The sequence below is a fragment of the Scleropages formosus genome, chromosome 17 (genome assembly GCF_900964775.1).
Source record: "Scleropages formosus chromosome 17, fSclFor1.1, whole genome shotgun sequence".
Lineage (NCBI taxonomy): Eukaryota > Metazoa > Chordata > Actinopteri > Osteoglossiformes > Osteoglossidae > Scleropages > Scleropages formosus.
Window position 1 is genome coordinate 10630166 of NC_041822.1, and position 144179 is coordinate 10774344.

Below are 144179 nucleotides of genomic sequence, written 5' to 3' on the forward strand. Positions count from 1 at the left end.
TTGAACGATCAAAGTCAAGATGTTTCATAAAATATTATCAGTACATCCATCTGACTGCGGAGGGCAGCATGGTGTCACAGCGAGTAGTAATGTTCTCGCCTTTTGCATGTTCTCCTCGTGTTTGCGTGGATTTCCTCTGGGCACCCTGGTTTCCTCTCACTGTCCAAAGACATGCTTCGAAGTGAATTGGAGACTCTAAACTTGCCCACGGAGTGCTTATGTGTCTGTGTATGTAAGAGAGGGTGTGTTTCACTGGTGCTGGTGCGTAGGTGAGTGACCCAGTGTAAGTAGTGTATCTAGCAGTGTAAGTCACCACGGTGAATAAGGTGTGTGGGCTGATAACACTACATAGTGTTCATTGGAAGTCGCTTTGGAGAGAAGGGTCTGCCAAATGAATCAGTATAACTGTGCGTTATCATCTCCATGGATACGCAAAGATGTCAAAGGGGTTGATGCCGCACTAAGCTCGTTCCCCCGTACAGAAGCGGCATGTGAACGACACGCTCAAGTACACGAAGCGGGGAGAAAACTATTTTGCATCGCAAATGGAATTTAGCCCAGGAGCTGTGCAGAGGTGGAATTAAACTGGCTTCCATTAGCCACTGGGAAGGTGGCGTGTCAGTCAGTCGGGGTGAAACCACTTCATGGGCGCCTCCTACACGCCCGACACGTGCCTGCAGGTTGTTAGTTGAAAGTGAATCCCTCGCGACACGTGACGCGCTCTTGAGATAAAGACAACAAAAGGGCCGAGAGGGGGGCGTACGGCCGGTGCGAACGCGCTCCAGTCTGGGGTTGCTTTACACGACCTCTGAACGTGACACCGAGTTAAACTGGGGGGAAATAAGGCTAAAAAAAAAAAAAAAAAAAAAAAAAAAACTCTCATAAGCTGGTGTGCTATGGATTCTTGGAGTTCGGACCTGCAGGCAGAACGTTTGCTGGTTTTATTTTGCAGCAGAGAATAAACACGAAACAATCAGCGATAACGGCTAAACACGACGGCCACAAACGAACAGAAAGAGAACAGAGCGCCCAACGACTCTGTGCACTACATTACAACGAACGCTGCCATCCTCTCCCCCTTGTTACAAGATGCCAGTTACACTTAACAGACACGTTTTTTTTTATATAAATATACATAATTATACATATAGACAAAATAGCTTTATGCACATATAAAGCATATATTTATGAGTTATCTTTTTATTTATCTTTTCATTTTGATGACCCCTTCAGAAGATTTTCAAGTCCGTTTCCTATTTTATTTTTTTTTTACCAGTGAGACCTTGTATGCATATGGCTTAAATTCACTGGCCAGCTTTAAATCAAACATCTCTGTTATTGTGGACAGACGTTGTTCTAAGGGAGTAACTTCGTTGCGTGATTCTGGGATTTCAACTCGAGCCGACGTCGGACGAAAAACCGCATTCGCGTCTAAGGAACAGGTCAAAACAAATATATGCGGTATTTTTGGGACGTAAAATGGTTCTCTCTTGCGGTCTACTAGTGTAAAAAAAGGACAATTACATACTGGATCTGTTCAGATACGAACGCTACCAACGAACGTAAACGCTCCAGGGACGTTACGCTGTTTCCTCAAGTTACAAATGGCCGAGTCATGAATTTTCAAAGATGCAAACATTTTTCCAAAAAAAATTGCATATTTTCTTCACTTTCTTCTGTTTTAGAAAATTTCAGTTTGTATCACTGTCAATTTTGGCAAATCCACCTTCCGATATTGCTCATTTTAACTGAGTTAAAATAATATTCGAAAACAAATATTAGTACTTTTTAAATGTATCAGTCAGAGGGATAAAAATATTGACACTTTTTTTTTTCTTTAAAACATACTTCTGTGAATTCTTCTTGCAAACTATTTTAGAAACTCTTATTGTAGCAAGTACCTGAGGTAAAATAGTTTGATTTGCCTAAGACACTATATCCGAACACCAGTGAGCGTGAAGTCGCGCGACGTTTCGCCCGGACTTCACGCGTGTCTGCGCCAGCAGAGGGCAGTGACAGCTCTCCTTCGCCCGAAGTTTCCCTGAGTCCGGTCAGACTCCCGCACGTTTCACAGCCGAGCGATCCGCGGCACGCTTTACTCAGACACGCACCACACCATGGACAATCTTTGGAAATGCTAGATGCATAGTTTTGCCGCAGCAGCACGGAAAGCGAATAAACCAGGTGAGGGATGTAAACATTAAGCAACAGCATGTATCCGTAAAGACCAGTCACCTCGCCGCCTCTTCTGAAACGGTTTGTGGGTTGCCGGGGGAGGCGCCCGCGCTTCGCCGCCCTGAGCCGAGAGCCGAGAGCCGCGGGCCTCTCTCGCACCCTGACCTCACGCGATGCCGACAGCGAACACCAGAGCGACCCGCTCTGTCCTAACCCCGGCGTTGGGGGCTGAGCACCGCAAACATCCTGCTTTCCTTCCTAGGAGCAGAACTTCCACAAGCCATCGCTTCGGCCGCTACCTACCCCGACAGAAGCTACGTACTGCATCAGTCAAAAGTTTGAGCGCGCCAGCCGGAAACCGGTTTCTTCCTTGAGGCGTTTGGTCGCTAAGTTTCAGCAGGAAAGCAAGCGACGTGTCTTCCCAGCTCTCCCGCGGCAGTTTCCAGAGGCTCAGGACACTGGTGCGTGGCCTGGCCTTCGCTCTTCTGTCCAGTTCATCCCGCACAGGTCTTGCCCAGGTGCACCCAAACTTCTGACTGATGCCGACTGTAAACGCAACTCTCGATTGGCAAGAAGGTATCCAGTTAAATATACCGTCAATACTGTTTATGGTCATGATGTAACTTGTAACAAGTTACAGTGTAGCAAGGCTTCCGTGTGCGACACACTGCGCTGTGTGGACGCAGCGAACACCACAGACAGACGGAGGAGTACAGAGGTTAGAGGTCACAGCATGAGAGTCTATTGAGGTACCGTGGAGTTCCGGGTTTGCGGAGCGAAAGGAAATGAATCTGCTCCCAAACACATGTGGGAAGGAGCTCATGATTAAAGGGCAGAGAAAGTGCATGTCTGAATGTCAAAAATCCCGCGACCAACGGGCAGTCGGGACGGTACGCCTCCCTGAGGCTGGGCTCGTCAGCGGCACAATTAAGCTTCAGGGTCCGTCCCGGAGGTCTGCAACCGGACTCCGCGCCCGACGCCAGCTAGTGGGCAGCAAGGGATTAAGCAACTGAAACCCTGCAGAAACACTCAGTGTGATGGACAGGTGAGACACACCAGTCCGAGCCAGAGACGCCCTCACCTGTACACTCCCTGTAAATAACACGATTGTCCAAATACTTAACATCCTATGCTGAACTTGGGATCACTGCATATATTTCCAAATATACCTAGGCAATATAGCTGCTCTATTCCGTATCATCTTTTTTACTCTGTAAAAAAGGGCCTAAAACATTCTAATTTGCTTCCTCTGTCGGCCATATTTTAATCCCTTGTTCTCGTTTTATTTTCCAAGAGCTATACAATTATATATCTATTTATTTATACAATGTAAAAAACAGACCCAAAGACATAACGAACTCCTTTGAAACACATGAAAAATGATAAGAGAGATCCAGCGTGTCTTTTTCAGATGATATCGTGAAACAGTCCGCCTTTACACCTATGCGAACGAGGGCTGGGGGAGAATGCGGCCGGTACCACCTTAAGTCATTTGGTGTGGCGCTTCCAGCATCTCCATGAGAAAGGTGTCGATGGGCGTGTCACCGATCAGCTTGAAGAAGAAAAGGTGTTCCAGACATTTCAGGCCAATGGAGCGCAGGGCAGGAAGCCGCAGCAGAAGTTTGGCAAACCTGAGCCCGGTGGGACACACAGGTTAAGAAGTTATAATCAAACAGCAGAACGGGGAATGACCACACATGACCTCTGTACAACACAGCTCACTTCTGCCTGATAAAAACAGAAATAAATCCTGCCAAAAGTAAATTTTGCATTTAATTAAATTAACTTCTTATCTCTTCTCTACTGAAAAAAATATGTCTGGTAGCAGTGCCCATTGTTTCCCCTCCAAATTAGGTCTGTTTCTGAAAAATGCAAAAATATAAATTAGATATACAACTCTATACTAATAACAATTTGTCTTAAGACAAAATTTTAATATTTTACGTACACGTTGCCTTTTAGTCTTGTATTAACCTATCCTTGTAATTTGTATCAACTAAATAAAGAATAATAAAAGGGTAAGTTCTTAAGTTTTATATCTGTATAAAAAGTAACGTATGTTTTGAATTCATGCAACAGGTCACAAAGTATGTTAAAAGAGAGACAGGACACGGAGTCACACACCTTCCAGGCTGGTCTGGATACTTGTGTTTGCAGTAGGCCTCTAGTGAAGCGTATACCTTCTCCCTCAGTGCTTCTACCTCTCCGGGGTTCGATAGACCTTTAGAGTCTAGGCATGACAGGAACATGAAAGTCAAGACTTTCACAATGCTTCAGCTAAAAAAGCTATCAAATTGCGCAGTGAATATGGTGTGTAGCTACAACGATGCGAGAAAGAAAGGAGCCCCTCTTTTAATTTTGTGTTTCTACATACCAGGGCAAAAATGAGAATTGTGCGGTCCTCTCCATGTTCTATGATCAGTCAGATCTAGGCTCACATAACAGACTTTCACTATGTCATTATTCGTTCAACAAAAAACCAAAATGCCGAAACCACGTGGGGAAAAATAAAGGGAAACCTTACTAACCGCACGTGGCGCAAGCAGGCGTCTAAGCGAACTCAGCCAATCGGTCGTGTGACCGACCCCATAATAGCAGAACTTCTGACAGTTTGGAGGTCTGGAGCATTCAGGTGCGTGTTAACACCATGTCAAGGAACAAAATGCATCAGCAATGAGCTCACAGAAGTTGTTGCTGCTGTGCTCATCAATCTGGGAAGGGTTATAAGGCTATTTCCAAACAGTTTGAAATGCATCATTCTGCGGTGAGAAGGATTGTTCACGAATGAAGAACACTGAAGACAGGTGCCAGTCTTCCCAGGAATGTGTTTCCCAGCAAATTCACCCCAAGGTCAGACAGTATAATGCTCAGAGAAATCGCAAAGAAACCAAAAGCTACACCGAGGGGTCTACGCCTACAGGGCTCAGTTAACGTCTTCAATGACAGCACAATCAGTACAGTACAGAAAAAGACTGAATAAGTATGGCTTTCATGCAGGGATAGCCAGGGGAAGGCTCCGTCTCTCAAAAAGGACATGGCATAGCTTAGGTTTGCATAGTTGCAAAGTTGCATCTGAACAAATGATTTCTGGAACTATCTTTTGAACAGAAAGGAGCAAGGCTCCTGAATCATATGCTGTACTTACTTTTTCACATTTGGCTTTTGCATGTTGGCTTATTTCCTGTTCGATAAATGACAGCAGAATCTATTAAGTGGTGTTTCTCACCTGATATTACATTTACCTTATTTTAGGACCTGGTAAGGACCAGGGTTTCTTTTTTATTTTTTAAGCATCCTCATCTAAAAAAAAAAAAAGCATAAAACGGATCAAGGGTGTACTTTCTTTTTGACATGACTGTACCAACAAGACACATTATGTCCGAACAGTCTTTGTTATGTTGTTCATTTTGTTAGATGAGCAGCCGCAGTTGCTCCGACATAACAACTAATAACTTTTTAAATAGTAATGATTTTTTTTCCCATGACTGGCCCTCCTTTCTCACGCTGATGATGGTGTACAGGAATGTGTAAACGCGGCCACGTATACTGGCACACAGCGCCCGCACCAAGGGCAGGGAGCTGTAGCTGGGTCCTACTCAAGCCTCCCTTCTAGGCTTGCATCTCAGAGAGGGCACTTTGTCACTGCTCATTATTTCCTCAACAAATGCCCTTATCCATGACACACGCTCAACACAAACACTGTGCCACTTGGAGTAAATAACGAATACCATGTATGAAAAACATCAGGGTTGGGTGTGAGCTAAAGAAGAAAACATAAGAAATGCAGTAAGTTGCACAAAAGAATGCGCGAGGGAACTTGGCCTACGGAAGGAGAGTCGCAGACACGCTCAGGAGCGCTACAGTATGGTACCCGTGAGGTGCCGAGACGGTGCCCCGTTGTGGAAATGCTCGACTGTTTGTGTGTGGGAGACAGAGGAGACGCTAAACACAGTGGACAGCTCGAGCACTCTCGGGCGCAGAGCTGTGCACTACCATTAGACTGCCTTAACACAAACAAGGCCAAATGACATGCAAAACAGCTCCTGGATGCCTCATGAATATATATAAATGTTTCTCACCTAAAGCAAAGAAGGAAATTAGTAGTCAGACACAGTATTCGTGAGGTGGAAACGTATAATCCAGAGGGGTGCAGGGGAGAGGGGATATGTCTCGGCTTACATCTGAATTACAATAGAGTAAGAGGCACAATTTGTGCGTGCGAATGCGACCAAAACAAAAGCAGCCCTGTGGACGGCCGAAAACAGCTTATCTGGTATTAAAATATCCTTTGAATGAAGCTCATTCAAAATCAATTCCTCACAAAAAGTGTGATCAAACGGTGTCGAAGAGAGGCGCCCATCTTCCACGAACACGCATCACATAACAAGCAGTACCCTGCGCGGCCCTCTCCACCCTGCCCCGCTGCTCCTCAGCCCACGCCAGCGGGACCCATTAAACGAAAAGCACTCATTTTCTCCAGCAGGGTGTGGAGAAGTACATAACAGCGGCATAACAACATTAACGTGTTATATTTAACTAATCAAGATGTGGAAGGCAGTCACGAGAATCACACCCTCTCAGTCTTTTGCAGACCTCTCTCTACTGAGTTGTCCATCTGGTTCAGGATGGTTAGAAGCAGAAGGGCATTTAAGGTAAGGTTATTTGAGGGCAGCAGGGTGGTCATGGGCTAACCTGACCAGCTTTATGAGCAAATAAAGTAATGGGGATGACCCGGTAGGTGGAGTACCTGGATTGAAGAGGACAATGGCACGAAGGCAGCCGAGTTCCGTCTTGTCCATCTGCATGTCTCTCATCTTGGACACCAACTCCGTCAAAACTCTACAGCAGCCAGCATTAGGGGAAAAAAACAGCAAGTAATGGGAGAAGGAAGGAAATATTGCCGTTGCTTCAGCACAAACCACACATACACACATTTTCAGAACCACTCGTCCCACACGGGGAACCGGAGCCTACCCGGCAACACAGGACGTGAGGCTGGAGGGGACACACCCAGGACGGGACGCCAGTCGTCGCAAGGCACCCAAGCGGGACTCGAACCTCAGACCCACCGGAGAGCAGGACCCGGTCCAACCCACTGCGCCACTGCGCCACCGTGCCCCCTCAGCACAAACCCTTTCTTAATAATTTATAATGTGTCAACAGCCTAAAATGTAACTTGGTTATACATGTACTTGTCTGACACCACAACAGCAGTGCAGAGCAAACTGAAGTGACTCTTACATGTAATTAGCACATTTATACTGCAGACAAACACAGACAATGGCAGTGTGCTCCTTCTCGGCTGGAGAACAAGCATGGACACAAAATACAGGAAACGAGAGTGAAAATGGCACCTGCTACATCCTGACAACTACAATTACACAGCAGAAATCAGAACAACCAGTGTTGTTTCCACCTGTGATGATCCAAAAAAAGAACTTCCCAGGACCTTTAAATTTATAGTGAAATACCTACAGCATAAGATGACAACTACAGAAGAACTAAAAAGGCACGCACTCAACCCATGAAGGTTTATCTGGACCAGATATGTTTTTCAGATCCTAATTAGTTTTTTATTCTGGTCATCACAATAATTGCATAATAACATTTATGTGTTACATTTAGCAAATCAGCACATGGAAAGCAGTGTTTCTATATGCGTGACTGACTTTGTGAACATGTTGATTTGTAACATACTAGCTTATGCTTTGAAGTTTGTGTTAACAATGGTAAAGATACTTTTTCACATCTTAGGATTGTAACAGACTTTTTATTGCTTAAGCCATGACTTCTTCCACATTTATATTCATTTAGCAGACACTTTACTCCAAAGCAACTTCTAATGGATACTATGTAGTGTTATGAGCCCACACACCTTATTCACCAAGGTGTCTTACACTGCTAGATACACTACTTACACTGGGTCACCAATCCATACATCAGTAGAACAGACACACTTTCTCTGTCACTTGCACACTATGAGGGCCCTGAACAGCATATCTTTGGACTGTGGGAGAAAACCAGAGCACACAGAGGAAACCCACACAGACATGGGGAGAACATGCAAACTCCACACAAACTAAGCGGGCTTGGAACCCACGTCCTGTCGCACCACTCAGGCGCACTGAGAAAGCAGCGCTACTCGCCGTGCCGCCACAAGTGGACTGGCACCCTCTCCATGGTGTCTGCCACCTTATGCCCTATGCTTCCGGGATAGGGCCAGGACCACTGTGACCTTGTACTGGACAAGTTACTTAAGGACTGATAATTTCTATTCAAAACCTTACAGCATGTAAATGAAAATAGGCAGACTCAAGTGTTACGTTTTTCACAGCCACTAATACTGAACTGCATACATGGATATTTGCAGGATTGCAAAACACTGTACGGCAATTAAGATTTATAATGCTACAAATTATGAGTCAGCTGCCTTCAGGTGTGTCACTATGACAGGTGCAGGAGATATTCACTTTACCCTGCTCACATGTTCAATTCTCACGTGAGCGACTGAACTAATTAACATGCCAATTACTGGCTAACGACACACCACAAGGTAGCATTTGCAATGAAAAGAATTAAATTCATAATTATGCACCATATACGACGGTAAATAAGCACAAAGAACGTCCAAACAGAAAGACACAATAGCAAGTACTTGTTCGAAAAGAGGAAAAAAAAACAAACACCGAGCTAACACTATCCATCAAGCCAAAAGACACTATGAAGGGTCAATGAAAATACCGTCTGAAGACCGGACCTCGTTCAAATGCAGTTCCTCTCTGGGCGCACAAACACATTTTCTCAAAATCCCTCCTGTATCTGCTTTTAAAGCAACGTCTTGTTAAATAGCTCTTTTTCGGCTGTGGGGGACACCGTTTTATTTCCCAGACTCAACAACAGTTCACAGCAGTTAAGGCCAAACCAGAGAGGTTTTTAATGAAACATATCTGAACTCAACCATCAGCTCCTGCTTGTCCTACCGCTATGACTTCACTGACATTCTTATAACCCCCAAGTCTGTGTCACTGAAAGCCTCTCAGAGGGAAGCTTATTCTATTTGACTAATTAAATTTGTCCTGAAGAACAGGCAGAACATGCAGAGTGAAATTACTGAGTCTTTAAGGTCTTCTTCTGTTCATCATCTCTAATAGCTGTAACATGGCATCTCACAGCAGATGGGATAAAGAAACATTACCACACTTCTACATCTTAATACTTCTCCCTTCAGTCCAAGTGTGCAATCCATCAGCTGAAACGTGAAGGAAAAACCTTCACATCAATCAGCCAAGCTCCTTATGAAGGTCAGAACATGGACACAATCAATCCATTACAGCTCTGAGCTGGTGTGAAGAGGCAACGGAAAGGAGAAAATGCCTTGTTCTAGCAGTCTGTGCTAAACTCATGTGTCCGCTGAAGGGACTAAACACACTGTATGTAACGAAACACGTCTGGGAAGCTCACCTGTCAAAGATGGCGCCGACTCCCGCGCTGTGGGCACTGTTGCGATGGACGTGAAGGCCAGTGGCCAACAAGATGCCATCCTTCACTGCTATTGAGCGGTGTGAGAATGACGCGATGAGAAGTTCATTCCAGCCTGGGGGAGACAGTGGAGACACAGGGAGTTGGACACTAACCATTAAGGGGCTTAACGAGAGAAAATCCTGAAAGGAACTATATGATTGTACCTTTGAGTGTTTAATGTGCAGTATGTCCTGAAGAATACCCAGGTGATAATGTAAAAACTGAAGACTTCACTACACAAACAATAGAAATAATTATAAATGATACGCAGCTGGTAAAACGAGTCGCTGGCGTTTTTAAGATGGTGGCGTTTCATGGATGGCCTAGTTGCGGCGAGAAGCAGCTGGATGAAGGGACAGAGCTGCTCGCCATGCTTTGCCTAGCAACACCCCCTTTCCCCCAGAGTTCTGTCAGACTCCTTGGATGCTTTCATCTGTGAGACAGCAGAACTAAACCAGTTAATAGAGCCTGAGAGCTTTGGAGAATGCAATGGCAGATGGAAACCTTTCATGATGTTACATTTGGAGAGGATATTTTAATCGCTAATGTTTTCATTTTAAAGGCAAAAAAAATGACAGAAAAGAAACACAATTAGCTCAGCCTCTTAACCAAGGATCTTAAACTCCATTTTCAGAGATTATCGATATAGATTTAAACAACTTAATCTGCTCTGAAAAATCAAAAATAATTTTCTCTCTGTTAGGAAAACAACAGGAAAAATTTGAATTCAGAGCCCAGAATCCAATTATGGGGAATTTTATTATTGTGTCTTTATACATTTTTTGCAGAAAGGGGGGTTTTCATATTCATTCAGACTTTTCCACTATCTTCCATTATCTTACAAACACAACTAGTTAGACAAGCAGCCTTGATAATCTTTAAATGATAAAGTCTTCTAAGATAGGATCATTTCCTCAAAAAGAAAAAAAAAAAAAAAAACCAAAAAGTTGTGAATGCCAGATAGAACAGACTAGGTATCTATCTGCTTTGAGGTTAAGACCATCTTTTAGAATAACTTTTGACCTTGAACTGTAGTAACCAATCAAGAACAGAGACTGCACAATACTTTGTGAGGAATACATCAAATTAACTCTACCAACGTGAACATGAAAAAAGACTAGAAAAAAAGAAACTATTTCACACAATGACATTTTCACCAGTGTTGTCTTAAGGTATCACTGGTATTGAGTATTTTATTTAAAAGTTAAATTGTAATTGACTGTACCGTATGCAATTACCTTAAAAAATCATGACTTAAGTGAGGTGGAAGGGATGATGCTGGTCGGGGTGTGTTGACGAGCTCTGTGGAGCTAAATAGTGTGATGTGAGTTGCCTTCAGTTGGACAGCTTTCTATGTGTCTTGAGTGTGCAGAGCAGTCCATCAAAACCATTTATTCTCTGTCCCACGCAGATGGTTCTGTTCTCTTAGTTTGCTTCATCACACCAGGGAGTTGGGGTCATATGAGGGAAGCATTAAAGAAGCAAACAAAATCGCTCTGAAGACCCTTTCATCTAATCGCAAAATTTTGCACTTCATGAACTCATATGCCTGGATATTTTCTTGAGGAGGTTCAGGGTCAAGGAAAAAGGTGAAAATGAAATCTCTTGGTTGAAAATGCTGTAATCCCTTCATCGCAACGAACCACCGCGAACACACAATGCAGTGAGATATTTCACTATTTTAGATTATGTACCAATAACATCAATGTTCTTTTGAATCAATGGAAGTTATGAATGAATGTTGTGTAAGGGTACTTCAGCAACACAGCAATGCTTACTTGTAAATGTACACTGTACCACTGTGACACAAAATCAGATGAGGTACGTTGTGTTACCATGGCAACATATGCTCAAGGTAACGACTCCGTTTTTTGAACTGAGGTAACTATGCAACCATAGTACTGGCATTTATTATCTGAAGGACACATCACTTATGTGACAAAGTCCATATTTTTACACAGCAATTATGGAGCACTCAGAGAGTGTTTTTTTCCCTGTTGAATAAAATAATCAACAAAACATGAATGTACTTTTGAGTTTCAGTGAGTTTGTTTAAAAGGCTATCTGCAGCAGGTTTGGCAAGCAGAGTGTTACACAGCTCCCCTAACAAGTGTGACAGAGGTTGTCACACTGCTACTGGTATAAGAAAGAAAATGTCTCATTTTGTACCTGGCCTTCCAAACACTTGTGTGGACACAGAGGTGGCAGCGAATGAAGGATGTATCTTTCGGGAGATGGGATTTGTGTACCTGCTCGAAGGAGAATAACCTGATCGTCAAGGGGCAACTCGGAGAAGTGCGGGATCCTTTTGGCCCATTCGACCAGGGTGAACAGCTGCTTGTCTGCGGCTTGGCAGATGTTGGTGACAGGGTCGTTGGGCTGCATGGACAGACACGAGTGTAGAAGCAGGCCATCAATAGCGTCACAGGACAGTGAATTGCATTCCAGGCCAGAGACATGGTTTGTGGCATCCTAATACACTTTGTTGACTGACGTGATCTATCCTGTTACATTAATTCCTAAAAATGTGAATTAAGTTAATACAATATAAGGGAAAAGGAACACACTGTGAGTCATTTGGCAGTTATTTCCTTTCTATTCAAAAAGGATAATTATTTTTTTTTCCACTTAAACGACTTAAATTTTTACATTTTATCTCTGAAAATCCTGAAAAAGAAAAATACTTTATAAAAGATTCTACTGTCAATTAGACAAATTGAAGAAACGCAGCATAACAGATTAAAGTGCCCAAACAAAATCTTTTTAATGACAGATGTGGGTTTTACCCTTTAATGAGAATTTCAGATAAAACACAAAGGCACGAGAACTGCTGTTGAGCAAACACACAAACTTTAATACCGGCACTATGGAAAGCATCCTCAGAGGTAAAAATGAGGCTGCAAGCTCCTCCAGGGAACAAAAAACTCCCTTGGGAGAGGGAAAGCACTGGAAGTCAAAACAAACAGTTATTCAGGAACAGTATGCAGGAAATACCTGTAGAATAGGAAAAAAATTGCTTTTTTTTTTTCTTTTTCTTTAGGTACTTCCTGAAGGAAATCCACATGAGCAAGAAACGGTGCAGACCGCGAACCGTTTAGAAGTGCTAGGTCTGAATGGGGTCGTACACTTTTGAATGTCGGTGATCTAACTTTCTCTTCAACACGCTCTACTGTGTGAAATTCAGGCTGACCACAAACTCGCTTCTGCTCATTGAAACCGTCTCGTGTTGAAACTTTCAAGGAATCTGGGAGAACGGCACCTTGCTAAAGTTCATTTCAAAGCGCCGAGCCACAACACGCGCTGGTAAGCCCAACAGGCTTACGCTTTAAAAAAGCGAGAACCCTGAGAACCACGCTGCCAGATTAATAGTAACGATTGATATTCAGCATGAGTGAACCCAAACAGCAAAAGACTTTCAGCTGCTTTCACTCCCTAATGCACACTTCGCTGCTAAAATCTTCAAGGGTCCAAACTTCAAATGAAGTCTCTCAGAGGAGATTAGTCTAAGACAAGAGGAGTTTATCTATAGCTCAGTGCATTGTACCTCACTCCCTCTCTGCTCATCCTTCTGCTACCTACCTCTGATATTTACAAGAGCACAGAGATGAGCCTCGCAGTCTTGAGCAGACTATATCAACAATGCTAGGAATTTCCATTAAAATACATTCGCATTCAGTGGATGACGATTATTGACGTGTTCGCATTGATGCATTTGAAGAGAAGGTTTTCATCACCGCAAATCACCCAGATTTTCAGGTCGTGTTGTGAACAAACTGGTTACCAAGAATTTTAAAATAATTATGAAACTTAGATGCCTCGTATACATAAAGGCATAAGGCAGAATATCTCGCATCACTCACAACACCATGAACACACAAACAAAGAGAACATCAACAAGAGCACCTTGATGTCAACTTCCGCCATGGTACTGGCCACTAACCATAGTTCAGCCTTTCGTCTATGTGTATATGGTACATGATCTCATTTCTCTGTGTAAGCCCGACAGATGGAGTTCTTTGCTAATCCTGACACGACAACCACCTGCCCCATATCATAACCAGACCACACAAAAGACCACAGAAAAAAATAAAAAACTGTCCACCACATATATGCAGAATTCCACAACAAGACCCTTAATATAACTGGCTGCATTAAATTAATGTCCTAAGATCCAAGCTGTTTAATTTCCATAAATTAAACGCCTATCCTGCTGTGAATGGCAGAAAGACACAAATGTGGCTCATGACTAGTGAATAAACACACAGAAGTAAAAAGGGATAAAAAGGCCCTTTGGAGATTGGTTTGGAGCACTTTCATAGCTGCTTTAAACAGTTGTACATCGCTGACATGTGAATCTATCTTGATGCATCTATTATGAATCCTTGGGACTCTTACAATATTGTGCGTAAAACTAAAGACCCTTACTAAGTAAAACTGGCACACTGTTACTGTAGTATTCATTTATTTATGTAAATGAAATATTTCCTATCTCCGAATTGTCACCAGTAAAGCAACCTAGACCCTGCTTTCAACACTGGAAATTAAAGAAGTTGTTCAAAAGCTTCTGAGATTTAGTTCCACACTTATGCAAGTGTATTCAATGAGAAATGCCCCAAAACATTAGCAGCAGAAAATCTCAGAAACAGCAACAAAAAAGCACTCAAAATGGTTGACAGAGGAAAAAGAGAATGAAAAAGTATAGAGGGAAAGGGAGGTGAAAGAAATGAGGAGAATGGCGGAGAGCAGGAAGACGGGGGGGGGGGGGGGGGTAGGAGAGACTCATGAAGCGTGTTACTAACGCCTGTTTAACTACTGTTCTAGGTCACTATGAGATAAATGCACTTTATTCAGCTTGACCAAACCCAGCTATTAAGCAACAGTGCTGTATTTTTCATGACAGCAACTCACTGCAAAGGTTCTGTGATTAATTACAGCACGGAGCAGTGGCTCCTAAAGACTCAGATGGGAGCTTAATCACTGGTGCTACATGGAGTGTCCAAAAAACAAGCAGCATTCGACAAAGACTTTCGATGGAATAAAACACACTTTTATTACACTACATCGCCGATCGTTTGTGGCTTACGTGACGCTTGCATCTAAAGCAAGTTATCATATTACAACTGGCTGTTTTTACTCAGGGTAATTACTGTACTCAGGGGTACTATAACAGTATTGGAGAGTAGGTCTTGAACAGGTTACTAACTCCATGTCCTTAGCTGCCACACGATCTGCTACTCCAGGATGAAACGTATCTTCTGGAGAAGTTCTTGACGGAGGAAAGAACTTCATGGCAGCGGCCCAGTTGAAAGTGGGATACGAAGCACTTAAAAATCCCAGAGCATACAACCTCACACTGATCTCAAGTTGTGCAGAAAGGCATTATCTCTGCGGCATCTGCAAGCGCTAACATGATGTATGCGCCACCCTTGTCCACTTCTATGAAATCCAGCCTGATGGCCACCTGTTTTGCTGCACTGTGTACAGAATGGGCAAATTATTAATCCAGAGGCTGTAGAATGGGACCCGGAGCCGGGTGAAGTGGCTCGCTGCTGACCCGCGAGTCGTGACTCCACAGGGGCCGGCCACCAGCGAGACAGTAGATGGGTCTCCGAGACCAGAGTGCTTTAGTGTGTAGTAGCTGGCAGCCGGTCCATGGAGACCCCCTTAATGTCAGTTCTCACAATGTACATTTCCATCAGCTCAAAAATAGCACCCATTTACTCGCATAACAACCGCTGCCGCTCCAACTTCTCTTCCAGCACACTTCACTTCAGTACAAGTGCATCCCCAGAGCTTGTCTGCTCCTGCCGCTTCTCTCTCTGGCCTCTGTCCACTCCCCATTTCTTCTGTCACCACCCCTGAAAGTAGTCATGCTCCACTCATCTTGGTACCTACTTACTTGCTCTTAACGTCACATTTTCTGAAGTCATAATAAATATATATATTGCTATAAATGTTGTGGTAAAATGATGAAAACATTCTTTATGACATATCACAGAATATTACAGTCTTTCATCTGCTGCACTAATAACTGCAGTGAAAGAGTTCTTACAGTGAAGAAATCATATGTAGGTTCTTTTGCCTGAAAGAAAGAATGCCAGCATGCTGTTCCTGCATTTAAATGAAAAATCTCAAAGATGAACATTTCAATACACTCAAGTTTAGTGCATTCATTTCCAACACTTGAACCCCATCTGCACTGTCTGCACTTCTGGCTTCTACCAGCAGGTGTCAGGACCATACAGAACTCTCGGCAAAGCCAGAGAGCACGCTAAAAGACAAACATCAGCCACCCATTTCTCAGTTTGAACAAAATGCCAGTATGTAAGATTTGTGAAAGAAACCTCCATTCCCCATAAATCGTTAGCTCCTCCTGTGAATTGCTAACTTCATTTACCATGGAGATCTACAGTCTTTATCACTAGCTGGATGTGAATAACCCTTCCACAGCATGTCAGAGCAAGAAAAAGGGGGATTTATTGGACTGCCGTTCAAGCTTGCAGCCCATTGTGTTCAGCACAGTAAATTAACGCAAATGCCAATTCGGCTCAGCAGTGGATCATCACTTGGACCTCTGGATGATGTTGCCATAAATCCTGTGCTCGTTATAAGCAGCCAGGTCAGCACACCTCATCCTCTCAGCTGCAAATTCAGGCCAGGAAGAGCTATGCGTTCCTTTGATGTCCCGGAGCAAACCGGCCCCTGGTACTGTTTATTCAACCTTCAAATGAAACCCCAAATGGACAAAGGGAGCCTGCGGGGGATGAGACCGCAGGTAACTGGAGATGTGGACAGAGGAGACTCACCGAGTTGGAGGGCACACTCAAGTTGCCCTCAATGTAGGTTTCTGTCTTGGGCTCTACAGCGAGTTCAGCCTCTAGTATCTTCTCCACAGGCATGTCCTCATTGGCACTGCTGGTGGACTCTACCTCGTTTTCATTGCGGTCTTTCGCTCGTTGACGCTCCTCCTGGACAGCTGTATTTAACAAGACTGGTTCTGGTCACTACTGCTGTTTTGGACAGACCCCAAAATCGATGTGCTCCTTAGTTCTGAAGCTCAGAGTTGCACTTTGCACTTTTCCTTCCACATATTTAGTAAAGACAATTTTCAGAAGCATATCTCCTGCTGTTATTAGAATGACTGTTCAATTTCATTACTGCATGACTAAGAATTTTGTAAAACCGTAAAAGCAAAAGATGAAATAACTTGAACTTGCTTGTGTTTGGCTGTAAAGAAATACAATGGGCACTAAAACTGTCCCTGGATGATTGACTTGGCAGCTGTGTCCTTCGGCAACACAGGAAGTGGTTTCTGTGCGGTGCAGACAGTGTGTGCCGGGCGCCAGGCCTTTTTCTGGTGGAGGCAGCAGTAACCACATGTCTGCCCTCTGTGGTCTGGAGGAGGGGCAGTGCAGCATCTGCCTCTCCATCCAGCTCTGCACCCTTACTCCACCAGCAATGCACAGCCGCCTCTTTTTTCTGTGAAATCTCTCTGTGGATCTCCCTCCGCAGTCTCTGAGTAGGAGTTAATGAAACAAGAGGGGAATTCTGGAGGCAGCTATGTCTGAGGCCACTGATGTCTGGGTTGGGGGTCAACTGAAGGCTACAGTATTGCTCATGTGTCACAGAGGTAAGGAGGGAGAAATTTATGAGAGGAAATCATCTTAGCTTGTCTTCCTCATAGAGGAAAAAGTAGAAACCCATTTAATGGGGTTTCTACCTTTCCTGTGGAGCTTCATCCGATGGTCTTTTACATTCTACACCCCCATCGTATAGTATTAAATAAGATGAAAGACTAAGTAATGAGGCAGTATACTATACTGCATCTTACATACATTAATTATTTGATTATAATTTTAAAGAAAGTGCGCTGACGTCATTTACAGCACATATACAACAATCAGCAATCAAGCCTCAGAGAACTCTATTTCTATTCATAATGTCTTGTAATTCTTGCTGCAGCCTGCTTCTATTCAAGTGCATGCCATTCTTCCTTTATTCTGGTGCTTTGGGTGAAGGGGCATTTACCCCTCTGGTGGACCCACAGCAGACAAGGAGTAGTTTCCTCACATCTGAGAGATCTTATCTATATTTGGGGAGTGTGTGCATCTGTGCTGGGTGCCAAAAAAGGGGGAATCGGCCTCGCCGTTTTCCGAGCGGATGCAAAATAGATGGAAAAAAAGGGGTGTATGTAAATGCACAAGTATATGTGTGTGTTCTACATCTTCAAGTGTTATCTGCCTTGGAGGCAGGATTGCCTTATTAGCTCTAATTAGAGATGTTTTTAGGAGACAAGCTGTGGAAAGAGACACTCCCCAAACCATGAAGACCACAAACTGTATGGCCTGAAGAGCTGTACAACTACCCTCTGCGCTCAATGAAGGAGCTATATATGTGTGTATCTGTCTCTTTATTTGTACACTAGAACGAGCTGCTCATCCTACAGAAGTTGTGCCTGAATGACTGCATCTTGCCAAATTTAGGATGTGGGTGATATGTTCTTCGAAAGAGTTAATTCAGGCTTGCAGTAGTTTAAAATGAAATTTTATCCTCAACGGCATGTGCTATACCTTCTCTCTTCATGCCCATGGCCAGACACTTCTGGTAGCGGCAGTACTGACAGCGGTTACGCTGACGCTTGTCAATGGTGCAGTCCTTGTTGTCACGGCAGGTGTAGGTTAGGTCCTTTCTCACTGTCCTCTTGAAGAAGCCCTTGCAACCTTCACAGCTGTACACTCCGTAGTGCTTCCCTGCAGGAAGTCACAGCTTAGTCCGGTTTCTTACATGTGCAACACTATACAACTTGTTAAGCTCGCAACACAACCTTGCCAGGAAACAGTTAGACCCTACAACTAAATTCATGCCATCATTTGACAAAGTGTCACTGTTCCCCCCAACCCTGCACTGGCTAGTAAAGCTTGGGTGATACGTTGATAGCAGAGAGGCCCAAGGTTCTTAGGAACTCACCCGAGGAGCGGTCTCCACAGATAGCACAGATGTGTTTAGTGTGTGAGAGTGAGGTGCCTGAGGGCTGTGCTGGAACCTTCATCACCCCATTCAGACCCAGTGGGGGCTTGATGTCCTCCGAACTGCTGACCGGGTTCATTGGGGAGTTAAGCTGAAACACACGTACAGCCATAAGGCCGGGAATGTTAAAAAGGAACTTCCATGCTTTCTGAAGAAACACACACACACACACAAACATGCACACACGCAATGTTTGCCCAGGAGAAAGACATACAGAAATCCAAAGGACCCACATAAGAAGGCTGCCAAGAGTGAGAACTGTAATTAGGGAACATCGCTGAGTAATATGATAGCAGCGTTCAACACAATGTTGCTTTTTCAAAACAATTTTACAATTTTTGTATTGCTTTGACTTTAAAAAGGAAAACGCTCAAGTACAATAACTCATGCATGCAAAATGGAAGTCATAAAAATGCCAGCGATTGCAGACTGTAACCTGAAACAGCAGGCAGGGAGGCAAAGGCAGAACTGCTCTTAGAGTGCATGTGTCAAGTCTATGCTCTCCAGACGTTGGAGTTATGAAGGAGGCCCCTCTTCTATTTAAGCATCTTCACATTATCTCATAATGAGACTTACTGTATAGCCCAGACTGCTGCTGTCACCTCAGACACAGAAGGGACCTATTGTATTCATGCTTTAACAAAAAGATACACAAGCATCTTCTCCAATCCAAGCGCTGTGAAAACAACACCGTGCAATTTATTTCAAATATTCCGCTAAAAAACTCCGATGAAATTTTTTACAAACAAAATATGAAACAAAGCCTTAAGAAACACAGTGTAAAAGTGAATCGGGAGCATTTTTAAACCATTCGGTACTCTCCGCGGAGGCACTTCATTTCTGAGCGCGCGCTCTCGTTCCTTACACTGAGTCCTTATGGCCAAAACAAACTTGGGGGTAAAAGTCCACCTTTCAACATTTTCAGAGCAGCACCAAGTGGAGTCAGAGACACATCTGCACCATGGTATTAAACTAGAGAGACTGTGCTTCTCTACCACAAAGAAAGAAAAGATTTACAGACAGATCAGCCTTGACCTCAGATTGCATCATCAAGCACTCACCACTGGTTTAACTTTACTGTAAGCAACGGGAGTGGGCAACCCTTACCCAATGTCGACTTTCTAAATTTACATGTCCACTTGAGTTTGAAACCAAATGGCAGTGCAGTGATATATACCCCTTAGTAATTCTGCTTCACTTTGGTTTCTGTCTCCCTTCCGCCTCCGCTTCCAATGACCCCCGGATGCCAGGGATTCAACCCTTTTTGCCCCTGGGACTCGTAGGGCAGCGTTTGCTGTGCTTCGACTCCTCTTTACTGTCTGACATGAATACTACTTAAGTGGACTACACCTCAGTATGATCTCGGAAAAAGTATGGCCTCTGGGGCAGGACTGTACAAAGGAGATATCTATTGTGTCCTCCGCTTGTCACTGCAACACACATAATTAGAGGTCTGACACTAATTTTAGAGTTATTTACTTTGCTTTGGTGTGAGCCAAGGTTTGATTCCTACTGGCACTGAATCATTCCCCCACAGGTAGAGAGATGAGATCTTGTAATGGATAGACAGCCGTGTACGCAAACGTGACCCAAATTGCTCTAATTAGACTCTAATGAGGCCTTTTCACCAGCGAAGTGTCTTGGAGTGCAGGGACGTGGCCCAAATACACAGGCGCTCTTTAAGCAGAGAACATTTTTGGAGGGAAACTAGAAAGCAAAACGGTAATCACGTTGAAAGTATGGAAATATGGAACAGCACACCCCAATCAGCAATCACCTTTACTTCAATTAAATTTGACAGAAAAAGTATTTTTATTGTCAATTTTGCTGCTAAAGACTTTACTTTCGATCCTATTTTAAGTGTAATTACATGTCACAAGCAATGTCGCATCATCAACTAAGCCAAGAAACAAGACTTCCATTTAGCTCTGCTCCTGTCGTACTGTAGCACCGTCTAAAAACATATTTAATCTGGAACTTCCCTTTTTTGACAAAGATATGGGATTCAGACTGCTTACTCTTACATGCTTGGCAAGGAATTATATTTTGTTGTTTTGGTTTACACCTGAAGCTCCCTCTCTAAACACTATACAGCTGGTCCCGACATGCAAACTTTTGAGGAACAAACAATTCAGCAATACAAACCTTTTTGAGTTTTAAGTATTTTTCACACGAAGATGCCCCAAGTGTCACCAAATGTGCCTACAGATAGCGATCACCAACTGTAAGAGCTGCCTTAAGTTTTCCAGAAAAGCGGAGAAGATGGAACAGAAGCGAAGAGAAGGTGAACGAGCTGGACAAGCTCGCATGATTCTCGCAGCAGCTTGTGTGGAAATGGGAATAGCTGCACGTAGAACTGATGACGAGACCCTGCCCCGGGCCCCTCCATGTGATGTTCAACTTGGAGGAATTTTGAGTAATGGACCAACTCTCAGTTGCAGTTACATTCCTAAGTAGAGGAACAAGTGTACATGATCAAAGTGGCTAACCGCTAGAAAAATTAACATCTGCATGGAAATTCAATGAGTTCTGCAATGTCTAGACTCTTTTCTGAATTGTGCACCTCTTAGAATTTGGTAACTGATCACATCTTCAGAATATCGTATTTGCCTGAGTCTTTTGCATGCAGATGTATTTTAATTTTCTCACTGTGCTGTTTCTGTGAAACTGTGATCCACTGCTGGAAGAAATTGTTACATTCCTTCATCTGCGTAAAGGGCCACCAGCAGGATTTATGCTTATTAGACTCTTATGATTTATTTCTTTATATTTAATACACCATATATGTACTTTGTGGTTACTGGCATTACACAAGGAACACCTTATCACTGTAAGCAGCTGCTTCAGCTGACTTCTGACCAAAAGAATATCAGTTAACATCCCCAGATGGGAAGTGTCTTCCCCACTGAGTTATGTATGTTAAATATGCTGTAAGTAGACAGTAGTGTACAATTTTACAATATCTACAATATTAGACAATGAGTTGCTGTTAGTGACTTTCAGACTGTAAAATAACTCGTTAATTACAAGGAAACCTACTTTGGGAAAAACATTTTCAGTTAAAACAAGGAATCCGGACAGATAAGCACATATCAGTAAGTAACTCCAATGAGACACAGAAGTAGTATGATATTTTCTATATTTTAAATATATAATATATTGCATAAGACATGTTTTAGTTCTTTGTATAAAGTAGCATATACACAAAAAATGACCTGAGACTGGGGGAGTGGCAAAGGAGGGCTTGAAAACACTCCAACTACTTCTGGCAGCACTTCAGGGGCTCAAGCAATGTACTGTAGCCCAACAGCCTCTGCTGGGGTATTATTAGAGGGTGAAAAATGGCCCCAAGTCAAGAAATACTGATGTCTGTGTTGATTTATTCATCGATATATTTTTTATTTATTGGTTTCAGAGTATTAAATAAAACAACACAAATATGCTACATATATATATATATATATATATATATATATATATATATAATTTTAACATGTCTAGCCTCCTTTCCACCCACACCACTAACTTGATGCACATATCCATTGTAGAAATGGCCATATATCTAACTATAACTGTAAATTCATTAGTGGTCTTTGTGTGGATCGCACTGTAAAAAGAGAGGGCAGCACTGCAATATATAAATATTGAAATAAATCTCTTATGAAATATAAGAGATCAAAACAATGCAAGAAGAGAGACCAGAAAATGTGATTTGTTGCATGAAACCTTTTTTAGGTTTTAACAAAGTTACACTTTCAGCAAACTGAACGGCACATTTGTATTTATTACAAGAAGATATGAGGTACTATAATGTATGTCTATAACTTCCAAAATGGTACGTTAATGCAAATTTGACTGTGACACACACATATAGACTTATACATGCATGCACACCCCAACTCTTACCTCTGCTTAATACATGGGCCTATCCTTCAAGAGTCTCTAGGAGTTTTCTTGAAAAAAACAAGCCAGGAAGAACCCACTATTTTTCTAGCCAGACTGTCACAATCAAACAGAATTGCCGCGTCTCTTGCAGAGCCTTCCCTCTGTAAGTCTATTTTGAGTGACCCTGCAACTCAATATGCCCCAGGGCACACTCCTCACCAGTGCCAGGGGACTCTCTCAGGTCTGACTGAGGGGATGAAGACAGATCACAGCTTCTCCATGAGGCACCTAGAAATAGAATGGCGCTCCCCCAGTAACGCGCCCCAGTTGCTTCCTTGCGTCTAACAGTGCCCAATGTTGGGGTTCGCAACAGTGCCCAGTGTATGGGAGGCTGTTCCTACACTGAAGACTTTGATGGAACGTGCTGAGGTCTCAAGAGGGCTGTTGTTTAGAAGGAAAAGACTGTCAGAACATCTGTTCTGTCTCATCTAAGACATCGTGTGTGTGGTGTGTATGTGTCTGTGTGTGTTTGGGAAGGGGGTTACTGGGTAAGGGATACAAGTTAAGTGAGGGTAATAATATCAGGAAAGATGACAAGAAATCATGTGTTTAATGCCTAACTTATTTTAGGGTACTTAGTGGCACTGCTGTCTGCACGCGTGCAATAAAGAAGTGTGTATTCTTAGCAGGCGTGAAGGCAGAGCCCTTGTCCCAGTGCTCAGAAAACCCTAGTCTGGGCGCTAGTTCAGTGCAATACCTGCTGGCACTAAAGGAATTCTCCATCACAACTATAGACCCATGGTTAACCTTCCGGCAGGACATACACTGAGTCGCACAACAATCTGAAGGGCCCCTCTCTTCGTCCCCCTGTGCAACACACATTCTGGACCCTTGCTCCACAGCACTCCACATCTGGAATCTAGCAGGCTTTTATACACATCACAGCTTTTTTTGGGGGATGCTGTCCTGGCCATCTGTGGATCTTAGGGAGATGCCTCCCCCAGTGTTGATATGGATCCATGGAAAAGTCTAGTTAACTCTTACGAAGCACCGTTGAGTTGGGGCATGCGATGGGGGATCGCAGGAGAAACATCTCTGAAGAGGACAGAAAGGCAAAGAGATCGTTGTACCATTGTATGGCTGTGAAACACCATCCTTGGGCTTACAGGTCTAAATATATACCGTATTTGAGAAACCCGTGAAGACAAATCTTTGTGAAAACTTTGCATGTTGCGCTATTCAATATATTTTCTTTTCCAGAGAAAAATGCAGTACCATTGTAAACTGAATATGCATGATTTGTTGTACAGGATCCAAATAAAAACCAAGACTGTTCTGGAATGACATGGCCTTTGATGTACATTCTGTATTGCCCAAGAACAGGAAACTGACAGCAAGAAGCCGTTTTCTGACAAAGGTCAACTTATGCTTGCTCTAGGGCATAACCAGAGTGGTTTTAATAATGTATCAATCTGATAACCTTTTGAACTTTTCACCTCCAAGTCTTCTTCCTGCCTGACAAGAAAAAAACAGTTCAGTGCAGCAGGAACATTCATTAATTAACTGTAGTTCTGATTTATTGCAATAAAAGTTGTAATAAGAGATGTTTCAAAAGGAATATGCAACGCATGGTATTTTAAAAAAGAAAGCAATTACAGTAGATTCTTGTTAACTGAGCCATCAGTTAATCGGGATGGCTTTTTATTTGGGAAAAAAGTAAAAAAAAATAAAAAAAATCTGCTTTGCTTATTTGAGACATCATGCTATTTAATTGGAACAGTGACTGTAACATATTTCTGACTGTGTTTGTGATCACTGCAGGTATGTGCCATGTGGGGAGAGTCGCTCGATGATGAACAGATGAAGACAGCATAGCAATTTCAGATTTTATTTCATTTTTGAATTTGTATAATTTTAGACCCTTACCAAGATACCACAAAGACATTTGACACCAGCTATGAGAATTGCCTTCGCCGACCAAATCAAATGTCAACCACCTAACACCGGTCGGCAGAGATAAATGGAGTGTCAAAATCAACAATTGTACATGTGATACAGCAGCAAGAGCAACAGGCATTACGCAAAGGACGACACACAACATCTGAAAAACACTCAAATTCCTCCAACATCATTAACTGTTAAGAACTACATGCGAGTTTGATACATACGTTACATTTTTTAGCATAAGTATTTTTATCTGATTTGTATAGTTTGTTCAGGAATTCATTAAAGTATTTTTACTGCTCAGTAAACACACACACCTTCAGAACCACTTGTCCTATACGGGGTCACGGGGAACCGGAGCCAACCCGGCAACACAGGGCATAAGGGACACACCCAGGACGGGACGCCAGTCCGTCGCAAGGCACCCAAGCGGGACTCGAACCCCAGACCCACCGGAGAGCAGGATCCGGGCCAACCCACTGCGCCACCGCGCCCCCGCTCAGTAAACAGTACTTAGCATTTTGTTGTATACCTTTTTAACTCTTTATGTGAAAACTCACGTAATTGGGGCAGCTGCTTAATTGGGCCAAAATGTTCTATTCCCAGTGTATCCCAATTAACCAGAATCCACTGCATAAGTACGCAGCCCTGAGTCCATGATTTGCTCTTACCATCCTCAAGGAGAGACTGTCCTTTAGGATTAGTTCATCAGGATCAAGTGCTGACACATTAACAGGAGCAGTATGCACATGGACACACTTTCACACAGATCTGAGCTGAAAGTCTAGACACAGCCACTCACCATCTGCCAGGACAGTGAAACGGAGGCCACAGCAAGTGTGCAGGGCAACTGTGAAGCTTTTCACAACCACTAATCCAAGGAAGAAAAAAACATCCTGATTCTTGGACAGGATATTCTGCAGGAATCAACAGATTGCGGTCCATGTCTATAACGTCCTTTCTTGTCTACTCACCATGCTCCCTCAGCAAATTATTTACATTTCCAGGGAAACTCAATTATCTTAATATATTCAGACTCCTTAAAACACAGACAAATTTAAATATCTGCCCGATTCCGCTCTTATAGCTGCCGGAGTTAATACTCTGGTTCTTTCCTTCTAGATTTCACCTTCTCTCAGTCGCCTCCTTTTCTTGTGGCTACAATGGCAGTAATAAATTATAACTCCTCAAAAGGGAATCTTTACACACCAGACGTTACATTAGTGTAGCAACACTACACTATTGCAGTTGTTTATATTTAGACAAAGCAGCAGGATTCTTGCTGTAGAAAGTTTGATTCCCATTGCTTCAGAATCTCAACAGGTTTGCAGATGGGGATTTTCAACGAGGAGCTCAAACCAGACGGCTGACGAGGACTACCAGCTGTCTGTGTTACAACAGAGTTTACAAACATGCCACAGAGAGGGAAATATTTTGGGGGAATGTCTCTAACAGTCTTACTGTTCAACGTGGAGCCACGTAACACTTCGGAAATGCATTACAGCCAAAATGTAGATAATCTAACATACCTCGGAATTTTAACTACATTAATTACCTGTTTAGCCAACAGTTATCTGAAAGGTGACATCCACTTTTACCTATTTACTATAAAGAGCTAAATATTTACTTGAGCAAGTCGGAATAGGCTCCCAATCGCTATGACTCTGCATTAGGAAAAGTGAATGTCAAATTAAGTACCTTGCACAATGGTACTACAGGAAGAGCCCACTTAGTGCCTGCATGTGGGACTTGAACCTGCAATCTTTAACTTCATGCCCCTAATAACTATGCTGTCACGTCTGGTCTTGGCTGGTAGGATACACTGGCTGACAAGACGAACACCTATTCCTCAAGCAAGGGTAGATGGACACAATCTCCGTGGAAGTAAATGTCTGAAAAAAAATTCACTTGTACAACTGCATTCTGTACATTTCACACATCAATGAAAAAGAAAATATAAAAGCAGATTTAATACTAAACACGATCATAGCATCGCTTGATGCACTGGACAGCAGGCTAAGAAACAGCATTTCCCCTGAAGGAGATGTCCTTGTATGTTAAGTGCCCCCCTCTTCCCCGGTTAAGGGACAGAGCAGCGGATTCACGAGACAGATATAACTCAGTTGCACTCGTACCAGGAATTTATTCATCCCATAACCATCTGTGAACGCTGCATTACCCATTCAACATGCCACCAATGTAAAATATTATGAACAGTTTTTAAACAGTAGATATTTTACTGGGAGTGATGCACAAGCAGATTTCATCGGTGTAAAAAGTGCGTGAAATAGTCAAAGCAAAAAACAAGGTGAAATCATAATACAATGTAACATAATGAAAATAATGGTTCATATGTCTATCTAAATGATACAAAAATGAAAATAAAATCACACAAGTTATGCCAATCATGACCAGCAAAGACTGGAGTGTGTGCACACTTGGTGAGGTAAAAAAGACAATCAACAGTCATATCAGTTTTAAAATGAGCTCCAGAATTTTTTCAAGAAAACATAAACACTGATCCCACCAGTAAAATACCTCTAGGAAAGGACTTGAACATTTGATAACTGTTCATTTGAAGCACAGTTAAAGAATCATATGGCAACCCATAATTTTTCTTTTTTGATTTAAGACAAAAATAATACTTAAATAGACTGTACTGTGGCTTCTGGACACGTAAATGAAATGATTAGTTACACAATTCATAATCAGTGCAATTGCTATGCTAATGTTATTACTCTTAGCTATTACTTATTACTCTTGTGGCATGACAGGTGTGATGGACTGCATGGACAGCACAAAAAAGAAAAAGAACTGATAAAGAAAAACAAAAACAAGGAGATTTTGTCAACAACAGTGTCCACGCTTTTCCAGGCAGAGCTCCACAACAAAAACAAACTCCTGCCCTGGGACAATCCTCGTCATTTCATCAAGTGCGCTCCTGTACACCAGTAGTACATTTTAAAGCCTATGCAAATAATGAGTATAGAGCAAAATCTGCACAAAAACATTACATTTGCAAAAATAAATAAAACATATACCGCTAACAATCTTTATTATTTTAGGCTATTGTCGCTTTCCACGGTATGAATTTCAGCAGTAGCTGGACCTTGCACTGAAAAGTGACATTTTTGGACAAATTCAAAACTGAACAACTAATAATAGGTTTTAAGACAGTGGCAGCTTAGTCAATTACCTGAGAAAGAAATGATATGGAAATAAGATGCAACTAAACTACGTTATATTTTCCTTCAAGAAGTGCTGGTTTGCTCTCTGCATCGTCATGCCAGCTGAGAAGTTCAACAGCAGGATCTAGAGCTTTTTTATGTTCTTCAGACCTTGAGGAATGTGCCCATGACACCCATACCTCAAGCTTCTCACATTGCACTCATGGACAAGGTTCTCCAACACTCTTAGAGCTTAGTATCAGAGCCCACAAGAGGAGAGCGAGGAGATCTGTCCGAAACACAATAGGCCTCTTTCCTGTTTACCCAATTTTTTCCTTTATTCTCATGAGTCCAAGATCACATCTGAATACATAGCAACATTAAAGACATATTTTCTTAATGAAGCTTTGCTAAAACTGTCACAGTCATGCCTATTGCTGGTTTGCTCCCTTTCTCCAGTTTTGCCCCTGGTGGGAGGCAGCAGGACAAAATAGCTGGCTTGTCTTTTTAGGAGAACACGTTGCGGTTCTGACGGAGCCCAACGACAAATCCCATTTCGGCATTCTCGCTGCCGAAAGCCGTGTGCAAAACTGTGAACGTAAATATGAGTAATGTTTCTCCTTGAAAGAAAAACAACGGCCTCTACTCAGAGCAAATTTCAAGGCTCTGGCTAACCGAGTGTGTTCTCGGAACGCTCAAGCACGGACAGCTGCTGGTGGAAGGGGAACCATTTGGTAGAGTTTTATGATTTGCAGTTGACGTACAACATATGGTAGAGGCGAGGCAGTTAACGGAGACCTGCTAAGCCCATTTAGGTGGGTAGTAAAAAGTGCGGCGCTCATGTGCCAGAGCCAGTTCACAGGTGACACCACAGAGGTCAAGGTTCAGGCACGTCTGTGGGAGCTAATGAGCCACAGTGAGCGTCTGTCATTCCCCAGCCCATTGGGCCAACTGACACGTAAACCGGGAACGGCTGCGCCACGGCTCCGAATTCCCTTTTTACTCCCAAATTAGAGACACGTGACTGGAAGTCAGCAGCGGCAGCAATATACACCCGGGCTCCACCTGGGTTTAAGTGCACACTTGTTTAATTTGCGTCTGCAACACACCACAGTAAATCCTTATTATCGCTCTTCGTTTTTCCTCCCTGCCATTTTAGCCCTGCCTTTTTATTCGACGATATCCGAGTGCTTTGACAAAGTAGAGTGTTTCATTGTGATCCAATGGGCAAACTGTAATGGAGAAATTGAATCCTGCGATAAATTCTGGAGAGGACTTCAAAAGGCACACCTGGTGGCCGTCTTAAACCGCATACATGTTCCGTATGTGTGCGGAGACCTAATGCGTATCGACTATATAAAGCGATGAAACGCAGTCGTAACTTTGCAAGAACACAGATCCAATCTGCATTAAGATCAGACGGTGAAAGAAAGAATCGGGCTTGGGTAAAATTAATTAGCAACTCACATGAGATCTGTAAAGTGTATTAGCCATTACCTCATTAGTGATCTAAAACCTGAGAAATTCCATAAAGTTAATAGCACCCAACTGATGGTCTTTAAAACACTTCTCGAACATGAGCTTTGGAATTTTTTTTTCCAATTAGGCTGCCATATGCAATAACAAACTGGACCGAGGCGTACACACGCGCTCATTGTTCACCCGTTCTGGCAATGGCACGGTGACATCATACAGCCCGATTCTGGTGTGTTCTCCGAAACCAGCCAGTACATTAGAACTCCATTACCACTCACGGGAAACAGTCTTCAACTCAACTTCAACTCTCTTTATACATCCAGTTTTACATGGAGCTCTACTTAGTTCAGTCTCCTAGTAACCAAACGCGGCGAATGCGATTTAATGACACAAATCCGTAACATCATACATGAGATGTTCCCTTGGTGGTTTTTGCTCTGCTTCTTTCAATTTATTTACAACTATTTCTCACTAAAAACATAATATAACAGAAACGCAACAAGCTATCGCCAAAAAGGAAGGTCTCGCTTTCTCACACAGTGCCAGTTTAAATCTAAACAAAAGAAACTATTATTTATTCAAAGCACTTCCCGTGTTCATTCCATTGCAGGATTGTGGTGAAACAAATTATAAAAGATCTCATTTACTCAAAAACCACAAGACAGCCTCCTCAATTGTCGTCCGAACTGTAAAATTAGTTCCAGCGCAGAGTAATCATTTACAGCTGCTCTAAGATCTCAGCGTGGATGACAGGGTGATTTGCCGGGCATCTGTCAACCAATGCTGGGATATGAAGTGACTGTATTAAAGAGGGTGGGATAGCTGTGGCCTGGCATTCTCTCAGAGCAGACTCCCTGGGGGACATCTCAAGGAACATTCCAGCATGAAGAAAAAGGAGGAAGAACAAAGTATAAACCACTTTTAGAAACAAAAGAGAGAAAGAGTCAAAAACACCCCCCACAGCAGAGTGAGGTGTGCTGGCCTCATGAGAAACTGGAAAATATTCAGTAGAACCACAACACTAGGTCAATGCACTTGATCTCGCTAGTAAAACTATAGTATTTATAGTGTTCCCATATCCTTTCTGTCTCTGTGTACACACTTATACACGCATTCACATCCTGTACGCTGTACACAGGACGCACATGCGCGTTTCAATACTTGCACTCAGATAAAATCTGTGTCTTATAAAAATTAACAATAACACCACACACACAGATAACTCGACAACGAATGGTCTAATGCTCTGAAAAATGAGTGTGATCGGTTCAAAACAAGGTGAACGTATGCTTTAGCGTGTTGTGTTGCAATGCATGCCAGGTACACTCTCAGATTTCCACACAGCGCACACAGCCAAAACAAAGCTTCTAATGACATCCGCAAGTTAACCATCCAAGCCAACACGTGAGACTGTAAAGCGATGTTCTTGTCACTCTGATCAGAACAACTCTGACAACAGCAGTAATAGTGTTGTTTGTCTGTGGCCTGTTTTATCACCGCATTCCTTTCTGCTGAGCAAATTACGCAAAAGATCTGTCGTGTGCGTGTGTGTGGAGTGCGCATGGGTTCAGGTGGAGGGATTAAACAGCGGCCAGTCTCAGGGTCCAGGCTGGGTTAAAGGCTGGGACCTCTGGGGTTAAAGGCACCGGGTCTGATTCATGACCTCCTTCCACTGGACTGGGCATGAAAACAGGCAACGAGCCGAACGTTAAGTACAAGTGGCATCTGCCATCTGACTCAAATCACCTCCCACCAGAGACTGGGGAACTCGTGACCTGGGGGCTCAAAACTTCTTGCTGATCGCTGCCAGCCCAGTGCTTGGCGATCTCTGGAAGAGAGTTCCTCTGCCAGCATCATTGTGTGTTTGTGCACCCTCCGCACAGAAAGCAAAAAACACTGCTGTGATGGGAATATGTGTACAGGTTGGAGAAACAAAGCTGATGAAGATTTTCCTTTTGTTCGTATATTTTTTGGCTGGCTTCTTCGTGCAGCAACTCTCCAGCCCCAGTGTGTTGTGATTCAGTCGGAATCAAAGCAAACTGTATCCCAGCCACTGGCAACTTTCTCGGTTAACCATGGTGAGCTAAGAGACAAACTTTAAACGCTTGGTATAATATCGAAATGACAACAGATTTGGGCATGGTTTGAGTAATTATGGACACTGAACTGAGACCAAACTGAAAACTTGTCATGTTTGGTGCTAATAGCCGGTCAGTGTGAAAATTATGGAATTTGAAGAGAAAGTGAGTAAAAGTGAATGTCTCTTCTAAATTTGATGGCGATGCTGGTGTGGGCCGCTGCCTTGTGATGCTGGAAGTTGTACAGATGGCACAGGATTCAGTAGGGCAGCTACTGCTGAGAGCATCTCTCTAGATTATTAGACAAATCAAGAACTCTTATACAGCTACTACACACATGTCTTCCGTCAGGAAGCTTCTCCCCAGGACCCCGGTCTGTTCAATCCATAGAGTATAAACCCAGAGACTGGCAATGAATTAACTCAATTCACTGAATCAGCAAAATTCAAGGTAAACTTTAACTGAATTAAACAGGAATTTTGTGATGCTGGGAATTATAGAAACATACGCTAACCCTGCAGAATGCATTTTTCTCTATACCTTGTTCGAGCCTCTGTTTCATATGGGCCTTGTATAAAAAACAGCAAGAGTATTTTTTTTTTCTTTGAACACTCCCTGCTGCAGTTTCAGATTCTGAAAATTATAAAAGACCTTCAGTGAAATCTACACTTTTACAATTGCTTCCTAAAAAACTTTTATGTTTCAGCCCATTGCACAGATAAGATAAATGAAATTGTCATGAAACAAACACCTTTGTTTCTTTGCAGAAAGAAGGCGGGCATTCAGACCTTTTAGCTCTGTTGGTGATAATAAGCTTCGCTCGGATGCCACAAAGCCGTCAGAACCAAGCGTTACCGCGATGATTTTATGGCATTCTTAAAATGCAGGTCCTTCAGTACCAAACTAGAGTTAAGAGAGCATCATTCAGTCACTCTGCCTTATGAAGACAAAGCTTTGAGCAAAGTCAATCAATGATAGCGTATACAGTGTAAATACAGATGTGCAGCTGATTATACATAGAATCAATACATCATTCTGACATCTTCACGTCCGCTGTACATGACTATGACTGCTTCAAACGGATGCTTTGCTTTACAGATTAATTTTTAGCCAAAATAAGTACAAAAAAAGAACAACTACAGGGGCCTGAACCAGGCTGCAGTCCTGAAAGTTGGCCATCAGAATATCAGGTGTAATGTAAGAATATTACATTTCGAGTTGAGCAGGTATCAGCTCACCGGGTAAAAGCATTCAGAACTGCAGTGTGGAACATAGTCATTAGAGGCAGTCTCTTACGAGAGTGCTAAGAGTGCTTCAAATCCTGAGACCTGTATGGGCTGTGGTACACCAAACTGGACTCTTCTTCTCCAATGTTTTGTGGCTTTTCCTGCACCTGAGTGCAGCAAAATGTAATGTGTGCAATATAGGCATAAATTCCCAACATTTCATTCATACTCAATATTACAGAAAGTTCTCAATGGCAAATGCACTCTGAATACAAGTTTTGCAGGTCCTGAGGTGTAAGGCAAACAAACAAACAGAAATAAAGCCTCTTCCGCTTCTCATACAGGACTAACAGCTGGTTCCCTCATCCGCTTCCTTCTCAAAACAATTGAGCGGGCTGCTAGTACACAACAATCCTCTTATCTCTTCCAGGACATGCACATGTGTGGTTTCTGTGTATTAAGTCTGTATAACAAACAGAAAGAGGGACTCCTTTGCATCATTCCCACACTTTTGTGCTAAGATTTAGTGAGGCTCCTTCAAGGAGAACCTATGACGACCAAGGAGTGGGACATCATATTAAGTCCATATGTTATGAGCCAGTAGATAAAGATCACATTAGGGAGAAAAAGGAGACACTGGTACTCAGCTGGTAAGACAATTAATTACAACTTGATGTATGAATCAAAGTACTCATGTACTCATCCAGTGGCTCAAGTACATGACCAATTTTGTAAACGCTGTATAGGTATGCAAATCCGTTTAGCTTTAAATCTACAAGGCGCACAAGCGCTGACTATTCCGCACAGTATTTCACAGTGACACGTTACCAAATGTTGTCATGACGTTTTAATAAATTATAACGATAATTTGAAGTTTCTCATTTTCACCATAAATAATTAACACACTCCTGTTCAGTTATACATTGTATAAAGTATAATTTATACCTTTGAAATTACACATGAAACACAAATATACAATAAATGAAATTGGACCATACAAAAGATGATTAAATTGTACCTTATGATAAGTCACCTGACTGTTTGCTTTTCATCTGATCACGGTTTTTTAGATACTATACAACAGGCAGGTAAGAAAGAGCAGAAAGAAAGAGGGGTAGATGAAGTAACTCAACACTGGTGAAGATGCAGTGGACAGGAGAATGCTACAGGAAAAAAAGGAAGTATTTTCTGACAAATTTCGTAAGCCTACAGTCAATGGACCCGAAAATAATTCCAATGGCCGTTAAAGTGGTATGTACTGTATACTTGTGGGAACAACTTTAACTTCTACATATACACACACACACACACACACACACACATTTTCAGAACCGCTTGTCCCTTACGGGGTCACGGGGAACCAGAGCCTACCCGGCAACACAGGGCGTAAGGCCGGAGGGGGAAGGGGACACACCCAGGACGGGACGCCAGTCCGTCGCAAGGCACCCCAACCGGGACTTGAACCCCAGACCCACCGGAGAGCAGGACTGCGGTCCAACCCACTGCGCCACCGCACCCCCTCCTTCTACATATACTTTAAGGCTAATTACATGCATTTAGAAAAGCAGTATCATTACGAACTACATGGTCTGTCATACGGATGCAGTCTCCCTTACCTGTGGACTGATGCTGGGGCCAAAGCCCATGGCTGAAGTCGGGGGCGCAGGCATGGAGTGGTGGCCCATGGGCGAGCTGATGACGGAGAAGGGCGAACCCAGGCCGTTTATGGGCGAGTTGAGGGTGCAGATGGGTGAGTGGAGCTGGCCAGAGGAGCCCATTGAGGTGGGGCTGAGAAGGGACGGGTGTAGCGGGTGTGCTGTGGGTGAGCCCAGGGACGAGGGGGACAGCTGGCTTGAGGAGTCTACAGAGGAGAAGGAATAAGGGACATGGGACAGAGGGGTCAAAACTTAGAAATACCGGGCTGGTAGCATATCACATATTTTAGCTGGCTGGCTTTGCAGAGAATGCTCAGCTTGTAACCAAACATCCTGTGCATTCTGGCCAGTGGCTTCCTGTGCCAGAACATAGCTGAGCATAACAAAGGTTATTGCTGTACAGTGAAACCCCTCAGTAGACTGCAGCTCTGTCACACACAGAAACAATATGACAGTTGATCAATTCAAAGGTAGAACTGGAAACGTGTGTGGGAGAACCAAGAACCAGTTGAAACATTTTCCTTCAACCCCCAACAGGAATATGACTGCCTTGAGAAGTAGGGAAAGTGCTTTGTGTACAAGGTAAGAGCAAAGATGTGAACTGAAGTGCATTCCCCACAACAGATGTTACCAGCCACTGTCTTATAACCTCTGGACATTACATTATCACACACAATAATTACGTTTGGTATATAGACTGCAGCAATGAGCTGTAAATGACTGATTTACAAAACCTTTACTAAGTATTTCACACATACATTTCCCAACATAACCAGGATCAATAACACCTCAAAACGGCAATGGTTAACAATGTACTCAGTTAATCTGTACTGCTTGGTGGGTGAAGGGTTTCAACTGAGCCTAGGGTGTGCAGTGTTTGCATGTACTTCCCGTGTTTGCATCCTGCAGACGTTCACAGAAGGCGGCATTGGCAAACATCTTTGGTGCCTTCCCTTGCCTAGAACAGCACGCGAGTGGTCGCTACGAGACGGCTTTGACTCAATGACACAGAAACCATAATCAATCTTTATAACTACGTGGCTATGAGCTGACAGGGAGCTTACTGGTTGTCTGTAGTACATATTTCTATGTGTAGGAATGAAACTCAGAAATTGTACCCGTGTACTGACTCATGTGCCAAGTTGTAATAAAAAGCACATATTCTCTGTAGCCTGGAGCTTTAAATAACATCATTACTACTATCATTTTAATTACCATCCTCATCACATTATCAAACATATATATTAGTTATAATGTATATTAGCAGACATTTTAACACAGGCCTAGGTATTCCATGAAGCTGGATTCTCTGGGGAGCGATTTTGGTAAAGTCTCTGGAGGAAATTACACACTCACAGCTAAGGGCCTAAGGCTGGCTACATTAAAAAAAAAAAAAGAAAAAAAACTTTCTTGTGAAACTTTTTACATATTGAAATAAAAATGATTTACAGTGTAGTTTCATGTCAGCTCAGAATAACAATAGGACCTATTTGCAGTACTTCCAGAAGCACTTCACTCTTATCCTGTTGACTCCATGGCCCCACTCTGTGTTCATGGTGGAGTGCTGTGTGAAAGCCAGGCTCTCCTGGCAGGAGGTTTGAGGACTGTGCTCATCTTCTGGGCAGCTGGCCCCAGACAGTGATCTTTTCACCTTTTCACAGCACCACAGCCTCAAGAAAAACAAGAAATGGGTTCAGCTCTACAAGGAAGACAAAGCTCATACTACACAGTGACCGGCTCTACCTTTCCCACTTAAATAAGAGTGATTAACAAAATGCGTACACAAGGTCTTAGTCTGTCTTGTTTAAACTCACGAGACGAGAGGAAAAAAAAAAAAAAAACAGTGTCTTTTACGACAGGTCTTTAATAAAAAAAGAGAAAGAATGCCGCCATAAACAGGAAGTAAAGCTTAAATAGTAGGCAGAGTTCTGTGAAAATGATGTGCAAATATATCGTCATGTAAAAAATGTCCCTTGCACATTTTCGCTTCTTCTGTTTATATTGGCACTAACTTACTGTCACATTTGGTTACCTTTCCAAAATTAATAAAATGTTTACAATTCAGAAAAATAGCAATTAAGTGTAACGCAAACTTACTGTAAATGAAGAAAGGGTATTTAAATGTTTCACACTCAAATACAGTATAAGGAAATGCGAACATCTGAAATATGAAGTTTAATAATGGGGATAATGGCTTTCGCTGAATTTAACAACCTGTCAGGTGCAAAACTGAATATGCTCAGAAGAAGGACCAGTGTTTTTAGCCAGCCGTTACCCATCTTTGACTGATGGGACATGAAAATCTCAAGCAAAGCTGAGCGGGCGAGCAGCCTCTTGCGGCCACTGTGAGTCCTTGGGAGGTCGAAAGAGATGTCCGACTTCTCGAACAGCACAGAGGTCTGACATTACTTTGAGTCTCTTCTGTTCACTCTGGCAACTTGCAGATGCCAGAGTGTGGTAAAAGGAGGCCTGTGATGGACATAACTTAGAGACATACTATACATGAGTAAATTAAGCAGGCTGACTGATGACAATGAGAAACAATACACGAGCGCTTGACAGGGGAAGAGTATGGATGTCTTTTTAAACTGCACTATTCAAATCACTGCTGCAGCCTTTCAGAGCTGCACCGTGGGGTTAGCAATTCTTACAGAATAACCACAGGTTGTTAGACAGGTCTTTCAAATGAGTCATTACAATCCAAAACATTACAAAAAAACACCCACTGCTTGTGAAGATCACTGACTTGTTCATAATATCTCTACTATTGTTTTACATACCAAATAAACTTGTAATTTAATCCATTTTACAACTGGATATTTCCATAGTGTAACTCATCATAAGTCCCCGTCTCAAAGGTACAACAGCAGAGCCCCTCTTGAAGCTTAACCCAGCTGTTGTTTGCACAGGTCAGTCTTCATCTCTGCTATGCTACTAAGTACCCTACAAGTTAACTACCTCTCACTGTATGGGGCATATCATCACCCAGCTTTAATACTGGGTACTTTCAGTCAAAGGTTGGGGGGGTTGCAGAAACAGGCAGCAGAGCATTGGCCCTGCTTGCCCACCTTCCCCTTAGAGCAGTGAGCCCTGTTCTTCAAAGGAAGTCAAAAGCTACCGAGGCCAAGCAAGAGAGCGCAGCTGGTAAGCGAGAAGAAGTGACTCATGCCCTCCTCCCCTTGAACCACAGCACTTTCAGCAGGTTCACAGAGGTTTCATTTCTACAAGTACATTCTATTCATGTCCATGTTCTTGCCTACAGCGGCCACAGGCACACAGCAACTATGATAGGAGCTAAAAATATAGCAATAATAACACAGAAAAGTAACAACGACATTACACTGCAGGAATACTAACAGGTTCTTCTACATCCCATATGGGCATTATGAATGGTAAGCAAAGTTCTCTTAAATGCAAAGTTTCAAGAGGTATTAAATTACAGCTTGAATTTGATAGTGACTCAATGATTTTTTTAAGACTAATAGCAACATGAAAGAAGTGAGGAACATGCTGGAGCCTAGAAACTTTGTGTTGCGGACAGGTTACCGCTGCTGATGCCGGATGACAGGATTTTCAGAGCTAAACAATCCATTTCTACTAGGCAAGAAAGAACCCACAGCAAACACTGCAGTGGGTTTGAGAAATATTAATTAATGAAATGATTCAACATACACTAATAAATATATCTATCTAGTGCACAATTAACAGCCTTTGCAATTAGTTTTCCTACAACAGAAGTTTGAATATAAACATCTTTTCATTTCCTGCAAAAGCTCTTACACATATTCTTAGCCTTTCTTGTTTTTACTAATAACAGGAGGAAAGCAGAAGTATTTTTTGTACCTGGTCTTCAATGACCAAGGAGACAGAGCGTAACCTGCAGAAAAGGTGTCGCATCTAACTTTCAGCAAAATTGGAACTAAAAGCAAAGTGGTAAAACATCAGGCGGATTTCTCTGAATATAATCCTGCAAAAACTGTCCCTGTGAGAGCAAATATTTCTTTGTAATTTCACAGTGTTTCACAGATTTTTACACAATCATAAAACTTCACTGGAATTAAATGATGTTTCTGACTCTTTGTTGCTGTGACCCAGTTCTAAGAAAGTAAGGAAATAAATAAACAAACTGCATGAGTAGACAGAGAACGTCTGAGATACCAGCACCAGGTCAGGCGAGCTCCACGACCGTGCATTAGACAAGCGGCTATTGATAAAGAACGCATGAATCAATGAAAATTGAAAACATGTTGGTGTTATCATACTCATATAAAATATTTAAAACTTTATAGTTTGGTATTTTAATTCATTTCAGGAAATACATTTCTTGTCCATGAGTCAATTATTTTTTTCATCATAAGAAACAATGTCAATTCAACACCCTCATAATGGCAATTCACCTAACAGGGTGATTTCACTGAACAAATTAATCCCATTATGCAATGGGATAATTTTTTTATCTGATAAAACTATCCCCCAATCTGAGAAAAACAAGTTCGTGTACCCAAGCAAGAAACTATTAAAAGCAGTAAATGTGTCAGTGCTACAACTTATTTCTTTTGGCACTGATGCCCGGAAGTGTTATGTGCCGCTTGGTGGAAGAAACAAGTTGTTCCAGCAACGCATTGTAGTTTCGCTTCTAACTCTGACGAGGAGAAAAGTGTGGGACCCTTTAAAACCAAAACCTTTCCAGAACTAACAAGAGACCTTTTACTGAGTCCTAATGTTGCAATGCAAACACAGCTAATAAAGAGATGCATGGAGGTTTTGTACTTGAGGATGGCAATCTGTTAACCCCAACAGAAAACCACTGCAGTTTCTGTTGCCGTCTTTAACGAGTGCCGCTGACATGTTCATTGACTCCGCATGCAAACGTTGCTCTCATTGCCCTGCATTAGAACTGACTGCTGGAGCCATGGTGGAAAACATCTCCCATTTTAAGGAAATGGCCACACAAACAGAGCCACGAAAGTCTTGTGTGACAATGCTTCCGCTGCGAAAGCCACATTTTGAAAGCTTCTTAAGACAGCCGTACCAGGAAATTGAATATTATAGCAGTACTAGCGACAGGTGGGCAAACCAAAAGAGCATTCATACCATTCGCTATCATTGCAAATTGACGTGGCATAATTTATCAGACGCTTTCATTGGGTTTTTGCCTTTAACAGGAAGTGAACATGGTTCGAATTGAGGGTAAAGTAAGCTGGTAGCATAGTAATCAGAGCCACTGCCTTGTAATTGAAGGACCTGGGTTTGAATCCTCCATTCTGCTGTAGAGCTCTTGATCAAGGCGCTTACCCTAAATTGTTCAAGTAAAAGTCACTCAGCTATAAACCTAACATTATGATCAATTTAGGCAAAAAGTGTCAAATTAAGGAATAATGAAAGGCCACTGTCACCGTTTTCCGGAGAGAAGTTGCTGTTAAACTATTTCTCATAAAAAAATCCAAAAACTGTGTCCTCAGGCTTTTTGGCTGTATCGGAATATAAAAAATACACTTCAACCTCAAGTTTGCTCAAAGAGAAGATGTGAGTTTTGCAGTAGTCAAATTCATAAATTCTTTTTGAAAGGGACAAAAAAAAACAAGCACATTGCAGAAAGGGTTGGCATTTTAATTAATTCAAAAAGTGTCTTAAACGGATGCTTTTCAAGTTAAAACAGTGAACGTTAACATTAAAACAGAAGCAATTTAGGAGGTGGTTGAAAGTTGGCTAGTGGATGAATGAGGTGGAATAAAATCGTGTGCGAAGCAATGCATCTATCCAGAGCATTCATTATGCAGGACTTCCATCGTTTGTTCTCGTACGTAGTGTGAAAAGCAGCGGCAGTTACTAACATGAAGTGCTACCTGTGAGTCTACACAGGCCCTCGGAGCAAAGAAGAACAAGAAGAAGAAGAGCTCCGCTGCAGACTCACAGGAAGGAGACCCACCCCTAGAAAGACAACCTCAGCAGACTGACAGCATTTTCACTTCAGCTTTACAAGCTAGAAGCGAAAGTATCTCCGTTTCTGTGAGGAACTCGAGAGCCCCGGTACGACGGTGGCCTGTGGTATCGAGCTGCTGGCTCCTGGGAGCATGCCGCTGTTTACAGGAAGCAGTTTGCGGAAAGTGATGAGGGGGTGGCGGTGGCAGCACGATGGAGTGCGGCCTGCCTTGGTGAGAGAAGGGAAAGAACGAAACTACACAAAGGGCTGCAGAGGGCCTAATTTTTAACCCGCCACCTTCTTTTGGGTCAGCATGTTGCCGGCAGAGGCGGTGCGCAAGCGCGATACGAGACACGCACTCATACTGCTTTCCGATCTGCTTTTGGAGCAGCTCTGTGTGTCGGCGAGTGCACATGCGTGCCCGAGCTTCTCGGACTAGAGATCAGAGATGTGACGCTTTCGTCTCGATCCCTTGCACGGTCCAAAACCACATGTCTGGCAGATATTTTTAGCAGCGTCTGCCCGGCCCGTGCTCGGCACTTCAGACACGGCGTGGTCACAGAAGGCGATGCGAAACGCTGGCTGTCACACGGCCACCTGCTTGTTGCGACTTCTAAATGCGGTGGCCTTGGGATGTACGCAGCCTGTCGAATGATAGCGACACATGTAAGCGGAGAGAACGGCCACGAAGAACATGGACGGAGGTTAAACGCCAGTTCATTAAGTGTGAACAGTACTTCTTTCATGTACATTTCAGCTCAAAGTACAAATAATAGTTCGGAATGTTAACGTACACATTTTTATACAGAAAGATATTCTTCCTGGAGCAATTCAAAGCCTACTTGTTGGCTGCTGCAACTGCCAATATGCAAAGGGAACAAATTACATGATTTTTAATCTGTCAGGATTTCAAAAGTGGTAAGAATTTTAAAGTCTAATGAAACACCTGCAGTGTGTTCCTCAGTTACCATAATTTATTCATTTTACACTGATTTATCGAGCTGAAACCTATATCCAAAGCAGCTTACATTGTTAGGTCCAGTGTCCTATACCAAGCTACGTACACCGATTTACCCGTTACACCTTATTCACCAAGGTGACCTACACTGCTAGAGAGACTACTTACGAAGGGTCACTCATCCACGCTTCAGTGAAAGGCACTTTCTCTGTGTCACTCGCACACAATGGGGGACCTGAACAGCCTGTCTTTGGACTGTGGGAGGAAACCCACATATACAACACACAAACTCCAACACAAACTGTATCTTCTCACACCACAGAGGCGCAGTGAGAGAGCAGTGCTACTCGTTGTGCCACAATGCCGCCTTTTTAGGATAGCGATTTGGTGTCTTGTACTACACAGGGGTAATACACAGCTGGAGTGGGATTTGATGTTGGTCCTTTGAAAACCAAACAATGACTTCACCTAAAATGGTACCATAACGTGCAACAATCTGGATCGGTAGCAGGTACCGTGTCTGTTTCATAGTCCAACATATGATCCGAGCGTATACTCTGTGATTAGCTGTGTATCCATGTGTTGCTGCAGATGGAAAGATCTGTCTGTAGGTAGGTCTATCATTCTTCCAGGCAGTGTGCTGTCAATGGCTTATCAATGCACTGCACTCCAACTGCACTCCAAGTGCACTCCAAGTGCACTCCAACCGTGGCTAGTTGTGGATGGATGGTGAGCCTACACCCCTCCCCTCCACACTCCTCTGTAATTCTAAGCCTGAAGAAATGAAGCTGTCAAACGCTGGCAGCCTGAATGTGAGAGAATCTGTCCTATTTTCTCTCTCTAATCCCCCTCCAGCCCCAGCTGCCCTGGCACTCTCCCGAACGCAGCCCCGCACTTGGCACTGTTTTCGCTGCAGAAGCAGGTAGCGAAAGCGAGCGCACGTACGCAAACATACACACAAAACAAGAACATACTGAGATGCAGATGAGAACATGCACACTGACAAAAACACAAACAGTGACTCGCCTACAGTACAGTCACAAGCGCACGCGATACAGATACACGCGACACGGGTACATAAACAGATGTGCACACACATACATACAACACCCACGCGTACGTACGCACTTTCTCAGCAGAAAAACTGAAGTAGTCATAAAATATACATCACTGAGTACAAGCACCTCATCAGCGTGGATTACATTAAATATGTCAGTTCCCTGTTTGTCCGTGTGTCTGCGCTGCCTCGCAGTAAAATAGGTCACAAAAACAAGTGTTCCAGATTTAAACTATGTCACCCATCAGGGTCTGAATCTACGCCTCACTACGTGGTTTGACATTACCACTCGTGTGTGTTAGAAGTCTCCACCCCACCCCACCCCACCCCACCCCGCACCCCCTAAGGTCTTACACGTATGGCACAAGAAGAAGACTGCATCTCCACACCTTTACACTGTTAGCAGGGAGTCTCACCAGTTCTGCTGAATCCAACTGTGGCACAACTCTTTATTTTTACAAAGGCAACAGATAGTTAGGATTACAGGTAGGGAACAGGTAGGATTATTCAGTTAGTGTAATATCAATATACAGTACTGTGCAAAAGTCTTAGGCACTTAGATGTTTCACAAAAATATTTGATTTGGACGGGTATTTAATGTCTTCTGCATTAGTGCCAATGGGAAAGAGCATATTTTTAGATTTCCAAGCATTCCTTTTACAAAAAGTTACAGCAATACATTAAGGGTTTTGTATGTTGTTAAAGAAAGTATACACACACACACACACACACACACACACAGTCTGAGATGCTGCGGTGAACCAGAGCCTAACCCAGCAACACAGGGCGTAAGGCTGGAGGGAGAGGGGACACACCCAGGACAAGACGCCAGTCCATTGCAAGGCACCGCACGCAGGACTCGAACCCCAGACACACCGGAGAGCGGGACCCGGCTAAATCCGCCCCGACACCGCTCAGAACAAGCGGTTGTTAACAACGGATGGTCACTAAGCTTTGTAGGAAGTTTATTGATTCAGAGCATTATTTTTGGAAGCATTTTCACTTTACAGCTTTTTTCCCCCCAACCAAGTGCCTAAAACTTTTGCACATGACTGTAGACTGACAAAATGAGTATGTATGGACTGATCATGAACTGTGTAACAGGATGGCTGTTTACACACTGTATTCAGTCGTACTATTAATAAGGTACTGTACATTTATCAGTTCTTTATCTTATCCACTGAGACACTATCACAAGTTTATGTTAGGATTTGAAGTATGTATTGCTGGTGTTTTTTACAAACCACCACTCTATACACCTACAACCCTTGATCCGCCTAAGTGTTTAGTCATCTGAACCGTCACCTTTACTTCCTTATCCTTATGTCCAAAGCCAGCTCAGCAGTCTTCAAATCCCATTCATGCCAGAAAGCAGGAGCTGCGAAGGTGCATGCCTCTTAGACACTGACATACTGAAACAAAAACGCACACATACGCTCATCCAGTATGGTCTGGAGACAGCGGGAGAGGCTAGTGCAGCGCTCTGTTTAGGTATCGTACTGGCGTGTCGCTGTGAGGCTCCTACACAGCGGTTGTCCAAGACAGACCTCATGGGCCATGTTCTACCTACCAGATTCAGGCGCATTAGTAGATGGATTCGCAAAGGAACCCCTAGACTTCCTGGTGGCCTGCACCCCTGGCAAGCACTAACTCTGCAGAGATGCACCAGTGCCATGTCTCTGACAGTGGTGTCCCATTACCAGGGTCTGCTGCATGATATGAAAGGATCCTCATGGGGAAGGGAAAACCTCATGCCTTGAGCCCATTATTATCCCTGCTGCTTTTCACCCTCCTTTCCTGCTGTCTCCATGCCTCTCTGCTCTATTATTCATCAACAAGACCTGCAACAGAGATCTGGAATGAGAAACAACAGAAGCTACAGTGTTACAGTTTGCACAATAACACAAGTCCTCATCCATAAGCAGAAAAGCAAACCTTTAAGCTACACAACAACAGCATTCACTACAAAAGTACACATGTACCCATATTCACCAATCGCACATCAGCATTCTTTAACCATTCAAACAAAAAAATCTCACATACACAAAAGAGTTGGGGAGAACAACCATCAATCATATATTATTGAATCATCAATAATAATAATAATAATAATAGTTAAATTTATCCCACTGTAACATTTGGAGGGGGGCGCGGTGGCGCAGGGGGTTTGGCCAGGTCCCACTCTCTGGTGGGTCCAGGGTTTGAGTCCTGCTTGGGGTGCCTTGCAATGGACTGGCGTCCCATCCTGGGTGTGTCCCCTTCCGCTCCAGCCTTGCACCCTGTGGTGCTGCGTTAGGCTCTGGTTTGTTGCGTCGGGACAAGCGGTTTCACACTGTGTGTGTGTTACTTTTGGGGCCAGTTGTGTTACAATTGGTCATCATTTTAACAGTTTCAAGTATGCATGAACTCTGGTTAGTTCGTCAGCTTCCTTCCAATTTTTATTCACTTTCACAGCATACTGGTGTCAATAAACGAGCCGATATTAATTTCTTTAATCGGCAGTGCTGTAATGTAAGGTACATCTGCATATGACTCCGGGCTACACAGGGGGCCTGCTATCGGCAGGACAGAAACAGAACCTGATCTGACACGACTCTGCAAGCTGTATTAAAATAACTTTTTTCATTACTGTTTGGCAAACCAGCACTGAAGGACTGATGCCATCAATAGACATTGTCCAGGAAAAAAGGGATCATTTCATAGACAAACTGCTGGAACACAAACAGGCCTTACTAAATCAACATAAATCTGTCCAAGATCACCCTGACACACAATAAACTGTGGTAGCACGAAATCACAACAGCCCACTGCCGTTTTATGCTTTTAGTTATAACACAAAAAATGCTCATTGTGGCAAAAGTTTACAGCTTTCTTGCTGCTGTTTAAGACATTGGTTTGTTCAATGAATGTGAGAAATAGAAAACATCACTTTCAGAAAATTAAAAGAAATTCAGGAACAAAAAGAACACTAACACTTTTAGAATAATGAGTGATAAAGGTGGACATTGTACATGTTTCAGCAGTTCTCCGGAAAATTAAACATTCTGCAAGAATAGCTGCACTTTAATACATTCAAAGTATTTATTTAAGAGCTATTATTAATGTTATTATAACAGTTCCAATTAATGATACAAGGACTGTGCTGTTTATTATCAGGAGGGAGGCTCTGTATATTCATTTAGGAAATTTCTTTTCTTGCTGTATAAACAAGCTAATCTTAGCCACACAGTTTAGTTTCACTGTGTAAATAGCACCAGTCGCTTTGTTTACTCAAACAGCGGGAGCAAAGACAGCCACTCTCCTAGCTGGATGTCCCACACAAAGGATGGAGAGCGCTCCGGAGAAGGTGCCTGCATCCCCGTTAATTAAACGCATGTCCTGAGTGGAAAATTCACCCAAGAACATCAAGAACATCACACATTGCTGACACGTGGAAGTGAAGCGTGATGTGAGGCTCAGAAAGAGTGATATTGCCACCTCATTGTTTTGGCAAGTATCAGTGATGAAACGTCACTTGGAAACACTGTGAAATCACAATAATAACCAAGTCTTCCAGATGCCTAAAAACAAACACAAGTTTTATGCTGAGCCTGCAACGAGATTTCCAAAAGGCTATGAATCAGCTTATGACGTGAAAAATAGATAACCATGAAAATGTTTATCACAGAGCTGAATGACTACAGACCTGTTGCCTTGACGTCTGCAGTCACAAAGTCATTCGAGAAGCTGGCGTTGCCCTGCCTGAAGGACATCGCTGGACCCCTGCTGGATCCCTCAAGTTTCGGGTCAGTGGATGACACAATCGACACGGGACTGCACTTCATCCCGTAACACCCGGACAAACCGGGGACTTATGCGAGGGTCCTATTCGTGGACTTCGGCTCGGCATTTAACGCCATCATCCCGGACCTCCTTCGGATCAAACTGATGCGGTTTTCTGTGGCCACCACCATCTGTCAGTGGATCGCCAACTTCCTGACAGGTAGACGGGAACCGGTGAGGCTGGGAAATTCGCTTCCAGCACCTGCACAGTCAGCACTGGTGCTCCCCAGGGATGTGTGCTCTCCCCACTACTCTTCTCCCTGCACACACATGACTGCACCTCCAAAGACCCCTCTGCGAAGCTCCATCATAAGAAACATGCAGCTGCAGCCTTTAGCACTAAAGGCTGTAGGTTCGAATCCCACCTCTAGTTATAGTATCCTTAAGCAAGGTACTTGCTGATGCTCTTCTCCAAAGAGACTTACAATGTTAATATATTTACCCATTTAAACAGCTGGGTAATTCTACTGGAGCAATGCAGGGTACTTACATTGGCATCAGCTAAATGCAACATACAAAGAAGTAGGAAAAAACTGTCTTTGTGACAGGTTTATCACCCCTCCCCAACATACTCACCTTTGACTATGTGAGAAGCCCTCAAAATAATTGCTCACATAAAGTTTGACATTTTCCTGAGCTAAAGAACTAGTAATTTATTACCAGTGTTGCATTTAAAGACTTGCAGCTGTATTTCCAATTTTTAAAAACCGGTCTCTGATCTATTAAGGCTGCTGCCAGGAGTCGAGGGGTAGGTGAAGTATGAAGGATCGGTTCTTGTACCTGAGGACACTGCGCCTTAATTTTCCATCTCGTACTCTGAGTTTGGAACTAATACACCCATTTATTAGTCTAGTCTTCTGTTACAGCACTCAGTTCAGAGGGGTCAGCAGCCCTAGGAACACTATTTTATGTACTAGGCAGTTGTTTTCAGAGTTCTACTTGTACCTTTAATGCAATACAACATAAAAATAGCACAAAACAACAATTAATAAAAAGCCCCAACAAACATAATGGAGAGTGATTAATAGTTATTTTTAGATTGAAGAACCAAAAAACATCCATGGCCCTGCTGTGCAGGCCCCTCATGCAATTTCCTCCTGAGCACATTTTGACAATACAAGTACATGATTAGAGAAATAGCTAAAAGAACAGGGGAACATGACCCGGTGTAATTATACGGACAACCTGTGGTGTTGTCCCTCGGGAGGATAATTATGTCCCCGGCGATGGCTATTGAGAGCTCCGAAGCTTCATTACCCTGCCAGCAGTAGCAGGAACAAAATCCATATGCTAGAGGGAGAAAGGGTAGAGGGGCACTCCGGGATACGCGCTCTTCTCAGAACTCAGGCCGGAGTTAGAAGTTTGGAGGAGGATTACACGGTGGACAGGAACAGCAGATAAAAGACTAGCACGCTACTTTCTGGTAATACGTTCAGCAGTTGGCAAATGATTCTTCACATACTCCTTCAGATGGAGAACAAAATGCTCCGCGCCGATGCCAACCGCACGGTCTCTGGAGATGCAGGCCACGTGAGGTGAGGAGTAGTGTATGTCAGTCGTCGGTCCTTCTTTGTTTTCCATCTCCATCACCCCCATTGTGATTTTTCTCCTCTCATTCAAAATGTCAGGGCGGATGGTTCTTTCAAACCCGCTGCTTGGAAAGTTCCAGAAGCCCTACGCCCACTCTGTCACATGCCGTTAATGGTAGGTGTGCTACTTTCCACAGCGCACATGCTCCAGAAAGCGCTCAGCACTCTACCATGCCATGCTCCTGTGACACTCCTAACTTCTGTAACTGATAATATCACATGTGTTCCTGTCCTTTTCATTTCCATCAGTGTGGATTAAAGCAGTCATTCCCCAACGAGTGCTGTTTAAACCATTAAGATCTCTTTTTTAGCTGAAAAACATGAAGAGCAGACCACGAAGAACAGGTTGTCCCATTTCAGCAAAGTCTAAAATAGCTCAGGAAGCTATGATTCAAACAATTTCCTGGTAATTTACTAGAATCGGCTTCTAACATTGTGAGCTGTTACTGGAAACATAATCATTCAGGTGACAGCAGGGCCCTTTCATTCCGTTTCTTGAAAAGTCAAATACAAACCATATTCCAATGAAAGCACGGTATTCAAACTACTGACACACCAGTGAGGTCACCATTTGCATATTCTTAGCATTTGCTCGTTTTGTACTTAAATTGTGCAGAAAGCGCAAAGGTACAAAAGTCCTACTGCATATCCCTCATAGGGAGCGAAATCACTGATTGTCATATAGCACCTTTCAGGAGCAAAAAAAATCTATAAGCAACCCATTAAACCTACACCAAAACCAACGTCTCTAAGCCAGTATGTCTCTCAGAGAAAACCAGAATCAGTCAATAATATCTGGTACCATAAAGAATCCCCACCTCAGCTAATGCAGCTAAAACATACACGGTGAATGAATAAAAGTGTCACAGTACAAGCCAATTTTGCCAAGGGTTTGATTCAAAAATGATACTGCTTCCATATGCTGCAATGCATCGTTGGTCAACAGGAACAATAAGAAGAGCCAGAGTGAAGATTTCTGTGCGACACACCTTCACACTTTGATGAAAGCGAACATTCACCAGAAACGGAATCTGCAGTATCCTCTATAAGACGAGAGAGAATGAAATTTATCGAACTCTGAAGGAACGCAGAGTAACACGGCTTTCTTCTTTTTCCTCTTCTGCAAGAAAGAAAAAAACCAAGGCGATCACAAACAGGTGAATACAGCTCCCTGTAAGGGTTTCCACGCTGATCGAAGCCATAAAGCAACAATGCCGCTCACTGCAGTGCTTAATTATGACAAATTGTATAACTTAATTATGCTGCGGTTTACACGATGATGAGGAATTTTTCACTTTTTTTCTTGTAGGGTTTATGACTCTGGCCTACCGTTGAGCATTTTAAGGATGAGAAGAGTGCGTTTTGTTTGTGTAGTGCAAAATTTAACGCACTCCGTCCATGCACAGTTGGGCTCAATGAGGTGTCTGCACGCGACCGGTACGACACCCACCAGACGTGTGAATCTGGATAGGGTCGATATCCGAGGAAGCAAGAAGATGTTTCGAATTTGCAAAAATAAAATCAACTGGATGAGAATGCTCTCAGCAAAAAGACTTTACTGACCGTGTAACAAGACTTTGAAATATTTTACATTTTTACGATTATTTGTCTCCCCCCAACTGTGCTGCATTCTGAAAGTGACTATAATGAATCCCAAATGTGAGACGGTCTGGTTCCTGGAGTGCTGCAAATGGAAGACATAGATTTTGGAACACAGAATCTGCAATCCTCCAGACTCTGGGAGCATGAGAGTAGGGGCAGACGGGTGGGGGGGTGCATCCTGGGAAACTATGTGTCTACGTGCAGCAGGAAGAGGCCTCCCAAGCTTGGAAACAACATGTGCTTTACAAGGCGTAGCTCTGGCCCAGACCCTACCATCCCTTCGGTTATCAGCAAACAAACAAAAGCGTTAAACCTGGCCTCCTGCCTCCACAGTAAACAAGCGTAATCATAAACGCAGACCCATGCGGAGCTACAGGGCCCCGGACCCCCCGGTTCCATCCAATCTCTGAGAAATGAGAATAGGGCTGGAAAGGGTTTGCAGAGGAAGTCGAGTCTTCACTGCAGTATGTGTCACGAGCAAAAGAGAGACTGCTCAAATGCAGCAGTGAATGTGAAATTTAGGCACGGCATCTAATTTCCTTGGAATGCCCTTCAAGATCCTTCCTGCTCACATCACGCAAAACAAGACCCGACTTGAGAATTGTTATTTCAAAGCATTGAATAGCAGCAGAGTAGCAGACTTTGAACGCTTGTAAGAAAGCGGTGAGGAGTGATGCATTGCTGAAAGGAACCTGTACTCTGCCCGGCTTCTCGGGGAGACGCGGCTTCGCAGTCGGGCTCGTCTGCAGCCTACGGCCTCAATCAGACTCGCTCTCGCGAACCTCAAACCCTAGAATGAAAAATAAGGCTGACAGGTGGCAGGGTCGTGACTCGTGCAGATATAAGGGGAACTCCCTGTGCCTGACATCACTCTCGCTAGGAATCCCCTTGCGCTAACCCTCACGGCCGACGGGATGGCGGTAGCAGGAGGAGCACGGGCTGCACGGGCTGCACGGGCACTGCTGATCTCTACTTACTTCAGTTTTCTTTACTTCTGAGGTGCCGGTGCAGCCTTACTTTGATATTTTTCAAAAACCGTGCTATTTGTATCACCGATCCAAGCAGCAGAATCAGCCAAGTTGATGTACGCGTGCTCTCAAAGTGATCTGATTTTATCGAAAGCTATGATACAAGCTAACGCGACAGAATTCCACCGAGCACCTGAGCGTTACAGTCCTCCCAGCACGTTGTACACTGGCACTTGGTCTTCTCCGCAGCCTTAGCAAACTCCCCTGAAGTGTTCACCTGGATCGGGAGCTTTCAGTTAGAAGCAGGGGCCGGTTTTAGGTCCCTTTTTTTTTTGCTGGCAGAGCTTTGAGGAGCTCTCACATTTCCCCTTGTCTCTTGTCAGAGCGACATGGTGAAAAAGACATTTACATTTGGCTAAGGCACTCATTCCTCAACACATCTCACTCAGACTTAATGAATCTCTTTTTATTTCAAGTGACAAGATACATGCTCCTGATATTTCAGTGGTTTTTACTTGGGCGTCTACTGTACTGTCTTAGAAATTTTAACTCTGTAATACTAGGTGGTGCCAAAAGCAGAAAAAAAAATCCAAAGATTTTTAAAAAAAAAAAAAAAACTTTCATACGGTATTAAAAATTACCCTGCAGTACAAATGGGTAAATTATTGTTAGTAGCTTTTGGAGAAAAGCATAAGCTAAATTTATTAATAAAGTACTGAATGTGCTATTTCAGTTGTAATACTAAATCTACCTTAATCAATGTTTGTCTCTGAGATTGGCAATGTGACAGAGAGAAGAAAGTACACAGTTGGTCTTGTTATGGAAATCATGTGAGCATGTTAGTAAAATTTCCAATTTTTGCAAGAAAATAGCCAGACTGATACCACTGAGGGACAAAGCTTTAAATGTATCGCCATGTTTACATTTATTTATTTAGGTGACACTTTTCTCCAAAGCAACTTACCATTTGATCAACAATCATTTACCTATTTATACAGCTGGACAACTTTTACTGGAGCAATTCAGGGTAAGTATCTTGCTTAGAGGTACTAGGAGCCGCAGGAGGTGGAAGATGAACCTGTAACCGCTACGCTCAAAGGCAGAAACTCTAATATCTACGTTACCTGCTGTCCCATCTCCATCCCAAAATGTCTGCTACATGTTGTTATACAGAATAAAATACCTGTCAAACTGCACAGCAGGCAAAAATGCCATGATACTGAATAGCAAGTCCATTGTATAAATAAAGGGTATACATTTTTCTAGGCCATTCTGGTGGATGTTCATGTCATGGGACACTCATGGGATATGAGGGCTGAGTATCATATTAGGTAGTTTTTCATGATGATATTTAAGGAAGATTTTTCTCTGAGGTTTTTTGCAAATAAGAGATTGATGGCATAACAAAATACCCCACAGGTTTATGCATTACCCTTAGTGTCCCTTGATGATAATGGTTTCAGTCTTAAGATTGGCTCAGATACAATGGATCAGGTGTTTCGCTGGCTCAAAGTTATGCCTTCAGGAGAAATATTTTGCTTGACATAAGGGTATAAATAAACCTAGTGTCATAACTGGTTAGTCACGGTGTTACCACAAACATAAGATATGCCAACATGCCTGAGAATATATACAGCTAACATACACAAGTCTCAAGTCTCTACATTAAATTTTAAATCAGAGACTCCCAACATTTGTTTTTAAGCCAAGTGCCGCACTGCAACATGCAGGTCGTTTCTCAGAAAGTGGTTCGCGCTAAAGTGGGCTGTGGCCTTTCAGGATCATATCAAAGCACAATCCCGTGGAGCTGAATACCTCTTCAGTTTCCCTAAACTAGATGCACCTCTGTGCATCAAGTGGCTCATGCAATTCACACAAACCTAGCAAAGGTATTCTTCGCAAACGTGTGCTTTGTCCATTAGGAAATACGTCAGAGGAAACGGAATGAGTGAATTGCAGATGCAAGTAATACCAACAGGCAAGGGCATAGCTAGGAATTCTGGACCCACTGAAAGAAAAGCCCAGCGCAGCCCACAGTGAAAAATACCATACTTGCTTAACACTTAAAGGTCACACCTGCTTGAGAAGCACTGTTTTCCACAAAAAAAAAATCAGCAGCACAAAGTGAAGGAAACAACACTGAAAAGTTTTAAATTGTTCACATTGGCATTAATTGTTACTATACGTGAATACAATCTGATCACGGACAAAACAGTGTCGCTGTCAATTATTAACAGTTATGACACGACTGGTTTATCCAGGACAGAGATTAAAGCAAAGCACACCCATAGACCTCTTTCTCAGAAGTGTTTTCTCAGAACTTACTCACTTTACATTGTGAATGTAGCTTTGCATCATGGTGGTATGTCATCTCACTACAAGACTTTAACAGTTGGCAGAGGTTTCAATTAGTAAAATAAAGACAGAAGCAAAAGAGCTTATAAGTACTGCTTCCATCAGGCTCTAGAAGTTCCCACAACTCTGAGTTTCACAGCATTCGAAACACTTCAAATAATTCAGTCAACTGGATCTGTGGGACAAGGGTTCACCTGCTTAGCTCCACCTGAACAAATGTGAAGTTAACAGAGAGGACAATTTAATCCTCTGTATAAATGTATATGAGCCAGATGAAAAAGCAGAGTGAAACAGTGAAGAACAGTGAAAACAACAGTGAGTACTTCCAGCTTCCGAAACTGCCCACTTCTACCTGGAAACGGTGTCAGCAATGACAATCAGAGCTGCGGAGTCAGGCTGGCACTGGGACAGAGTCAAGATGGACTCTGGGGCGTTGGCTTTCTTCACAAAAGCATGCAGAGACAACACAAAGAAAGCCTCCAAAGAAAGAGACTTGCTTTACTCAGGCAGTCTGTGGCCAAGGTCCAGGGAGAAGCACACCCTCTTCTGCCAATGACCTCTGCAGCACCGCCCATCCCCCTACCCTCAAACGGACTCCTTCCATCCTAGGGGGAACGCTCAGGAATTCCTAGGGTTAGGGTAATGAGAAGGGGTTTTGAAGGCAGCGGAGGTAGATCTCCTTCGAATCTGTCAGCACAACCTCCTGTGATACAACCCAGGGCTCTTTGTACATCCTACCAAGCCGAATTGATAAAAAAGCCAATCATATTTCAAAACAGCTTGACGCTGTTCATCACGAACGCACACACTTTTGTCCGCAGTGCGTCTCAAATCCGCTATGACTGAAGGCTGCACTCAGCACCATTTTGAACGGATCCCAAAGTAAACTTCTCATTCTCACTAAATCAGTTTTATACGAAGGAGGAATTCAGAGGAACCCACCAGAGCCAGACGGAGGGCTGGGCGCCTTGCTGTGAGTAATGGCTTGCTGGGGAGCACTGTAGGGCATCCAGAGTTTAATCACCCATAACCCCAATTACCCACATGGAAGCCAGACCCATAAAGCACAAAAACCAAATGAACTCCTGCTCCAAACTCAAGTAAGGACTTCTAAAAACAGACAAGAAAACATATAAAAGGAAACCCATTTGAGAGAAGCAGTAAAATAAGCATAATTGCAAAACTGCTCGTATCTTATGAGCTTTGTGTCTTCATAAAAACACTCCTTCAAAAGAATGACAACAGACAAGGCAGTTTCCCAAGGCCTCCGCTCCTGTCTGTCAGTGTGCAGTTCAGAACTGAAGCACAAGAAGGTGAGATGATAGCCAGGGCCCACGCTGGAGATGCACCACGGCACCCTTGTGGTTCGCAAAAGACCGGGGCAGCCAGTTGGCACAGAGAGTAGTGCTGCTGTCTCACAGCGCCTGGGTGGAGTGAGAGGACCTGAGTTCAATCCCTGCTCAGTCTGTGTGGAGTTTGAATGTTCTCCCTGTGTCTGTGTGGGTTTCCTCCAGGTGCCCAGGTGCTCTGGCTTCCACCCACAGTCCAAAGACATGCTGTTAAGGTTCCCCCATAGTGTGTGAGTAACAGAGAGAGTGTGTTCCACTGACATATGGATGAGTGAGCCAGTGTAAGTAGTGTATCTAGCAGTGTAAGTCACTGCGGTGAACAAGGTGTGTGGGCTCATAATGCTACATAGAGTTCATTGGAAGTTGCTTTGGAGAAAAGTGTCTGCTAAATAAATGTAAATCACTGCTGCCTTAATGCAGCTTCGAGGAGGATTAAATAAGCATGTCCACTGGTGGGTTTGCACAGTCATGCTGTGCATTCACATGTTCCACTTTGCACCACAAGGTAAACTCTGAGTCTGCCTTCATGCAGATTACTGGCCTTCCCATGTGTTTTGAAGAAACAGCTAATAATGAGAAACAGAAAGAAGGAGGGAATGTGGTTAAGACTGGTCAGCCTTTGACCACTGTGGACACTGAAGCAAAATGCTGACATGCCCATAACACTGAATAATAAAGTCAGTTTGGATTGCGAGGGGCAGAGGCCTTGCAGGGCAGCTGATTCACCGCAGAGTGGAAAACCTAAATACTCTTGAGTGACTAATATCTTCACCTAAGATAAGTTTTGAAGGGTCCTCTAAAAATGACAATATCAATAAATCGTGATCAGAGAGCTTTGTTGATTTTGCTCAAAAAAGGTTTGAGAATTTAAATCAACAGATAACAAACAGGAAGCAATTAAGCAATTAAGCAATAAAAACAAAAGGAAGGAAGTGTACAAATTTCCAAACGAAGGAAATTTTGACAAATTGCATACTCACCTACCTCATTTGTTAATCCAGCAATACCCTTAAAACTAAGGCTAGGTTTGGGGCAAAATGCTAAAAACAGATATAATAGGTACAGGCCAAAAAAAACAACATATCCATCCAATAAAGCCGACATCGCGTAAGTGAGTATCTAACCCAAGAAAATAAAAACATGCAAAACCTGATTTCTACTCTTCTGAATTCTTTCTGGCAGTCCTACTACACTTTACATTAAGGAATAACAGTTTTAGTTATTCATCTTTCCAGTGTGAACGTTCCTCTCTGGATCACAGATCCTGCATGTGATAGAGCTGATCTGCCAGAGTTAAATTTTTGTGACAGGTGGTATCTCAAGTGGGACAGCAGGTCACGGTTCAGTAAAGGTAGCTACTCATCATGATATATCTCCGTGTGTGTGTGTGTGTGTGCGCGCGCACTATACAACATGTGTATAACACATGTTATACTAATAATGGTGTTCACTGTTTTGAGATCTGTCTCACTCAGCCCCGAAATACCCCTTTTGTGTAAACGGTCCAGTCCTTTCTAAAGACAGCAAGCAGGTATTTAAGGGGTTCATTTGCTTTTTTGCAGGTATGTGGTGCAGATACCTACTGATGGTGTATTTGTACATGACATACAGTACGCGAAGAATGGAGAACATTTGTAAATATTGCACATGTTTCTTTTTCCCACTTGCTTCAGCACATTCATAAACCTCTTTGGCACTGCATGAGATGTTGCGACTTACCATCAGTTCAAGAGAAAGCACACAGAAAGTACATTGACCCCTTACCATGATGTGAAGTGTTACATTGCGTTACATACAAAGCCATGTGCACATGAACCAAGACATGAACGCACGCACACGCGCACACACACGATGTCCCTGTCCATCACGGGAAGCAGTTAGCATTTAACGACTGCAGTGGTGTGGTGTGCTACTAAACAAGAGGGACAAAGGGAGGCTAGAGGGTAATGCATCACATAATTAGAACGTCCTGCAAAGGAAGTGTTAAACTGATGACTGGGACCACCATGAAGACAATATCTGTGCCTGAACTTCGCTCTGGAAAGGCAGCCATGCTGGAAGCCAAATCACGGTCTCACACACAGTGTATGGTATCTCCACGTCCGACACCTTCTCAGGGACATACATGAATTAATATCAACTTTTGCTTATTATTGGAAACCTCTCTTGAATTTTTAGCAAATTAGCTTCTCAATAATACTGGAAAATAGTGGACGCCCCAAGAAAAAGGGTTAATATCGCTATCTGATTTGTCATCATCCTTCTGCATGTGGTGGGAACAAAGCCTGAAGTTTTTTTTTTTTTTTTTACTTTGAAGTTCCAAGCAACCCAAACTCTTTAAGGGAATATTTAAACCATGTGGCGAGGCTAAATAACCTGCCTATTAAATTGTAAAGTTCCTTGACGAGGTCATCCATTATTCTGCCAAATTATACTCTAACTTTCAAGAAAATGCTTCTTTTTGGAGGTGTATAAAAATGTATGAGAGAAACCACCATGCCAAGCACATGCCAAACCCCGACATCTGACCACATTTGGACTATTTTGGAGACAATAGATGCAAACAAGCCCATACAACAGTGCCTTTGTTGTGTATAACTGAGTGAAACTATTTACGTGCTGAGCATGCCCCTCTTAAATATTAAACCACTCCGAATTATGCATTTCTACCGTACTTAAGGAAACATATAATCACCGGTAATTTTCAGGCATGGCAGTGATTTGTCATGGTAGCATCAAGTAAGGTGGCATGTGCTTTTTGATATTGTTACACCCATGTGTCTTACCAATGGGTCCACAATGTTCATCAGTCCTCCCACCATGAAGTACAGGAGTTAGTGTTAAACGTAAAAACACCACTCAGTGTTTACAATTTTGTGATGCTCTACAGATATGAAAACCCTGTATACCGTGGGTGGCCATTGACTAACAAGCTGAGAGTCAATTAATGGTAAGGCAAGGCTCTTAAATAGGAAATAAGATGCACTGAGGTTTCCTGTGCACCGTGCCTCTCTGCTGAATTGACACAGATAAGATCTTTAATCTTGTCTTGTTTACCATCTTGCACAGATGGGGCGGGGGGGTGTGTGCTGGCCTGTAAAAAAACATTTCCTTAACACAATCTTACGCAAGCATCACGCAAAGGTGATCTGCAAAAGACTGTCATACACAATTTATCTGAACAGCCACTGTCACCACACATTCATTTTTCATATTTATTTGACATTTACCCAAAACATAGCTTATGAGTATTTTCAGCTCAATATTTACAGGAAAGATGTGACTTACTTTAAATACCATAGCCCCTTGTAGGTTCTGAACCAGAAAAATTCTGGTCAGAAGACATTTCATATCAACTCTTCCGACTTTTGCTGAAACCTAAGGGACATTAACAGCGAAAATGCAGTGGGAATGCTTTAAGTGTACCTGGAATTTATAGAATTTAAATAATAAACAATGAAAAGAGTTACCTGTTGTTCTTATGTGGGTGTTAGTTTTAGACTACATTCTCCTAGCTATTTCAGTGTTAAATAAATTCATGTTTATATTCTAATGGCTGCATTGGTTCAGTAATACAAGATAAATCCATACTCCACATTTTCTGTGCTGTGCTGTAATGAATGTATATTTTTTCTGTCTGTGCAACAGATGCAGGTGGCTATAGAAAGTAAGACTGATTTCCTTGCACCAGAAGATTCAGACTAATCAAGCTGATGCGCCTAAAAAGTACCGCATCACAATCGATCCACACGCTATCAAGAGTCAGAGAAAAATAAGATGGTAAAAAATTAAGAGAAAACTGTCTTTCTGAATGTCGTCTGAACTGCCTTTAGGCAAACGTGAACAGATAAAAATCCTTGAGAAAGTGGACTGTCCAAGAAAGGTATACACATGGGCACATTTCACAATGCATTTTACCCTAATGCCTTCTTCAGTGGTCTGGCAGCTATCAAACAACTTCACTTTTACCGAGCACCTCACATACGCAGATTAGATGCACCATGAATTTGAATTATTAAACACTCACTATGTTGAACTTTGATGGTGGAGGATGTCTCAACAGTAATGTATAATCACAGGGCATAATATACACCAGGGCACACTGAATATAAAGATCATCGAGGAAAACAGTGAGCAAGATTAGACAATACTAGCCTTGTTAATGCCACGACATACAATTCCACTGAGCCAGTTTTAAGAATTTAGAAATCATAAACGAAAAGTATTTCAATAGAAACTTTAAAAATCATAATTACTGTCACTGATCACAAATGCCAGAAAGGACTGGAAAGTTTACAGAGCTAGAAAGAGCTATTGACATTTTTTCCACTAATTAGCTAAAGATGGTTCTCAATTTGGAGGGAAAACACACTTTGAGACACTGAAACTGTGATAGCGTAAACAGCCACAGGGGGGAGTTTTTAAGTAAAGTTTCACAGATGTCTGCATATGCTTAGTTCATACATTTGGTCCCACTTGCATTAAAATTACCTTTTCATATAAAGTCACAGTTTAAAGAATCCGGAGTAGGTGGACCTTCTTCCCGCCCACATAACACACTGAGGATTTTTATTCATCATCAATTTACAGAAGACATATCCAGAGACTGCTTTCAATTCTTAAAAGCAACTCCAGTGAAGAACTGAAAGTCACTTTTGAAAGGGTGTGGAAACACAATCTGATTTAATGATAAAGGCAAAAAATACAACCCAACAAGTTGATGCACCAGGAAAGAGTGAGTGTGCTGATTTCTTCATGCTGTTAATCTCCTGCTCTTGGTACCACTGTTCACCTCATTTTGCATCTCCACTGGATAGTACAGTAACAGATACTGTCCAACTGCTCAAAGCCATGGCACATTTCATAACGGATGCACCGCCTCACTGGACCAGCCACGTCCATACGGTTAACCCTTTCCCGAGGTACAGCTCTTCCATGGACACAACACACGGAACACAGAGAACCGGGGGGCAGGAACCCACCATTAATGGGGCAATTATCACGTTATTGCTGCTTCGTGCAGGTGACCCCAGCAGAGCTCGAGAGCAGCCCTGCCCCAATGGTGGCATGTGTCTGTTGCGTGCATTCTGGCCACACGGTCCCTCCCCCAGCACTCTGTCACATCGCATCAGTTCCCTGTGGAAACAGATCCACGCTGGTACACAAGCCCTCAAGCCTGATTAGATGAGCGATTCACTTTAGAATCTCATGAATATTTTTGCTGTCTTCAAAGTACAGCTTTTCTGCAGCTTAAGTTCCTGCAATACTTCAGAATTTCGACTTTCAACATCCGAGCGTAGTCTTTCGTCAGTGAGGCCCACCACGCCCCCTCAAACCCCTGCAACCCCTGTGACCGCTGCAACACTCTATAACCTTTCCAAGGGCCTTCCCAGGCACAGAGGAGCAGAGGAAACTGAATAAACTTCTCAGCTACCTGGGCTCACATGCTAATCCAAGAGAAACAGCAGAAAGTTTGACTTTACTCTCTCCCCCTTTCCTTCTGCTCAAGCTGAATTTTACAAGTGCAGTTTATTAATTGCCCCATCACTCATTTAGCATATTTCCCAGGCTCCTGGAGACTGCTAACATCAGCTTCTCTCTGGAGTCCTCCCAGGACGGGACGCCAGTCTGTCACAAGGCACCCCAAGCAGGACTCGAACGCTAGACCCACCACACAGCTGCGCCACCACGGGCACGGTGGCGCAGCGGGATTGGCTGGGTCCTGCTCTCTGGCGAGTCTGGAGTTCGAGTCCTGCTTGGGATGCCTTGCCACGGATGGCGTCCTGTCCTGGATGCGTTCCCTCCCCCTCCAGCCTTGAGGCCCGTGTTGCTGGGATAGGCTCCGCAACCCCACTCAGGACAAGTGGGTTCAGACAGTGTGTGTATGTGGTGTATACATAATGTTAAATCTTCTGTCCTCCCACTTTGCATCCTCGATTGCTCCGATGGAGTAACGCCTACCCTCGGTGCCCAGTGTTCTCGGCTACACTGGAGATCACACATCCCTGGCAATCTGTCTGCCTCGCTGTCCCTCTCTTAATTAAAGTTTTGCTGAAATCTGTCTGGTAGAAACCCAAAGAGGCCATTCACTGAGTCATAAGCACTTTTGCTCTTTAGTTCTCGAGGGAGGAAACAAACTGAAAAAATTGTGCCATTGCTCAGCAGGTTCAAGAGCATGTCCTGCCGTTTCCTGTCATTCCTTCATTACATATCAGCACACAATGGCAGGTTTGAGAAGCCAGTTTGGACCTGCATGCCTTTTGCGTGTCTTCAGTTTTATTAAGCGGTGCCTTCTGAAGGCTGACCCAGCTCTAGATCTGACCTCCCACTCTGCAAGGGCATCTCCCATGACATTAGGTCCAGGCGCCCATGCCAGCTGCCACTTCCCTCCCATCCCGTATAATGTCAAGCACGTCGGCCCACTTCAGTGTCAGCAATACAGGCATTAACCCCCTGCCCGTCTCCCGGCCCTTAAGGGATATTTTAGATGGGATGATTACTGGGTCTTGAGCGACCCCACATGCACTTTCCAAAGATCTACACAGAATGGGTTCAGGTCAAAAGGACTGGACTTTGGTGATTACGACTGAACAGCTTAACTTCCTCTTTGCAAAGGACAGGAGGAACCTGACCACTGGTGTCCAACGTACGCAACGCGAAACAGCAGACACGATGGCAGGTGGGGAGCTCTGGTGGAGGAATTAGGTCTAGGACATAAGGCTGCTAGTTTAATACCCTAGGCAGGAAACTGAAGAGGACGTTCAGTAGGAATCGTTTTGGTAGACATCCTGAGGCACAAGTATTTGCAGCTGCAAAAGACAGCAACAGCAGGAGAAAGTGTCTAAATAATTAATAAATAAAAAATTTACACTATTACGTGTGATTCTTAGGTATACATAGGACTAAGGGTGGTGGACATTTCAGTGCTAACCGAGGTGCCACCATCAGTACATCAAACGCAAGGCAAAAGTGGCAAAGGAAAAGAGGGGTAGTGTAAACAGTTAAAATATCCTATCAGGTGACCCTGAGGGTGGGCGGTCATGACTGACTGATCAGTTTGCCACTGACCTTGACCCTTCGCCATTGACCTTTCTGAGTTCCCAAATGCTTTGATCTTGTCCCGTGCGTCTGCTGGTTTTCATTCCGAACCCTTCCCTTGGCTCGATCGCTCCAATTAGTGGTTTATTATCTGCACTCATTACACCTATAATATTCCTTCTAATTACTGAAATGAAATAGAAGCTTCTTGAACAAAGACCAAAACTTGAATGAAAAAAAATAGCAGGAATTAAAATGATGGCACTAATTGAATAAGCAAGAGAGGAGGCCGGATAAAATCTTGCAGAAGCACAGCACTCCACGGACTCAGCCTGACACTCCTGTGCTGAAACACGGTTTTCCGCGACAGCCACTGTGACAGCAAGGAAGGTTTCTGATCTCAAGGAGCCACGGCTGAAGCGCTGAGCGCTCTTGTCTGAAACCGAACCCCGTCCGCGACTCGGACAGCTAGTGGGAGGAGTTCCTCCGTCCGCTGCCTTGTGTGCTGAAGAAATTGCCATGTTCAGTCCTGGAATATCCTGCTATGCCTGGCAGAGCAGCACTTGCAGTTTCAGGTCTTAGTCAATAAAAACTGCGCTTTGCTCCAGTGTCCACAATGAGACTCAAAGAGACTTTCTTCACAAAGAAATAAAGTCTGCGGTAACAGATATGTGGGGCTCCTTGTATCATCTTCATTGTTGGAGTTAATAAAGAAAATGGTTTTGAAATACAAACAAATGAATTAACTGCTTCCAGTCAAAAGCTTCTTGGCATTCCGCGGCTTTACGGTACACGTGGAAATGTTACAATGCCACTCTCGTCTCGGACAAGGAACGGAAATGGTATAAATGGACAGAATTCAGGACACTTTCACTCTGGACGTTCGATATTAGCCTGCTGTCAGAAAAGCAGAATCAGCTCTGCCAGCCCGGCTCAGGAAAGCAGCAGTACCCCAGGGCGACACGGTGGGCCCCCTGCCCCACTTTTAGCTCAGTAACACAAAGCGCACAGTCAAGAGCGGAGGAGCAGCAGGCAGAGTGCCTGGCGGCCCAAGTCTACACAGCTACCATGCCAGGCTGCCTGCACTGAAACCCGGACTGAGAGCATGCGCCAAGGAGCCGTTTGTCAGCAAGAGCCTTCCGACCGATAAACGGAGCGCCACTAGGGACGGTTGCCGCTGCAGACGAGAGCAGCTAGAGCGTTCTGCATTCCTGGAAATCCATTACGGAGCGTTACAGTTTTGCTCGATTATGCTTGGCCCGTGAGCGAAATACACGCAAAGCCATTACATCGATATGCAATAAACAGATATTGCATTATAATCCAGAAAGGGAGCCAGGAGCTGGGCTTAGGGAGCAGGGGGGCACCGGCTAGCTGGGGAAAGCCCTGCTCTGGCCTCCCGCCACTCAGGGCACAGCAATCAGATAACATTTCAGCCTGATTGCGACGCAGAGAGATTAACAGCTCAGCAGGCTATGAGAGGCTTAGCCGCTCCCCACTTCGGCTGATAAAAGGGAGGCCAGAACTGCTAGTGGCCCCCACTCCATGGTAGAGGGCAGGCCACGACCGCTTGCCAACCGTTGATACGAGTTGCTGTGCTGCTTGAGGAATCCCTCCCTGCAAGGCTGCGGGGGGGGTATGTGGAGGGGGCGTGTGCAGGCCAGAGAGGACTGAGAACTCAGTCCAGGCAGTAACCCATTCCGTGGACTGCTTGGTAGAAGATGCACAAAAACACACAAATACACCATTATCAGGCATATTCCTTTAGCTCATCAACACCACATCTAGATCGAGACAGTTTACCTGCTGTACTAATGGATCTACTGTGCCTAAAATAATTAAAATGATCAGACTACTAAATGTAGGATGTAATCAAAGGGTTTTAGTAGTGGGGGTGAAACAAAAAAAAAAAAAAAAAAACACAAGGATTTATCCCCCCCTTCTGCACGGCAGCAGGTGGCGTAGTGGCTAGAGCTGTCTCCTTGTAATAGGAAGACCCAGGTCTGAGTCCCCCTCCAGCTGTAGTACCTTTGAGGAGAGTACTTACCCTGTATTGAGACAGTAAAAATTACCAGGCTATAAAAATGGGCAAATCAATGTAAGTAGCTTAGTGTGCAAACCTATTATTGTAATTTGCTTATGAGAAAAGTGTCAGCTAAATGAATACATGATAATAATCTCTCATGTGATTGGAGTCAGCTGAGACGGTTACAAATCCAGCTGAGTCCGTTTTGTTGGCTTGTAAGCGGTTAATGGCGCATCAGTGAAAAACTGTGATTGATTGATGGAAGACTGCATGAGCACATTCAAACGAATACCACGAATCAGGACACAGCTCACGAGATCCAGTTGGATTCAACTGATCTATTTGTTTCCAAACAACAAACAGCAAATACGACAAATTCAAAAAAAAAAAAATAACAGATGACAGATTAATCAGCATTCGACAATTCCCAGTGTTTATGAGGCAGTGGCAGAGGGATTAGCCTCCCTCCTTTGTTCTGCAAACACTCATTTCTGCATGAGATCATTCTGCTTTGAGATCATTCCTCAAGCCTCCTCTGGTGCCCCTCTTACTCCCTCATCCAGAATTTGTCATACTTCAGGCTTGGAATTCGCTAATCCTCAGAAAAAAAAAAAAAAAAGACTTTTTTTTTCAGTTTCTAGGATGGCTGCCAGAATCATTGGTAATGAAAGTGGAAAAATAGATTCATACATCAAGTGACTTTGATGAAAAAATGTCAAATTAACTCTCCTGACTTTGGCAACCTTGGCTTGTTCCTGCAGCAAACATCGCCAGTGCCCGAATACTGGAATTTTCCACAAAGTCAACTGATTGAATCGAAGGAAGTATTCTCGCAATTCAAAAGCGACGCGAAAACTGGAGTAGCTCTATGAAATTATTATTCCCGTTGCGTTAGAAGCATATGTTGCACACTTGTTCAAGCTCACGGTAACAGCTACGCAAGAGGAAAGGACGGACTATTCAACTTTGTGACCTCAGACCTTGCTGGCACACGATGCGATACGAAAGGAGGCAGGCAGCCTGAGTAAGAAGTCTCCAACCGCAGCAAGGGAAGCACATGCGAGCAAGAGCGGCTCGCCCCCCTCCGAGACGGCACAGGGAGAACGAGCCTGGTGTGCGGCCAAGCGGGCTGGGATGAGCGTTCCGTGGCTTTTGACAGGAAACCTGAGGCAATTTTTTGTGTTTCAGAAGGGCACATACCCCAAAATGCGTACACAGCTACAAAAAAAGCACACACGCAATGCACGGTTCAGAGTAATCTGCCGCTCGTGATAAATATATTTCTAATTAACTGGCAGAATTAGGAAGCACTGCACAAACTGCAAAATCGTTCCGTTGCCGAGTGGATCCAAAAGTAATCGCATAATAATACCAGTTGTCTGCAGGGAATACTTACGAAACTCGTTCAGCTCATACTATAAAACCCAGTGCGTAATTACATAACAGTATTGTTATTACTTGTTTATTTAGCCCTCATCCAGAGTAGCTTACATCCAAACAAAACACTGTGCCTGGAGAGTGTCTGGACACTTGATGAGGGAGGGAAACATCAGAAGCGCCGAGTTGTGGGATCGCCGAACTTTTCAGGACGAGGGTCCGCTTGCCACCCGAAACCGTGTCTCCCCATACGTGGCGATAACGGCGGAAAGGAAAAGCCCGCGATTATTTCTCGTATGAAAATGAGCCCTTAAATAGGTGCGTGTCACTTTAATTTTAACAACACAGCCCATTTGTGAGGTCACTGTTGACAATCAAACCCTATTATGGAGCAGGCAGCTGCATTCATCGGGAAAAAATTAGCCGAGTTCTCGGCAGCGCACTCCCATTGGCGGTCGTCGCAGCCTGCGCTGTTTGAGGGCACCTCAGACATTCCAGTGGATAATCTTTTCCATTCCTCCACTCCGCTCAGAGAAAAACCGAATCTCTGCACAAGGCCCGCATTGTGCAGCCCCCTCCAAAGCCCACTTTTAAAAGTGCTCCTTCTCCAACTGTACCTTTCCACAACTGCTCTTTTTTACGCTCTAACTCAGAACGGCCACTGAGCCGCACTCCAGAGCCCGGGCACTGCAAGACGCACTCTTCCTTCTGGTTATGGATATATTTTTAAAACGTACAAACAATGCGAAACCGGCCACGCCAGCACTCCGCCACATCAACGGGAGATCTGAAGATCAGAGGATCGGAGCTGGATCTGTCCCGCCGACTTTGACCAGCCGCCCCTTCATCTCTCCCCGTGCGCCGAACGACAAGCTATCATTGTGGGTCGCCGCTAACTGTCGGGAATTAGAGAAGACACGGCACTCCCTCGCACTCCGAGTGCGGTCAGACTGATTTACAGCTACACGTTCCATAATTGGAGACACGGAAATTGGTCTTGCAGTAAACTACGAGCGCCCCAGCCGCTCCCAATAACCGTGCCACAATATTTACACAGCAACTGTATCCAAACAAACTGCACCACGCTGCTTACTCTAGCTTCGCTGCTTGTTATTACTGTGCTCGCAGGTTGTAGCAGTGGTGTGATATGTAAAAGTGGTAGAACAAGATGACTCTGCATCGCCGCCTCAACTATGTGGGAAAAATCTAGCGGCATAAAATAAGAACCAAAATAGGATGTTACCCCATTATGCAAAACTATAAATACTGTACGGTTAAAGAAGGGCATCTAATAAGCAGAATAATAAGCTTGGTATGTTTCACCTTGGGGGAGGAACACTTCCAATGAAGCGCCACAGTACCCCGGGAGAGAGAGAGAGAGAGAGAGAGCGAGGCGGGGGCTACTTAGGCCACTTAGCATCAGACTCTGTCGAAACATGTCTGAGATGGAAAGTGAATTCTGACTGCCTCTCCACCTGCAGCTGAAACAGTCATGGAGATACGCCTTGCAGGCACTGGAAGGCAAAGCTGAGCTGCGTTAATGTTTAATAAAGGCCGTCCTGGAGGGACATAGTTGCTTTCTGTGCATCGCTGAGTTCAGACTAAGACATGCGACACTAGCCTCACAACATGGATATGTTAACAACTTAAGCATAAAAAAGGGAACACAAAGGGGAGCGCGTCCTTGACATGGCTGACCTCTTAGCCGCACGCATGTACGCCTTCTACCGCTGGATGTTCCGTTACGCATTTTGCATCCATTTCTCCTGCATCGCCCAGGTCAGAAAAGTGCCAACCGGGCAAGATGAAATAAGCTGCTGCCCCTCATTCAGTGCTTGTACGGGAAATGTGATTTCAGCAAAAACATAACTGAGAAAAGTGTACATACATTATGAATGCCAACAAATATGAAAGAATACAAACCATAAAAGATCTGGATCTAGCCATCTCAAAGATATTTTGCAAAAAACCATTTCCTATCTTTATTGTAAGGAAACTGGATTGCTCAGGGGGAATCGCTCTTATGTGCCATTCAATCGTTCCTATGAGCAGGGGGTCCCACTGAGATGCAAGGTCAGAGGCTGTCTGAGTGCTGTGGGAGGTGGTTACCTGTAGATATCCGTCGCTGGTGAAGTGGGCACATGCCAGTGAAGCAGGAGCAGGCAGTCGGTGAGCTCTCAGACTCCATAGAACGGCCATGCTGAGACGGTGGCGGTAGTGAACACTGGGGTTTCAGGAACCCTGGGATGGGGTGACAGCAGTGGGACATGAGCAGGGGCACAAATCAAATAAGTCACACAAGAAAACAACATACGCTAAAATACAAAAGACATCAGTGGCACGGATTGTACAAGCAGATACTAGCCGCTTCAGCACGGAAAACAAAAATCATGGCCAAGGCCTTAGAGGTGGAAGGTAACGGAGCTGTTTACAAAAGACTGATGGGGTACTCAGGTCACCAGGTCAAGTCTGTCCACACAGATGAAGCTCACTTGTGGAATTGCCCTTTTGAACAGTACTGGTAAATGGTAAACAGAGTCCTCCCTCTGCAGACCTCCACAGCTCGCCCGCAGGCTCTTCGGCTTGAGTCTAAGAGCAGTTGGACTGTGCCCCTGTTTTCGGCCTGCATCTACCGCCCAGGTGTGCGCCGTGGCCCTATTGCATTAGTGACCACTTCAGCATCGGAAGGCACTATGTGATAGGGAGGCAGATGCTTGCGGACCAAGAGACGGACAGGAGATCAGAGCACAAGGGGCTCCAGGCTCAGGAAGGTCACGCATATCCAGGAAGCCATTACGCAACGTAAGGGATCACTCGACTACTGAAGCCCTCCATAAATTTGCCACTTCTGGCTTGTTAGCCACCACAGCCATATATTATACCCACTAAGGAAGGATTTCTCGCAAGGATGTATGCAGTGTGTCACAAGGAGAGGTTTCTTACAAGGTGCCACATTGCGTCTCACAATGACAAACCTCTTAGAAGGACACTCACCGTGTTGCACTTGCACGAGAGGGGGAGATTAACTTCACAGAAAATTCTGGAAGCAAGGCCACGGTTCTGCAGACAGTTGTGATTCTCCCGAAGCAAACGGCCATAAAGTCTTCAACACGCACAGTAGAATATGTGTCCGCCAAGTGGGAGGATGAGTTACATGTACCCAGCAACCCCATGGGAACTAAGCAGACATTTCAACACTACAGAAAAGCGAATTCTCACAGCATAATTATTAGCATTCTTTATTTGCCCGACACCTTTGTCCATGACGGCTGAAAATGTTAGTTGTGTACAACAAGCAACTCGCAAGGGTACTGTAGAAAGAGCAGGACCATCAGATGTCAAGTCAACAGTCCTCACTGTTACACCACCAATCAGCGACAGAAAGCATAAGTCTAAGGAAGGAAAGCAACCAGTTCACAAACAGCTCCTGATGAGAGTATCTGTCACACTGAGCCTCACACAGATGTTGACAAATATGGAGCGGAGGCAAAGACAGAACCAGTGGGTCATTCTGCTCCACCCATGTCAGCCACAAACCCACCCACAGGTGCCCAAGCAGGGCCACGTGAAGATATGAGCAAGTTCACTCTGAGGAGCCCTGCACTCGCTGCCATGTATGGCCCCTCTGTACTTCTTCCAGAAGGCCTTTGCCTTTCAAGACCACACGCGCTGCAAGACTGCCAGCATCCCAGTTCAAAGAAGCAGTATTATTTCCACCAAGAGAAACACGTCAGTCCAGATGAACTCTGAGGATGACATTTAAAACGGGCACGGTGATGCTGAATTAGAGTCCCGTGACAAACCAGCTGGACTGCTGTTCCTTCAGTCAGCCGTGCTGCCCATCACTCACATCTATCAAAGCCTTGATTAAAAGAATAAAAGAGGCAAACAGCGGTGCCGGCGTGCGACATCCATGACCAGACTGCAGGAAATAAACCTCTTAGTGAACTCTGCACCGGTGATCTCCGAAAGCTAACGGGTAAACCACGGTCGTCATTCTGTCGGTAATGAAATTCGATATTATGCTTCTGCCAATTAGATGTGGGAGGAACATTTCAGCTACACTAATTAAAACAAAACAAGAACAAGGACGACAACAACAACAACAATAAAAAAGTCACACGATTCATTAGCGGTAAATGAAGTGAAACAACGCTTTGTGAGGATGCGCAGGCGCTGATGGATGAGAGCGCATTAGAGTCACTTAGGCTAAAGGCAGCGCCATCGCACGCCGTCTGACTCGCACAGCTGAGGTCGCCTTCTGCGAGGCTCTCTCCCTTCCTCACAGAGGGCAGCATAAAACAGGATCCGAGCTGCTAAATCACAAGCCCAGCGTAAATAATGAATACTGGGAATAAGCAGCAGGACTGAGAGCGGTGAAAGTGATGAGATAATTATTCCGTTTTCCCTTCCAGAGTACAAACGTACAAATGTTCGCTGAACGAGAATACACGTTAAGGACTTACATATAAAAAGGATAAAACTACTGCACGTTTGTCAAACCCTAACACAATGTTAATATATAACATATAATGTATACTGTATGTGTGCACACACACACACACACACACACACACACACACGCATATATAGGGGGGGCACAGCCACCTTACAGCGTCTGGGTGATGCAAGAGAATGTGGATTTGATTGCCGTTCAGTCTGTGTGGAGTTCGATTGTTCTCCCAGCGTCTGCATGGGATTCCTCCCGGTGCATCGGTTTCCTCCTACAGTCCAAAGACACGCAATTCAGGTGAACTGATGACTCTAAATTGCCCTTAATGTGCAAGTGGGTGAGTATATCTGCATGTGTGCGTGTGGCTACCCTGCAATGGACTGGCATCCCATCCAGCCCATTGTGTCCAAAGCTTCAAGGTTAGGATCCAGCTCACCACAAGCCTGCTCAGGACAAGCGGTTGCAGAAATTGAATAGATAGAGATATATACACACCCTGTATACTGCGATGGATTAGCGTTCCATCCAAAGTCTACTCACAGCCTTGTGTCTAGTGATTCCAGGATTGGTTCAAGACTGGTGCAACCCTAACCAGGACAAGTGGTGAATGAATGTGCGTGAGTGTATATTCACTGCAAATAAATCCTTTTTAATACAATAACAACTTTTTTTTTAATTTTACAGCTGCAGCATGTAAGAAATATGTGTGTGGTTCCGTATTATGCACTCTTACTACATGTACATTGCATGGTGTGAATATACCGGAATGGGTACTGATTTTCAAAGGCACACTACAGCTGTATGAACAAGAAGAAACGAAAATGAATAAATGAAAAAAGTCCAAATACCGACATGGTAACACGGATTTGTTAGAAGAGATAGAAGAGACAAAAAATAACATTACTTCTGTCCTCCACAAGCCCCACCTCGCAGCTTAGTGGACAAACTGATCAAACCCAATAAGCTACAATTGGGACCACGGCGACAGGAGCTGATGTGTTCTGAGCAACTCGCTAAGGAGTCCGAAATAAAGCCAAATAAACAGGAGGTGACACGGTGTTGCTCTCCTTTGAAAACATAATAATAATAATAATAATAATAATAATAAAAATAGCAGTATTCTCATATGACATATCCCAACCTGTCGGTATTACAGTCATTTGTTTGACACACAATGTTATAATTTAGCAACTGTAAGCACTGTGGTCATACCTTCTTTTTTAATGTTTTTTTTTTTTTTTTTTAATTTTAGTGCTTATTTAGTAGGCTATAAGTATTAAATTTAATTTCTTGAAATGGTCATCAATTGACAAAACTGTCTTGGAACTGTCCAAAAAGCACCAACTGAAGAGAGTTCCCATATGAAATGAAACACTTTTTTTCAGTTCATTATGTGACTTAAAACTGCCTTTCATGTGAAAAAGTCATCAATCCACAAGAGACACCAAGCAATCATATTACAAAGCACTGTAAATAAGAACAGACATTAAAGGTTACCATGGCTGGTTTTCGCATACTGCATAGATTTCAAAAGTCAAAAAGCAATGGGACATTATGACACGTAGCAAAATGATCTATGAAGCAGATACTATGAAGACACAACTGATGAATTCTGCTACAGTTATGCAAGAAGAAAGAATGGAGATACGAAAACAGTATTTAAAACAATTACTTCAGGCGCTGCGTACAGTTAAGTGTATGTACAATGCTGCCAATCACAAGGACATGATGAAACATCATGATTACTTCTCATCATCAACAGATGGGCAGCTGGTAGCATAGTAGTTACAGCTGCTGCCTTTGGACCAAAAAGTTGCAGGTTCAAACCTTACAGATGGCATGGTGGCACAATGAGTAACGCTACTATCTCACAGCACCTGTGTGGTGTAAAAGGATGTAGGTTTGATCCCCACTGAGTTTGCATTATGTTCGCCTTGTGCGTGTGGGTTTTCGTGCAAAGACAATGCTCTTCAGGTTCCCTCATGGTGTATGAGTGACAGAGACGGCGTGTGTTCCACCGATGTACGGACGAGTGACCCGTTGTAAGTTACCTTGGAGAATAAGGTATGGGCTGGTAACACAACGTAAAGTTTGTCGGCAGTCGCTTCGTCAGCTAAATGAATAAATGTGAACGTAACTCATTAAATAAAGTCAGATAAACAACATCTGAGTAGTGTGTTATACCTCTGGAGTGGCTACGGGGCAGGAGAAGTGTGCTCCAGTCTGGGAGTTCTTCTCTGCTGGAGGGCTTCCACCTGCTGCTGCGAGAGGTTGGCGAGTTCCCTATAGGGACATTTTTAACAAAAGATAGATGTTGTTGAGATGGTGATGGGTTGCCGCGAGCAGCACACATAGTACCACTGAGATTTCTATGAGTTTAAATACTTTATCAGTGATGGACAGTTTGTTGCTTAGGGTAAGGGATGATCCAGTACTCCTCTCTGGAAACACCTGCTGGAAACTTAAGCAGCGTCAAAGTCAGTCATCTTAGTTTGTCGGCTCACAGTTGGTTTTTACAAATGCTGATTTTGATACAGTTTTCATTTTTTAATGAAAAGGAAGAGAAAGTGAAACTATTCGCAAAAAAACTGTGCGTCCACAGCGGCGTGTTGGCTCGTGGCCGCGTGAGCTCGAGGTAGGACAAAGACTTTTTCTTTTCAGTGGGACTGTCGCGCCCACGACCTCGCCCCAAATGTCCGCACCTGCCCGAAATCACAGCAGAGGGATATAAAGAAGCCGCACCTGCGCACCCTGGCTGTGGAATCTCATTTGAGAAACCCGTCTCTCCAGCGTTCTCGAGTGAACCCATGACAACCTACCCGTCCGTCCAAGCCCCTCCTTCCCGCTCCCGATGCCCCCAGCTCTCCAGACTTGCATCTCCTCCTGGACTACAACATCGGATTCTCCCCAAGACCTACATCTGTGCATCGGCCGACCCACGCCCGTCCCCGACCACGAATCTCGCCTGCTCCCTCGTGTACCAGAAATAAAGATCCTGCGATTGAGTCCACACACGCTGACTTCAGTCTCCTGCCCGCTCAGTATGACACGGACCACGTTAACAGTATCTCGTGTGTGTTGCTGCATTTGGTTTTAACTTTTTTGTTTTTACCCTCATAATCATGACGCCAAAGCATAAATGTCATGCAAGTAATGGTGGTGCATCACAGAAAAGGAAATCGATCACGATAGAAACTAAAGTAGAAACAATAAAGTGATCGGATAAAAGGTGAAAAGCCAACAAACACGGGAAAAGCAAATATTAAAGTTTCTTTAATGTTTTTCATACCTATAATTTGCCCAAAACCCCCAGGTTGTTTGTCTTTCCTTTCTACAGTGAACAAAAGCTGTGCATTTGAGTAGTGCCCCAAAACTCCCCACCGTTACCAGTCACATCGTCAATGTCAAGTGCTGTGTGCCAACAAGAGATGTTATTGGTGCTGTTGGTAACAGTGGACTGGGAGACCAGAGTGAAGGGCTCTGTGCTCCCAGCTTCTGAACTGTGGCAGACCTGTTCTGCCACTGATAAATTTACTTATTTATCTTAATCAATGGGAAAAAGCTAATCTAAACTCTAATTAAAGAACAGTCCGATGACTCAGTAATACCGAGTTGAGCTGGAACAATTCGACGAGTGAGATATGTCAGCATCAAAATTCCGTGCCTTCAAAAAAATGCAAATACGAATAAAATAAAGTTCCATTTTGAAATGAAGACATATAGGGGCTGTTGCACTGTAAAAGTACGACAAGAAGCATGATTCTAATTAAATATATTTTAAAGATATAATCAAGAAATGAACTGCAAGCTGATAATTTGGGTCTCCAGTTTTGCATATCCTCAATTTGCATTTTCCTGCTTGTTATTTTCTGACATACAGTAAGCTCGAGTCCTCATAATTTTAGAACACATTTCCATCATCACTGACATCAAATAATCTCCCTAAACACAACACTTTACATTTAGAATATTTTTAATTTAGCATTTACTTCTTATTGTAAGTTTTTTTCAATATAGGGAAAACATTAAAACTTTTAAAAAGTGTGCTTGTGGCAGACAAATGAGGCCTGGTCCATGTAAATGATGATTACACACACATTGTCTGAAACTGCTTATCCCAAGCGGGGTCACGGCGAACCGGAGCCTAACCCGGGAACACAGGGCGCAAGGCCGGAGGGGGAGGGGACACACCCAGGACGGGACGCCAGTCCATCGCAAGGCACCCCAAGTGGGTCTCGAACCCCAGACCCACCAAAGAGCAGGACCCGGTCAAACTCGCTGCAACACCGCAGCCCCTCATAAAGTGATAACTATACATTTACATTTATTCATTTAGCAGACGGTTTCTCCAAAGCGATGTACATCTCAGTGAAAATACATATTTGCGTATTACATTAGGAGAAATAGATATAGTTGCAGACATGTGACTTTTAAGTAAACCTAGTCTGTTACTTTCCACTCGATGCACCGATGCTTATTGCTCGAGTAGGTGCACAAAACGCAGGATAGATGAATCCTGATAACCTTTCTACATTTTTTTTTAAAGAAATGACTGGAATATACTGCACCTTTAATTATTTCTTAAAGAAATATCTGTCATTGGCCATCATACTTATTATCTGGCTCTGTGTACACTATTGAAAAGGTTTACTCTTTTTTCCTGTGTCTTGTTTGTTCAATATGATTCAGAAACCAGTAAAGAGCATTTTTATTGTACAACATTTTATTTATTTATTTATTATATACACCCGATACAGGGGCCGTAATAGTCCATAATGTGACTATTCCTTTACAAACCTGAAAAAGGTAAACATTCAAGAAATTTCCTTTTAGACACTGAGCTACTGAAAAAAACATCTTACTAATACCTCCAGCCCTGTTTTATGGCACCAATAACATCTCTTCATCTGAAATGCCGACTTTACGAGGGACCTGACAGACTGGGCTGCCTCTCTCCTCAAAAGGTGCTGCGGCTCGTGTTTTGTTCTATCCTTCTATTTTGTTACCGTGGTAATTCTGTCCAAGGCCAAAGTGCAGCATGGGACTTCCATACCTCCTGGAAGCCATAAAAGTCCTCCTTGCATCAGGTCATCACAAAGCATAAGGCTGGACCCACAGCACTTTCAGAAAGAATGAAAGAACAAACCCTATTCATAGCACCGAAGGCGTTCAACAAGCTTTTTATCAAAATTCACAAAGGTCACTGATAAATTCACTCGGAAATGAGAGAATAAGTTTAGCTTTGACATTTCAAGTTAACCAGCCTTTCTGCACCTTGGCAGAAATATTTACATGTTCGTTCCAGCCAAATCCAGAAAAGAGGAAGAGGCTAAAAAAAAAAAAAAGAAAAAATTCCCCCCTTATTGCAATAAGAGTTTCTTCCCTCTGCTGTAGAAGGCTGATGTAAGAAAGCTGTATGTGGATGACTGGATCTTTCATTGTCTGTGGTGGAAAGGCATTTAAGCCTATTGGCTGTGCTATGATACAAGGAGGGGTTCATCAGTGTCACATCCAAGGTCGTTCAGACAAAAAGCAATGATCTGGACCACCAACAGTTAATTGATGACAAACATGGCAGATGGCTCCTTGCCAAAACATGCGCTGTTTTGTCATCAGGTCACGCTACATTCTGTTTCACATGTTTAATCCGAAGTTTTAAGTCGCAATTATTGTTATTCTTTCTTTAAGCTGATGCTGTCCTCCAAACCAAGTCCTAACAATGTGACTTTTTATGCTAAGCTACTTACAGTTATTTACACATTTACACAGTTGGGACATTTTTACCATGCCTGTATATGTACCTTGCTCAGGGATACTGCAATGGAAAGTGCGATTTGAACCCCAGGCCTTCAATTTCAAGGCGTTTAACTATTAATCACTAGATTTTTCCCAGAAATGAAATCCGATTCTTACAAAAGTAAACCTATCACTGCCAAAGACTAAAAGCTATTTCAAGTACCAATCAAATTCAAAGATTATACAGAATAAGACAGAATTACGGGCAACCATAAACATAAGGTGAAGGTTAATGCCATTTGAAGTGTCCTCCATGGGTCTGAAGACCTAAATGAGCAAATACACATACACATAAGCAATGGACATTTAAAAAAAAAATCTCTCACATCACATTGCACTGGAAAATTACTATTCTTTTAATAACTACCGTTGTTTGACAAAAATCTGGCTTGTGGCAGTATACACAGTGATCGTGCTAACAGGAAACTTTCACAATGAAATGTGAAAACATGTCCAACTAATAACTAGTGCTGACTTGAAATGTTTCCTGGGAATTTACAGGAGAAGCAGGTCTATAGTCAACCACAGAAAACTCTGATAACACGGCTCAAGTGACCTGACTGACGCCGGACTCCATCCGTCAAAGACTAAACGAGAATCACGTTCGACTAACTGCTAAGCTATGAGAGTTAAAGCAAATTGAAATGATGCAAAGTTGTGCGAAACCAGCGCTATCGCAGATTTTTTCTGGCTCGTGTCATTTTTTGTGAAACTGCTCTACCCCCAGGGTGTATTTTGAACATAACAAGCCGTAGCATGTAACGCAGCTCACAAAAGGGGCATTGTTTACCCAAATCCCATTTTATTGTCTTTTCAAATGCTCTCACTGTGACTTTAACTATTTGTGTGGAGAATGCTTCTCTCTTATTAATACAGAAGACCTAAAACAGTTTTAAATGTACTCATACCGCCTGCAGCAAAACAAAATAGTTTGAGCACAAGTTAGCTGTCCAGTGAGTCAGTTAGCTGGCAAACGGTCACCGTGTTCATATTTGATTTGTTGTCATTAGTCCTGGCTTATAATAACAGTTAAAAAAAACACAGCGCGAGTGAGCACGGTGTTAAAATTTGTTTTCTTTATTTAACAACTGCTATCTGTCGAGATTATAATTATCACTAAACACCATCTCAGTAGAGATTGGAAGTTGACTGCAAACATACACACGAACCCAAACACCTTGTAGGAGAGAGGAAGAGTGACCTTGTTCACAAATTTCACTCGAATGGAAATTTTGCGTCCGGTTTTAAAGCAACTAGGAAGCGTGATGATGAACCCCTGTACCCCTCTTTCTCAGCAGACTCACGTTCTCTAAAGGAACACAAGTCAAGGAACACCTAGTATGTAACACTAGTTATCTGAGCCCTGGTTTGAGTCCACAAACACACTGGAGGGCTATGACAGTAATGGGGCACTATTCAGGGGTTTGCACTTTCCATTCTGGTAAACTTCCCTGTGGATCTACAGTTCCCTCCTCAAGCTACCCAAGATGGAGTGGCCTACACAAGGTTGAGTCTTTCCGTACAGACGAGGCAGGAAGCGGAAGTGTCAGTCAAAAGCCCCCTAGACATCTGAAAAACCTACATGTTTACCTGACAATGCAAAAAACAAATTTCCCTTTTGAATGTCTTCAAGAAGAAGAAGTGGGAGAGGGTTCCTGCACCCACGCACACACATACACACACATTGTCAATCACTAAATATTCTTTTATAGCACAGCACCACATGCTGCAGATCACGTTGTCACCACGCTGGAAAAAAAACTCTGCTGCTCTGAGATGTCGCTCCTCTGTAGTTTATATCACATAAGTTGTGAAATTCCAGCTGTTCCTTCCTCCCTGCTGCTGCACCCGCCCCCTGCAACATGTTACGCAATCACTGCGGGCTGTCGGAGGGGTTGCTCGTCACGGCCCGCGTGGCCCACATGTGAGTCGGGGGGGGGGGGGGTGAGTTTGGCGGCGTTGGTGGAACTTTCGACCCCTCGCTCAACCTCATGGGCACAGTTCATTTCTGAACCTCCGTGGCTTTCAAAGCGCACGTGTCCCTGGCAACCTGCTGGAACACCACCCACCTGTGACCTGGCTGTCTGCAGACCCTCCCTGCCACCTCCATCTCCTCTTACAGCCCTCCTTCTTCCTGCCTACTCCCCTCCTAATCCTTCGCTTCCCCCAGCAGAGGAATGCAAAACTTTCGAACGGCAGGAAGAAAACCACTCAAATGTTTCTCGCACAAAAGGACGGAGCAGGTCGCGTTCCCGCTTTGCACGACTACTCACTGTTTTACACAACAGCCACAAGCCGCCAAATCTGTATTTTGCCAAGTGCTTTGTTATGGTTAGATGAGGTGGATAATTGTAGGTCAATCACACATTCATTAACGAGACTGAAAAGGTACACCTCTCACTTACACGTACACACAGGCACCCAAACCAGAGACTGTCACCACGGTTTCTGAGGTTTCACTTGTGGCGTGTCGGCCTTGCGCGTCTCAGTATTGAAATGCAACTGGCTGCGGCACACGTCCTGACCACACTGGAGAGGTTTATAGCACGAATGGTCAGTACGTGTGATGTGGGGTGGGGTGAGATTACACATATCTAAACCAATGGTCTTGGAGAAGGCCAACGTGGTCCAATGGCATTTCACAGAGAGAGGAATCACGTTCCGTCTCTAGATTTCTCTACTCAATTCATTATTTCACTTACATTTGCGAGACTAAAAATCACAAGCATTTTGTATTACAGACAGGAATTTATAGTACTGAAACTGTGTGAATGAGCAGTGATTAAAATAGCGAAAAATCAGCTGTAATCAGGACCACAGCTTAAGCAAATACAGTCGGCCTTCGGTATTCCCAAGGGGCTGGGACGCGGCCCCGTCACGGATCCGAAAAATTTGCAAATAATCTCTTGACTCCGGAGGTCTAGGGTCTTCACTTTTTCCTGCCTCTTAGCATCACTTCCTGAAGCTTTAGGAGCACTACGCTTTGGACCCATGACTACAGTTGAAAGTTTCTTGCACAAAATTCACTGCAAACTGCTGTGAGAAACGCGAGATGAAACAGTCGCTTCGATCGCTGCGAAACAAACACGTGACTGATGCAGGCTGCTGAGACAAAGATACGCAGCGTCTACCACCAGATCACGTAGATCCCACAGTTCTTTACCGTACTTGAACTTTTAAAATGATCTTTTGTATACATACTGAATTTAAAGTATAATCAATAAAATAACATGTAATACTGAATAATAACCTGTGCTTTTATGATTTACTGAACGTTTTAAGTTTTGTTGTATTTACTTCATCAACGGTGCAATAGAGGAAAACCATAAACACTGACCAAAACAGCCTTTACTACGACTCTTGATTTTATACCGATTTCCAGCTGAGACCACTTGTCATTGCTGGCTTTTAAATCAGTGCAGAAGAGAGTGACAAGTTAAGAAGAAGAAAAACAAAAAGAGGTTTTGACAAGATCACGGTGAGACAAACAACAGGAAAAGAGTGAACGTGATAACAAGGTTATGCGGACGATTTGGAAAGAGAACTGGCGCGTGTCTATGTGTGACAGAACTTCCCCAGGGGTTCGGAGCTAATAGGTTCTCCACCGCTCTGCTCTGCCTTGATAGTTCCTTTGGCAAACAACATAATTAAATCTGCACAATTGGGCTAAGAAAAGACACTAAGTGAGAATCCGACAAAGGCCGAGACAGGGGTATGGTTAAAATCTTGTGTCCGGATGCAGGTCCACATCTTAAGTGGAGTGTCCAAACCATTTTAAAGCAATAACCACAACAGTTTCATTTTACTGCAAAGAGTTACTCAGAATAATAAACAGGACAGCTAAACTTCAAAACCCAAAAGAAGTGTCGAGAGGAAGGGATCTGCCTCCTGAAGTAGAAAATGCATGATTTTATCAGGGAGAAAATATGATCAACATATAATAATTATCCACTTCTGTGGAAACAATTACCAAACGCTGCAACTGAGCTGATCGCCCCTTTGGCTTCCTATTAGGCATTCCCTGTGTACCTCTATGACAGTTCTTCTATTCAGTGTTTTCAGTTCCATGAGGTACAACTGTGATCCGAGCTAACGGAAATGTCTCCGCTAATTCTGTGGTTAAACACACAAATAATAAATCTGAGGGACCAAAACCACTTTTGGCTTTGCTGAGGCAGATTCTCTTCATCTTCAGAATATTCAAAAGTTTTTTGCAACCCTTCATCACCTATAGTAAATGATTATGACTTAGCAGATCCTATATTGTACTTGGATGATTATTAAACCTTTATGTCACTTTAGCGTGTGCTATGCATATCGTGCAAAGGGAAGCTCCATCTCCATGTTAACCTTTTCTGTAATACATAAAGAGAAAGGCATTTATACATGTGCAGCATCATGCTAACACACCCACCCAAACACACAAATGCACACACACACTGGACTTAGCTCACCCTCATTCAGAGCCAAACAATGTGGGCCTATATCCCTGACCCAGATTCAGAACAGCAGCCCAATCGGACATAAAAAACAACTTGTTTGAATTATTTTTTTTTTCCCCCGATTCCGGTTTTGCAACCTTAACACCTTCCATGCGGGGAAATTTTCACAAACATCGCCTTAGAGCCCAGGGAAGCTCATGTGATCTCTGGCCTTTTCCTTGAAGTCATTTTCTCATGTTTGTCGAAAGCCGGGATACAGCAAACACACCCTCTGATTTCTGTCTCGACGGAACAAAAAAGAATAACTATTTGTCACACATGGAATCCACCATATGGATTCAGGTGTCAAAACATCGAAGAAGAGGGCGCTAAACGTACAGAATTAACAGGTGTCGAGAAGGGATGCCTGTTAAACAGCAAATTATTATTAGACCTTACTCTAAAAAACTGGGACATGATAACTGCCCAAAAATGGACACTTCAAGCCATCAATTTCTAATGCACATCTTGCATAGCTTTAGAAGCCTATGTTTGTTTAAACAGCAGGGGTGCGGTGGTGCAGTGGGTTGGACCACAGTCCTGCTCTCTGGTGGGTCTGGGGTTCAAGTCCCGCTTGGGGTGCCTTGTGACGGACTGGCGTCCCGTCCTGGGTGTGTCCCCTCCCCCTCTGGCCTTACGCCCTGTATTACCGGGTAGGCTCCGCGACCCCATATGGGACGAGCGGTTCTGAAAATGTGTGTGTGTTTGTTTAAACATAGCATTCTGTACACAATGCTTTAGAACGTAGAAAAGGTGACATCGCTTTTTTCAGGGCTTTGGGAACACTTTGTCTTTATACCACATGGGACAAAAATAACCTGGGGGTTCCAGTACAATGGCTACCCACCCCTCCTAGGCACTGCCATATATTATTATAAGCCTGCGTAGGATCTATCAATAGCTAACATGTTCACTTTGTGTCACAGATGCAGAATTGACACTGGTGTGGACAGAAACCCCAACACAGTCATTTCAGGTAATCTGATATTGAGAAGAGAAGAATCCTGATTCCAACCAACTGCTTGACTTGCAATCCTGAATTATTTTAGATCACACATTTTCTGCTTAACTACCTTTCCCACCAAAACTAAGTTATGCAAGAATGTCCACACCAACATGGCATAATCAATGCTCATCACAAAACAGATGTCAGTAGACCAGGCAATCCTGACAGTGCAACATGTAGTACTCCCAATCAGATCATGTCCCTCTTAATCCCTTTCATTTATACTGTAGCAACTAGAAACTATGATGGCATGGAATAAGCAGGGCAATTACCGGATAAAGAGATAGATTACAGAGTTTGTCTACATACCTTCGGACAAGGCCAATCCATGAAAACCTTCCGGAAAGATGACACCATATTTCTGAGTCTTTGATATGTTTTAAAACTCAATCAAGACACAACGCATTCCATCCAGCTGAAGTTTGGTGTTGCCACTGTGGGTGCAAGCATCTGTCACAGAACATATAAAGTAGAACCAGTTTTTTTATTCAGCTGAGAATTTGAGAACCAAGATTTCATAATTAACCTCATTCCATAACTTTTTCCATATTCAATAAGCATTATTTTTGTAATGCCAGAAGAATGGAAGCCAGGGCATTGGTGAGTTGGACCCAATCGCAGGTTCTTTTATTAGCAGCAAAACCAAAGAGGCAGGTGAAAAACAGTGGTCGGGGACAGGCGTCGGTCATGCGATGAGTGATCGGGGTTTTGTACGAGAGACGAGGGACGCAGTTGTGAAGACACAGCGAACACTGGATGCCAGATAACCACGAACAGAAAAGAGCCAGGAATGAGAAGCACACAGGAGTTGCAGTTGCTCGAAATGAGGTTCCGCAAGTAGGCATGGAGTCCCGGCACCTTTATCCCGTGCCTCCCTGATGAGAGGCAGTGGCGGGTGTAGTACGTGTGACAATTTTCACGTCAGCCAGTAATTTATTATCAGACACCCTGAATTATGGCAGTTCCTCTTAAATTGTATCCAGTCTTGAAAATTCACATTTAAATGTTTTTTTTTTTAAATGTCAAAATTACAGTAAATGAAAATGTAAATTAAACCAGCCCGAAACTGGTTGTGGGAAGTGATAACACAAAGGTTTAATGTAATAAAATTTAGTAAAATCTATATTTCAGTCTTCTCCCAGCACAGTATATGTGGTATGAATAGCTACTAAAAGTGTATACAGGACAAATAGGATGACTGGTAGTTTGCGAATCGCTCAGCAAAACTCTTGGTGGCTTAATAGCTGAGCAAGATTTTTCTAAAAAAGCTTTTTCAAACGGTTTGCTCAAAGTTTCTGTTGTCTTCATCACCGAACAGGACAGAAATTAAAGCCTCTAAGACTTTTTCACAATATGAAAAACATACTGTAAAAGTATAAAACAGAACCATTAGAAGCCCATGGCATGTACCTCCTATACAGCAAACCCAAATCGACAAAATAGGCACTCATTGTACCCTGACCATTGAACGCGCTTTTACTGGTTACTTTTCTTCTGGCTCTACCCACTTACCTCAGGATCTGTTATGGAAAAGTTACTGGAAAAGGACTGCTGAATGATATTTGTGCTTAACACCATCTCAATTTTTTGGATAGCTGTGCTGAAGTGTGATCGGCCTGATTGCAAACTGATGAATGAACATGCACAAATAGAGTGATCACATGACAAGGCATGCCAGTGAATATTTCTATAATTATCTGTATTTCAATACATTTGCTGAATACCAGAGGCCCACTGATATTTAGCCTTAGTAGCAGAGCCCACATTCCTTCACTTTAGGGGACTGAAGGGTTTTCCTACGCGCCTAGGCTGTCGACTGAGCGCAGGTGACCTGCTCCCCTCCAGCAGCAGTGGCACATGAAGAGAGCTCCTCGTGATGCAGCCACCCCTGTATCCTGTTCCTCAGTTCTTCATTGTTCTCCAACGACTTCCTGCCCCAGGAGATCATGTGAAACAGACAAATTCTGGAGCGTAAACAGCGCACAGTGACCACGGTCCATTTAGTTGGATTATTTTCTATGGCTTGGGGTGCCTTGCGACGGACTGGCGTCCCGTCCTGGGTGTGTCCCCTCCCCCTCTGGCCTTACGCCCTGTGTTGCCGGGTAGGCTCCGGTTCCCCGTGACCCCGTATGGGACAAGCGGTTTCAGAAAATGTGTGTGTGTGCGTATTTTCTATGGCCTTTTGCTGACAGACCACAAGAAGACAGAAGAAAACTGCCACTCTTCTCTGTGGAAATAAGAGTTAAAATGGGAATATAAAAATATATAGAAAATGGGAATGAGAAAAAAACTGGGTCAAGTGACAAACACCGTACAAATGTAAACCGACATAATTTTGCATTGCATGTGGCTCTTTACTAAGGGAAGCAGTTGGGTTCTGAGGGCACAGGGGTCATAATTGCTGCTGGGAGAAAAGTTAGATAAAAGTCAGATTTTCTGAGATGAAAAGTGGCAAGCCCAAAGCTTTCTTCTGACAAAACAAATAGGGGGATGATGTTTCAACATAATGCATGGAGATTTGAAAAATGTCCACCTAATCTATAGAGTTGGTGTTGGAAGGCGCTTCTTGAATTGAGTCTTACTGTCACAGAACTAGTTTTTCAACTTTCAGTAAATCTTAAAAACACCTGACCATGACACTTAAAAAGATTTCAAAAATAAATACAGAAAACACAGCCTGATGTGAGGCATGCAGCTAGGTCCAACCAACAACTGTCAAATCACAGTTCCTGTGTTGCCTGTACCCTTTGACAGAAGCCCATAGTGATGTATGGTCATGCTGATGACAGTAGTCACCACATTCAGAGTTCTACTTTTTAACAGTATATAGTTATTCTCATTCATTTACAAATAAATTTAGGTCATCAAGTCCTCAGTATAGTAACTGACCTAAACTACACCTGATTCAAACTCACAGTGCCCGCAGGCATCCCACTAGCCCAGATAGGAGGGGTTTTACAGCCCACAGCCAAGGTAGCTGGACACCAAGCATGGTACACGTACACGTTTTCAGAACCGCTTGTCCCATACAGGGTCGCGGGGAACCGGAGCCTACCCGGCAACACAGGGCGTAAGGCCGGAGGGGGAGGGGACACACCCAGGACGGGACGCCAGTCCATCGCAAGGCACCCCAAGCGGGACTTGAACCCCAGATCCACCGGAGAGCAGGACTGTAGCTGGACACCAAGCATGGTCCAGTGGCCAAAGCCAAGCCTGAATAGTCAGCAAAATTCCAGAGTATACCAGAAAAGCCTTGTATACCAGCCTTGTAAGAATGGAACCATCAGTTTATCTCTGGCCCCACTTTGCTCAGCTAGCCTCTCATTGGGCATCTGCTCAGTTTTTCAAATGCACTGAAATTTCCAAGGACTACCTAGAGGAACCAGTTCTCCACCATGATCACAACAATTCTAGTTTTGCCATGGGAAGTCTTCTTGAGTGTCTTTAGCAGAAAATTATATGACTACATCTGCAAAATCTTCATTAATTGAGATACCTTTGACCAAATATGCATGCAAAAGAAGCTGCATCTTACAGGCAAAAATGCCTGTGATCTATGCAGTACCTATTATACAACAGACTAAATATAGACTAATTTCAGGAGCAGAAGTAATGTAGAATCAACAGGGTGGAAACTTCAGCCCCGGTATGGTTAAAGATGAAAAACTGTGATTAAAATACTCACATACTGTAGGGTGACATCCTGTGAGATGAAAAAGTCATAACTGGAAAGTCATTTTACTAAGCTGTCAAAGAGCTGGAGTGTAATGTTAATTTAGTCAACAACTCATTCAAAGCCAAGAAACGCTTGTTGAACAGACTTATCAAAGATGATTAGACACAAACACACACACAGATATATGGCTGGGTGTACCTGGGGAGACTCAAAGGCTGAGTCAGGAAGTAAGACTGTGTTCCTGTTGTGAGTGGACCTACGTTCTTTTGCAAGCACTTAAGACACTTTAGATCCCTTCTCTGATCTTCACAATCCAGCTGGCTTGTGGACAGTACAGACAGAACAGCCGCACACTCTCTGATTTGTGAAAGCAACACTATCTCAATCATAAAGCATAATTTGCACACACGTCACTACTCTTCTGACATTTAAACATGAAAATGGAGTGTTTAGATTTCATCTGATTAATGAACTGCCAACACTATAACAATATATGACATGCAAACACAAAAAAACTGACACAGGGGAGTGTACTTCGTGTAATTAATCTCAAACATGTAGGGAAATACTGAATACAGATTAAAAACATAAGTTCAAAAGGCCAAGAGAATGACAGATCAGCATGGAAAGAAATGAAATGATAGACCAGTATGTATAAAAAGCTTAAGGCCTGTCGAAAAGCTGAAACACACTCTTTGTGCAGACGCAAGTTGCCAGATCATCACCTGCCAAGAGCCTCCCTTCACCTGGCTCTCGAACCTCACTTTCTGTGGTCATTTCAACACCTGCACCTGTATGAATATGCTGTCTTATTACAGGGTGAAGAGCACAATGCAGTAGACACATGAATATTGCGTTTATATCCATCTTCACATGTCTATCTTAGTGTATAACATGGGACTCTATATAAGACTGCTTTAATAGTACCGTTCTAAAAAAAGGAGAAATTCAAAAAATTTCATTGCAGTCTTATCCATCTATGACCAATAATTTCTTGTCTAAGTCGGTGATCTGAAACCTAACGAAACATTACAAAAGATGTAAAATTTCTAATCTACTAGCTTTTATTTTGACTCCTTAGACATTTTGATGAAAATTCAAGTCAACTTGTGTTTTTAAATAATTAAAAAAATACAACATGACCTTCTCCTATTTGCATGTAACCAAATGGTAAAATGTCTGAATATTTTATAAGGACTAGGTGGTAAAGGGATGAAATGTCCATAAGTTTATATTATACAGATTCTGTAAGCAATGCATTCAGGAATTTTTTTCTTTGAGCAACTGAGATAAAATACCCCACTGCAGGGCAAATGAGCAGCATCTGAGCAGGGACAGCTCAGAGAAAACCACCAAGGGACCCTCTACGCATCCAGGGCATGTGGCTGTCACTACATTTCTGTGTGCATTCGGTGCTTTCTAGCAAAGTTGTTTTAAAGGCATATAAACTGTACGAAGCAAAAACTTGTGGAAAAAAGAAATAGCAAGCAAGGATGGATTATGAACCATCACGGAACAGTTAATCGGGTGAGGCACAGCAAATTAACTACCCTCCCTCCCTTCTGAAAAAAAATCAAACCCCAAACATAGCCCAGGCCAACCTCTGAGGGTGATCAGAACACCACAAAGTGAAGAACAACACCGAAGACAGGTCACTACTGAACACCTTGGAGACAGCCAATCTCGTCTGATCCCTGACTTTTAACAGATAAGCTCGAGGAAAGACCAAAAGGGTTAGGTGTCCTTAGCTTCTGTCTGACGGACGATTTAACTGAACTCTTCGCAATCCTAGGGGCACCACAAAGGTGGACCATGCTGGGTTCTCGCAGCTCAGTTGCATGGCTCAGAGAGTGGGGGGTGGGAGCCTTCATTATAAATTTAAAAACAGATTCTGCCACCACAAAGCACTTTAGGCTGAGGATCATAAGTGTCTGGTATACTTTGCCAAGATGTGTAGCTGAAGTTAACGTCTTGATATAATCCAAAACAATGTCTTGTATTTAATAAGAGAATCATTTGAGACATAAGGAAATGTATTAAGAAATTACATTCTTCTTGTTCCTTGCGTGTTTGTATGAAGGAACACTAACAAAAGAAAAAGATTCTTCTTTTAGACTTTATGAAAGGTGTCTTTTAAGAAATTCACAGTTTCATATTTTACATCAAGTAATTCAGAGTTAAGTACCTCAGTCAAGGGCATTACAGCAGTTTGTCTTGTCCTGAACTTTTAGTTCAGTGTTACAAACACCCTTGCATAAAGCAAAAAAAGGCTGTGATCGCAAGGCCGCTTCTCAGGTAGGTAGTCACAGCTGACTGGCTCAGAAGACTCTGGAAAGTCTCAATCAGGCCAGAAACTAGACACAAAAGGTGATATGGCTATGGTCAGCACCACCCTACACCTGCCAGGTGACTGACTGGGTGACAAACCATTCAGTGTTACTTGCTTTGGGTAATGCTTCATCAGTAGAGATGCATCCACAAGTGAATTTGAATTCCAAGTGAACCTGAAGCCAAGAAATTCTGGCAAAGCAGGAGCACCTCCTCCCATTCACTTCTTGGACCGAAACACTCTTAACTGATGAAAAATATACAAAGAATAAAATTGTGTATTTGAATTTTGGCTTTACCTTTGAATAATGGGGTTCCTCCCAGAGTAAGTGAAAAGGAGGAATCATTTCTTTGAAATGGAAGTGATGGAACCACTTTAGTCACGAGTCTGAAGGTTTCTCAAGAAAAAAAAGGTGTGAGGTCTGGCAGTCGATAGCACTTAAACATCGAGATGATCAAAACATGTCCCCCTGGCCTGTGATCTCAACATACACTGAACAATCTGCTTTGTCAACTGCTAACTTCCAGTCATAGATGACATGAGCCAGAAAGTGGGTACTAAAGAGAGAAGGCTGAAAAATAAATTTTCCTTTGCAAACAAATGAAACCACAATGAAGGCTCTACATGTGCCCATCACTCCAACTGTGCAGAGCTACAGTTTGGCTGTGTTCTGCTTGTCGGGGGGGGGGGGAGAGATTAACAATGCTATTCCTCTGGAGAACCACCACCTTAAACATAGTCAAAAGGACTCATTTACCTGAACACAAACACAAACCCTTTGAAAGAGAACTGAGCAAAAGTGTGAAATACCTGACTTGGAAAATGTTATATTAATACACATTTCTACAATAATAAAGTATTTTTGATATTCCTTACATGTAAACTTTTCTTGGCTGCAGTTGTAAAGCTTTTCCAAGCTGAACAAAATGTAATATTTTTGCAAACGGTTCATAACTCAGGCCTTTCAGTCCCCTAGGTATATTTATGGTTACACTTTGTGCTTGGTACTTTATGACACGTGAATAAGGAAAAAACTATAACTCCTTTAGTACAATCACAAACCATAATTACAAATTTACTATAGCAGTTTCAAGTCAGGTGGGATAACAGTAAATACTTTTGTCAAAACACTACATACACTGCTGTACTTCAGAAAATGTTCTAAATGTGTACTTTGGTGTCAAAGCTCTGAGCAGAATTCAACATAAAAACTCTACTTGCCAGTTAATTCCATGTGCATTTCATATACACAAACCCAAACTGAATAACTGCTCATTTACAGTGCTGCTAGTTCTCTGAATTTTAGAACATATAATAGAAATGTTAAACTTACTAACATCTGAGATAAACATGTAATCATACTGGAATCCTAACTATTTGCTGCCATCACTCAGAAAAGACAAAAAAGTAAAGACAAAGAAGAGACAAAGAGTCAATGCTGTATGCTGCATATACTTCTATGCAGTTTTTATGTAACTAATTTATACAGCAGAAAAACTTGCAAGTGATTACTATGCAGAACTCTACAGAAGTGTTAACCAAATAGGCACTTCTAGCCCTATAAAAGAATGAGAAAAAGTCTGGGATCTGATCATCTAAATTATAATAAATAAACTTTCTTCATTTGAAAAACGCCATATCACATATTACCCCATTGTATTTTCATTAAACAATAGTTTAAACAATCAGAATGTGAATTAAGTTGTTTTGCATTTATCCTAAAAGTGTTTAATGTAGGTTCTGTATGCCCTATGGATATGTTACAATGATTATATCATTTTGAGGACCAAATGTTTTTTTATTCTACACAGGTTGTGTAGAATTTTGCAGAATGGGTTACTTCTTTTCAGCATTGTATTAACAATTTTGAGAAAACCAGTTGAGAAAATAGGTTTGAGATGTTATTTTTCAGAATTGTAAACATACAAGAAAAATTGATTGATAGCCTAATTTAGTGAACTCCCACCTACAAAGCAACATTACTATACTGATTTGAATATGCATCCAATGTCATTAAACGGTCTTCAGGTCAGCTGCAAGTCAAGAGAGACCATATCTTGCATTGTTTTACTGAAATAATTCACCTTCACAGAGTTTACACTTAAGTTTATGCCAGATATTCAACAAACTGCCCTTTAGTAATACTGGTAGTCGCCGGATTACGAACATCTGACTTACGTACAACCCGTAGTTACAAACCACCGCCTTACTGACCGGGAGTTATTTTTTTTTGAGTCACCCTTAAGTAACAATGAAATGAAAACTGCATAATTACGCCTGTTATATTCAAAATTCTAGTTACGTACAATGATTCATAATAACAAACAGGTGCTATTACTTTGCGACGTACATCAAAACACTGCATGTCCACAGCTGTTTGTCGGCTCATGGGAGAGTGAGCCCGAGGTAGGACAAAGACTTCCTTCTTTTCAATCGAACCACATTGCTGTTAACAGTGTCTCGTGTGTTACTGTATTTTGCTTTAATTATTTTTTTTGTTCTGACCCTCTTAACCATGGAACCAAAGCACAAATGTGATGCAAGTGAATCGTGACGCATCAAAGAAAAAGGAAACAATCACGAATGAAACTAAAGTGGAAATTATAAAACGAAAGGTGAAACGCCGAACACACATTGGAAAGGAGAGCACTGAAGTATCTTTAGTGTTTTGCACACGCGCACACACACACATTCTCTCTCTCTCTCTCTCTCTCTCTCTCTCTCTCTCTCTCTCTCTCATAAAAGACACTTCTCAAACTCTTCCCAGTTGCAGAATCTCACTCCTTACTGCGTTCTCAAACCTACCTCGCTTTGCTCTTCCAAGACCTGTCCCTCATCATCCCCCAGTCCCTTTTCACATCTCTTTGATAACAACCGCCTTCCTTGTCCCTCAACCACGATTTCGGATTCTCGCCTCTGTTCAGTTTGCCGATCGACCGACCAACCAGTCGCCCATCCCCTACCATGAGAACATGTCTAGTCCTTTGATTCTGCATAAACGATTCTGCACTTGGGTCCAGCCTCCTCCATGTCCTCCATTCATCATGACAGTAGTAACATTATTATCTCTTCCTGTGTCTCTCTATTATAAATACTGGAATTATATTTATTATTATTATCACTGTATTGTTTTATTAAAGGGGGGCGCGGTGGCGCAGTGGGTTGGACCGGGTCCTGCTCTCCAGTGGGTCTGGGGTTCGAGTCCCGCTTGGGGTGCCTTGCGACGGACTGGCGTCCCGTCCTGGGTGTGTCCCCTCCCCCTCCGGCCTTACGCCCTGTGTTACCGGGTAGGCTCCGGTTCCCCGTGTCCCCGTATGGGACAAGCGGTTCTGAAAATGTGTGTGTGTGTGTGTGTGTGTTTTATTAAAGATGTTTTAGAGTATATGAAAGTGTTTCTTTAATGTTTTTCATGCACAGAAAGTTACATGATATATACTAAGAAAAACATTTGACAGACTGACATAAGATACCCACCATGCCTACCTCTTCCGACTTACATCAAAATCCAACTTAAATACAGACTGAGGAACAGAACTCATTCGTAATCCAGGGACTGCCTGTACATCTTTAGAAGTGTGAAGGTACATGAAACAATGTTAACTGCCATTTTACTGCTAAAGCCAATACATACATTTTACAGCTAAAGGCATTTATCCACAGCAAGGTTCTTTATACAAAATGAATATAAAACCACACATCAGTGTTTTTTAAGTAATACTGAAATCTTTCATATCACCTGTTGACCTTCCTCCGCTAAAAGGGTGGAAAATACAAAAAAGTCAAACAATTCAACAATTGCTTTACCTCACAGTCAAATACCAACAGCACTACACAGGCACAGCTCCACACACACACACACACACACACACACTGGCAAAATAACGACACACACAGTCGCACGTTACAAATGGCAAGATAATACTTATGAACACAAGGCCACATCAAACTCTACACAAAGACCGCTCAATGTAGATGGACAGTGAGACACTCAGCCAAAGTTCTGCTCGACCCAAACATGGCTTAATCATTCAGCTCAACCATCACATACAAAGTGAAAATGTGCCCAAAACACCCATATACAGTATATCCTCAGACTGACAATGTTGAAATGCCATCACTCTTTCATCTATGCCACTGCGTGTTATGTACAATGCATGAAAACAAAAACAATACTACAGAGGTATATTAACACAACAAAACAGGAGGACATTAGAAAGCCAAACTAGAAAGCACAAAATTTATAAAACAACAATATGCACAAGACCACTGCACAAGTCTGATAAAGGAAAACTTTAACATTGTTTTTCTTAGTAAAGCTGTAAGGGAAAGAACAGCCATGGCTAATTTTAAACTGCACTTGAAGCTTCCCTTGTCGATTGTTTCGTGACAGCAGTCAAGTGATGCAACACAGAGCAGAGGAGAGGTAATAACCATCACATACCATGTACACAAAATCCCTCAGACTGCTGAGAAGGAGATTAGATGGACACAATGTTATACATGTGTTTAAGGCAACAATGATGGTGCAGTTCTATGTGCTGAGCGCCAGTAGGTGAAGTCACATGTGGGCTGTATGCATCCTTGCAATACGATGAATTGGAAAGGGACCCTATCAGATCCACATCCTCCTCCTGCATCTCTTCACCTGTGTCCAAGCCGCCGCCCCACTTCCTGTCTGGTGCTGCTAAGCTGCAGCTCTTCCTGGAGGCGGAGCCACTTAACAGCACCTAACAGCAAAGAGCAAACCTAAAAACCTCCTGACTCACCGAGGCCTAGGCAAAGACACCTCAGAGCCTCTTGGCTGTTTTGGCAGGACAGAAAGACAGCCAACAAAAAACAAAACAAAAATATACAGAGACATACAAACACAAGCAGCAATTCACAGCTCTTTGCTAATCTCTGGGCTTTGGGACAATGTGCAACAAAAAACCAAGACGTCTCATATGGATTGATTATCAGCTTGGGCAAAACAGCAGAACTCTCGCTGTACACTGCCTGGGGTGGATTTTAGTCTTAGTCATCAGACAAGCTGTCTAGGGCAGACTTGCACAGCAGTATTTCATAGCATGCAGTTTACTTAAGAATCTTCATTCAAGAAGAGTCTCAAAGCATATCTTTTTCAGACCCACTTCTCTCCTGACCTCCTCACAGCTTCATGAATTAGTGTCATATCATCTGTCATGACCACTTCTAAATTTCCTCTGACTCAGCAGCACAGACAGCTACTTGTGCTACGTGCACTGGCAAAAGCGATATCAAACTAAATGCGTTTCAAAAATCGCATGTCTGCATCTAAAACTCATCTGTTGCAAAAAGGAGTTTTGTCTACTCTCAGCTGCATATTACTGCATGTAAAAAAGCATGAGCTAAATGAATAAATGTAAATGTACTTTATGCTCTGAAGTCCAATCAAACCGCTAAAGATATTACGAGCTTAGGACAAACTGACAGCTTGTTCAAAATGTGACAAGCTGCAGTCCTGTTATATTTGTTTTTCTTTTCAGAAAAACTGCAGCCCATTCCCTTTGAATCCCAATGTTAGAAAAACTTAACTGAAATCTGTAACATGACCAAAGGGCTTATTTTTATTATGCAGGTGCCTATAGTTTCACATATGGCTTGCTTTACAATTTATAAAAGGCAAGGCAATATTGAGTACCAGATTTACTGGAATGCCTGTGAGACAGAATCATTGAATATTAAAATGTGCTTACAGCAGATGTCAAAGTTCATAGTGCAAAGTGCACATGGTATTCGTTATCAATAAATCACTGACTTGCGCTTGAAGCATAGAATGTAAATCATTAATGACAACGCTAGATAATATGAAAATAAGGTGTTCAGCCAACTGAATAGACACATTTTCTTGTAGGGATATCGCAGCACTAGTCTGGATCTGTGGGATTACATGAATGTGAAGGTAAGGGGTGACAGCACTTATTGTTTAAAAGCTACTGAGGAGGATGTCATCTCTTACTGTAAGGAACTCGGCACAGTGTTAAAAAGCCTTCATTTTTCTTACAGCTTTCCTAATGATGACAATGCAACTTTCTGCACTTGAGTATGCCGTCTGCATAGTCCTGGAAATGCAGTACAACACACACAAAGACAAAACCCGGTCTTTGAAAGTCTGGGGCGGCAGTAAATTGAAGGGGGTGCAAGACCAAAACTGTGCCTTCGTCTTACGTCATTAACATCTGGTTAAACAACGTTTCCCAAAAACTGATGGTTTCAGCCCTTCATATATAAAGATGGAGCCTCACATCATCAGCAAAACATGTCAATGGCATAAACTAGTCTTTGTTTTTGTTAGAGTTGGTCATGGATGGATAGATAGATAGATAGATAGATAGATTTAATAATTCTAGCATGAACCTCAGATTTTTTCAGCAAAAGTCCAAACACTCCAAACAGTGAATGGGAATAAATAATCCCTGATTTATAAAAAATAAATAATTTAATAATTAAATCAATCAATAAAAACAATCTTTTAAGATTATGGTTGGAGCTGCTGTGTCTTATGACAGGAAACTGGCACTATAATAAGTATAAAATTATTTTTAAATGTGTATATTAATATCTCTCAGTTATCATGTCATTCAGTCATGCCACTTGATCCAATTCATGTATTCCTGGCATCTGAAAAAGAAAATCATATCTTACCTAAAAATAATCACATCTAAAAATCAACAGTTTTGCTACAGCTATGTTCACACGATCTGAGTATAAAACATTTCCACCTTCACCTCAGGTCTACTATAAGAGAACTGGAAGGTGAAAGTGGATCCAACACATCACGCACACGCACATTTTCAGAACCGCTCGTCCCATACGGGGTCACAGGGAACCGGAGCCTACCCGGCAACACAGGGCGTAAGGGGAGGGGACACACCCAGGAGCAAGGCACCCCAAGCGGGACTCGAACCCCAGACCCACCGGAGAGCAGGACCCTGGTTCAACCCACTGCGCCACCGCACCCCCCTTCCAACACATCAGTACACCAAAAATATAAAGGCAATGCAACATGACAAAATCCATTTGTAAAACACACCGCCTTAACTCAGTATTGCTTTCCAATGACTCGCAGTGCTACACACCACAATTTTTCCTCAAACAAACTTTATTTTTACATTTGCTGTTTTGTTGCACTGTTTTCTAGAGTAAATGCAGGTATTTCATTTGCCCTTCTTAGGTGTACCTTTCTTTTATTACAAACAAAGCCAAAACTAACCAAGGTTATGCAAGCAGAGGCTGAACATGCCTTGATGGTAACACTATTACACAAGCCGGATACTACATTTGATCTGGTGTGTGTTCATGCTCCATGGATACAACATTACTATTGTTACTCCTTTTTTTCAATAACAACTTTGTCCAAGCTACCTTATTTAGGTCTCAATATTACACTACACACACACATACATACATACATACACACACACATCTTCAGAACCGCTTGTCCCATACGGGGTCACGGGGAACCGGAGCCTACCCGGTAACACAGGGCGTAAGGCCGGAGGGGGAGGGGACACACCCAGGACGGGACGCCAGTCCGCCGCAAGGCACCCCAAGCGGGACTTGAACCCCAGACCCACCGGAGAGCAGGACTGCGGTCCAACCCACTGCACCACCGTGCCCCCTATTACACTACATTAACTAATAATTTACATACACATACATTTATTCATTTGGCTGACCATTTTCTCCAAAGCAACTTACAGTATTAATATACTCACAAACTATGTACCCATTTATACAGCTGGTTAATTTTACACAACCAATTTTGGATGAGCACCTTGCTTAAGGATACTATAGCTAGAGGTGGGATTTGAACCTATGATCTTTGGATCCAAAGACAGCAGCGCTAACACAGCCAGCTGCCCCTATACACAAATAGGTGTTCTTACAGTACCAGTTCAGGGTAAGTACCTTGATCAAGGGTAGTGCAGTGGGAGAAGAGATTTGTCATACATTGTACACCGTATGTTTGTGATGACTGTGGATTCAGGACTTCATGTCATGAGTTCAAAAAGTGTTTTATTTTCAAAAGATTCAGATAGTTTAAGGAGTAATTTGAGGAATGCTGGCTATATTGCTGGATGTCAGACATTAAGGATAATAACTAAATGTTCAAAGTCTACACTTTCAGATGAGCACATCAAATATCAGAATTTAATATTAAATGACATCAGTCATTCCTAATGAGGCAAGTTAGGCCTTTAGAATAAATGTTAAGAATGTTACTGCTGAATTTTACAAACCAAGCCAGTGAGAATAGTTAATTACCTGAATTTACAGAAATGGGAGCTCTAAAGCATCTTCTCACAAGTGAAGAATTAAAATTCATAAAGCCAGATATACAGACATTAGCTATAAATTACGTGACACAGAAACAGGACTTCAACAGACTAACTGTGTCTTGGGGAGTGCAGACTTGGTTCTATTTCAATAGGTTTTTGTCAAGGAAGGTAAGGAACCCAAAAGCACAAAACATCACATGTGGCATTATTTTAAGATGTTCTTCAAGAGAAAGGTGTTGAACTTGAATTTGAAAAATTTGGGTGGTTTCAAACCTTGGAGGGTAAGAGAAGGAAGAGAATCATGTGTCTTAATATGTGTTTGAATAGTTCAAAGTGAGTGGACGGAACTGTAAAATTAAAACTGGGATTATTATATTTACAGGGAGTAAAAAATACGACGCAGTCGAGTGGTCATGATGAGCCTTATCCGCATATATTCTGACATTTACCTGACTCTGTGTCCCAAATTTACCTCACATTTACCTCTTTGTCCCAATTCTACCGCTGTTGCAGTTTTACCTCACATTTACCTCACTTTTTACCTCACATTTACCTCACTCCGTCCCAATTTTTCCACACATTTTACCTCACTTTGTCCCAATTTTACCTCACATTTTACCTCACTTGTCCCTGTGCGTTGCGCCCAGCCGCTCTCCTCAGCCTCGCCCGGGTCAAACCGTAGCGAATCGGACACGTTCACCGAACACGAGACCTTAGAGTGCCTAAAGACGGCAAACTTGGCAGAAACTCGCAAAATGTTCAAACGCGACCATTTATCACTTTTTCCACACTTACTGACAGACTCTGTCCGTTTAGAGATTCACAGGCTGAGTTCAGCAATCAATGAATGTGACTCAAGTCAGAAGAGAGAGACCAGCAGCATCTTTCGCTACGTCCAAACAGGCACTGGTGGTACAAACGAACGAACGAACGAACGAACACACACAGTCAGTTAACTAATAAAACACGGCTCATGTCTCCTGTACATTGCAGTGCAGTACGACAAATATTTGCAATAGAGTAACAACCGCACTGCACTGGTACGTGGTAGGAGCATCACACAAACACCGGCGGGAGACAAGAGTGTGGAACAGCGACTCGTCCACATCTTACACACGCGCACTGTACGCACGGCTACGCTCAGTATGTGTTTATAAAGACTTCATTCTCACACAAGATCCGCTCGCGAAATGTCTGGGTCAGTTTGTGCGAGTTTCATTTCACTTGAGGACCGAACAGTGTGTCAGCCTCTTAAAAAAAAACGCCCTCATGTGATGATCATCATGCAACTCTACATATCTCAAAAAAAAAGAAAAGAAAATACTGCGGAGTGCCTGTGTGGACTCGGCCACGCGATGAATAACAAAGCGCGGGCTGTCAGCGTGTCGGTGGCTCGCAGCGGTCGCGTCTCCCCCGCCGCGTCTTCACACACAGCCCGCGCGGACCGAGCGCGTGTCAGTATCTCGCCGCGCGGACAGTGCGCGTGTCAGTAACGAGCCGCGCGGACCGAACGCGTGCCCGCCGTCCTCGCTCTCGTCAGAGTTTGGGGAAGCGACAGAGAGACGGCGACCTAGCCCAGCTCGGCTCCGCGTCCCCCAGCTGACAGCTCTATTTGTAAACACGCGCTGCAAAAATACTTCCATTCGCATGGAAGAACCACGCAACACTCCTAAAAACACCTATAAGGACATGATAAAAGCACGTTTTCAAAACGGGACAGAGAGAGAACTTACCCAGAGATAGGAAAGGTTTAGTTTCCATGTCTGCACGGCTGGCTCATGCCAGCTGATGTTTCAACGGCAGGAAAAAATGCAGTCGATGTTCGTTGGAGCCGAGCGACGGGGGTCCGGCGAAGTAACGCTGGGGGTCTCGAGAACAAGATGAACGCAGAGCCCCGTCGTGAGAAAACACGCTTGATGTGCGCCGCGCGAAGAAGTTGTGTGTGCTCGCGCTCCGTCTCGCTGTGCGACCATTCCAACCACTGGCGATACGGCGCGAGGGGGCCCTCCCAGGGGGACTCGCGCGGCCATACGCGCTCCCGCAGCGACGCCGAACCACCCCCTCCGTTTAGGAATACAAACCTTTCAACGGACTGACTTTGCATGATCATGACTAGCGCGCGCCCTGGGGGGTATTAAGATATTTAAGTGCATATTCTGTCATTACAGTTAATGAGACCTTCTCCGCATTTCTACGATGGTGCAAAAAATATCTAAATCTAAAATACAGTATATGAGTTTTTGACTGCTGGTGTTTTCAATGCAGTAGAGAGGTGAGCACGCATGGCCATGGCTGGTCCATGCATGGGTGGTGTTTTCTTGTGGGAGAAAAATATTGGCAAGTTTCTGAAATATTGCTGGGTTTTTGTGCCCCCTTTCATAAAAGACTATGAGAAATTCGTTTACACAGGCACGCTTGGTTCAGAGCACATTGTCCTTGAGAAATAACAACTGTTGAAAAATACAGTTCTTTTTATCCCCAAAACAGAACCACACACAGCTGTGTATGTTTAACACACCACACAATTCTCCACACATAGTACTCCGAGTCTTACAAAAATGACAGGTTACAACAACATAGTTATTAAACTTCGCAGTTTACAATCTTTACCTATTTATATAAGAGAGGGTATTCTTATTGTATTAACTCAGGGTAAGCGCTGTGATCAAGGATTCAAACCAAGGACCTTCAGCCTGCAAGGTGACAGTTCTGAACACAACACTATCTGCTGTCCCTGGTATCATCAAATCTTTTACACCGTGGTCATTGTGTCAGGCATATAATTTCTTTTTTTTTTTTTTTTGAATTTTGTAAGATGTACCAGGATAATTTATCCCTCATGGGGATAATTATAAAGTAAAGAGTTGTAGTACATAGTAACTTTCATAGTTCAAAGTCAAGGAGCGTTACTCTGTCTGTAAACATCAGCATTTAACATGAATGACTTCAGTAAATACTGTAACCAATCACAGTATGACAGACTGGGGTATTTGTATAGCTCTGAAAAATAAGTGTTACAGAGTGTTTCACATTAAAAGCAATTTAATAAAGTGATGAGATGCTGTAGACACAACAAAGTAACACAGCATGCAGGGGTGCCGCATTAAAACATGAAGGTCAATAAAAAGTGATAATAAAACTGGAGATTTCCTGTTTCATTAAAGCAGTAGGGAAATGCGTATCTGGTAAGTGGGAAGCGAACTTACTACAGTGTCCAAATCATAGTATCCAAATGTTCTGAGTACCCGACATGAGCGATGCACAAGCCAGCAACATAATACAATATGCATGCAGTGTAGCCTAGTGGTGAGAGAGGATGTCAGAGCCACCAAAAGAACCATCACATGTCTGACACTAATTGCTGCGGACAAGGTGCTGAGGCAGGGTCATCTGGCCCCGTCTGGCCATACGCACTGAGCTAGTAGCAACACGACCGCTCCACACATCGCACAATAATCAACTGTAATTGCAGCAACTGAAGAAACCTAGTTAATCCTGTTCCGTTGAGGACGTTGGAGGCCAGTTGTGGCAATTTTGTTTATCTGTGTCGATGTCCTTGCTTCCCATTTGCACGACTTACACTGAAGGCAGAAGTCTTCGGGCAGGATTCACTGAAATCCAATGAGAGCTAATTATGTGAGAACCCAACAGAGATGGTGAATTTTTGGTGGAGGATGCTGTCATGACGAGGAAGCTACTGTTCAACACCATCCCTGTGCCGACAACCCTAAGGTCTCGCTCCTCATACCACACATGTCCAGTATATGATGCAATCAAACACCTCCACATTTTCATGGATGTGAGCCTGCAGAGATGCCTTTCGGGGAGTTCGAACACTGGAAAGTCGCAGCTCTACTGTAGATGTATCTGTTAAACCCCCCCCTCCCCCCCCCATGCTCTATACAGATCTGAAGACATCCTGGAGGCCTAAAAAAACTGCATTTCTCACAGAGTATCTGAACATGCGTAGCTGCTGCAACTGGGGCTGCGGGGGAAATTCATGATTAATGCAGCAAGAGGCACGGCCGAGATCAAAGCCATTTATCGACAGCGCACAGTAAACAGTCGAGGCAGGCATAACTTGGCCCAGACTCCAGGTCTATTGGTAGGAATAAGGAAAGGCAGGGAAAGGAGGTTCCAGTGATTCCGGCTGTTCACACCGAATTGGGACCTGGGTCTGAGTCAGACTGACTGAAACCCAAAACAGGAAGGAGACTATGGCTGGTCTCACCGGAGTGACGCTCCGGTCTAAATTAAACAAGCTGGAGCAGAGATTTCTGAAACGAGGGACATTTTTATGCCCATGATTAATTTCAGTCAGACTAATAAGGCCGCTAGATAATCAGGATATTTTTGAAGCTGTAATGGGAACAGTGTGGTAGAGAGGCATTGGAATTGATAAGAGGGTAACAAGCTCGATCTCCTACATCTCAATCCATCTGAGAAGACCGCATGTCTTTATCTTCACCTTCAATGAATGCTCCACCCTCTGTGAATTGTGCGAGGAAGAACAAAGATTGACACGGGTTTGGGGAAGAGAAAACAGCCGAAGTTAGCTTTGGAAGCAGTTAATGGTCCTCCTCGCTGTATAGCAATGAGCTTAGGGACATGTACCGGTGCGTCAGAATGTATGGCTTTATTATCTTATTCCCTTTTTCCAGGAAGCATGAGTCTGTGCCTGTGTGTGTGTGTGTGTGTGTGTGTGTGTGTGTGTGCAAACACTTACTCTTCACCAGTGTGTATTTATGGTAGCAGAACACTTTTCTTCACGTTAGGCATGATTGTGATCTTGTTCATTTCACTTGCTTTCTAAAGACCAGTCAATATGTTATTTATGTGCGCGCTGGGACAGAGCAGACTGCTCATTCACTCCACACATGCCCTAAAATAGCCTCCTGGTGCATGAAGAAATTATTGCCTATTAATTACAAAATCATGTTAAACAGTTTCCGATTAAGAAAGGAAAGGATCCAAACAGCAAGTCCCCTCTGACGCTGTTTAAGTTTAATTGAGAAAAACAGTAAAATTCCTTTTTAATGTACAGAATTCGAGAGATAATTTGCGCGGGCGAACCCACTGCGGCCCCACGTCTTGGGGTGAGATTGAACCGATCCGCGTTACCGCATTTTTAAGGGCCCCCCTTGCTGCAGCAGTGCTGTCAGAACGAATGTGGAAAAGCTAAAGGTTAAGAAAACAGAGAAGCTGCAATCTTACTTCCACTATTCACAAAGGGCTTCCAGAAACTCTACAAGTGTACTTTTTGCCCTGACACGTCTCCATCCTACCACAGCTAGTGCCAATATGGGTAGCAAGATACTACAAAAACATCAGTATTACACTTGTAGAGACATAATATGGTGTGCAGTACTTGAATTTTTTTATGTCTTCTCATATTGAACCTACCTCCTGCCTGCCCACTGAAGGTCTGGCGGAGATGAAAACTTGGCAGTGCAAATTAACTCACCAGCTGGGTGCTTTGGCTATTAAAGAAGACGTCAGGACTCAACCATTACTGGATTCTCCTCTGATTCACATTCATTAGGGAAATGCTTTTTTAAATCTGCTACACTGAGATATTTTCTTTAGCGTCCACTAATCTAAATCAGACACAACAAAGTCCTTTAGAGCATCTCAATTTCTGAGTCCTTGGCCTGCTGCTAGACCAAGCAATTTCATTCCGTTCTTCAGCTGTGATTAATAGCTGCCTGACCTTTCACTTTTTCCATATAAATCTCACAGGCCTTTTGGTCTGAGCTGTCACACTCACTCAAGACCTCACCACTCACACCATGTCCTCGCACCGCTATGTATAGCAGTCCATCTTTATTAGCTCCTCAGTGTCCTCCACGTTAAACAACAGAGCTGCATCGCGGAGAGACCACCATCGCGGCTGCCGCTGAGTTATGGCGACAATCTGCCCCTTTATCAGCTCATACTGTGCTAATGGGCACGGGGTCCTTCGCAACCTTCTCATCCAGCTCATCGACAGCTTAAATTATTGCTCTCATCTGCTAACTGCAACAGTGGTTAACCAAGGGATAAATAACTCAGTCGAACAAATGAGGGCAAAAATCAAGAAAAAATATGGCATCTTTTAACTCGTCTCCTAGAGCAGTCTTCAGTCTTAGTTTTCTTCTCGGGTTACCTTTGTCCATGTTTTTTTTTTTTTGGCTCCTGACAGGGCTAACCTTGGAGAAAAATCTGAAACATTTTTATTTTTGGAAAACAGATATAACTGATTGGTTAAAAAAAAACAGCAAACAATGCTGTTTGGGGGGGGTGTGGTAGCGCAGCGGGTTTGGGTGGGTCCTGCTCTCTGGTGGGTCTGGGGTTCGAGTCCTGCTTGGGGTGCCTTGTGATGGACTGGTGTCCCATCCTGGATGTGTCCCCTCCCCCAGCAGCCTCACGCCCTATGTTGCCGTGTTAGGCTCTGGTTTGCCCCGACCCTGTTTGGGACAAGTGGTTTCAGACAGTGTGTGCGTAGAACTATTAGTTCATTATACAACTTAAAAAAGTAAATAAAAACTAGGGATTTTTCTTTCTTCCAGTTCATAAATTGAAAAAGAGTCGGATGAATGAAAGAGAATCGCGGAATGGATTTCTGCAGGAATGGTGAGAAAGGCTAGAGCTGAGTATCAGGGGCGTTCGGTGACAGCTTGCTGGAACTGAGCTTGTGTCTCTGGGCTGCAGCCTGGATGGATCAATAGGGGTCCTGGGTTCACATTCCATGCCTGGGGGTCAGGGTCCTGTCTGGAGACTGCGCTGATCCACAGGTCACCTGCCCCCTCAGAGAGGTGAGCGTTTGCCCATGGGGATGAGGAAGGAGACAGCGGCCCTTGATCAGGAACAGACCTTGCCAAGCCGGAGCACCACAGCAATGGCGAGGACCTCTGCGTTCAAGCCCGGTGTTAGACAGGGTGATGCTCGGCGCCCAGCTTTTGAATTTGAAACCACATGAAAGCGCTTGCGGTCATCCATTTTCGAATGAATTGACAGTGTGTCAAACAAAGACAACATAGGACAAAATTGCCCTCCCCTGGGGGGTGGGCCAAACCTCTGTTGACCTCGCTGACTTAGAGAAGGTGTAAAGTACCCTTTAGGAGATGTGCCCCATAAGAACTGAGGAAAGCATCTGTTGATCCACACACGACTAGAGGCAGTGTTCCTGACAGCTTCCAACGCGTCAGATTTACCTTAATTATAAAATAGGGCATTAAAGGGCTTATCTGGTGATTACAGCTCACAGGCAAGGTGATAAATGATCCTGGAACAAACCATCGTCCCGCCCAGTGCGGGACTGCATCTGCGACTGCCCGCTAAAAAATATTTTCATAACAGATTAGTCCTCGGTGTTCCCTGTTTGCTATCAATATTAAATATTACATGACCATCAGTTTTGCTGTGACGCGTACAGCATTTAAATTACTCACGGTCTGCCGAGGAGGCTAAATCCGGTGGCTGTAACATCAAGACGTTTTATATAGCGACTGATCAATCATTCTTTAATACTGTATTACACTGAAATTGGCTATGTATCGATGCAGCAATAAATCTCCAGTGCTCTGGGTGCGTGATTTTGTCACTGTCAAGGCAAGACATGTGGAAGGCTTCTTCTCCTTCAGGTGTAATATAGTTGCAGGCAGTTAGTAGTGAGGTGATTGGAGAGGGGGTTTGGGAGGGTGACAGATTGCTTTCTGGTCCATGGGGTTTTGAAAAGGGTAAAAATTGTAAGCAGACAACCTTGCTTCTTTCAGTTGGACCAGTACAAGAGGATGGAGCTGCTGGTCTTCAGAGTATGGGAAACAAAAGGCATTTACTCTTTTCTACAGCAGGTTGGCTGTTGTAAATCAACGAAAACGTTTTATAGATCAGATGCAGACACCGCTGTCACCCTCCCTACTACCTCTGTTTATTATTTCATTACATATCTGATATGCTCATCCAGAGTAAGAGGAGACAGCGGGTAGCCCAATGCTGTGTGCTGTCATCTTTAAATTGAAGGACCCAGGTTCAAATTCCACCTCTATCTGTAGTACTGCTGATCATGGTACTTACTCTGAATTGCTCCAGTAGAATAATCTGGCTGTTTAAATACTTGTCAGTATCTTAGTACGTGACGGTGGCGGCTTTGTAAGTGGCTTTGGAGAAAAGTATCAGCCAAATAAATGAAGCAATAACACACGGAAGGCTTGAAGATGGGATTTAAAACTAAAACCTTGGCATAAAAAAGCATACTGTTCTAAGTGCTGCACCATCCTACATTCTACCTGCAGGGGTTTGAATGACACTGCACCCTGACTGGTGACCTTTTTATCCATAGCAAGAAACTGTAAGAACCAATCCTTTTGTTGTGTATTTAAAGAAAATGGTCTCTGTATCCTTGGTGACTTAATCTGGGTAAATGATCCCCCTTGAGGGAATCCCTTGTTTACACAGAGATCAGTGCACGTTGTCAAACTGCCTGCTTTGGCTATAATAGATTAAGCGAGCCGTCGTCCAAGAGTGTGCTGGCTTAGGTACAACGGGCGTTCCTGCCGCCACTTGACACATCTCGGGCCTCCTGAGCAAGAAATCAACTCAATGGAGCGTGCTGAAGAGAAGCGGCCGCCCTAATAGCGCTGGGTGTCCCCGGGTCTCCCTGGGCATCGTGTAGTGGGTGCTGCTTCCAGACACCCTGGTGGAGCTCAGGAATGGCCACCTGTGAGCTGGAGAACGCCTGCAGTGCTGGAGGAACTCGGCATTGGTACCGTTTGCATAAGCATGATGCCACTGCGCCTCCGGAGGTTAAGGAACAAGACCTGCTGCCAAAAGGCTGGCAGCCCTGATCCCAGTAGGAAAACTTCCATTGTACCTTAGGCAAACTTATGTCACTTGATCTCTGTTCGTAAAAATGAAAAGGAACTATAAATGCACTTAAATTGTGACATTTCTAAGTGATTAAGTAAGAGTAAGTGATTTTGAATACAACTGTCTCATACGTAGTTATAGAACATAAATTACCATAAGGTCTCAGTGAGAGAAGGACAAAATAATATTTAAAACTTATTTTTTGCTTTAAGAATCTCATGTCAAGCGCGGCTCTGTAGTTTGTCTTATATGAATTGACTGCACTTCTGATGGATTGAACAAAGGACGCGTGACGTTGCTGTGTATGTTGGAAGTACACTGAACAGAAAAGGCAGTCAGGCGACAAAATTGGGAAACAACACGTCCTTTCTTTATGAGCCTGCAGCTCAGTAGCCTCAGTTTAAAGACATCATTTCTATTTGGTGAAACACATGTTGTCATATAAAAAATAAAACAGTATCATCTGTCTTAAGCACAATATAATTTTTCAAATTTTTTTTTTGACCCTCCAGCACTTTCGTTTTATAAAGTTCAATAAATGCCTTACGGTGTAAATGCTGCAGTACGTGTAGGAGAACAAAGTGTTTTTTTGCTTAGCGGCCCTCGTTCGATAGCTTTGATTTTGTCAAAGGGGAATTTCACATACAAGGAGAATGTTAAAAAGAAAGAACAGTAGCTGTGGCTTGCAGTGCTCTGGACATCAGGTTGAGACCATGTCTTCCTGACTGCCCTGTGACCGTCTGACTCCCAAGACCAAGTGCAGGAGCTGCGCTGGGACATGATTTAGAGCCGCCCTCTCCCTCTTTCCTGGTCACACACCACGGTAAAGGGAGCACTCTTGGCAGGCCAGGGAGGGAGGGCGCAATTAGGCCCCGTCATAAATCTGAACACTTCCTTCCACTGTCTCCTACTTCATGGTACGCCTCTCCCTCAGCAGACGCCATTAAGTTTCCCTTTCCCTCCCATTGCCCTTCCCTCACGACCCCTCCCCAGCGACCAAACTGCTGCAGAAAGCCCGTGAGCAGCTCACCATTCCCTCCACGTGCTCCTTTTACCACAGCCCACTTGGAGAGATGGACAACCTTTCAGGAAGAACTGTTCTTCACTGCTGCTCAGCTGTTTCTACCATTCCAGACATACTCTGTTCACAAGGAACACATGGATATTTTGCGGATTTCATCCTAGCATTTCATCCTGAACTTCCCAAACACAAATTGTTTGATTAAATCAAGAGATGTTGGCAATTTTTTTTGTGAATAATTAAAAGGCTAAATGTCAGATGTTAAAAATGAGCTTTCAAGTAGGCTTTTGGGGTGGGGGGGGGGGGGGAGGCAATTGAATGTTGAAACTTGTGCAAAGGTCTGTGGCGAGAGGGACGGGGAGGCGTTAGTAAATGGGGGACAGAGGATTGAAAATGCATGCAAGTTTACCCTGTTTGAAATTAAAGGAAGTCAAAGGAACTGGGGCAGAAACTTTAATAATAATAAATTTGTCGCTTGATGGCAAACCATAACCACAGTATTCTCCTTGAAAACACACCAATGTTTAATTTTAAAAAGGCTTGTGTTCGGCTATAAATTAAAATTTTGATTTTTAGAAAACTACATATTTATATCACATGCTGAATAGCAAACAATTAGCAAAGAAATCCTTACACCTCTCCTACGACACACATTAAAATGACTATTTTAAAATGACTAAAACCAGTAACTTGGTTACCGTACGTAACTCGGCACAACATGTATCATGCTATCTGTACGTTTGCGTGAGAAAATCTGGCTGCGAACAACATAGCTAAAAACTTCACAGCAACGAGTGACTAAAATTGCTCGTAGTGTGTGTAAATGTGTGTGTGTGTCTTTCATTGCTTTGTGGTATGGATGGGTAGATGCTTGTAAGTGAGTGGCTTAGCATTCTGTCTGTCTTAATCAAAGGTGCCAGCTAAATATAAAAAATAATAATAATTACAGTTAAAACCTTAAATGTTTTATTTTACCTAATTAAACACATTTGGGGGGGGGGGGGGCACGGTGGTGCAGTGGGTTGGACCACAGTCCTGCTCTCCAATGGGTCTGGGGTTCGAGTCCCGCTTGGGGTGCCTTGTGATGGACTGGCGTCCTGTCCTGGGTGTGTCCCCTCCCCCTCCGGTCTTACGCCCTGTGTTGCCGGGTAGGCTCCGGTTCCCCGCGACCCTATATGGGACAAGCGGTTCAGAAAACACATTTAATGGATATCTGAAATATGACACAATGAAGTGAGAGTCCAAGATACCATAAAGTTGGGAAGCAGTGTGGTGGTGGTTCTCATCCCAGCCAGGGACCAATATCTGCATGTTCACTGCTGGACTCCTCGAGAGAGGTTGAGAGAGATGGACACCCCAGATGGTCTCCTCTGTGCAAAGTCACAACGCAGCCAGTGGTACTCAAGGCGTACACTATCCACAAACAACTGGGTCCTTAAGACACACTGAAAGATGGAGGACGGCCAAGCGGTGATATGCTGGTAGGCTGGCAAGGGGACGGATTGTGGATGTGGGGGTGCGAGCGGTTGAGGACAAAGAGCGCTAGCAGCACTGTCTCTTGACACCACATCTGTTGTTCATTACCATCACTCCTTCCTCCTACCATAGTCATCGGCCAGCTTAAACACCTTCCGAAAGCCAGGACAAGCGCTCAAACAGCAAGACGCACAAAGGAGCACCATATGCTTGGGTTTGCGCAGAATGCCACCTGGCTGGCGTCCAACATCTGTGTTGGAGTTGTGACCAAGCCACGTTTCCCTCGCTTCAAAATATTTTGACCGCAAGCTATACACCTTTACTCAAAGGAACAATGTAAAAAAGAGAATATAGAAAGTTCAAGGGACTAATTATACTGTATTTTTTAAATTTGCTGCCTGGTGTCCAAAACTTCCAAGTATAAACTGATGTAGTAGCCATATAATTATTTGCCAGTTTTTACAGCTGGGAACAATTTAGGGAAAGGATCCTGATCAAGTATAATACAGCAAGGGTGTGGATTTGAACCCGGGTCCCTGTAAACTGCAGGACAACAGTTACGGTACGACTGATGGCATGAAAAGTCAACTTCACAGCACAAGTTTAACAATTTCCATATTTGTGCTTGAGCTGGGCTGGCACTCAAAACGCAGCACCTGCTTTTCTTATTTTTAGCCACCTTTAAATAAGCACACGCTTCAAATGCAGTACACAACTACCAAAGCCCACTATTACTCCACTTCAAGCAATGACCTAAACTTTCTATGACCTGTTTTGTATTTCTTCAAATGACATTCTAAAGTTCATGTCTGGAACTGAATCAAGGGGAATTAAGAGGAACGCTTAGGTTTGTCAAAAACACTTTGTGCTCAGTTCAATACGCAGCAGATTAAAGTGAGCTCTACTGTTATGAGGGCCCTAGTAACATTTGAAAAGACATGCTAAAATTGATCTCTCTACTAGGAATGATTATCAGTAATGTACATTGCAACAACCTGATAAGGTCAGGAAGTTTGTTTGTCCACATGCAGCTTGTTTCATATGCCCTGCACTGGTAGCTGCCAACATTTCTTTGCCTGTTCCGTGGACCCTAGAAAACATGAACCCATACAATGTGTTCCACTCTGTGTATCTTAATCTAAGATGTTGTGTTTCTGGTTTTCCTAGACATTTTTTCAGAGGCTAATACCAGTTCTGGATGTTGTGACCGGAGAGACTGAAGGAACAAGGAGGAGAGGAAGACCCACAATGAGATGGTTTGATATGTTGACAACAGCAATGGGGACGACAGTGGGAAAGCGTGCCAAACTAGCACAAAAACAATTTCTTTTCAGATCTTTAATTCATCAGGTCACCATGACCCGAACCCGAGTCGAAGGCACATTACTACTACTAACTACTAACACCAGTTCTACAACAGTATGACTGTGATCATAACATGACTGCTCTTCTTTATCATGATAAATTAAAAAAGAAAAACATTTTTTTCTTTTTCTTTTGAGCAATTTTAATTACCAGCGAAAAACGCAGAAACGTACAACGCTCCTTTTAATGCTTTATTTGTTTTTATTAAAACTCTGTCATCAGCATGACACAAGCAAAAGATATGTCAAGCAGAAGACAAATCATCCGGTGTAGGAAAACACATTTCAACAAAGGCTTTTACTAGAGATCAGCTCTGTGAGATTGTCCTGCCCATGCATGTCTTCTGCGCAGCACAGACAAGACAAAAGTGTAAATCGAAGTGGAAACTTCAAAACCGTTGACTGCAATTTTTGCCTTTTTTGCTTCTGTTTGAGTCCTTTTTAATATCCGTCTGCCGAAAAAGCTGATCTGCAGCTGATCTTTTGCATCTCTGTTGGCTGTGCACGCCTCCCTCAGAGGGGCCCCTTTCATGGGATCGACCATTTTGTCCCACGGTGGAGAAGTCACCGACGGGCTAACTTCACCACAGCCTGGGTCACAAGCAGGTCAGCTTTCAGGAACCCCACGGTCGCCAAGGCAGGAGCCCCTGTGTCCCCTGTTCTGTGGCCCTCCCCTCGCCCCCCCCTTTCCCTCTGACCCAGTGACACGAGAGGATGCAGTTGGGTGTGAAGGCGACGGGCTGTCCTTTACAGCGACTCTGTCAGCCCCTGAGTGATGAGTGCCTGAGAGGCAAGGGCACGCAAAACAGGCAACCAAATGTAATAACTCGCCCAGCTCTCCCAGTTCCCCCCGGCAGACTAACATGGTTTGGGGAACAGGGATGGCTGCCAGAGCTCCGGGCGCAACAATCCGTCTTCCTAGCACCGCAAAAACGATGCAAAGCCCACACAATGTGCTGGACTTCCGACTTCATCCCTTTCAGAAGGTATTCCCACAGGCTCTGGCTTCTATGAGTTGGTCACAAAAGGTCCTGTTGAATGAGCAAAAATTGTCTAATAAAACATTAACAAGATAGCATCTATCCTTGGTGATCAAAAGGTGTCCCATAGAAGTTGTCAAGGGGGCATTGTCCCTCCATAGATGGACTGATCAGGATCAATACCTTCTCTAATTCATCTCTGAGACAGGCTCATGAAGCACTCCAACGACAAGATCTACGGCCATTCATTTGCTATGCTGTCCTCTCAGCAAAAAAAAAAAGGCCCCTTGATTTTTTTGTTAAATGCAGATTTTTTTTACCCTACAGCTTTTATTGTGACAAATCTTGTCAAAACTTGAACGCATGCACCAGAACCAGAAGGAATGTTGTTCCAGAAAGTACAGTGATGTCACCGGACCAGCTCTTGCCTCTTCTCTAAAATAACCTGCAGTTTTAGACTACCTTAATATTCTACCATTATTAACCTCTTTGCACAGCAGGGTAATTTTTACTGGAGCAATTTGGGGTAAATAAGCGTACTACAGCAGGAGGCAGGATTCAAATCCCTGATTTTTGAGTTCCTGTGTGGCAGCTGTAATCACTATGTTGCCTGCTGCCCATGAGATGCTTGCGAATTTGAGCAGGAACCTGTCTCCACGATCAAGTTACTGTCCGTCAGTTAAATAATGCGATACACATCCTGCAGAACCTTTTAAAAGGAACTTTGCGGTAGAGTGAACACAAGCTGGAGGTGTAGGTGTGACACGAGAAGCAACTGGCTAAGGAAATCCACACTGAGGACGCTTCGCCGAGGAACTTCTGTTCAGATATGTTGCTAAAGTGGTGCATGTTTGGGGGGTGAAAGGGAAACGATTCTTCGGCACGACAAGATAGGAAGTGCTGATGTCCACCTTGGTTACAGACCTTTTCTGCCTGAATCTGACTGGAATACAACCCCAGAAGCTCGCAGAGGAAATTTCAGCCCGAAGATGTTTCCCCACCCGCTCACTGAGATGCCATGCCTGCCTTCGCTCTGTCCCCTGGCTGATTTGGCACCATTTGTATCCGCACGCGTGCCATAAATATGCACTTATTTAGATTAGAAAGCAGCCCCCTCTTATTGGACAACATCGTGCAGGCATTTCTCCCTCTTTTTAATAGTCTGTGGGCGGCAGAGGTGATAAATCAGAGCATTGATCTCCCAGCAGAGAAAAACAAACATCTTTTCATAGTTATCAGTGCAAAGGGTCCCATTAATCTGTAAGGGGCTGAGGGCAGCTGAGAGCCGCAGAGACGGCTGAGTGCTTGTGCATCGCTTTTCAGAGGTACACCTGGAGCACAGTCCCTGGAAAACAACTGAACAGATAAATAAACTGCCGTAACCAGAGAAAAATAAAGTGCAACATTTGCATAGCTGGTAACTGTCAGTGAAAATGCAAAACAACTACACTTGGCAATGATTCTGCCTTTGAAATATGAAATACAGTCGAAAAGCTGTTTATGTTAAACGGCTGTTTCGTGGCCAGTTTAATGCATACAACATTAAGACAAAGGGATCATTTTTAAGCACCTTAAGGAACAGTGTAAAAACTTCTGGAGACTGTGACGATAGTGAAGATGAAAATCTATCATTGCAACTCAAAAGTTCACAAAGAATAAGTTGTAATTTAATCATCTGGAAAGAGGCCCTAATGTAAATACTTCAGCATGTTTGGACTGACTGTCCTCACATCAACTTGCCTGTTTTGAATTTCAAATTCTTTTCCCCTATGTGATTTATAGCAGATGATTCAGACAAGCTAGACAAGCAATTTTTCGGGATTCAGTCAGGGGCTTTAAGTCACCATTTGCTTTATATATTTTCGACATATTTTCTAAATATATGCTGAGTTTCCTGAAGAGAAAAGAATTCATGCTCAGGCCCCTTCCACCACCCCCTGAAGCATTATGGTTCAATGCAGCTGATGAGACAGAATATTCAATTTCATGAGATAAAACACAAAAATGTGGCAGAGCAGCACAATGCACGTAGCCAGTGAATGCACCTCATGCCGCAGTCTCGCATTCTCAGTTGTCAGGTGCCCACGCACCTTTGAAGGGGTTTTGAGAAAAACAAAACACACAGCGGGGTCCTATAGTGTTCAGCTTGTTGCAGCAATGCTGTCTTTTTCTGTCCGTACATTGACTAGATTTTTTTAAAATTCCCATCGTGGTGGTTTAATTTCAGTCTGTACTTCTTGAAAATCTCTTCTGCATCTTATCGCTTACCGGGGAAAGATTAAAACATAGAGAATAATTTTTGCATGTTTGATTGTTATTAATATTTTCTGGGACGTGCGAGAGGGCGTTGGTTCATCTGTGTGGAGTTTGCAGAGTTCTCCTCATTTTTGTGTGAGCATCTTGTGAGATGCTTTGGTTTCCTCCCACAGTCTGAAGATGTGTGTTTCAAGTTAATTGGTGACTCTAAGTTGCTTAAATAGTGTGTGTATATGTGTGTGTGTGTGTGTGTGTGTGTGGTGCATAGATGAGTGATTGACTGTAGGTACTATACTGTAATGTATCTAGCATTTTTTTAAATCAACTTAGATAAAAGGTGTCAGCTAAATATGACGCATAATTCATTGTAAGTTGCTTTGGGGAAAAGCATCTTCTGAATATAAAAAAATTCAATCTAAATTTTTAGCAAAATCCAAAGCGACTTGTAATGTTAGGCTTATAGTATATGTTTATCTGCTTGAAATGATTTAGTCGTTTATACAGCTGTTTAATTTTACTGTATAAATTCACATTAAGAACCTTGCTCAAGGGTACAACAGTGGGGGGAGTTCTTCTTTGGGAACCTTTTGACTGTAAGGCTATAAGTTGACAGCCTTAAAGACAATACTACTCAACATCGGTTGACTGCTCCAGGACACTGCAAGAAGTATTGACAGTTTATAGAAGTATAACGATTCAATTCAGCTGAGCTTTTCATAACTGTATTACTGGAAGTACAGCAGATAATGGACATCTATAACATTGCTGAAAAAAAATCAGTCTCCAAAAGTTAACTATTAATACAGTTTTATGAAAGCTATTCCCATTTCTTTATTAATACATTAATTTGAGCAATATCTAGTCTATTTAGGGTTACAGTGGCCTTCTACGTAAGGAAGCCTAAATCTGTTTACCCCATCAGAACAGAGGGTGTAAGGGCAGATATACCAGTGCGTTGAAGGTTATGCCATGGATGGGACTCCAGTGCGCTACAGGGGGACTCACATCCCCACCCATCACAAACTAACATCCATACCTTTGGACAGTACCCAAGTGAAGCACTGATCTGTCCATTGTACACAAGACTTTGAGTTTCAAGTCTTTGTTTCCTTGCTCGAATTGAGGCCAAGGAATCAGGAGGTCTTTTTCTTCTTTAGAAAGGATCCTTTTTTTCAATTATTAAATTTTAACATTTCTGCTGACTTTCTCCCACTTATACACTACTGTCCCTTTTCTTCTTATGTCTAGAGAAAATAGCATTAGCTAAAGCAAAAGACTGGGGTGTGTGCAGAGAACAATAATGTATGCATAATGGTTTTAGGACAAAAGTAATCACATTTTCCGCAGCGGAATGAAAAGCAGAACAGAAGAATTTTCACCGGTCCCTCCCCCTCATTCCAGAGCCTAAATGCGGCGACTTAAGAAGGGTGAGGTATATCAGATTGCCCTATTTAGATTCCGCAGTTTGTGCAGTGTGATTGGAGCTATTTTTCTATTTCCATCTATTTATTATATCTTAGTTGAGGTCAAAAGCAGTTTTGCTAATCAGCCTTGGAATCAGGCTAGTGTAATTTAAAAGTTGGGAGATAGAGCCTGTAGAAAGCCTCTCCAACAGGACAAATCACTTTCCAGACGATGATTATGAGGTTACATTTCATTACCAAGGTGACCCGGTGCAAAATCACCTTGGGCCTACTAACTTCTCGCTGTTGGGTGACAGAGCCCATTTCAACCTCACTCACTGTCCAACAAAGACTCACCGCTAGGGAGCATTGGGCTTATAAAAGTCAGGCCAGAAAACTCTGAGACCTCTTTAAGAGGTAAATAGAGGCGGTCAACAACGTCCCATTTCGGTCCTAATGTTCCGTTTGCTCCGATGGTGAGGGTTTGAATATCTGAATTATGAAGAACCCCTGCTGCTGACTCAATAAGCAGATGTACATTTCACACACATTTTACATTGTCATGATGACCATAAATCCGTCATGTTTTTCATGGCTTTTCTCTTATGTGTGGAGGGGATTTTTCAGCCTTTAGCTCATTTTGGTGAGTACAAAAAGAAAACATTTTTATGACCCACCAAATAGAGTTGAGGTGAAAGAGAGGACAAATCAGGCAAAGTACACAGACAGGAAAACACTGTAAGTCTAAGAGAAGGGAACAAGAGGAAAAAGGAGACCTGTATGATTTAGGACTCCAAACACTAAAAAAGTAGTGGAAGAAGGAAGAACTGGAGTCCAATGGCTGACTGCCCTAACTCAAAGCAGTATTTCTTCCCAACTTACGTGCCAGCTGGATGAGTTTTAAGACTGGAGGCAGGTGAGTTGAAATTTGATTTTCATAATATAGGAACATGACTTGGCAACAGCTCAGAACAATCAAAATGCTTCATCACACTTAGCTGCTTTGTGTACTTCTGCAATGCATGACAATATATAATAATATATTTCTATTCCATCAATTAATTGATTTTTCAGTTAAGAGAATTTCATTCAACACTGTAGCTCCAAGATCTGAAAGTACTTTATGCTACTGATGCTCTCATTTTTAAGTTTTGTAACAGGGAGCTTATGGGTGTAGCGTTCCATCTCAGATCATATGTTGTCACATACAAATGTTTACAGCAGTACCACGATGAGTGTTTGCAGGTTTCTTTAGAATTAAAGACAGCCACGGTCTTGATAACCTATTTCTGCATCCCATTACTTCCACTACTAATGGACTGTGACTGGAGTGTTTCTTGGTTTCCAACATTCCATAGCTTTAATGATTTGCAAAATTGCAGTTTCTACCTCACAGGGATGAATTACGATCAATATCATGAATTCAGCTGGCTAATTAACGGTTTGATCATGTTTGGGACATAATTCAGTCTCCCACCACACGCCCCCCAACGTCCTTTGTAATTCATACTGGAGGAGTCGAAGATAACAGCTGTAAGGCTGGTCCATGTGCATAATCACTGGAAGATGTATGGGGTTGGAGGAGGAGTGCTCTGCTCTCCTTGCTGCTGTGCTCATATTAATTTTTCTTTGTGACAAATGACCTGAAGGACAGACACTGTGATTGAGGGCACGCCTGGGTTCCCCCGGGGGGCCCGGTGGTAAATCTTCATCTCAATGTCACTGGAAATTTACATAACGTCCGGGCAGCAGCTCGACGCCTTGGGCTGTTCCGATCTAGTCCCGTGTTCCATCGTCCGGCCCTTTCATTCTCCATTGAGGTATTAGATTTATGCACCACAGATTAAAAAGCACAGGAGGAAGGGAGTTGACACAGGTATTCGTACACCACACTGATAAGCAAAGGAGGGGTAGTGGCAGGATGGGGGTGGAGGCCATGTCTTTGATTCTGCTTCTGCGCCTTATAGGCACCCTGCAGTGGCTCCTGCAATGGGGGAGCAAAAAGTGCCTCTCATCATAACAGGTTCGGTGAAGGAAGACGTCAAGGTGGTTAAGGAGACGAGAACAAAGAGAAAATGAACAATGCAGAGATTCTTCGCTGTTTTGTTTGATTATCTTATCCCTCCTGCTCCTGCTCACTGCCTTCCCCTCTCACCTCCCCTTTGATAGTTACTTGTGTTACTTTTTTCTGACTAACTCTCATACAACCCAGGTCACATAGTGAATATGCTGAAACCATGCTAGGCTGAGAGTCTCTCACAGTGGCCCCCTCTGTGACCTATTGCTACATTGCTTCCAAGACCGGAAGAATGCTCGTAGTCTGCACATCAATCTGTCCCATTTCCCTGAAAATATATGCGCTCACTCAACCTGCGGTGTGAACAGATGACAGTTGTTCCACATAGAAAAATAAGATACAAATGATTTTTGGCTTAATTACAGTGGAAAGCAGACACAAGTAACTGTCTCTACGTTTACTCTTTCAGTTGATGCTTTTCTGCAGAGCAGCTTTCTTTTTTTTTTCCCATTTAAACTGCTGGATAATTCATAGCGAAACGATGCTAGTAGGTATCATGCTCAGGTTTACTACAGGCAGAAGTGACTGATGATTACTGGGCTCTTTGAGTCCAAAGGTACCAAACACCTCTTCGCTGGTAACCCGTTGCACTGAAGTTATCACTTTGTTTGAAGTAAAGACACAGAGATCTCTCCAAGCTTCACATGCATGTTTATTGCACAGCACCAATTGACATGACGCTTCATGAAGAAACATCTTAAATGTACCTGAAGATAAAGCAGAGGGTGCTCATACCAGAGTGCTTAGGCAAACCAGCTTGTTATTGCAAGATGAGAAACTGTCAGTCATGACAGGCTAATATGGCTGGAATATAGCTGGAAGCTGAGTGTTAGATGCAGGAGCTCTACTTTACTAGAGGCTGAACTGGTACAGACTGTGACTTGAGCTCCTTAAGGTTAATGGCCTGTCTCATCTGCTTGGCTACGAACTGTGTGGCTCTGAAAACTGCAGCTTGGTTGTTTGAGCTTACAAGACAGGTGTTGTTTTTCCTCTACATGCTCTCTATGGAGACATACTGGTCACCTGGTCTGAATCCAACGACTCCTCCCAGATGGCTACAAAATACCTCTAAGATGTTGCAAAATGCTTTGACACCTTGATAATTTTATTAAACCAGCCTGTTTGGACAGAGAATCAAAGTGTCAGGTGAGGGTATGAAGACCCCGGGCCTGGGAAGTCAGATTAACCAGACAGCAGATGATAAAACCTTAAATGCCCTGGCTCCACTGGTTTGTTTAAATATGCATATGTAATTTGCAATGTGTCCTTGGATATTGACTGGGGGAACATGTAAAAATGATACTGATCGGACTTCAGTTGATTTATTCAAACGGTACCATAGCAGAAGGCTCAGGAAGGATGGAGATGCATGATGATTGGCTGGTTGGGGCACTGAGGTTTAGGTGAAAAAAGGCCTGTTTGTTAAACCTTACCTGTCATCTTTACCCTACATGGCTTTTGGACTTTAGAAAGTAACCCTTGTCATTAACCACACAGATCCGATTGCTTAAGTAGACAAGTGCCACTGAATAAATGTTTTTAAATTGATATCATCTTAAAGAACACAGTAAAACATTTGTTTAAAGACATAAACATACAGCTATTAATATTAGTCTTATGAACAGCATTGGGTAACAGCAACAGAAATTGCCACATACCTAAAACAAGGGTAGAAGGCTGTCATATTCTAATGGTGTGATCAAGTAACAACTTGACTTATTAATCAGTCCATCATCAAGAACAGCTTGTCCCAAGCAGGGTCACGGCAAGCCGGAGCCTAACCCGGCAACACAGAGCGCAAGGCCAAAGGAGGAGAGGACGCACCCAGGACGGGACGCTAGCCCACTGCAAGGGACCCCAAGAAGGGTTCAAACCCCAGACCCACCACACAGTGACCACTAGCCAAACCTGCCGTGCTACCATGCCCCTCGCCTCTGAGTCATTAATTTTTACAGCATTTTTTCGCTGTTTTGTTTTCTAAAATTTGCTTATTGAGGAGCACAATAAACCTGCATTTATATGTCCTGCCATCACTTGGTAATAAAAAGCACGCAAACTTAGCAAAAATTCAACAGACGTGAAGGACACTTCTTCATAACAGAGAAGGTTGCAGAGGCTGCGGGCAGTGTAGTGGTTTGTGCTATTACCTTGCTCTCAAAGGACCCTGGCTCAAATTCTACCTCTTGCTGCAGAACCTTTTAGTAAAGCGTGTATCCTTAATTCAAGATCCTGGTTATTATCTATAAATGAATCAATAGAATTGCTCCCAGCTATTTACAGGTCTTGATCAACCGCTACATCCCAGCTAGACCCCTTCGCTCGTCTACTTGGGCTTGCTTGGTGGTCCCGAAAGGTAAAACACGGAGGTTCTCGGTTCTGGCTCTGTTGTGGTGGAATGACCGTCCCCTGTCACTCAGAATTGCGGAAACTCTATCTACATTCAAGAAGGGTCTGAAAACTCATCTTTTTCGTACCCAATTCGCCCAAGATCTCTTCAGCTCATGTATGGTGTAAATGTTCATGCACCGTAACTTCATGAGCATCCTCAGATAAACCTTTATTCAGCCATACTTCTGCATTGTATTTACTTGCTTGTGTATCTTAATATTATTAAAAAAAAAGTGGTAGGATGGTGTCAGGATTTGTCTATCCTCTGTTTTATGCACCTACTTGAATGATGAACCTCAGTGCATCAAGTGGTAGGTAACAAACTAGGTTTACCTGAGTCACATGTCTGCAGCTATGTCTCTTTCTCTTAATGTAATACATAAATTGTACTTTTGCTGAGATGTACGTCGCTTTGGACAAAAGTGTCTTCTATATGAATAAATGTAAATGTAAATGTAATTGCTACACCAAAAGTTATTCAGCCATAGATTGGTAAATCATTGGTAGTGGTTTCACACTGTAAGTCACTTTGGAGAAAGCATCAATTAATTAGATAAACTGAAGATATAAGCAGACTTCTGGTCCCACCTGTTTATAAGTAGAAGATGTTGTGCATTTTTCTGTTTTGTAAGTGACAATTACATTTATTTAGCAGATACTTTTCTCCAAAGTAACTTCCAATGAACTCTACTTAGTGTTCTCAGCCCACACACCTTATTCACCAAGGTGACTTACACTGCTAGATACATTACTTACAGTGGGTCACTCATCCATACATCAGTGGAACACACTTTCTCTGTCACTCGCGCACTAGGGGTGAAGCTGAACAGCATGTCTTTGGACTGTGGGAAGAAACCAGAGCACCCAGAGGAAACCCACGCAGACACGGGGAAAACATGCAAACTCTACACAGCCTGAGTGGCGACTGGACCCATGTCCTCTCGCACCACCCAGGCGCTGTGAGACAGCAGCGCTACTCGCTGTGCCACCGTGCCGCCCCATTAAGAAAAAATGTAATACATTTGTAGATTAAAAATTGACTTATTGTGCATAATTTATTTTTGTGACTTTTATGGCAACCATTCCTCATTTAAAGACAGAAATGAAAGGGGAATTTAAAACACAAAGTGTAATTCAATGATCTGTCCCTGTAATGATGTGCTTTTGAGGGGTAGTCGGAAACATCTAAGAACAACAGCCTTCAGTTCATAGCAGGACCACAGAGCACAAATGAAAGAGACATCCTGTTTCCTTGTGAAGACGGAGACAGTGCAGCTCTTAATGTAACTGGCATCAAGTCCTTGCTGACATCCTCCACCAAAGACAAGGAGAGGGATTGGTGACATCACTAGTGGAAGCTTGCCACAGGAAGTCCCCTGACACCCTCCTCTCCCTGTCACTCTTTTTCCCTTAGTGAATAAACACTCCTGGCAGTCACCCCTATTGTTTTCATCCCCGACGGAGACAAAAGTAAGATTGCTAGCACCAGTAACAAGACCTTCTTTTCCTGTCACATTCCAAACACACTTGTTACTTCTTGTCAAAACAGGGCAGTGCCTTGGGGAATACTGAGTGTTATTTAAATCCAAAGATGTGCAATATGCAGCAAATACACTCCATTCTTACTTAGCACTTCAGAATGGACTGAATGGAGGAGGTGGCGGTTGGCCGAGGTCAAAAGTTTAACTATAAGGTTAGCCATAGAAATTCTGCCTCATTATAATGAGAAATACAGAATCTTGCCAAAGTATCACTGCATGTGTCCATACTTACCAAGAGAGACACTGATCCAGAAATATGAAGTCTTACGAAAGCTTGATGGACTACAGCGAGTGGGAACAACTGACATCTGAACTGATGTGCTTGCAGGCGTAATTTAGATATCAGTAAGGAAAAGTGCAGGGAAACTCAGCTATATGTGCTGCTCTCAATCCTTTTCAAGACTGCTTTGGTAGTTACTTTTCAGCTTTGCTTCTGTGTGATTTCTGACCTCTTTCTCACTTCTCATGAGGCTCACTCTAGTGTCCAGAAATTAACAAAACAATCGCCCAACATTTGCCAGGATTTCTCAAGGAGGCTTTTTGCAGGCTGATTTATAGCTCTCCCATCCCTACTACACCTGATCTCTACCGACTCCTGCCTTTCATAACTGATTGGACCACATGAGCTGGCTGCTGGAAGACAAGTTTTTGACAGACAGTTGAAAAGTCTCATGCCAGGGGCCTGGGATGTGGGAGGGTGAAAGAATAATGTTAGGGATCTCAGCAGGAGTCTTGCTTAATGACTTGTATCATAAAAAGGAAACTATTCATGCAATAACAAACATTGTGATCATGTCTCCGCTCCTCAGCATAAAACCAAATTATTGCATGTAATGAGGAAACAGGTTTATGATGTAGGGTTGTCTTCTTGGTTCCAGCAGAGGAAATCAAATGGTCTGCCTGAACTCGTGCTGCCATGAATTATGGCCTTGCTGTTCGTAAAGAGCACATCCTTGATGTGTCTGTCATGGGAACAGCTGGATTTAAACAGAAGTCTTCTCTCAGGGCTGTGGACTTATAGAAGAGCAGTTGTCATACTGGTAGGGACTGTGGTCCTGTTGTAGACAACAGGATTGAGTGAGAAATTGTACAGCTCGTGACAATGCAAGACATTAGTAACTAAAAGTGCAATTAATAATTTGGGATGGTTACACGAGACACTTACTTCTAACAACAAAGAAGTTTTCTTCTTCACCTAATAATAAACTATCTATCGCAAAATCAACATCTCAATGCATGACATTATGACACTGACAGTACTTTGGTCAATATAGACTTGTAACTGTACCTTTTTTTGCTCTCTTTTCTTCCTTTTGTCCTTTTGTTCTTCCAAGGATCAAATGGAATCAGATTATAAAAGAAAAGCATAGCGAATATGACTACTGAAGCATCAGATCATATACAGTTTGGAGGCATGAAAAGTACTGCCATTGCAGCAGTTTCCCATTTTTCTTACGGTTCCACGGTTTATTATCTTCTGAGCTGCCCCTCGAAAAATGAGACCATTAGTGTAATGGCATTGTCAGCTGCCTGGCTGTGTGGGAGAAGGGGGATGTAGTAAGTGTTACGACAGCCGTGTGCATGCATGCGCACAGACACACATACACCACCCCCCGTACACACAATCATCATCTCAACTGATGAAATTGTTGCTGAAAACAGCAGTTTCGCATCAGCCCTGCCTGCAGAGAAGCTACCAGCTGTGCTGACTCACCCACCTCCTCAACCAGAGTTTTGTAAATACGGAGAGATTAAGCGATATGATCACAACACTCACATGAAACGTCTTCTCCTCCACCCACTCTGTCTCACCACCTTGTGGATTTTTCCTTTCATATTACATATGAATACAAATAAAATATGTATATAACAGAATGCAAAGTTGGTTTGAGAATCGGGAGGCACTGTTAAAAGAGAGGCTTATGTTAGATGGTACACTTTCAGGGCAGGCATATCCCTGGATTCTGAATTTTCTTCTTACCCACCAGCTCATCCACCAAGCCAGTTATTGGCAGTGAAGCAGAACGGATGGAGTAGGCTAAATAATGACTGACGCTGTTGGAATTCTCTGATTTACTTACATTTGCTGTAATGCAGGCTGACAACAACAGGGTTTTTAGTATTGATAAAGAGTTGCTTACAAAAATATTTGCCGAAAAACTTTAATTGTACAACTCTATTTCTCAATCTCTAAAGCTTGTTAAGTTATAAAAATAGCGGATGTTTGTTCATTCACTCCCTCTGAACCATCTGGGGTCCATTCATTCTATGAACAATATTGAAACTTCACTGTCAGAAAGCAAACTCTCTTTGACCTACGTCCATCCCAAGTCAATGTACATCTAGAGAGCCTATAAAGAGCCTATTTACATGCATTAATGTGTGAAAACATTAGTTTGAAGGCAAAAGGATATTTAACAAGCGGTTTTAATTAGCCAAGATTTTTTCTTCTGCAGGTAGACCTTTTCTTTTGGCTTTTCGCAGATAAACCAATGACTGTATATGTTTCTGTATACATTTTTCTTGTGGTTTATTATTTGCTTTAATTGAGGTTTATTACTTGCTTGAAAAAAAAATTAATCCTAATCAATGAAGTAAGATTTAAATTTGGAAATTTTCTCATATATATTGGAATTACAGAAAAATGAAGTACTTTCTGCAACAGGATAACAGTAACGTTTGAGAAATATCATTTGCAGAGAAAGCTGGAGATTCTTCTGTCATTATTTCTACTGCAATATATAATAATGGCTTGTGTCAAAACAAATACAGATCATTTTTGAGGTTATGACAAGAAATTTTTGCACTAATTAGCTAATTAACGTTCTGCAACACAGCATGTTTATTATCGTGAATGAGCAGAAATTATGTGAACATTTACTGCATCTTTGATGTGGACGTAATGTACTGCATCACTTTCAGCATGCTTGGAAGTGTAATGTATAGACGGTGTGGATATGCTGCTGTCAAGGAGAGCTTTTTGGCTTCCCTTAGATCAGCAGTGTAACGTCTGCATTCAAGAGTCCCTGTTACTGACTGTTCATCACTCTAAATGCAATGAAAGGAAATGTCATTTGTTCACTAAAGCAATTTAATTATTCATTTAATCTTCCTTGCTCTCCTCACAGTGCCCCCTAGACATGTGCGCAACCTCAAACGCAGGCACATGCGTGAGCACACGCATAGACGGATGCTAAAAATCACACTAATCCACTTAGTGAAGAGCAGTCAGTGAGAATAACTGTATTGAGGAAACCCCTTTCCTCCCTGTAAATGCAGTTTAGTACAACCCCTGTGAAAATGTAACTAAAATGTTTACAACACAAGAAGTCATAGGTAGGATAGATAGTGGTGTTGAGAACCAATAAGTTAAAAACCTTGCAGAAAGAGCCCTACATGGACACACGTGGACAAGACACAAGCAGCTTTGGATACACGGTGCATTTTGAACACAACCTGCAAGCAGTTAATTTCACTTTGAAAAGGCCATGTCAAACAAGGCCTTCACACTGAAAATGACACAATCATCAAAGCATAACCTCTAGAAGGACATTTGAGAGACCTCCAGCGAATAGATGGAATCAAAGAGACGCTACACCTAGACGTGCTATAGGCATCAGACCACAAAGCCCAGAGAACACATCTCACTGAGACAACGTGCATGTGACACTTTAAACCTCTCCTCATTGCTCAGATGCTGGGATATGAGGCTATAAAAAAGCAATGTGGAGAGTATGTGTGGCAGGCATTTCATTGTCTGGACATGGCATTCTGCAAGCCAACAGACAATGACACAGGCAATCGCAGGCAATGGCAATCAGAAGGAATGACAAACTCAAAACCAGCACCGCAAATATGTATTTGCTCTAGGGCAAAAAAGACCAGACAATCAATGTAAAGATTTCTCTGTTTTCACCCGGAAAATGTCCCTTTGCTTCATTTTACCTTAAATCCTCAGGGACATGAATTAAATGAATCTTTGCCATCTGTTAAGATATCGGATTATTTGTCCAATATTCCTTTTTCAAAGACACTCGACAAACCTCTGTTTCATGCACATACTGCACCACAAATCAAGTATTGGCAATAATTATGAGCACTGATCTCACATTTACTAGACAGCTAGCTGACAACTATTGTCGTTTTGCTGATGAATGCGATAACAATGCCTCTCAGATGTTTAGCATTCAGAAAAAGTGGCACGGCCGAATTTACCGATAACCCTGGACTCCGGCCTTTTGGGGATCCACATGTTTTCTGCAGCAGGTGCTCTCTCTATTACCGAAGTGCCTTTATTGTTGTCAGTTTGAGCAATTCAACTGCCTCAAATCTGTTCCAACATGAAAAATGCTTCACTGGGAGTGCAACCTGCTGAGCCTCAGCGTGGCAGCTGGGTGTGCTTGAAAAGAGGGAAGTGTTTCGACTTGACTCATAAAGACCTCGATGTATCTGCATGTCATCAGACAAGTTGGAATTACATTACATTACTGCCAGGAAGAGCTTAGCCGTGCAGTTTCCCCTCGCTGCCGAGCCTGTTCGACACAGCCTGCGCGTGTCAACATCCCCAGCCCGTCTTCAGCAGGCCCTCAGCGCTTCTGTTCCCTCTCCGGCGTGCTGCCTGTGAGAGCTTTCGTGGGGAGCGAACATGTTTTTTGGCCAGCCGTGTGGTGGAGCAGAGTGAAGTTCCCCTGTCAGCGTGCTGGAGCAGGAGGCTTTCGAGCTCTTCAAAGGCGCAGGCCAATGTTGGGAAACGCAAACCAGATGGTGCGCTTTAACTGCAGCCGTGGAGCGGGGTTGCGGACAACTCCGAGGGAGTCGGGATCTCAGAGCCTGGAGTGTGGCCAGCAGCTCATGGTCTTGCGTGGAACACTTTGAACGTATCCATCCTATGTTGCAAACCGAGGAGTGTAATTGTGGATGGGCTCTGACATATCGTGTGGCGAGGAAGCAAGTGATATAACAATTACGACATAAGGAACTTCAGACATTTCTCAGAAGTTTAGTTTTTAAAAGAGGGACATTTACGCCCATTCCTGAGTCCCTTCAGTACTTGTCTGGCCGTATCGGTTTAAGGCTGAAAGTCCCTTCGTCTTTGCTAATCATTTATGAAATGGCAGGCTGTTCATCTTTAAAATACAGTCATGTTGGCAATGGTGCTTTATTTCACTGGACATTTTTAGCTAAGCCATACTGTTTTAATTTTCTCTCAGCAAATATTACGAGCACAGGTTATTTGATAGATAAATCCAACAACTCAATGTGAAGTATCAAGCAATGTGCCATTCATCACTTTCTGTAAGGGATACACTAGTTGATGTGCTTTGTGAGTGGAATAAGTCATAAGCAGAGCACTCGTGACCCATTAATAACCAAGGAAATATTTTTTCAGTTTAACAAATCTTTGTGTTCAGTACACAGGAAGTTCTTTCCTTTAACATTTAACTTCGACATGTTTCTGTTTTTTTAAGCCACTGAAATACAGTAGGTGAATCAAACTGAATATCCAGTTTGACTGGCGCTTGGCAGCAAAACAGGAACATTTTGAGAAAAGAATAAGCTAAACACAAACTCTGGTTCTTTCACTGCTGTGCAGCGTACTGCATTGTCTGGGTGTTTAGCACATACCTGCTGGACCTCTTGACTTTTTGCAGTGTACCTAGAACGAAATTAATGAAATAATAAACAACAAACTCCTATTTCCATTCACGTATTGTGAGCATGTGGCACGGTGAGGATGCTGGTAGCCAGTGTGTGATCACAGCTGACCCAAATCCACACCGAAAGCCACAGAAAAAATGTTTTTATATAGATGAACTCCTTAACTTGCTTTGTAGATCTCGCTCATCTTGCTCACTTCTTTCCTCTCCTAAGTCACAATGCTTTTTCGCTCTCCACCTGCATTGTAGTGGGAGCTCAGATAGACTCTATGTTGACTGATTCTTTTCTTGTAAAGTTAATGGGTAATTGCTTACAGCCCTTTTCTAGTCTGTGTACTATAATAATCTGAAAGTACAAAGAAATTCAGAGCCATGAGACTGTTAACTTTTTTCTTGCCCGTCCAATTTCACATCCATGCAACAGCACATTCTGAACAACGACATTTCTTTCTTTGTAAAAAATAAATAAATGTCTAAATTTACACATCACAGACAGAGCAGTGCATTGCTCAAAATATGTTTTTGCACATAGATCTATTCCCACCTGTCCACGCATGAAGAACACACTGTCAGATTTCATCTGAACCACTTCTGCTTGACCGCTCCAGAGGAGGGACTTAATCAATGAACTATTGGACTGGTCCCCCGATTCCTGTTCACTGACCATGATAACTCTTTTTTGCGCTCCTTCATTGATCTTTAATTCATTCATCTTTACCCCAAAGCTTAGACTCCTTGGACCTGCTGATGTGGGGCAAGGACAGCCTGTCCTACATCCAAGGGCTGCCAAAAAATGTAAAATATATCTTATATTCATGTTTAAAGTGGACAGGCTGTTCCCAGCAATTCACATACGTACTATCTCTCCGACAGCCATTTCTAAATACCATCAGTAAGACCTACAAGTAATGGTCACAAGAATTCCAGAACCTCACCTGCTACTACTTGCCCCTTTTAATAAGCCTTACATTTTACATATTAAATTATGCTAACTTGACACATGAACATATGATGAGGTTAAAAATCACCAAATACTTTTAACTCATTCCCTACTATGTCACCCAAGATCCTAATGTGTAGGACAGGTTTGCTTTCCCTGGTATGCTCTTAACACAACACTCAGATAACAACTGGTAGTGGAGTGGTTGGAGTCACTGCCTTTAGTTCTACAGCTTATGGGTTTGGTTCCCCGTCTCTGACCGTAATACGCTTGAACAAGGTGTTTACCCTAAAAGAATTGCTCCATTAAGGTTACCCAGTGGTGTAAACAGGTAAATAATTGTAAGTAGCTTAAGGCTGTAAGCTGCTTTAGCAGGAAGTGCTAGATATATGTAACAACTTTAAAATGTGCACAGTTGTATAGCAGGAAGCATTAATAAATGCAGCAATTTTTCCAGAATAAAAAAATACAAGAATTCCACCTGGGTCACAGCAAAATATCTCCTGAGCATGGAAATAGAAGCTGGACTGCATAATATGCAACGAGTTTTGGGCTGTCAGGACTGAACTTCTACAGCCCATCTATGATTTGAAATGACACGTCAGCTCGAACAAAACGTGAGGAAAACATAAGAAAAACATCTACTGTAGTTATAATAGCACTGACAAACAGTTTGGATGAAATGTTCAGTAGCTTATGCCAGGTTGACAGATGCTGGTTATACATAAATGCATTTGATTTTTTTTCTCCCTTCCTGTATTCTGTCTGTCCTCAGTGAAATTAAGATTTAAACACAATTATTTTATCGTCTATTGCAAACTGTTAACCTTTATGCTTACAGGGATCACAAATATATTTTTGCAGCCATTCATCAAACTCAGGTACATATTCTTATTTGTGCTTTCTGGGACTCAGTGTTACATCTGTGTCCTCTGCAAGGTCTGAAACTAAACCACATATATGACTGGGAATCATTAAATTCTGCTTCCAGTTTGTGCTCTTAGATGTGTTAATCTGGGTAATTTAATTTTCCCTTATAGGGGAGTATTTTGCAAATCTCAGAGGCAGTAACGGCTATAAAATCATACACTGTTTCTTTGCAGTGTCTGCAGGACCGTGAAGTAAACAGGAGAAAGAGGAGGAGGAAGTTTATGGACAATGCTATGAGTTTTAGTCACACTTTATACGAACAGACTTTTGTAGTAGGATCTGTTGTTTGTTGGATAATTTGACCAGAGCAAACCATGCTATGCCCAGCAGCAGAAAATGTGGCATGAGGCTTTGTTTTGTAGGTGCTTTTTAATGTATTTTCACTTGGCAAAAGAAGGGTTAAAGCACTGCTGGTGCTCTTTGAATAAGGAGGCTGGTTTGCGGAACTGCTTGCAACAAGCCTCCCCCCAAGGAGGGGACCACAACGATGCTATCCATCTTCATCAGCAGCCTACTCGGACCATGTGCAGGACACTCGTCCCTGCCATTATTAGCACGACCCCCTGCAAACAGGCTGAACGGCAGCATTGCAGTGCTACCTGTCAGAGGGTGCAAAAGAGGTTTGGAGAGACTCATAAATCTCCATAAACATCGCACACACTGAATTACCCTCCTGCAACTTTAAAACAACACATTTGAACTCTCCATTTAGAATTATCAGCCCTAAGGGAAAGAACAGAAGAGCTGTGTAGCTCCACCTAGAATCTTTTCATAAAGAAAGGAAGGAGGTGAGCTAAGGATGTGACAGAAATGAAGAGATGATGATAAGGAACCAATTAAAAGGGATAGAGTAGGAAAGGAATATAAAGAGGTGGAGTATAAAAAGAACAGAGAAAAATTATTTAACATACAAACAATTGCTCCCATTTTTTTGCAGATTTTCATGTATGGACTGAGCATGTATACAAAAGACATGTCTGTGGGACATATTTTTCATTACCTTCACCTTAGTTCAGATCTTCACTTGGGATACTCTGCAGTGAGGCAACTGCATTGAGTGGGAGGTGTTCTGCTGACTTCCATGAAATTCTCTCTCCTCTCCTCTCTTCAACAACCACATGTAGAGATGAGAGTTTTTATAGACCAGTCCCCTCCCCCCAATCCCCCAATCCCTCCCCATCCACAGCAGGGGCCTGCTACTACCACTTAACTGGGTCAACAGATTTCTCAATCGTTGAGGGGGTCTCTGCAATCACCTCTTGACTTTTTTACCTTTTGAACCTACTGAGGATTTCCCCTGATACTTGCATAGACTGTCAGCTTTCAGAGCCCCCACACACTCCCAAACATCTTACTCAGACCTTCCTTTTCTGCTACACATCCACATACAGAGACTTGCAGACACATTCTACATATTAGAAATGAAATAGAGTGCAAAAGAAACCTTGATATGTGTGTAGGGCATTTGATCAATTTTTAATAACAGAGTAATTGGTTTGTCACTGTAATTCTTACCAGGCCATTAATAATGACAATCATATCTTGTATTGAATTACCTCCAAAGTACTTGAAGAAGTGTAATAGAATTACAGTGAAAGTATCAGGTGATCCAGGTAACAGTTATATTTAACAAACATTTATATACTGTAGTATAGTGTTACAAAGCATTCTAGTCTCGTCACACTACAATCCGATAATAATTGGGAAGTCCCACACACATACCTGTTGCCCCCTTAATTATACTAAGAGCTATATGACCTTAATTTTTACTCATTATAACAGCTTTCTTTGTTTTAAATGCTTCCAACATTTAATCCATCTCTTTAAATAGCTGATCTACTGGAGAGAGAGTGTTTTGGCACAGTTATTAAATGCAAATCCAATGCAACTATAAACAAACAAACAAACAAACAACAGAAAAAAACAAGTTTCTGCATTTTACTACTCATTTTAATTTTATGTAAAATCTCAGAGAATTTCACAGCAATCCTTCAGTGTTTTTGTTTGGTACTTGCTAGTATTATAATATGATACAATATTTACATATTCACCAACAGTTTTCCAGGTTGTAATGTAAAACACAAACCTCTGAAAACAAGAATAATGTGATATATAAAATTAAATAACCTCACCTCCAGCATAGATTAATAGTTTGAACAGACTACTGAGAAAGCTGTGTATTGGGCTCTCCAGAATGGACAAGAGCCACCCACCAAAGCTGATTGTGTGGTGGGTTGACTGTAAAGAAACATGATGTAGGACGAGGTAGTAATCAGAGAGGTTGTGCATTTTGCAGTGAAAATAGCATACTCTAAATTCTTCTATGCAGTGCCATTCCTATATGAAAGTGAACAGTAGGATTGTCAACACATTCTTTAGCAGGCAGAAAAAATTGTGGGAAGGTTGCTAATGAAAGCCAGGGGATCAGGAAATTTGTACATATCAAGTAGGTGGACAGCGATTGAGTTAACTTGACAGAGGGCCCCAGCTAGGGAATCTTGAGTTCCCCAGAGTCTCAAAGCTATGAGAACCTCTCTTTGAACCCATGGGGTCAAGTTGCCCCTGGATGGGATTTACTGGAAACTGTCGCTTAATGCAGACCTGGGGTTTTAAAGATTTTGCTGCAGGTAAACAAATCCAGCGAGCAGATAACCTGAAACACAACTGGTGGAACCCAGTAGTTGTTGCTGGGTGTCCTTCTTCGCTCTGTGGTTATTTGGGCCGGAGGCAATTTATGGTTATAGGGATGTAGAGGGTATGGTAAAATGAGTATTTACATTTATTGATTTAGTTGATACTTTTCTCCAAAGCAAATTACAAATGTTAACGTTACAATTAATGCTGGTAGAAGCTGCCAATTATTTACCCTACACAGCTGGGTAATTTTACTGGAGCAATTTAGGGTAAGAATGTTACTCAAGGATGCTACAGGTGGAGATGATCTTCAAATCTGCAATCTTTGAATCCAAATGTACCAGCTCTAATCAGTACACTAACAGCTGCCCTACACAATAGGCACCCATAACATAATAGTATGTAATTAATATATACACACACACACACACACACACACACACACTTTCTGAACCGCTTGTCCCATATGGGGTCGCAGGGAACCGGAGCCTAACCCGGCAACTCAGGGCGGAAGGCTGGAGGGGGAGGGGACACACTCAGGACGGGATGCTAGTCCGTCGCAAGGCACCCCAAGCAGGACTCAAACCCCAGACCCACGGGAGAGCAGGACCCCGTCCAACCCACTGTGCCACCGCGCCCCCCGTAATATATACAGTATATTAAAATATTATAGTGACTATGTAGTTTGTAATAGGAATGTTGATGAAAGACTATCTAAGGTGTTCTACTTGCAGAGGAGCCAATGGGCATCATAAAGAACATTGTGAGGGATCAGTAACATACAATTTAGTTACCAAAATGCACTATAACACTTTTAATGCTTTAAGCACCAGTATAAGAGCATTGTACATCTGAGGATAACAAAAGGTGCATATGCACTAGGACAATTAGCACTGTGAGGATTGTTAAGGTTACACATAAACGTATGGCCTCATACAAGTGTTGGGAATTTGGGATTTTGTGGTTTTAAATGTGACCTTTAAGCGTCTTAGTCATGGTATGCAATAAAAGCAAAAAATCTGCACAAGAAAATAAAACAAGCAGCAGATACAGCCTGTTTGTCAGCATGTGTAAACGCTAATATCCCAGCGTTTTCCTTTCTTTCAGGCAACTGCAAATTTGAAGAGGCGGAGCATGCAAGTAAATGACATTACACAGAGTTGGATTTTCCTTCGTTGCTTAATAACTTCCTGTATCAGCAGCCTTGGCCTCACGCTAATGAAAAACAGAAGCTAGACCATGTAGAACAGCACACACAAGGAAGGCATGAGATTTAGCCTTAACCACCAGGCGATATCAGCGCCTTGTGCTGGAGAACTTGTGCTCCTGACTAAATGTCATTGAGTGAACTAAGCCAGAAATGGGAAGTAACTGGAGTTTTCTGGGAGTTTTTTTTTGGATGGAAGCAGAAGGATGGCGGTACTTTACCTCTCACCCTTGCAGGCATTGTAACACCAGTTAATCTGGAGAAGGTCAAAACGAGAGACGCTAGAAATAGCCCAAAACAATGCTAGTCTCTAAGAGAAACTATTCACGAATGAATTTTTAGTAAATAACTTTTTTTTGGTGATTTTAAATTTTTTTATTTTGTTGCATCTTTTGTAAAACATGTTTGAATTTTAAGAAAACTGATTCCAGTCTCCCGAGGTTAACAAATGTTCTAATTGTGGCCACTGGGTGCTGCTTTTGTCCCCTCTCCACAGCCAATCATAGGAGAAGTCCCGTGACTGGGGACCATATCCCTTGCAGACTAGGCAGTCAAGCGACGTGCGGCAAAACCCGGAGTGCGATGATATCTGTCACGTGACTCCCTCTGTGCTCCCCATCACTCATTTTGATTCAGGGATTTTTGCAGGATGTTAGAAGTAAGACTGAATCATTGAGACAGATGAGGTGCACAGACAAACTTCACAGAGGGTCTTAACTGCTTGGTCAGTAGCCTTGTCCATTCAAACATCCAGGGAACATGTGCCATTTGTCATTTATGTTTACCAAAGTTGTACTGCAGGAATGTTCCACAGTGTCACCCCAAACCTCTACTTCATGCTTTATGGTTCTACCAAAATCCAACTTTAAGATTGTTGATGCAAATACAAATGAAATTCTTAATACCACCAGGACTTTATTGAAGAAGTTAATAATCAGTAACTGATTTCTTGTTGTGCTAAGGGATGCAGTGGTGCAGTGGGTTTGGCTGGGTCCTGCTTTTTGGTAGGTCTGGGGTTTGAGTCCCACTTGGGGTGGCTTGTGATGGACTGGCGTCCCGTCCTCGGTGTGTCCCCTCCTCATGCCCTGTGCTGCCGGGTCAGGTTCCGGCTCACCGCGACCCCGCTTGGGACAAACGGTTTCAGATAGTGTGTGTGTGTGTGTGTGTGTGTGCGTGTGTGTGTAAAATTTCTTGTTGTTTGTGTTTCAGTATGTAATGTAACAAATATAAAGCAAAAAATTCAACATTATGAAATCCACCTTTTTACCTGATTTGAAAAATTTTATGGTAAAATCAGTTCCGAAATTTAAACTCCTTTCAACAGAATTCTGAAAACAAACTCTTAATTGCCGTTGATTGAAATGGGAAAATAAATGATGCAATCTTGAGTTACAGAAGGTTCACCCATTTTTTATCTATGCATGATGCAAATACTCAAAATCGCTTATAGAAATCACATTTATGCACTCCATTTTTTTCTGTCTTACTCACCATTTATCGCAGAGCTTTTTTTTCTTGTTTTGTTGTTTTGTTCTAGTCATGGACTCTTGCTGAGTGAACCCAAGCTCACCCAGATCTTGAAGATGCATTAGTTTAACATTTGCTGCTGGGTGCTATAAATAAAACTTGGTACTTGTATCCACCGCTGATCTTCATCTCTTCATCTCTGTGTCACTGATAACCATCCTGGGTGTACACTGCTTCACACAGTATGCTTCCGGGATTGACTCCAGATCACTGTAGCCACGCACTGGACAAGCTGTAATCAATAATTGATGCGTTCTATTGTTCTTTTATTGTTGTGAAGTTAAAAGGCTGATACTTTAATTTTTTTTTGCCAATTGTAATACATACAGCTTTCTTCTTTACAAAGAAATTACGCCACCTTTCAGAATAATTTGGTGTGTTTTATCATTTTATGTTTTTAAACTGATAGGTTAGACTGTTTGTCATCTTTTTATCTTTTAGTGCTTTATTTTTTTTTGCTTCTGGGCTAATTATTATTTTAGATTATGGCTTACCCTATAATTAAAAGTCACCCTTGTAACTGTTGACAGCTCTTTACACACATCTTACGGGAGAAATGGGACATACTTGTAAATATGAGTTATCATAATATGAGCTTATGTTATACGATTCATCGTCTTAATACCAAAATATCATCATCAAGATAGTTATAAAATGAAATATTTTGAGTAAACATGCACTGTTAACCAAACAGGAGAAAGGGTGCTGTGGCGCAGTGGCGCAGTGGGTTGGACCACAGTCCTGCTGTCTAGTGGGTCTGGGGTTCAAGTCCCACTTGGGGTGCCTTGCTACGGACTGGCGTCCCGTCCCGGGTGTGTCCCCTTCCTCTCCGGCCTTACGCTCTGTGTTACCAGGTAGGCTCCAGTTCTCCGTGACCCCGTATGGGACAAGCGGTTCTGAAAATGTGTGTGTGTTAACCAGATAATTAACTATTCAAGTTTTCCAGTTTGGCCCAATGTATTCTATACAACATAAAAATGTTAAAAACATTTATATTACTTAAAATATGCGAATATCTAGAGATATATTTTCTGTTGCAAGGCAACATGTAGCAGCTTTATTACATATAATCTGAGCCTTGTTGTTCTGACTGAGTATAAGAAGCCGACAGCCTGTTGGCCGCACCTGACCACGCAAGTACACTTGTGTCTGTACAGTTTAAATCCATTTACTCATATGGGGTCAGTGCTAAAATTGATTATTATTGCTATGGATCCCAGCAGTTAGTGTAGGTTTTTCATCCCTAACCTCTCCTGCTCTCTGGAGTGTTGTAGCTCCTCCCAATACGATACCCAATGAAATACTTTTTATGATAGTTGTGTAAAATCTGGAAGCTATGATTCAGCTGTATGCAGAGCGCAGTTCTGCCCAATTTTAACTTCAACCCGACTGAACCTAAAGATTGATGCAGACTTTTTAAATGCATTCCTTTTTTCTAGCAAATTCTGTCAAATTCACTACACTTAAATAACTTTTAAATAACACAATAAAATAATAAAAACAAGGATTTTCTTGAATTTTTAATATGCTGTAGTACATTATTTACTTAATTCATGCCACATTCTGGCAACTGGAGAAACTCAATAGATGTGGGGGTTGGATGAAATGGCAGAACTCCAGCTATAACTATAACACCAGATTTATGAGGTGCCTGGTTAGAGAAAGACCTTCACTGGACCTGCGTGGGCCTAATTATGTGCTTGCAGGAAAAACACTGAACACAAATTTCAAATGGATCCAAAATAAACATAACTGGTTGTTTTGAGAGTACAGCGTGTACTTTGTCAACTTAAAAAAAAAGAAAAAAATGTTTATAGTATCTAAGCCAATTCCGAAATACATATATGCATGGTATTATTTTAAAATCATGCGTATGCACACACTTTTAGATCTGGCAGCTGAAACTTGCAATTAATTATTGGCATGCTGACTTTTCCATGTTTGAGTTTGGTAGTTTACTCACATGGTTATTTTTTAACTTTACAAATCGCTATTGCTGAATATCAGAAATAAAATGTATATCACCTGCAGCACACACTCCATAGCCTCCTGCCTGACATGTTGTCAGTATTAAATACACGGAACAAGTCAAATGAAAAGATTTATCTTTGACCATCCAAAAGAATGTATGTAAAGTGATTCTTTGGAATTAAGGGTATTTAAAACATTTATTTTTAAAATTTTGAGGTGGTGGCAGATCTAGATTTCATATATTAATCTACGACATACACATATTTCACTCTTATTCACACGTTGATCTTTAATCAGCACTCAGCTGGAAAGGATGCTGTGATCATGAGATGATGTCTAAACAGATGCCTGTTATTGAGGGAGCTTGGAAGAAAACGAGACCAGTGGAATGTTCAGAATCTTTAAACAATTATGTACAGTCGCTGCGGGGTTTATTTTTCAGCTGGAAACGTGAGCATGAATGCTAAGTATCTGCAAACTTTAACTCTATTTACATTTCAAGTCCTTTTTCTATATCAGTGTGGACTGCAGCAGTTGCTCATGCTTTTTTGGTGAGGAGAATCTCCATAACAGGTCTCAGATATACTCAGGTAGTGTGTTCTCATGCCATCAGGGCTGCTTTTCAAGACACTTCGGTGCCAATATTTAATGCACCGCTGAACAGAGACAATAACATTCAAACGAGAAACTTTTGCTGTAACAAAGATAACTCCACGCAGTTTAGCTTTTCAAACTGAGGGATGGGGGGACAAAAAACTGCAGACATTTGATACAGTTTCCACTTTTCCTGTGGAGGCCAGAACTTTTTCTTTCTATTTCTCTTCTCTCTTGTGTACAAATAAACAACTGAAACTGTTAGTACATTATTCCTGATTATGAGAACCACTATGTTCAGAAATGTTGAACTGTGTTGATGGTTAGAAAGATGTCTTGTGCTTCAGAGGACATGCCACAAATCAAGGATTTTATAGACCAAATCCCTCGGCCAAAACTGAATAGAGCAGCACAGGAAGATTAAATGTATAGTAAGAATCACATGTAAAAATACAAAATTGTATTATTTGTTCTGCTGCAGCATTTATAATTCCCTGACAACTATTTGATGGTGTAGCGACTTGACCGAAAGCAGAACACTACCGCAAAGCAGGGCAATGTTAAGCATGTCTCAGTGGCTAAACATTAATATCAGCTGTGGCTTTTAAAATTAAAGGTGTGTGTCTGTCTCCAAAATAAACCAAAACAAGCTAACATCATGAAGTATTGTGGTTAGATGAAAACCATGACCACAAAACCACAAATGGACAGACATCGGCGAAATAGAAATGGCGAACCCACAATAGGAATTCATACTTATTGTGTTTTAGGTCAACATGAAATGGGAGATACACATTTTATATAGTACAGCACTTATTATCTTGCTATTAAGTGGTATGAAGGAGGGCTAGGGCTCAGTCCACTCCTTTCGGACCTTGCTGTGTTTTAGATGACAGCAGCAACTTTCCTGATTAGAAAGTGCCCTTGCCTTGTGTAACTGTCTTGCAAAGCTTGTGCCCTTCCCTGCGGTGCACTGTGGCCAGGGGGGAGGGTGGATGCAAAGTGACAGGCAGCAGCACCCCTGGACAGAGCTGGTGGATGGAGACAGGCAGCCCTTCCCACCTGGGTCAAGCCTCCTCTATGATGGGCCTGGGGGCCTTGAGCGGCATTTTATGGGCCTCATCCTCTCGGCCAGCTCAGCTATAGCTTGAGTACTGCAGAACAACTTCATGGGGGGAGAAGGGAATAATAATAATGATGATGTGAGCAGGGTGCAATAAAATCAGTTCCAGACTGCCTTACGCATGACATCTTTCTTCGTCTTGAAAACGGATCTCATAGATAACAATGAAAAGTAGAGTGAAATGCATTGTCAAAAACAAACAGCACTGGTCTTTCCTAACTTGCTTCAGCTAAAAAAAGGCTTTTTTGGTGGTATTTACTGCACAAAAAGAGGTCCTCTGGGACTGTAGAAGCTGACAGTATTAAAAAGTAATCCATACCTTTCACCAAAATCAAGGCAAGAACATAAAAAAACAGACCTGACTGCCTTGTGGATTCAAGATGCAGCTACAGCAAGAGGGAAGACACGAAAAGGACCTGTCAATGTTTCTTTCTCAATACATTCATGTCTTTTTACACTCGAAAGCACAGCATCATGTTTACACAATTATTTTGAAATCCTTCAATGTCCTGTTCAAACAGAAAACTTTCAAGAACGATATATTAAGAAATAATAAGACTGTGCTAGTGATAAATGAATTAAAGCAAGGATTTAACTTTGCAGGTGCTGAACAGCTCCATTGACAGGGAGGCAGCTCTTTGGGCTGTTTTTAAACAATTAGTCAATTTTTCTTTGTGCTTGGCACTTATCAGATTTCAGATGTGATGAGCAGACAGAGATACCCACACATAAATTTTAAATTAGGCAATAGTTCCTCTCCATATTGTGAAAGATTACAGTAAGGCCTTAAACACACAATAATGTTTTGAGAATCCTGAGCAACTTTTGTGGGGCAACCACCAAAGCCACAAGTCTGGAAGACAGGCAAAAAAGATTCCAAGGAGGTGTTTTTTTCTTCTGGAGAAATGGCTCACTGGCAGATCTTCAGGACAAGATGAAACATGCAGGATCTGTGATGAGAAATGTGGCCCCTAAAAAATTGTCTAATGGCACGTCTAGCATCTGGAGATGTCAAACTTATTAAATGTAAAATACTTTTTTCTCCAGCTCAAGTGTGCTTATTTGTGAGTGTGCACGTGTCTTGACTTTTTACTGGTTGTTGACTATCTGCCACAAACTTAAATTACAGCTATTATAAGGACATTGGAATCAAGAAAAAAACCAATAACATTTGTTTACTGAAACCGATTTCTCTCAAAAAGAAGGAATGGTATCACTTAATGGAACACTCCTTCACATGCATCTATATTTTGTATTGATGAAACTGTTTCCACATATTTCACGATTTACATGTGACTTAAGTCGCACTGTCTCCACTGAAAGCTTATTACATCAGTCACCTTAAATCTGATCTGTATTAAGTCTATTTCTTTAATTATTCATCTAACCTCATTTGAACAGTGTAACACGCATATAATAAGAATGAATGGGTACGGTTTGCTGATTGTTTTCAGAGTGATGAGTGATCGTAAGAAGAAGAGAAGGAACAGGCTGTCCTGTGTTCTAATGGAGTTACAAGCTTTACTGGATGTAGGAACAGTTTTCACATCCTGTTTGTACCAAAACTCCCCCAGACATGACTTCAAGAAAACCAGTACCTCACACAGACAAGGAGAAAAACTGATTTTAAATAAATCTTGACAGCATGCTTACATTTACATTTACATTTACATTTATTCATTTAGCAGATGCTTTTGTCCAAAGCGACGTACATCTCAGCAAAAGTACAATTTATACATTACATTAAGAGAAGGAGACATAGCTGCAGACATGAAAGTCTCAAGCAATCCTAGTTTGTTACCTACCACTTGCTGCACCGAGGTTCAGCGTTCGAGTAGATACATAAAACACAGGATAGACAAATCCCGATACCCTCCCACCTTTTTTTCTTTTTTTTAAATATTATAAGATACAAAAATAAGCAAATACAATGCCAGAGTAGTGGCTGAACAAAGGTTGTATCTGGGGATGCTGATGGAGTTACGATGCGTGAACAGTTACACCGTAAATGGGCTGGAGAGATCTTGGGCGAAGTGGATCTGGAAAAGGTGAGTTTACAGACCCTTCTTGAAAATAGACAGAGTTTCTGCAGTTCTGAGTGACAGGGGTTAAGTCATTCCACCACAACGGACCCAGAACCGAGAATTTAAAAAAGAATCCATGAGGTGTACACTATATTAATGTATATGAATCTAAGAATCTATGAATCTAATGGCATGGCCATCTTGTCGAGGGTTATGTTAAAGAAAGTTTTTCATTAAGCTTGCATATTATTTTGTGGTTTGCGCTTTAGGCAATAAATAATTTAACACAGTGTGTAAAGTAGACCTATAGTTCAGTTTGTTTTGTACCACTGTATTCTAGTTCAAGTCCAAGTTTCAAGTTTATTGTCATTCTATAGCCAGAATCAAAAACTCTCAAAGTACCATAAAAAATAAAGTATGCTAGGAAAGGATATTTGCTGAAGAATAACCTACGCCACCTTAACGTCTTGAACACAGGGTTAAAACTCATCTCGAATGAAAGTCAAACTTTCAGGTGTTGTACAAAGTAAAACCTCTTTCATTTGCTTGTCAGTTTTCAGATAAATAATTCTCTTAAAACCTCAAAGTCCTTTTGTACCTATAAGGGCTTATATAAGTTTTGGAAGAGAGCTGGTTTAGGTGAGACAGCTTTGTACTGTGAATTTTAAAGAGACTGTCAGAGCAACACTTCAAAATGAGCTTAAAAACTGTCCTTGACCATAGCCAGATGTTTAAAGCAGAAAATGCAGTATTGCACTTTTTCTTGACCCTTCTGATGGAGTATGTGCAACCGACTAAAACATTACTGCTGAAATATGCAAAAAGGTGGGATATGGTCCAAGAATATGAAATTGGAATAAAAGGGACAGAGGTTCTAATGGTAGGCAATAATACCCCATGAGGCCTTTGCCGTCTGTAAATTTCTGCTGAATCCCAAGATTTGACTGAATATAAAGTTATTGTTTTTGGTAAAAAGGAACATTAGCTCTTAGTTGTAAAGTGTCTCAGTGAAATATTTTGCACCTACATAAAGTGAAGTTCTTTGAGACAAAGTTGCGAAACAACATTAACTGTACCAATGCACGAAAAACCATGAGTAACTTTGGTTAATTGTAGGTGATTATTGTCATGAGTCAGCAAAAAAAAAAAGTTCAACTTGTTAAACTACTGTACTGTAGTCAGTGCGGTAAAGTCATGATGCAATACAATGATGTAGTAACAGTACATCCTGGCATGAAACAAGCACTCGAAACACATATACTGACAAGCTGTTGTGAAAACTTCCACACAACTCAACAAACCTATGAAAGTTGGCTTGTGATCTGCCTATTTTCCATGTGTAGGTCCATGTTTCTCTACCAGTTCAAGGTTACTTTAGTGAATATTCAGTTTGTATTGGAATTTACAGGCGGAGCTGAGATGCAACGCTTAGTTCACGTTTTTGGTCAGACTTTTTTTTTTTAAGTTTGAATCACTGAAAATCCTCAATTGGTTTTTGTTCAAGTGCTTGAAAGTAAAGTCATGCAAGTTATTTTTCTTGTATGCATTAACAAAAGAATTTAGGGGTCTCTGTTTTATTAGATTAATTTAATATTTTTAAATTAAATTCTTCCTCTGTGGAGAATTTAAAGAATCAGTCAGCACACCTGGCAGGACTTGAAATCCTGTAAAGTCCTGTAAAAAGTTTGGTTTTTAAGATGGTATATTTAACAGAATTGACAATCTTTTTTCCTATACCCACACCAGCCACACACAAATATCTGTCGTGCAACTCTCTGTGTGAATTTATGTAGATATTGTTCAGTCATGTGTCACCAGTTTAGTGTGATCCTTGCAAACATATTGGAGGTCAGGCTGACTAGTACCCTTGTGCACTGAGCTACAGAGAGTGGTCTGTCAAACTTTGTTAGCATTATAAACCCTGCAGATCAATAGGAGTGTCACATGTCACACGTGGCTTTCTTCTTCCATATTTGAATTCATCTTAAAAATGTCTTTAGTATTTTCTGTGCCCTGTTCAAATGGGATTGCTGTGTTTCACTGCAACAGAACACATCCACTTGCAAATGGCAGTAGAAGTGAGTAAAAACTTTTTCAACATCTATTCACACTTAAATAGACATACTTTGCTCTATAGAAACCTGTGAATCTGTCCTTCCAGGTGTCAGGGCATTACAGATACAGTATAACAGGTCTTCTAGTTATATGATCTCTCACCCCAGGTAACTGTAGCAGACAACAGATCAGGTCTGATTAAGTGATTTTCAACAAGGTCAAACCAGTTCTAATGTAGTAAAAATGGTGCATTACAAATTAGGTAGTTAAACAAGCAGCACTTCAGTGACAAGGCTTTTGTAATAAAAGTAGAAAAGTGAGAAGGTGAGAACTTGAAATTTGTCAGGAAAGGTCAAGAAAATTGTGAATGTAGTCAATCTCAAATTCTTCCAAGACAGGAATTCCTATGAAAAACAAAACTTTCAGACTCATTGTCATCACTTGGGGTAGTGGACCTTTGCACTCAAGGCCATATAAATTCTGTGTTTTTGTATAATCACTGGGATACTGAGAACTGCGCGTTTCAACCGCTCAAACCAATGGACAATGATGGGCTGTAACATTTTTCTTAACAAATTCTCTAACTGGAAAAAGAAATATGCATCACTTTTGTCTCTAAAAATTGAACAAAGGGAAGAAAAGTATACAGTTTTATATTTATATGACAAAGCAACTCAGACACAATTTCCTTTCTGCTCACTGTTATAAAAGGACTTCCCCAATGTAATCTTGCAAACACACTTCACACAACTTGACACATTTCCTACACAAAGAGCACTGCAAGTTGATGGAATTAAATCCATCTTGCTGCATATAATACTTAGTTAACTATCATCTTTAATAATATTTAACCCTACAGCAATGCACTATAATTACAAAGTTGGTTGAAATGTTTGCGTTTGTGAGTTGCATGTTGAAACGAAAATATATAATGGGACTTTTGTTTTCATCAGTTGGCTGTAGTGCAAGCATAGTAGGAGAACGCACGTCAATTACAGAATGTTGCTTCAGGGAGAAGGTGGTTTTGGTCTGTCTTCTGCTGTCTTTATGGTAGGCTTCACACGCATTGAATTGAAGCCATCTCTGGTAGCCATCATTTCCCGATGGCAGAGAGCCAAAGACTCCTGAGTCAACAAGGGACATAGCATTGTGTACAAAAATGCCATAACTGATAGGTGGTAGGAATAAAAGGAGTTGGGTCCACGGTCCACATAAAACACCTCAGATGTTGCAATTGTAATGGATCACATTCCACGGGCCGTGCCGGCCCCGTTGCAAAATCAATTCCCCAAACCCCAGCACGTGTCTCAGTGGGGTGAGAGCTCCCGTGCTGCCAAACCTCTGTCAGCCCTTGATTTATGAGGACAGTTGGAACTCTGCTCTTTCTGTTTTCCTTTTTTGATGTTTGGAAACTATGGCCTTAAGCCTCAAACTAGGCGGTGAACTCAGAAGACATAAGTAAAATCGTAGATCAGTGTGTCCTCCCCTGAAAAAAGAATACTCCAGTCTATTTACAGGAAACCACATTCACATTGCAATTCTATGAACAGAAATTGAAAAAGGAAAATGATACAGTCAACCCCACATATTTCTGCACGGAAAAGCTTATTTGAATAGATTTTCGTGAATTTACCCATTGATTTGTGATTTTGGAGAGAAAGTTTGCCTGAAATGAATTAGTATTAAAAGAGAAAATTCTGTATATCTCATTTCATTGTAACAGACTATCTTAGATTGCAAGCATTTTCATGTCTGTTGATTTTCAGAAGAAAGAGCAATGAGCTGGAGCAAACACTCAAGGGTACTAACAAACAATGGCAGCTCCAGGACCACCTCCACCCCATTATGCCCCTAAGCGAATCCCCATTCTATTGTTTTTCAGACCAGAATAAAAAACACTAGTGCTCAGTTTTCTTGGCCATTTTGGCCATGTTGAAAGCACATTTTTCAATATATTAAATTTATGTGAGCCTAAATCTGGTTTACTTTTAGACACAATAGCAAGACCTGGTCATTTCCAAAAAAGAATGTCAACAAAAAAAAGGCATGGATTTGATACTTTACAGGTGCATAGTTTCAGCTGGTCAACAGATGAGAAATGGCAATATTTTGTAAATAGGAACATACTGTAGAACACCACACAGAACAACAAGTATCAGAGCTCTTTTGTTGATTCAATAGGACCAAAAGGAGAGAGATGCTACCAAGTTGGGGAAAAAGTGATATGTTTTTAATAAATCCAAAATTACTTGAATGAAACTACATTGCCATTCTTGTCTTCCATTTATTTATGCATCTAGTAACTTTGGCACACCACTAAGATCTTAGTGAGCATATTAAACATCACCTGCTTATTACCTGAGAACATTTTTTTTTCATAAATCACTTGGTCACAAGTTTGAGTATGCAGAACGTTCTACAGTACATGAACCAGGTTTTTGTAAGAAGGCCAGTGGACCTCACAAACCCAGTAGGGTGGTCAGTAGGATATTGTAAACACAATTCTTAGCAAGTGTAACCGAAGCCAAGCAGCAAAGAACGTAAACACTTTGTCACCAATATCAGCATGGACTTACTGTATAGTAAGCACTGAACTCACCCAAATGGATGTCCAGACAGAAAGGATCCATGATGTTCAGACGTAAGAAGACAGGGATGGGGCAGCCAACTTCAAACTGCAGTGTCGAGGGTGGCTGGGGGGGTGGGGGGCAGGAGGAGGGTGTGTGGGGGGGGTATTGCGTGCAGCGTGCCGTCAGTAAGTCTGCCCCCGTCTCATACACAGCTGCTGCAGGAAAGAACAGTTCTCATGGCTTCTATGACATCACAGCAAACTTCTGAATGCTGGGGTTTTTCAGAAGAAAAAGACAGTCCCCTGTTGCAGATAAATCTGTTAGAGAAGTCTCCATTCTGTGCGTTAGGAAATCCTGGCTTTCTCCCACCATGGAATAATAGTGAAAGCCTTGTAGGCTACAACTCCAAAAGAGTTTCTCAAGCCTGTGGCACCTCCAAGGACAACAAAATTACTATGCTGTTTTATGTCTTCCAATGCTCCAGTCTTGCCACACCGAATTGGATGTCAAAAAAATGTAAGAACAGGATGCTGAACAGAACCCTTAGATGGCAATACTTCAAGGACATTCATAGATCTGAAGTCTCGCTTGAAAAAAGACCTTCATAATAAACAAACAATGAAGCAGAAATATGACAATTACTCTTGTAAGTGAAAGTGATGGTCAAACATAAAATGTTGAAAGAAGCTAGCCAAGTAATATTAGTACCTTGTTTCTGTTACACATCACCAACATCATCCGCATATTGAAGGGAACCAAAAGACTGTCACATTTTCCCTGTGCTCTTCTCTCTTTAAAACTATTAAACTTTGTGCTATGCTTTTTACTGTTTGTGACCAATTTCTCTGAATAAGCAGAGTTTAAAGTACTGTATGACATATTTATCCAATATTTAGGCTTAAAGGAAGAATTGGATAAAAATGGCAAACCTGGTAGTGCTTTCTTGATGTATAATTCTTTTCACAGTTGGGGTATTGTTTGAAGAAATGCAACCGATGTTCTTTCAAGGACAATCTTAGTAAAAGTTGCAGATAAACACAGATGACATGGTTAAAAATGAAGACAAGCCTCAAAATAGTATGACCTGAAAGTCATCTGCGACACGCAACTGTCTCCTCTAATTTCTAACTTCTTTTTATTTACACTAAATATTTCACATGCGAGGGGGTGCGGTGGCGCAGTGGGTTGGACCGGGTCCTGCTCTCCAGTGGGTCCCGCTTGGGGTGCCTTGCGACGGACTGGCGTCCCGTCCTGGGTGTGTCCCCTCCCCCTCCGGCCTTACGCCCTGTGTTGCCGGGTAGGCTCCGGTTCCCCGCGACCCTATATGGGACAAGCGGTTCCGAAGATGTGTGTGTGTGTGTGTATTTCATATGCAGTACAATTACATCGTTGAATAACATCAGCATGCTCAGCATTGAATATTTGTGACTTTTCATTGCTTCAGTCATGAATTAGTTATGGCCATTCTGTGTCTAATGTTTATAACATTTAGAGATAGTGACGAAACATAGCGATGAGAGAAATGATCCAACTTTCACAAAACATCTGAATGCAGATTAATGTTAATCATTTCCAGTATAATTTGTTCCTGTGTTGAATTTAGATGTCACACAAAAGAGAAACCTCACTGATTTATACAGCACACTGGTACTGCAGTGCTTTTTTTACTTTAATAAATGAATAACGTTGTTCTCCAAAGTATGATGGGTTACAAGTAAATTAATGGTCCTGCTTTTTTGTCATCCATACTGAGAAGTGTGGTTATATGTATGTTATCCATAATTGCATGAGCAGTTTAAGTTTTGGGTTAAGCCATCTCAAGATGCCATACCATTGAATGACCTGGGGTACAGCAGGGCCAGATGCAGGTCCACCACTGGTCATGCACACTCATATGTTTAGTTACATCTTATCAAAGGCATCTGCATCATTGAGTAATTGACTGGCCCTTTACACTGTCCTCAGTCACCTGACTTCGTCTGTCTTCATTAATCTACTGAGACTAATGGGGTAAAGGACAAGAGGAAAAATAATTGTTGTAAATAATAGTGAAAAATAATACACACACACACACACACACATTTTCAGAACCGCTTGTCCCATACGGGGTCACGGGGAACCGGAGCCTACCCGGTAACACAGGGCGTAAGGCCGGAGGGGGAGGTGACACACCCAGGACGGGACGCCAGCCCGTCGCAAGGCACCCCAAGCAGGACTCGAACCGCAGACCCACAGAAAAGCAGGACCCGGTCCAACCCACTGCGCCACCGCACCCCCTGAAAAATAATAATAATTGTTTATTACAGTTAATAAGAAAAATCATTTAAACTTACTAGAAAGTGCAGGAATATAATATACCAATAAATAAATAAGGACATCAGTTCAATCACCTTGCAGTGGTGATCTACCTTTAAATCAGGAGGAATTGCCTGCGGTTTCTTTCAGCTATTCTACATTCTGAGTGGCACGCAGAAAAGCACAGAAGCTTTTAGATTACTTTTTGTCCAAGACGGTAGTGCATCAAAGCACAAGTATGAAGTAAAAGTTAACAGTAAAATCTACTGTTCTGCACAATATAACATATAATAGACAGGACAGATGACTGCATCTAGCATACAGCACATAATAAAAAAATACACAGCAGTTTTGCTGTATATACAGTATCAACATGATCTAGAAAACAAAATTCCTACATGTTTTGTCAATATTACCAAACATTAAAAGATACTTCTTAGAGAAAGAAAAACAATGGTTTTAAGATAACAAAGCACCTCTCTGAACAAAAAGATGCAGTAACAGTATGAAATAATAACATTAATTCACTAAGTGACAGCATTAACCATATGCTCCCATTAGCTCACACTCATCTTGCTCCGCTTTCCTTATACTCAAGACCCCAACTGGTCAGACTGAATTGTGAATGAGCAATTTTTTGAATGCTGAAATTATTGTTGTTTAGGGAGTATACCCTAGTATGCTAAAATGTATAAAATGTCTATTCTATTTTTTTCATTCACAAATTCTTTACTTAATTTTTAACAAAAAGTGTGTACTTTGCACTGACACAAATCACAGAAGTCTAAGAACACTGTTCTGAACGAACACCATCTAAAAGAAAGAAAATTAACCAGGTAGTGGGTTACATCTTGTAGACCATAAAGTCGTCATGTTTTCCTGTATTCTCCTGTGGAGAAAAAAAGAAGAAAACAAAAACAAAAACTGATGTTTCCTCACCAGACACGGGAGGTACTTGGGATGCACGGGCTGAGCTAACAAACAGCAGGAAGACCAGCAGCACTTGCAGTCCTACTGGAGATGAAGACAGCGGAAGGTTC

The 144179-nt window shown here is 42.6% G+C and overlaps 1 protein-coding gene across 3 annotated transcripts; it reads right to left on the bottom strand.

The window, feature by feature from the left end:
• Positions 1-316: 316 nt before the first annotated feature.
• On the bottom strand, positions 317-96256 carry LOC108938562 (retinoic acid receptor RXR-alpha-A). Of its 3 annotated transcripts, none has more exons than XM_018759187.2 (12): positions 95993-96256; positions 70856-70954; positions 66328-66459; positions 34116-34360; positions 18664-18814; positions 18267-18446; positions 16503-16672; positions 11946-12075; positions 9637-9769; positions 6923-7014; positions 4300-4405; positions 317-3806 (listed from the first exon to the last, which is right to left on the bottom strand). In XM_018759187.2, the coding sequence occupies exons 1-12, from the start codon at positions 96018-96020 to the stop codon at positions 3659-3661; spliced, it is 1614 nt and encodes a 537-aa protein (XP_018614703.1). In that variant the 5' UTR covers positions 96021-96256; the 3' UTR covers positions 317-3658. The 3 variants fall into 3 exon arrangements, with proteins under 3 accessions (XP_018614703.1, XP_018614702.1, XP_018614704.1); XM_018759186.2 differs by having other exon boundaries at positions 16503-16687; XM_018759188.2 differs by lacking the exon at positions 70856-70954 and having other exon boundaries at positions 16503-16687.
• Between the last annotated feature and the right edge of the window lie 47923 nt (positions 96257-144179).

Excerpts from the sequence above, each read along its gene's own strand:
- LOC108938562 (XM_018759186.2), bottom strand. The coding sequence starts at position 96,020 with ATGGAAACTAAACCTTTCCTATCTCTGG. Across the intron at positions 9,770-11,945 it reads GGTTATTCTCCTTCGAGCAG|GCTGGAATGAACTTCTCATC; the intron begins GTACACAAATCC and ends TGTCTCCCCCAG. Across the intron at positions 7,015-9,636 it reads GTCGGCGCCATCTTTGACAG|AGTTTTGACGGAGTTGGTGT; the intron begins GTGAGCTTCCCA and ends TGGCTGCTGTAG.